Source organism: Phalacrocorax carbo, chromosome 2, assembly GCF_963921805.1.
Source record: "Phalacrocorax carbo chromosome 2, bPhaCar2.1, whole genome shotgun sequence".
Classification (NCBI taxonomy): Eukaryota; Metazoa; Chordata; class Aves; order Suliformes; family Phalacrocoracidae; genus Phalacrocorax; species Phalacrocorax carbo.
Window position 1 is genome coordinate 139,899,396 of NC_087514.1, and position 144,179 is coordinate 140,043,574.

Sequence of the window (144,179 nt, forward strand, 5' to 3'; positions counted from 1 at the left end):
TGCCAAGGACTATAAATTGTTTCATACAGCCATTCCCGAACGCCAATGAAGCGATGGTGTGCACCAGAGGCATTGCAAGGCCTGTGGTCCGCAGCCCAGAAGGAGGAGCTGTCTGTCCCACCTGTTGGCAAGGGGAAGAAAATACACTTAAAACCTTGCTCGGACAAGGTATTCACCATCACACCGCCCCAAGGCTCTGTGACAGCTCTGCATTTTCAGGGCGTGCAATCTGGGCGGAATGGCACTGAGAGTAGAAAAAAACCCTTCATATTTACAGCAGAGACTATGAGTCTAGCAAGGAGCCCCATTCCTGGGGCTCAGGAAACCTTCTCCTCTGTGCCGAAGGAAGCCAGCCAGGGATGGCACAGGGCGTGGGAGCGGTGCGTGCTGCAGGATGCCCAGAAGGCAGCTGTACCAAGTGCCTCTTAACACCCTCCGCAGCCCCTTACATCTGTTTATCTCCACCCCTTACCATGTTCTCCGGGGTGATCTTGGTGCCTGCTCCCCCCCTCGCTGAGCAGATGTGCTTTTTACACAGCAGAAGTTGGTACTTGCTCTAAGTAATAGATCTTTCAGTTGGCACAAGAAGTGAGAATCGTTTCTAAAAAGAAAACAATAATCAGCCTGTTTTGGGGCTTATTGCCAATGCTCATTAAAAAGTTCATTTTTTATTTAAAGATGTGGCATTTTAAGGTCATTTTCTTTTAAAAGTTGTTGTTACAGGCCGTATGCAGTGCCCTGAGGCTGAAAAAAGCAACCTGGAAATTATTTGATGCCCGATCTGTAAATTCCATAGAGGCAGCAACAGCACATTGGGTCCTGAGTTGATGGACAAACAGTTCACAGGAAATGAACACCTGAGCAGCCTGTCCACAGTGAAGAGTTTGAGCAATTTCCAGAAAGGCTCACTTGCAGACAGATGGACAAAGTTTCCTTTCTAATCCCCTCTGTAGCACGTTAAAAAATAAGTCAGAAAAGCCACAGAGATCCCTTGGAGCAACATCAGAGGCCCCTGCTCGTTTGGACAGAGAAGACCTTTCATGCGGAGCCCAGCGCAGTAAGTCCCGAGTTTCCCAAAGCTTCAGACATTGCGGTAAAATACCATCAATTTTAATAATCTTAACCAGGTTTGCAAACCTTAAGCAGGTGTGCTTACCTGCAAAGGTAAGTCAAGAGTAAGAGTTAAAGCCCATCTTTTTTCCCAAGCCAGTCTTTCCATTTTTTCAGCTAAAAGCAAACAGTGCTGGTAAAGAAGTGCCACCTTGGGACTGAAAAATCCATAGTCAGAACAAACACAGTTGGGACTGGATTTGGTTTGATGCAATTTGTAGTTTATTCCAGTTTTTTGCCCCCAAGGAAAAGGTAAAGGTTAGCTGCAGGCACACCACCGCAGTCAGGAGATGTTTTGCTGGTGTGTTACATGGGGAAGAAGTGAACTCTTTGCAGTCCAAACCTCAGCCCCCTGCGGGCAATGGGTAAATCCCTGCAGGATAACATTAGGATTTCCCTCAGTGGCTTTGCGTGCCATGCCAGAAGTGCCCTTCGTTGCCATGGAGAGGGCAGAAGGGTCTGCCCTGAAGCTGGTCACACTGCCGGGGAGGTGCTGGGAGCGGGGACCACAGGGAATGGCCCTGGGGATGGGTCTCCCTTTCCCATATTGGGGACACTCCCTGGCTCCCACCAGCACTCCTTTGCGCCCCAGCGAATGCTGCAAGGGTGCAACATTGTGCTGGGTTTGGCTGGGACAGAGTTCATTTTCTTCATAGTAGCTAGTATGGGGTTACGTTTTGCATTTGTGCTGAAAAGTGCTGACAACACAGGGGTGTTCTAGTTACTGCTGAGCAGTGGTTACACTGGTCAAGGTCTTTTCTGCTCCTCATACTGCCTGACCAGTGAGTAGGCTGGGGGGGCACAACAACCTGGGAGGGGACACAGCCGGGACAGCTGAGCCCAACTGACCCCAGGGATATCCCACACCATATGACACCATGCTCAGCATAGAAAGCTGGGGGAAGAACAAGGAAGGGGGGATGTTTGGAGTGATGGCGTTTGTCTTCCCAAGTAACCGTTACACGTGAAGGAGCCCTGCTTTCCTGGAGGTGGCTGAACAGCTGCCTGCCGATGGGAAGCAGTGAATGAATGAATTCCTTGTTTTGCTTTGCTTGTGTTCGTGGCTTTTGCTTTACTTATTAAACTGTCTTTATCTCAACCCATGAGTTTTCTCACTTTTACCCTTCTGATTCTCTCCCCCATCCCATGCGGGGGAGTGAGCGAGCGGCTGTGTGGGGCTTAGTTGCCAGGTGGGTTAAATCACAAGAGACATCCAGCGATACCTGATTTAGAAAGAACCCAAACAAAAGCCAGAGTGTGATCTAGCTTTCAATCACAGGTACCCATCATGCCTCATGTTCCCAAAACATCCGTGCTACAGCAATACGCTGTTAAGCATCACAGCCATTGGAAAATAGCAATTGAATCCCACAGGTAGCACTGATATTTTATGTTCATAGCTCTCCCTAGCTCCCTTCAGGCAGAGAACAAAGTTTTGCTCTTACAAATGACTACACCATAACTAATTATTTAGTGATCCATTTGTTTTAACAGAAGGGGTTATGTGGCAATGATAAGACCCAGAAGTGATTATAAATGTGATTATAAATCACATTTAGGTTCATGTGATGCATGCAAACAGCTGCACAGGTATCTCTCTACATATATTATGTTCAGGAGTAAGCAATAACATTCATTTTCTACGCCTTCTTCTTTTCTTCTGGAGCATAGCCCACACTTTTTCAGGTTATAGTTCCTTATAAGAACTTTTTTATAGTGGTCTTAAGAACCCTTGTCTTCAGTTTTTCTAATTATTCCTGAACTTAAAAAGAAATAGCTACAATTTTTAATTCATCAAGTAGTTCTTACAGTAATAAAGAGCTGAATTAAGCAGAGTGAAACACAAAAAACAGCAAGGCTGATCATCCGGGATTCCCATTCCAGAGGGTAACTTCAGCTTCACAGAATTAAACAAAACCACCACCACCACCCCAGCTTGGTAGGAATAACCAGGAAAACAAGCTGGGTCACGATGAAGTTACTTAGCTGGAAATTCATGACACAGCTTAATTATCACAGTTCACGGAAAGCTAGCAAAGCAGGTGTCGTACTGCAAAGTTTGGGATTTGCTCCCAGAAGCCCTTGGACTCCTTGGTTACCTGTGAGCTACAAAGACTTGTCGCAGGCAAGAGCAGAAGAGACAGCAGCTCCAGCCCACGTGCGACCTGCTCTGCCTGTATCGCACCACAGAGAAAAAGCACAGTACTTCACAGCAAGAGGCAAGAACTACGGACTTCATGGTAGTATCAATTTCTTAACTGGCACTTGGCATTTGAACACACTCTGGGGTTTGAAGGACCTCCTGCACATCTCCCAGAACCCCGTTCCAGTTCTCTAGATGCTTTCTCAGGAGCTGCTTTAGTCTCCCTTCCTTTGAGATTGATTTTTACATGGACTTCTAGAGTTCATCCAGTTTTTGAGATGGGGGAGTTATATTTTGGCCTATTAAACTTGCTGAATATTGGTTTCAAAATAACTATCCACATTGTAGGATGTCAATAACATCTAAATAGCTTTTACAGGACTCTAACTAGTGCTTCTAACTCCAAGTACCCCCTTGGCATTCCCGGTCGATATTCCTTGCTTGCTTTGTCTCACGGTATAGCTTTTATGAGCTTTGTGATATCTAGTAAAATCCCTACCACAGTTCAGGATTAGGGATCAGACCAGTAAATTCCTATAACATGTCCCCTGGCATCTCACTTCTGTTTGTTTTTTTTTATTATTATTATTATGAAAGCCGTTAGCCAGTCTTTAAATCACTGCCAGTCAGCCCAGAAGTCCATACACCTCAGCCTGGCTGCTCTTAATGTATGGAGGCTATAGAAGATGTTTACAACAAGCCAAGAGGGCACTTCTTGCTTTGGGAGGCAGCTGCGGCTTTGCAGAGCCAGTGTGACCAGAGAAGAGAAAATGGAGACGCAAATTCCCTCTGGTTTACTTGTTCCGGAGCATCTCCACTTGGTGGGCTGCTGTTTCTGGACTAACACACACATCACTGTGGGAAAGCAAAGGGATTCAGGCATGTCCTGAGTCAAGACAACCAGAAGAGGCTGCTGATGGATCTGAACAGTTAGGGACGGGGCTGTGCAGCTGCCGCCTTTGCTCCTTCAGACCAGGACTTCAATGCTGATAAACATTTTTTTCTCCATGATGCTCTGAAACCTGTTTGACCACTGTGTCAGGGATGCCTTGTGCCTCCGCTCCAGGCCTTAAATCCTGTGACATCAAAAGAGCTTTAGTCTGGCAGCCTCACTTTTTGCTCTGGATAAGGGGTTCTTTTGAAAGGGCCATCTATTATGCTTAAGATGTGTCATTTTTTGAAGTTTTAGAGTTGCTTTCAAAACTATGTCTAAGCAAATACTGCAATAAGCTACTTATTGTAGCAACGTGACCACACTTCATGGTTTGATCTGCAATAGAGCTGGGTACAGACTTCATGCAGTGGCATCATACCCATACTGATCTTGTGCCCACAAGGACAGGTACATGTTTGTGCCTCACTACGCTGCCATGCAGTTCCTGCAGCAGATTGTGCTTCAGATAGCTGACTAGCAAGGGAAGACCTCCCCCACAGCCATTTAGGAGAAGGTAAAAGTGGCAGAATTCGTATCCCTCTTGTCCAAAGGCATGGATTATAGAGAAAATCTGGGTAGGTCTTATTGTTAGAAAGTGTCACGGTGTTCTCTGAGCATCTGATCGTGACCAGAACGCATGAGCTGAGGGGCTGGAGCAGTGGCTCTGGTTGAAGAACACTGGATCCTCCAAAGGACCTGCAACAGGTGGTTGCCCTTGTGTCTACTATGCTCCTAGTTCTTTCTCTAGCCTCCTCCTAGTTCCTGTTGTGCAAAGAGAGACTGTCTTACCACAAAGACTTTTTTTCCTCCTTTTCTTGTCATCTTTGTTTTCCTTTGCAATACTGCTGAGGGGTCACTCAAATTGTAATCTCATGTACCAGAGGTTTTGTCAGTGATTTTTTGTGGGATTGGGTTTTTTTTTTTTTTTGGCATAAGATCAAGGAGATAGGAACCAGAACAAGATCAACAACAGAACAGCTACATAAGCTCCAGTCCCCATAGCAACAATGAAAAGTGTTTTCCTTCCTCAGTTTTACAATTCCAAGCCGAGGCCTGGTGAGAGGTTAAAATGTTTCCTAACTTACTTGCTCATTGCAGAGTTTTAAAAGCAGGCTACTGGGGTGAGTAGCACAGGCCAAGCAAGACCTGAGCAGCTTTCCTGAGCTCCAGGACGCAAGACAGTGGTGTGGGAAGGGCAGATGGGAAATAGCGTTTTCATGGCTGTAGGACTTGTATGTAGTAAAGCACACTCCTGTGGCACAAATCACTTTGGGAGAAAGTGATGGAGAAGAGAAAACATAACATTGCACAGTGCCGCTCTCTCAGACTGACCGTCCCACCATGATGGGATCAGGAAAGCAAAACTGTACTAAATCCCCCGAGAATATGGGGCCGCATCGCTGTATTTGCGCCAAAATCAAAGCAATCGCCTTGTCCCAGGTGACTGCTGTGAACCTGCCGCAGCTATGCAGAATGCATGCTGCTCGCAGGCAGTGCTGCACTCCCAAGCTCAGGGAAGCTGAGAGCCATCGCTGACCACCGTCTCCTGCAGCTACGTGGTTTTCAAACTTCGTGTGTATGTTCAGGAAATGTTAAAATTGCTGAATGCTCAGGAGAAAAAATCAAGGAGCCTGTGAATGATAAATTGAATTCCCCAGGACAGACTGGGGAATTTTGAGCCTGACGATGACTGGACCCCACAGTCCCAGTCAACCTCTGGCACCAAGACCTCTGTCACGGCTTTGGTGTTCTGCATGATGGATTAGTGCTTGGCAGAGGCCTCTCTGGAGGAAAACACCTTAAAAGTACCAAGAGGTGCTTGGAAGACTTCTATTTGTAAAGCCAGTTCTTCCTAAATCATCTCTCCTTCCCTGCCTGCCAGCCTCCTTGGGCAGGGGCTGCCAGCGAGCAGCATGCAGGGGCTGCAGGTGTGCAGTTGTATTGCCGTGCTCCTGCCCACACACCTGCCGCAACGCATGTCAGTCACGCATCATTAAGACATCCAGGCAATTTGTATAAAAGGTGTTGATTCCTTCTTTCTCACAATCTGAGCAAAGTCCCACCATACGAGATCAGCAATTAAGAGCGTGACAAGAACAACAAAATCAGGCTGAAATACAGACCCATCTGAACAAACCTTATTGTATCTCAGTGCACATAAAAAACACACTTAAATTTCTTTTCCAAGCTGATCTTCCAATTGACAATGTTAATTGGACAGGAATGGCATACTCACTCAAAAGAAAAGAAAAAAAACACAAAAACCAGAAGAGTTGAGTTTCACTGTTTGTAAAGAAACTCCCCAAATGAGTTGTCCTCTTCACTGTACCTGAGGGACAGATCCAGCAGCATTCTGGGAGCACTGTACAATACCATCTGAAGTTGAGGAAGTTTTCCGGGATTGCAAGATTTTGCCCCAAGAGGGTAAGAAAGTGTCATTTTAAGATATTTAGGTCAGGTCCATTTTCCTGCCACCCAGTAGCATGTGCTCACATTATAAAATTAAATAGAAAGAAAATAGAAATTCTCAAATCAGTTATAACTAGGTCTTTGATTAACAGGATACTTTCTACATCTCTGAAAAGCTTTTAGCTTTTTAGATCATAATCAAAGGTGACTTCACTGATGACAGCATGATATTGTTAACCTGTACTCGAGTAGCAGAGGGGATGTACAAGGAGGGAATCCCTCTGTGAGTAAGAAACGTGGACTGTGATCAGCTGAATTGGTCCACAGCTCCTTACTACCACTACAGTGCCCAGAAACGGGACAATTCAGACTCTCTTGGCAGCCCGCTTCAACGCCAGCTGGGCCACATGCCCAGGACTGGGCGCTGGCAGACAGCGTGCCTTGGGTTTGGCCACACACAGTTTAAGCCCCAATCTGGCTGGCAGAGCCTGTGGGAAGGATCTACCATGGCCCGTCACCCGCTTGGGTTACTCACTGATTCCTGACCACACCATCCTGGTTTTGATGTGGGTCTCCTGCGCAAGGGAAGAGCACAGCCAGTTTCTGCTGCTCTGGTGGACCTTCTATAGATTCTGTATATTATTCCACCAGAGTAAAGCTAAGTGATATCCTGCCTTTGGTATAACCCCACAGAGTACTGCCAGCTTACTTTCTGCTACATATTTTACTGGGTTTGCTGTTACTCTCTCAGGATAAACATATACCACTATTTTAGATTCTGTACTACTTGTTTTTCCAGTCAAAACCAGAAAAAGTAACCTTTTAGGAAAAAATGGTAAATATGTTAGCTCACTTAACAGATTTAGACTTCATCCCTCTAGGAGCGCAATTGGCATAAAACAGAAGGCTCATCTGTGCTGGAAATAGTGTTGCAAATGGTGATATTTCAGCAAACTACTTATTGAGGGCTTTACAGTAGTAACATGCACTTGTCTCGATGTTCCTCAGCATTTGTAACAAGTTGACAGATATTCAGTAACTAAAGGTCATTTTATTAAATAAGGATTCTTGTTTTACAGTCTCAAGTAGATGCTTTGAAATTGTTAGAGAGCAGATTAAACGCTGAACCCCCTCAACACATGTATCCATTGTGTAGGATCATGTATCACGTAAATGAGCTTGCCGGACCACCTGACATTGACTCGTAACACACACTGCTCCAAATGGCAAAACCATTCAGTTCTTAGTCATTTAACTGAATTTATACATTGACTTCTAGATCTCAATTTTGATGAACAAAGAATACTTTGTGTTATATAACGGTTACATCCAAGTAAGATTAAATTCTGTGATCTTCATGTGTCTTAATCGGTAGACACAAGCCATTGGAAAACCTGGAAGGCCTCAGCACTATCAAGTCTGTTCCCAGGGCAGACCTGCAGCCACTGAAACTGCTGAAAATGTTCCTACCAAAGCCAGTGGTTTTGCAGCAGGTATGTAACCTCCAGAAACAAACGCAGTTCATTTACAAATGCAATTATTGTCACTTCTAACACCAGCCATTTGATTTGCGTCAGCCTTTACAGTGAACCTCCCAATGCCATTCAAAGGGGAAGACTTCCCAGTACCACCATTCCTCACTGTGAGGCTCTTGGGTACCAAACGGTGGCAGGCACGCCAAGCCCGGTCCAGCACCAGCACACGGATGGGTAGGAGGTAGGTCAGGAAGTTCTGTTATCAAACAAGTCCTACAAAACCTGTGTTGCTGCATCTATACCCTCCAACAGGAAGGATTTACCCTGAAACCCTTTCCAAGAGGTCTGAAAATCAACAGTTAAGCAGGACGGCATGTAGAGACATCTTTTGCCCTAGAATGGGAGACACCTTTTACAGTGATTCAGCTTTCACCCTTCCTCAAAGGTACATGGACCCTCTATGTTCACGCTTGGAGTAAATCAGTCTGCTGAGGGATTCAGCCCTCCCTCTGCTACTGGTCTGGCAATAGAGAGTAAAAATTAAAACAGATGATAACAGGCAAGAAAGGCATGGTATTGCACCTTCACTAATTATTCAATAAATTAACCTAGAAGCCAATGAAAACTTGGCCACTGACTCATCGGTAAATAACCAGCCTCTCATAAATATACATCCAAGATGAAGAGATTAAGTCCACTAATAATTCAAACAGATGGAAGTGAGTCCAAATAGCTGAGAAATGAAACTCCTTCATAAATCCTACCTTTGACTTGTTAAATTATTAATTCATTTTTGAGCAAGAAACATCCCTTTCTAATAGCTCTTGCTGGCCATCCAGTTTAAAAAGCATAAGCCCACATCACAGAAATAATAAAACACTGAAAGAATGACATTCTTAGATTTTCTTTTTAAGACATATAACTTGTATTTTGCATATCAAAACTGGCAATTTTTAATGAGACAGATTTCTGAAAATTGTTTGTTTGCTGGTAAGACTTCAGCTTGTGCCTTTTCCAGATATCTAAAACTTCAGCTTCCTCCAAGCCCTGCCAGCTGCCAGGCACACACAGAAAGTGTTACCACAGAAAAGGTTTAGCCAAATTAACCAGTGAATTTTTTCACCCCCTTTTAGTTCTAAAGAACCAAATGGATTTAGGATCAACAAAACACAAAGGACCTTTCTTAATGGATAAGCTGAATGGAGAGAGGTCTTCTAAGGGTGATAGGAGCTTTTCAGTGTTTAGTCGTATAACAGCAATGCATGCCAACACACACACAGCACAGCTTAAAACTTTGTGCTCATTTCTAATGCCATCATAGCTATTTTTCATTATACGGTAATTAGTATCTTTTTTCTAAGCAACTCTTTTGCCATTTGAAATAGCACGCTGCTTGTAGTTTTGAAGTAATTTTGATGGATGCTTTCCTCTTTCACTATCCATCAAACCCTGTGTAAAATGCCCCACAAAAAGTATCCTATACCTTAAACAAATAAAATTAAAGAAAAAGCATCTTTTGTCACTCTACCTTTCTGTGGACAGGATGAAAAGCTCATTGTCTTCCTCAACTTAACTGTCGTTAACCACACTTGTAAATCAAAGAATTTCACTAATGCATGGTGGTATCGGCATTGCAAAGCTTCTGTGGGGCCACCCGCGACTGCCGCTTGCGTAAGCGCTGCACAGATCAGAGCATGCCTTACTATCAGCACCGGCTGTCTTAAAGCCAGCAGTCTTTAAAGATGTTTCATTCCTATCGTGGAATTTTGGCTTTTGTAAGAGCTGTTTTAAACAAAAATACAAATATTGTACAAAATACGAGTTACCATTGGGAATCAAAGAAAAAAGTTGTCAGATTTACTAGAAAAGGGACTCCAGCTCACTTCAGGTCTCATTATAAGCTTAAGTTTTACATACCAAATAGCAATTTTTCATTATAAATTCATTTAGGCTCTAGAAATGTGCATTATCTAGGTACTTACATGAGTAGACAGATGCAAAGCAAGTATTCTAACTAGTTTCATTGAACTAAGTTTCATTAAATGTGTTGATAAAAATAACTGCTCTGAATTTCTGTATTTGAAATAAATTTGAAGCAACTTGGATATTGACTGGAAAGTAGGCACACATGTAGCAGCAATCGAGGAGCGGAAACAAACTCTGCTGTCAAACACTGGTTTTGATATTAAAACTGAGTAGATCTACTGACGCAAGTTAGTGGTTACCATACATCTGATAGAAGCGCAACAGAATACATCCTTATGCCCTACACTTAGGAGTTGGATTACATTTTTACAGCTTTTGAAGTTTAAACAGAAGAAAACTTTGTGTATGTGTAAATGGCAGTATCTGACACGTTTTTCACACACATCCCCTCTGCTTCCCACTTTGATGCCAGAGCAAGACCTGGGTGAGTCGCAGGCCAGAAGGGAGCCGCCGTTCTCTCCAACCGTGCCCTTGAAGCACCAAGAACCAGGACTTGTAAACCTCAGCCCTGCAGTCTGGATGTCATCTCCACCCTTCTATCCCTGTTTGGATTAGGCCCTTGAGGGTAAAGGATGTTTCTACTGTGGAAGCAGCAGAGGAAGATGTAGCAAAGCAACTACAAGTTGCACAGGAGTCTTGCAATTGACGTTTTAATAGAAACAAACAACCGGCAGCCTAAAATCCTAGCAAAGAATTGGGAAGAGAGGTAAGTGAGAGAGAAGCAGGCTGCTCCCCAAATTGCCCCCAGTTACAAGCCAGGAGCAGAGGTTTCGCAAACAGCATGTTGTTATAAATTGAGACAGATGGAAATGTGCTTACTTGTCAAAGCTGTTATCCCCTGACAGGAAAGAAATCATGTTGTCTTGAACACGGTGTGGGTAACAGACAGGGAAAGGTCCAGAAATAGAACACAACTAATAATATAAAACTAGGTTCGGAATATGAAATGAAAGCTGTCTTTTACACAGAAAGGGAGTGTTTTTTCTCAGCAGATAAGAGAGTAGGACTTTTTTAGTTACAATAAGCACACATTGTCCTGATGAAGACTTAACCTATCACCTGTAAGTTACAGGTGTTTGTTATACAGTATTATCAACAGGATAATTTCTGTGATTGAGAAGTTTACATATTCTGGTCTATCTAAAATATTTAATAATATGAGATACTAAGCTTTTAAAGAGCCTTTGAATTCTAAATACAGCACATCCAATTCATTAATGTTTTTTTAAAATTGTAGATACTAACAATAATCTGAGTCTGGCTTTGAAAAAAGTGCAGAATTTTCTTCATAAGCCAGTGGTTCCTTCAAGGTCAATTTAATAATGAATTACATCTTTTATTTTAAAGCACATTTCACACCAAAGCTCAAGAAGAAAACCAACTTTCAATTTCAACAGCAGTATATTTCTAATACTGCTCATTTCTTCCCATAGGAAAAAGCCCACTCTAGTTCCATACTTCTTTCTCTACTGAATCCACATCAGAAAACAAATGCTAATTATGTCTTTTCCATTAAGGCATAAGATGATACACAAACAGAAAGATGTTTTGCCCTATGGGTGCTAAGATTAAAAAAAAAACCACACTTTCTATTATAAAAGTGTAAATTTACTTTTACCGAATTCTTTAAGTCTCCACCTTCCATTAGGAGAAAAAAATATTGCAATGAACATAAAATTTTTGTGATTATTCCATTATAACATTTATTCTTGCATAGAAAGCCAAATAGCCAGAGACATCCATTTCAGACAAGTTACGGCAGCAGCAGCGCCCATTATTCCACAGAAACATTTCAGTCCAGCTGGAAAAGGAAGTTTCAAAATACTTCTGTATGCATTAAAACAAATTTTAAACCCTTTTAGTTTTTGTGTTCCGAGTCTTTAGAAATGGTGATTTTTGTATTAGGTTTGGTAGCCTCATCCATCAGTTCCTTCAGCTGCCCAATTTGTTCATCACGGAAGTCATTAAGTTTTTCTTCTGTGAGCTGGATTCCATATAAAGCCTTTTCTCTCAAATTTTGTTTGTCCTCATTTATTTGTTGCTGTATCACTGCTGCATAGTTCTAATGAAGAAGGAATATAAAGGTCACAAAAATGACAAATGCAGGATTCAGGTCAACTTTTTTTAATACCATTTTACCATAAAACACACTGTTTCTTAACCTTCTACAACAGCCTATTAATCAACACCAAATTACAAAAAAATACACTTTTTGTAAGAAAAAAGTTATTAAGACTTTTCTAGCATCTATGGTTAATTTTAAGTAGCTAATTTAAAATGCATACTGTATATGTACAGATTAATTTAATTCTGTCATATCACGTACTACTACTGAAAATAAAACAAAATTTAATTAAAGATCAAATATATTTATGCAGTTATAACTATTAAAATACATGCTTTCTATCTAGCAGGATATCAATAGGATTCAATTTGTCAACTTGTACATCTGGAAAAGTATTATTCTTGAAGATATGTACTAGAAAAAGCGATCTATAATTTGGCAATATCCTAAAGCCTTTCCACCTAACCACTTCCTGCATTTCTGGGAACTAATAAGGTCATTTGCACCCAGCCCTGGACTGCTCCAAATGTGGTAGGAATTCAGTGACTTCTGTCTGCTCCTTCAGCAAACTTCTGTTGCTCTGTTACCTTTGGAAGAAATTAGTTACCAAAATTAAAAGTTAGGGGAGAAGAAGAAGGACCTTCAAGGACAGATACCTCTACACTGGCACTCATTCCCTAAAGGGAAAAAAGGATAACCACTTTTCTGTACTGTTTTGAACATAAGTAAGTTTGTTCAGACTTACTTTCAATCCCATTATAAAAGAAAGCATTTGGACCATATTTACTTAAATAACAGCATTTATGTCAGTGGATAGGCAAAGCACTCTGTATGTATTACATCTGTACCAGGCTGAGGACCATTATAAAAGCAAAACTTCCTCAAGGGCAGAAATGGAAGTGGCCAACAGGTCAACCAGTAATGTGGGCATAGTTGGGAAATCGCTTAATTACCGCTTTGGAGCAATCTTTGACCATTACGACTTTTCTAAGTCAATGAAAATCTGGCTCAATGTCCAGATGGGGACCAGTGACAAGCAGTGTCCCTCAGGGGTTCGTACTGGGACCAGTAATATTTAATATCTTCATCAATGACACAGGCAGCGGGATCGAGTGCACCCTCAGCAGGTTTGCAGATGACACCAAGCTGAGCAGTGCAGTTGACACACCAGAAGGACGCTATGTCATCCAGAGAGACCTGGAAAAGCTGGAGAAGTGGGCCTGTGAGAACCTCATGAGGTTCAACAAGGCCAACAGCAAGGTCCTGCACCTGGGTCAGGGCAACCCCCAGCATTAATACAGGCTGGGGGATGAAGAGATTGAGAGTGACCCTGCGGAGAAGGACTTGGGGGTACTGGTGAACCAAAAGCTGGGCGTGACCCAGCAATTTGTGCTTGCAGCCCAGAGGCCAACCGTATGCTGGGCTGCATCAAAAGAAGTGTAGCCAGCAGGTCGAGGGAGGTGATTCTGCCCCTCTACTCAACTCTGGTGAGACCCCACCTAGAGTGCTACATCCAGCTCTGGAGCCCTCAGCACAGGAGGAAATGGAGCTGTTGGAGCGGGTCCAGAGGAGGGCCACAAAAATGATCCGAGGGCTGCAGCACCTCTCCTATGACGACAGGCTGAGAGAGTTGGGGTTGTTCAGCCTGGAGAAAAGAAGGCCCTGGGGAGACCTTATTGTGGCCTTTCAGTACTTAAAGGGGGACGATAGGAAAGATGGGGGCAATCTCTCCAGCAAGGCCCCTTGGGACAAGACATGGGGTAATGGTTTTAAACTAAAGGAGGGGAGATATAGACTGGCTATAAGGAAAAAAGTTTTTACTATGAGGGTGACGAAACACTGCAACAGGTTGCCCAGAGAGGTGGTAGATGCCTCATCCCTAGAAACATTCAAGGTCAGGTTGGACAGGGCTCTGAATAACCTGATCTAGTTGAAGACATCCCTGCTCACTGCTGAGGGGTTGGAGCAGATGACCACTAAAGGTCCTTTCCAACCCAAACCATTCTGTGATTCTAAATTATAACACTCGAGGTTTTGTAAGGACAGTGGTTCTGCAAATTTAATTCTGCTAGCGGTGCTACCACTGACACCACTGTGTTCAAAGCCCAACAGCAGGGATGCTGTACGCTCCCTGGCTCCCTCTACCCAGCACCAGCCTCACTGCAGCAGTTCTCAAAGAAGCTGTAGAGAGTGAATTAATCAAAAGCCTCATGGCATGTGTACTTACTGAAGTCAGTGAAGTTATTTGGATGTTTAAAAATTAAGCACGCATTTAAACACTGGGTTGGAAGGGAGCCCAAATTTCCATTTTTCTTAAGAGGAACTTAAAAACAAACTCCACAATTAAGAAATTAATTTCAAAAGTTAATTTTTATTGGAAAAAATATAGGCTCTCTCCTCCTTTAGTAAGGTATCCTCTAAAGCACCCTTAGTTTCAAGCACAACTCTGAATATAAGACACTGAAAAAACCTATCTTCTGAATAAATAAGAATGATGACTGCATTTCACTGTAATGCTTCTTTTTTAAAGGTGTAAATATTGGGAGTATTCAAAAGCACAGTATTATTGCAATGAGATATAAGCATTATTTTCATTTCCAATTTTCAGCTAAAAGAAGCCCAAATTTGCACACTGAATTGTTAATCCAATTACTAGCAAAGTTACTAAAGCCACTACTTCAGCTGTATGTCTAATAATTCCAGAGAAGTGGGTGAGAAGGAAAAATGTTATTCGTAAGCATGTGATAAATTTCAAAATGACATTTACTAACATAAATATACTACATTGTTCATGGACCATGTCAAGCCTCACTAAAGTCAGCAGGATCTTACCAGTCCTGCTGCAAAGCTTAATTCATGGCTATTTAAAGAAAAGAGATAGATATAACAAACCGGGGCAGACAAAAGTAAGTATTTATTAATGCAGGCTCTGAACTAAACGGATTCCTCATTTCTAATAGAGAGATCTGTACTGGTAGAATATTGTGTTAAAGTTACCTAATAAGAAACACAACAACAGTTTCATAATAGTGAGATTTTTCCCCACATCACCTCTCCTCTTTTTACATTAAACATGCATCCAGGAACAGTGACACTACAGTTAACCCCTGCAGTAACCCTACCCCTCAGTGGTATTACCTTATGGTAGAGTTGGTCCAGGGCTTAGAAGGAACTACAGTATTTTCCTGATGACTGAACAATCTAACAGTAACAACAAGGTAAAAAAAGATAATGGCTTAAAAAGTCTTCAGCTTTGTGATTTACGGAACTTCTTATCAAGGTAGATGGACAAAGGTGATCTCTGAAGCTGTCACCAGACCAGTAACACACAGATATGTTACACATCAACTATTCCACCTCATCTATCTTCAAATTTCTGCACAGAACAATCCAGTCAGTATTGATTCTGGACTCCAAACACCAACATTCATAGCATGTAATTCAGAAACAATACTGGAAGCAAGCAATGTGAAACTGCCCACATCTTATCAACAGACCTGAATAAATGTACAGACCCGAATAAATGTACAGACCCTGAGAACCTCTCCATGCAGGTCTCCAGTGCGGGTTCCACACTGGGAGAAAGGTCCTCCTCACCGCTAATGATTAACCACCTGGAGCAGCCTAGGGTTACTGCTGCAGGCATGGGCTACAGTACCTAGAAATAACTGAAGCCTATTTAAAGACTGGTTACAATTTTACAAACTTTTTGGACTACAAAATCATCTTTCCAAAAATATCACATTAATTACTGGTAAAGATTCTGAAACAAACCCTTGCTTAGCTTTCCCAAACAAGGAAAATCACTTTGCTTCTGCCTTTCGTTTTATTTTACACGTAACTACATCTTCCAAATATAACAAAACTCCTTTGTCAATCACAACACAAATCCCTGGCAGATTTTTCAAGGGCGTCTTATTCCAATTATGGTTCGCGGTCTCCTCACAGAACCAGAGACAGGAGACACAAAACAGAAGACAAGTAAACCTGCACACTCGCAGAGCCAGGCTCAGTGTACACAAGGATGGCAGAGGCACACAGGTGCTCTCCTCCCTGGCATGGATGGTCAAGGGTAGCAGGTCAGTCAGGGACAACCTCTGCACCTTAGCTTTTTTTGCATTGGTTGGTTGTTTCTTTGTCAGTAGCTTTTACTGGATGATCCTCTGCCTGCACCAGCTGTACACTTTCTGGACACTTACATGAAAAAAAACAAACAAAAACCAAACCACCAGCTGAATGGTAAAAGCCTTTTCCCCTTATATATGACTTCCACCAAAAACAAGAGAATCAACTCTTAAGTCAGGACAAGCTCTCCTGATCATTTACCATCGAAAGACAGCTGATCTATCCAGTATTCAATCCCAGCATGCTGGCCCTCCATATCACAAGCATCCTCAGGGTCCTGTTCCTCCCAGTATCCATCCCAGTCTTAAAGGAGGGTAACAGCCTGAGGTGCAGACTGGCCAGGTCTCTGCATTGCCAACAGTACGCGCAACCACAGAGACACCACGAAACTCTCCGTATTGCCAATGCAGAGAGGCAGATGCCTCACCTGAATGCTCTGATGCACTCCTTAGGGATGCTGGTTCTGCCCATGGATCACACTGGCATCTACGGCATGCAAGCTGAATCCAGCCATTAGGCTCTCACAAAATCCTATGACATGATTAAATACTTGAACCTCCAAGTGATTTCTACAAAAAACACAGAAGGTAAGTATTTGCTGTAATCAATAAGCACGGAGTTTTTAATTTAAATTAACTCACTGAAGCGAATACACAGTTTGCTGCTGCTCTCTGATTCATAAGCATTCACAGAATGCACAAATTCATCAAAAGGGCAAGGGGATGGGTGACTTTGCGCTTTTAAAATACCACATATTACAGAGAGGATGTCAGCCTTGTTTTCAAATTTGAGAAAGGCTTAAATACAAAAATAAAAGCAAAAACCACACAACCAAAAACCCTACTCCCTGACTGCCAGAGGTATAGACTCCTACCTGGTCCAGTGCATGCTGATAGCCATTTATCTCATATGCAAACATGAAATGCTGATAGACATTCGTGATTTAATAAGATTAAATGGGTTAAGAAACCATTTGCCCATTTTCACTGGGAAAAGCAGTAATTATTTTCTTTGGTGTCCTCCTCAACAGGTAAAATGCTACATTTTAGACAACCGCTCCAAAAATCTCTGTACGATTCATTTAGATAGAGTCAGATAGATATGTCTGTTCACAGTAACTACCTGTACGATTCACTTTCTCACCAGATTTTCTCTTTAAAAAGGTCTAAAATGGTGATCTCCCTTAAGCAGTTAAAAGTATAAAGCCGATGTATTCATCCATTCCATAAGACTATCTCCACTTGCAGTCAAATTAATGATAACACTGATAAAAAACATTTTTGGGGCCAGATCAGAAACCTGACTACTCTGAGACATGTTAAACGAACAGGGCACAGTCAGGCACTGAAAAACACTATCAAATTATTTTAAATTTATTTTTCTCAGGGTGACATCAAAAACACAAGCATGGCCTGACAGGCCATCCTCATTGCTCCCTGGAAGTTAACTTAGAATTATAGCATTTCAAATTCTTCTGCTGCTACTAGAAGCAAAATCCAACAGATGATGCTACGACCATAGTATGAAAAGACAAAATCTTTATAGAAGTGATTTTTAAATGGGCGATACACCTCATGAAATTCTATATTTTACCTGAAGCTGGAAGTATCGTCAGAATGTAATAACAAACCTGGGAAAATTCTACCACACTTAGGCTCTGCCTAATACACAATTTCAGTGGATGTTTTCATACACTCACATACACGTTGAGCCATAACAACCTACATTTCACCCTCTAAGACCACTTAATATAGTCCATAAACATTTTAAAATCTGAATAAACAGCTATGTGAAGTCACACATCCTCTAAGAGGAATTACGTATTATCAGACCATTTCAAACCACCTTTGTGTTTGTAAAGGACACACCATGATCACTTAAAAAAAAAGTCAATATGCTCTAAGGAGTGGTGAGTAAGCGTTCCTCCTGCTTTTGAAAATACTCATCAAATCGTATTTGAATGACACCAGGTAATGACATATGGCTGGCACTATCAGAATTTCTTACATGGAAAATTAAAATAGTAATTGCTGGGAAAAGGGCAACAGAATGAAGATGGGAATTTTGCTTTGAGATACCCAGAACAGCAGAGGACCTCTGGAGAATAGAGACATCCAACTCCTACTGCAAGTCTTGACAGAAGGTGAAAAAACAACTTTCTCTTCTGGCATTTAAACCACCTGAGCATCCATCACATGTGTAACAGCAAACCAGAGGCAACTTTAGTAAGAGAAACTCTCACGAACATTCAGCACTGGCTTAACACTGTTCCTGCCAAAAGCCTGAAGGATGTAGGGTGAGTGGTTACTGCTGAGTGGTTTTGCAAAAGAAATTTTTATTGACTGTAGTGCAAGCACAAGCGGGAAATCTCAAAGATTATTCTCTTTCTGAAAATGCTATAGGACTTTACATGTAACCTTGCAAAACACCAACATCCGAAAGGTATGAGGCCAAATGTTTCATGCACAGACGCTCCAGCACAACAGACAACACTCACACTCTGAGGCAACGCTAAGGCCTCTAAAACAGCATTGTGCTCCAGGTAAATAAAGCATTACAAACAAGTTGATAATCATAAAAATACAGTTACACTATAAATTTAACAGGCATATACAAGAAAAAACCAACATTTTTCCTCACGTGTTTTGGTTCTAGCATCTCCTTCATTACCAATGTCACACCACAGAATTTGTCAACAATACATTTAACATCTACTACAAGAGGCAGAGTTGTGCAAAGTAACACTAAGTCTTGTGGTTTCAAAACCAGAAGATTTTCCCAGCACAGATACATTAAAGAAAGCCATAGCACAGCCCATCAACAGGGTGCTCTGGGCTAAGGTAGCCAAAGCTGCAAAGTCAGACCTGAGACAGTGCTGCAGCCAGAAAAGGCTGCAACAACGAGAGTAAGCAAGCAAATGCTCTTCAAGTCTTGTGTTCACCACTGCTTGTCTTGAGGTACAGATTAAATAATATTCTAATCCTCTCTGCATTCACACACAAACCTCTGTCACTCAAACTAAACATACTGTAACCTCAAGCTCTTTGGCTTGAGTGAAGCACCAGGGTTGCTAATGGAGGGGATACCAGCGGCTATGCTATAGGCTATAGATTTAATTAGCTCTTCTGTTGAATGATTTATCTATATTTCATGAGAACAATTTGGTTATAAATGCTGCTGTTCTGAGATCTGTTTGCCACCTTCTGACAGCTCTTAGACATAAAGAATAAGATGCTTTAAGCTAAAAGATCTGCCATTTCTGTTACATTTCAAATTTCAGTCATCCTTGATCTTTTCCATTAATAATCAAAGTATTCAGTTACGCAGAAGTTAGGATGTAACATTATTAAATAGGTACATTTTATTCAGAAGTTTGCTATGTATAGAAACACGAAAAATTAAAAAAGAAAAAGAACTGAGTGGCTTATATGACCAGTCATAAGAACACTAAGTTGAAACTTTAAGCACATAAAGTAAGAATCAAAAAGGGAATCAGAGAGAGTGCTGTGTTTTTATTAAAGCTGAAACGTTATTTAAAAAAAAAGGTCTCTTCTCAGAAATTAAAGGAATGCACATTTTCACACAGATTTTTGAAAACTTCTTACGTGAAAGAACAAAAACTAATTTTAAAAACTTTTAACTTCTAATCCAGCAACAATGCAAACTGCATTCCTCCCAGGACAAGATCTCTGTTCTTCCCCTGTGCATCACCACCTCTTGAGAAGGGCAGTTGCAGAATCCCCAAAGGGAAAAAAATTTCAGAGCAGGGCTGAACCAGAGTTGGTAACTCACAGCCACTGTCCCTGCCCCTCTGCTGAGGCAGCCACTACAGTGGCACTCCAGAAAGAGAAGGAAAACCAGGGGCAGAACTGCAGCTCACAAACAGAGTTCATTTAATCACAAATTCTTCACTCTGAGGGTGGGGAGGCACTGGAACAGGTCACCCACAGAAGCTGTGGATGCCCCATCCCTGGAAATGTTCAAGGCCAGGTTGGATGGGGCTTTGAGTAGCCTGGTCTAGTGGAAGGTGTCCCTGACCATGGCAGGGGGGTTGGAATGAGATGATCTTTAAGGTCCCTTCAAATCCAAATCATTCCATGACTCTATGATTCTATGAAATGCAAAACACAAAAGGTACAGAAGCAACAGGGTCTGCCAAAGGCCAAAGTGTTCCTTAAGTACCCTTCAAGACCACAAGTGTGGAGAATCCATCTCACTACAGGATACATCTCCTACCACCAAAGAAGAGCAATGCAGGTGAAATAATATCCTCCCTTCTCTAACAAATATACCCAATTGTAATTAATGAGGAGCTCTAAAAGAAAGCTGTGTGAAGAGCAGTTTGGATAAGCTATTTTGTATTTCAGTCCATTATTAGATGGAAAGATTTGTAGAGCGCATTTCAAACCAAGGGGATAGCCTAGCACTAGCAATGGGATTGTCTACATCTAAATGTTACGTGTCTAAGTGAAGCTAGAGATGAAGGTTGTCTTTGTGCTGAGCGTTTGAGAGAGAAACCTCTGTCTTAAACATGATGCGATGACCGGATACACTGTCCTCCAGAGGTGTGGATCTCATCACCACAAAAGCAACTACACGTCTCTCCCTCACTGGCTGTAGATGACTGGCTTCAATCAACTTCCTTCCTCTCTTTGGGTAAAAGGAAAGTGTTCATTAGTTGTTTTGTTTTGTGGGATTTTAATTACAAAAGGCATCAAAAATACCATATCTCCTTGAATGAATCTATAATCTCTCCTCTGGAGTTTGTTTTATCTTTGAGTAATGCTGCTGAAGTCAGACTCAGCAACATCCTGAAGTGAAACACATGATTCCTTTTATCCTTAGAAAACTTTCAATTATGTATATTTTAATTTCTGAGGATGAAAGGCCATGACATCATTTCTAGTTACAACGCACAGTGGTAAAACAGATTTCTCCAGGACAAAGTCACTGGATCGTAAAGAATGGGAACAACCAGAAAACTTGGAAGTTTTCTAAAAGTTCATCTGAAAGAAAAAGCCATGAGAACTTTAACAATATCATGTTTTCCCAGGAGATTCAGGAAGGATGCTAGAATATGTAATTATCGATTTCAGGCGTAGTGATCACAGAAACACAATGATGCACATACTGTAACTATACAGAACTGTTACCATATAAGGGTAGGGTTTGTTGGGTTTTTTTTTTTTGGTTGCTTGCTTATTTGTAGTTTGGGAGGGGAGAATGAAAAATTGTTCAGCTAAAATGGAGCCAGGGAATATAATTATGTAATACTCAGTAATCAGCATGGAGAATTATTATTTGATCAGGAAGGTATAAAATGGACTACTTTTTTTGAGCACAGTTTACTAATATTGTTAAACTGGAAGAAATGACATTAATTTAGAGGAATGTGAAAAAAGCTGAAGGACTAACTCAGCTTTGTTTATAGCTTAAATAACATGTCTTTTTTTAATGTCTTTTTTTCATGTAGGACTTATGAGATCATAATTTGAGGTGAAAGTGGGAAGTTTGTGGCCTGACCATCAAGGTAAACATATATAAATGCTATTAAGTCCAAAATAGAGCACAACAACATTACAGCACATCAGAGTGACTTTACTGTCATTTGTGGAAAAACAAGCTCTGATTAATTATTTCTTTCTGGGTGCACAATACTTACATCAGTATTGTACATCAGGGACAAAATCTAGGTCACTAAAAGCTTTTTGAATCATCAGATAACAACCACAATCTTCAAGATCCTCTCAACGTTAATAAGCTTCATCTAAGCCTTAAATAGAGAGCTTGAGATCATTCTAGGGAAGAAGAAAGGAAAAAAATTGGAACATACTTGAAGGGAAAACATTTAACAAAAAATAAAATGACCAATTAAGTTCTGAAAAGAAAGATCAACCTGAAATGTAGATGCAGCACAAGAAATGCAGCAGGAGGAAGAGATGGGAGGTAGAACGAAAGAGATGGTCACACAAATGGGTTCCAATGGCTCAACAAGATCCTGTCATGGTTGTCTTCCCTTGGACAGATTGTATCATTCAAAGTGTGACCTCCACCAAAAAACAGACTTCTTTTAACGAAGAATAATTAAAAAATTTTCCCCTCTGAAGTACATATGAGTATTTGAGGGTCTTTTAAATCAGTACTGGAGACAAAAATACTTGGAAGAGAAATATATTAAAAATCCCATAAGAATTTAATATAGGTAACAATTTATGAACAAAACATGGAAAATTATTCAGTCTGGGCCTTTGTATGTAAAAATTATGATGAAATTACACTGCTACTAATACCAACCTCTAAGACTGCTGTGTCTGGACAAATAAGCTACAGACCAGAAAAGTTAAACTTCTTTCAAGAACACTGTGTCATATTTTCATAGAAATCCTAATAAATCCTCAGCAATTTGAAAGATGGTTATTTCTTGACTCAGTTTCTATTTTGTTTTGACATTTTATGCTGTGTATGGCAGTTCTTTGGCTACTAAAAACGCTGTCCTGTGCACTTTTGTCTACAGCTGACATTTTGTCTGGCAAATATTATGCTAAATTCTTACAGAATATTCAAGGTTTTATCCCATGCTGTTAATTTAAAGCAGGGCAAGGGAAAAGACTGGAAGTTATAGTATCAGTTCAATTTCAGGAACTTCCTCAAGGCATCGGTTATTCTGGAATATTTCAATTTAAATATTAAGCTAAGAAATCTTGGCAAAGTGCTTCACTGCAGATAATTCCTAGACAAATATCAACACTAAGTACAGGCATTTTACCTAAAAAAAACCTAAAGACTGTTTTAGCAACATAATCACACAACTGTAATTAAAGCACGCAATGCAAACATCACTTACAGACTCCCATATCAATTCTTTAAATAGAGGACAAGCGTCTTAAATTTGCAGTTATTTCTTTCAGAAGTATTACTTCCAGATTTTCAAGGAAGACAAAGATTTCACATCTAGATGTTCGCAAAAGGAAAATAAAGCCTGTTTCCAAGACAACCACATTAGTTTCTGGACTGCTAGATACTAACTAAGAACATACAAAAGATTACATATCCCAGATGATGACACACGGAAGACTTTCCGTGCATGTTCTTCTACTCAATTTATACCCAATGAAGCATGTCAACCGTACATATATATCCCAAAGAGATTCGGTATTCTTATTTTTCCATTACTCACATTCCTATATGCTCATTAGAGCCAAAACCTTAAACTAATACAGAAACAAAGAAAACCTCAAGTATAAACAAAAATTTAATCCACTAATAGGCATCTTGCATTGATTTTCCTGACACCACAAATAACCCTTCTGCAGAGGGTGCACTGAATTTTTCACTTTAATGGGCCTGTAGAAGAATAATGTGCCTGAATGAATTAAGTAAAAAGTCATGGGCAATATTTAATAAACAGACCAGAAGGTCATTAGTGTAAAAGTCAGATCCACCCCTTAGGACAAACAGACAGAAAGTCCCCCAGTTTTAAGTTAACATATTCTACATTCCTATGTACAATACATGGAATACAAATTTAGGAAAGCAAATTTGGCAACAGAAAATACTGAGTCAAAGGCTGATTTTCTTGGCCAGTCTTACCACAGTCCCCCTAGTAACAGGGGAGAGAGAGAAGCCCTACCTGGGTGCTTGCAGAGGCATTTAAAACAGATAAGTAAGAAGTCATTAGAATGTATCTACCTGCTTCTTCTACATGCGCAAACATTTTGAGGTGTGCTTTTGACAGAGCACTGCCTAGGAGACTGGCTATCAGTTAAAGAAAGCCTACACATAGGTAGACTCATAGAGAGCCCCTCTGCTCTGCTCTGGTGAGACCCCACCTAGAGTGCTACATCCAGCTCTGGAGCCCTCAGCACAGGAGGAAATGGAGCTGTTGGAGCGGGTCCAGAGGAGGGCCACAAAAATGATCCGAGGGCTGCAGCACCTCTCCTGTGACGACAGGCTGAGAGAGTTGGGGTTGTTCAGCCTGGAGAAAAGAAGGCCCTGGGGAGACCTTATTGGGGCCTTTCAGTACTTAAAGGGGGACGATAGGAAAGATGGGGGCAAACTCTTTAGCAAGGCCCCTTGGGACAAGACAAGGGGTAATGGTTTTAAACCAAAGGAGGGGAGATATAGACTGGCTATAAGGAAAAAAGTTTTTACTATGAGGGTGATGAAACACTGCAACAGGTTGCCCAGAGAGGTGGTAGATGCCTCATCCCTAGAAACATTCAAGGTCAGGTTGGACAGGGCTCTGAATAACCTGATCTAGTTGAAGACATCCCTGCTCACTGCTGGGGGGTTGGAGCAGATGACCACTAAAGGTCCTTTCCAACCCAAACCATTCTATTATTTTATGATTTTCTGATTTCAAAAATAAAAAAATACCACCACTGTGAAACACAGGGGGATTCTTATAAGGGTGTTACTTTGGTAAGTATGATGTTCAGTCTGGTTCTTTTCAAAGTTCTACTCTGTAGAAATAAATCAGTGTATTTGACCACAATCATCCTGTTACAATTCAGTCCTCCTTGTTTTAGAATAGCAGCAGTACAGCATCTCTATGAAAATCAATGCATACTGATGTAACTGACATTTTCCTTAAGACAATACTGGTTTATATTTGTAAACTCACCCTATGGAAAGAAGGCTTATTACTGCAATGAACATGTACTTCATAGTACTTAATAAAAGAGAAAAAAAGATTAACTCATTAGTCTCTGTGCTAGACCCAGTGCAAACTTTTAAAGTTCTTGTTACTGCAGCAAAAGATGCTAAATGATGTTCAAGTTTTAGACCAGATATACACTTTGTCTACACATAAATCTAACTCTGTCAAATGAAGTTGTTAATATAGATTGTTTAAAAAGTCTTCCATATCCTCCAAGCAACAGAACAATTCACAGCATTTCCTACTTCTTCAGTTTTATTGCTCTCAAAATTAAAACAAAGTTCCTTACTCTGTTTTATTTTTCTAAAATATGGTGATATAACATATGTATCAGAGGACTTTCTGGCTGCATAACAGTGCAGACAAAAAAGGTCACAGAAATTAAGAATTCCCATTCTAGACATAATTCTATAATTGTGCTGACTTTTTTTTAGCACTTTCTTAAGGTCAAAAAAACTCTAAATCCTACAAATCTATGTATCTTACCAAGGGTTTTTAACTTACATATTTTTATACAATCTCTGAACTACTTCAGAAGTAGCCACAGAACCGAAGAAAACAAACATGTCATCAGTATGTTCAAGAGCTGCTATAAAGGAGCATGCATCTCTGCTGACTACATCAGAGCCCCTAAATCTGAAAAACCCAAGAACTTCTGTAATCATCTGCAAGACACTATCTATTTATCCCTTTATCCAATGGCTCTGACATTTAAGAGGATTTTTATAGCATCTGTCACAATACAGCAAGTATGGGCTGGGCTTTCACAGAAGACTGGAGGGATTAAGTACAAAAGGAAAAAGGAAAATTCACTGATCTGCTGAACAAGTTTCAAAATTCAATGAAGTACTGCAGACACAGCTAATTTGAAAGCACTTCTGAAAAACTCCATAGAATATTCTGTATTGTTCTTGGGGAGATCAAATACATATCAAACTCAAGTCTGAACACATTCTCCTGTAATCTTTATACAAGAAATACTTCAAAATTAACTCACCTAAATCTTGTTCTATTTCTTCTTTTTTGTTTCTGCTATGGAGGAGGTTTTCCAACAATTAAAGGGGGCTTGATTTGAATTAGCAAATGACAGGGAAACAAGGTAGGGGGGTAATAAAGGTATAGCAATCATGTAAGTCAAGTAGCTTAGATTTGTATGTACTTCATTTTGAAATGAACACTCTTAACAAAAACCTAAGCTTTCACAACAAAAATCCATACTGCCTACTTATTCCTAAAAATTCTCACCCACCTAGAACCTCTCCTTCTTCTCTGTGCAACCACAGGCTCTCCAGTCCCAATCAAAAATGCATGTTGAACTGGAATAGAAGTTAATTTACCTCAATAATTTACAGGAAAGCATCTTTAAAAGAATGCAAAAACACCAGAGCCAGGAAAAATATCAAGGCAACCACATTAAGATTGGTCAAGCTGGCCTAGCTCTGTGCTCTGGCTGCCAGCCTCCCAAGTGCTTTCACAGCAGAGTACCAAGGTCTTCAGCTATGGGTAAAGTATTAACATTTGGAGCAGAAGCAGCCTGCCCGTCAAGAAGATATCAAGAATGGAAAGCATAGCATATTAGTTCTACTTCTATGTCAAAAACCCCCAAGATAAACTACCTGTGCTCTGAGTTAAGCCGTACCATTTAATCATTTTGGTATGGTGCATCCGCATCCACTCAGATGCTCTCTCCACACTAATACAATGATACTTCTATCATTTGCATCAGTGTCAAACTGCTGCACTGCTTGTTTACTGTATTAAGAAACAAGTCCTTTTTCTACTGCATATGATTAGGAAGAGTTTTCAAACTGACTATATAAGAAGTTCTAGAAAAATCTCTCCTTGCTATCCATTGATGACACGAATAAACAGGTTGCCTCAAGGTTTCTACCAGTCAGAGAATACTAAATATATTCAAGAGGTTTCATTTGCGTTTCAAGAGTTTTCAACATTAAGGAATTACCTCTACTTACATTTGCATGGCTTTAAAATTATTCTGGACTTGTTTAAAGCAATTAAATGCTATATGAAAAATAGAAATTTGAATTATTTTTGAGTTATGTGTTTTAACAAATTTTGATTGATAGCCAAGAAAAACATGAAAAAGAAAGTCTTGTGTACATCTGTGCACAAGTAGGCAGTTACAGGAGAATCAGGATGAGTTCTTGTCTCACTTGCCACTCAGCAGGGTGGCTTTCAGAGCCATCAATTTAAGGCAAACTCCCAATTAAGCTACTCTGCTTTTTAATTTAGTCGCAGGATTCACTATAGAGTTAGGCCAAGACAGTAAACAGGAGAAAGCTCTCAAACAAGTTGCCTGAAGCAACTTATCTTGAATAACATTTACACCACCTACCACCCAGTGATGCTTCCCCTTGAACCACACTGATGGTAAATTATGTGGTCTTCATGAGCAGGGGTTCATTACAGTCTTAAGCGGGGGATGAATATTAGCAGGCTTTGCTGTCCTGCAGAATGTTTCATGTGCCTCTGAAAAAAAAATTTAAGCTTGCTACATGAGGAAAAAAAAAGTAACAGTCCTCCAAGTAACATCAAGCCCATAGCATTTGTGAAGCTGCCAGTTCAGGGGAGAGCTTAGGCTAGTCAAACTAAATCCGTTTAGTGATATAGTGGAAACTCCTCCTGCTCACCAGTACCATGAAGATGCAGCAGGTGAGCACAGCACGTGGATGCAGCAGGTCACAGCTCCAAGCACTGGCCCTTGGGCAGGAAGGCATCAGATTACAAGGATTCCTCTATCATCTCATCATGTGTCCCATTTCTATCACAGAAATGATGGGCAGACGAGAATAAAGAGTTGTTTACACTAAAACCAAAACCCACCTGTGGGCTGCTTGCTGAACTGTCCCCATAGACTAGACGTTGAAGGAATCTGCATGGGCTGGTCCCAGGGCTACGGCCAGGCATCACACTGGTGTCCTGACCATACTGCACTTCCTAGCTCACCCCAGCTCCCTGTGGATCTCTGACCCACAGGCACGTGCACTGCAGTAAATTCAACAACAAAGTCTACCTGCTGTTATAGCACAAGACTAGCCTCTACTATTGACTGCTGCCCTAGAAAACCAGAACAAAACATACCTTCTCTATGTCAAAACATAACATTTTAACATGAATTTTTAATTTCTTGAAAGAGGAAGACACTGAAAACAAGACCATACACCAATTGGGGGGTGGGCAATGGGAACATCTGTATTTTACTGTACTTATTTATAAGAAAAATACAACAGATCTCATCTTCACTGAACTGCTTGCTGTATCTACTCCAGCAGTGATTTTACAAATAACAGCTTCACAAAACATTTTCCTTTGCAGAACCCAACTTAGTAATGCTTTACTTCATCAGATGGGTAGACAATTTCCTTGGGAAAGTTCTGCCACAATTGCTGTCAAAATTATTGTACCTATTTGAAATATCTTTAGGATCCTATCTTCCCTCTAAAACACTGCCTACAAGCAAGCTAATCACAAATGAAAACAAACAAAAAGTCCCATTACTTGGGAAAAAAGGAAACCTTTGTCAAATAACTCCGTAACTTGCCAATGATAAATGCATCACTGTACCAAAAGCTTTAATCAACAAATAGGATATGCTAAATAGCACAAGGGGTCATGAGAACTACATCTCACACAACAGAACAGAACATCTGAAGGTGAAAAAAGACAAAGCCAAATAAAACAAATCCGAAGTGCTCATTCACACTGCAATTAAATCCATTACACACTGTTGCATACTTTCTGCTAGACTACTAAATAAATTCAAGTGAAGCACTGTTAGATATTAATCTCACTAATGCATCCTAAAATTGTAATGCCATGAAAGACTGGAACTAAGTCTTTCAGATACCATGGGATTGATTTTCAAAAGAAAAATCTGCACAAACTCATATGCTTAAATTATTCCTACCTATACTTGCTACTGTGCATTAAAAGTGTATATTTGTGCAAGTAAGTGCATAAACAAACTATTAAAAACAATGCAACAAAAAATAATAATGATATAGACAGCATTCACAGCACTATAATACTGGTTCCAAAGCCCTTGCTAATTGCCATAAAAGTCTTTCCATCACAGTTACACTTCATACTGTCTAGCATGTTAACTCTCATTTCAGCCACATATATAATTTATATGGGTAACCTGAGTCTCAATATAAAATCAGATAAACTAAAGCATACTAAACATATTGTTGAAATGTAAACACACAGCCAACATCACACCTACACAGTTTCATTTCTATATTAACTAAGCAAATTATTAGGCAAAACCCAACACAGTATGATTTTCAATTCTTTGGGACATATTACTCTTAGATTGAAAACAAGTGATTAGATGCACCACAAAGGATACCAATGTGTGTCAGTGATCACATACTTTCAGAGTACTCAGTTAGCACTTGTACTTCAGTACCACTTCATTGTGACTGCTGATTTAAATGATGACTTTCTGACTTCTGTCATTGTGATTAGTTTTGCTTGAACACCAGAAACTGGGAATTTTCTCAGCTAACAGTTGAAAATGATACTGTAAGTCAAATATTTTCTCCACATCCTCTACACCAAACAGCAAAAATCAGCAGGATTTGTGACCAGACAAGGCCCCGAGCAACGTGACCTAAGATAGCTCTGCTCTGTGTAGGGACTCCAGCCCAGGTCTTCCAGGCTACCTCTGCTTGATTACTGTACTCAAAAAGCCAAGATTAGTCCAAGTTATATTTTGATGAATACCTCTAAGTAAAAAATATTTAAAATACAACTCTCAGGTTACTGATAAGACCTGACACTATGCTTTGAGGGTTACCAGATTTAAGACTTTTTTAAAATGTTCCACTATTGAATATATCGTACTACAACAAACAGTTCTTCTCTGCCCGCAAGGTGAATGCATAAAAACAACTAAGCCAACTACAAATTTCACTAAGACAGACAAGTTCACATACTTAAGCAATCAGCAGTAGAATATTATCATAATTCAATCAGCTGATTTGTTTAAACTGTATCAGAACACAAGCTTTTACTGAATGCATACATAAGCTAGTTTCCATCCTATTCTTTCATACCAAACACAAAACTTCATTGGCAGCTATTTCTCAGAAAAGAAACAGACTACATTTTTTTTTCCTCACTTAATCAGTCATTGAAGCTTTATTTGTACAATATGCATGTGAAAAGAAGAACAAAACCTCCTTTCCACTTGAAACACAATACACATTATGCAACAGCACCTAAAGAATATCTGATCAAAATTCACAAGCAAATACATTTTAAAGATCACCAGATCAGGCTCAACAACAAAGCATAATATAGAAATGCCCTAATCTACAAACTGGCATTACCCAAAGAGAAACAAAGTGTATTTTGCGTCTGCTTGTCCTTGGGGCATTGTGTGAGAGCTGCTCCAGTTTTTCCAGGGAACTTGGGAGCTCCTCTACATACATCATTACACAAGCAAGTTTAACCAGGCTTCTTCAGGCTACTCTTCACCCACACAACACCCTCTTACAGGCACTGAACACAATGAACTTCACACTGTCATAGCCTCATCTGCTTGCGCCCCATGAGAGGTTAAACTTGGCCCATGACATTTCAGAAGTGGGTCAGTAAAAGGGAATGATGAGAAAGCATGTTTACTTGCCTTATCAATGCAAAGAGCAAGTATGAACAACAGCTGAAGTATGTTCTCAAGAGGTCGCTGAATGGGTTAATACCAGCAAATGCTCTCATTAAATTGAAGCAGAAGTGAAATTTTAAAGACACAGTAGTATTCAAATAACATTTTTCAGATCTAGGATGCAGAGTAACAAGACATGTCTGGCAATCCTTCCTGGCTAGAAAGACAGCAAGGGGGTTTTTTGCTTTCTCTTCCTTCCAGGACCTATTCAGAGCAGAATGTTCACAACTGCTGCTGTACAGACATAGCACCCAGCTTTGACATGCAATTTCATAGAAGCCTAGAGAGTCTTCCCTTACTTTACCAGACCAGCAGCAGAACAGTACTAGAGAGTTCAGAACTTGTTTCTTAGAACAGCTCAGATCTACGTACAGGTTCCAGAGATGACAACTCTGGATTTGGAGAAAGTTAGATAAATCTAAACATTTATGAGAACCTTATAATGCAAGAGAGATAGAACCCAGAAAAAAAAAAAGCAGCTCTGACAGCAGAACAGTCAGAGCTCTGTTTGCAGTTAACGACTTAAAACAGTGCCAAGGAATGCTCTGAGAAGGTACCAGACCCCAACCACCCACCCTTGGAGCTTGGTGCCACGGTCCCTGGCACAGGTTTTGATTAAGGATAACCAGCTTTCTCCCAGACAACTCCTAGGCCCAGCCAGTGAGCTGGCACAGATCAGGGACTGCTCCCAGCAGGCAGTTTGGATGTGGCCACCCTGCTTTGGAGGGTGAGAGTTTAACAGCACAGACATGGGCTGCTCCACTGCCAGCTGCAGAGCAGCCCCAGGCATATCCGACTCAGCAGTACAGACACAGCTTAAGCCCGGCAGTGCTGGGGCCAGTCAAACTAATAGATCCCACCAGGCTCTGCAAGAGGTGCATTCCCAAGTCAAATGCTTATTTCACACACTGCTTGATTCTGGCTTAGAACCTCCTCTGTGATGTGCAGGTTTTGTATTGGGATAGTTCTTCCAAAAACTTATCACTCAGTCTGTGTAGACTCCATGTGGCAGAGTACACCGTCTGAAAGGGACGGGATTTCGCAATATGTTACCAAGCAGAAGTAATACAAAGGTTTGCTTCAATGCAAAAGGTAAATGCTTAAGTTCTTCAGTAGCAAAATTCAGAATCCTGTTCCTTAACCCAATACTCTGATACATGAATGACGACCTTCATACTTCAGTAAAAGAGCTGAAAGGAACTTCACCTTCACCTACGGCAAGTTCCCCACGCTTCCTAGTGAAGTATGCAATAGCAAGGCACTGGTGGGCTCATTAGTCCGTACTATTTTCCTCTTTACTATTGTACAACAATGCCTCAACTTACTTCCAGTTTAAAAAATCCACTATTTTATTTTTTCTATTTTTCCTGCCTTTCCTTGTGTATCTAGTTTTCTGTCTCGTCCATAAGCAATACTTATGAGCAGCTTAGATACAAGTTACTGTCTAAAACTGTGCTGTATTGAATACAATAAAAAAAGTATTTTACTTCCTTAACCAAGATACAAATGTCTTCTATTTGCAAATTTTCAATTCTACTTGGTAAAAAAAAAAGCACGACACCAAGTATTCCTCATATTATTTTATTAACAGAAGAAATAACTTTCAAGTATCAATGACAATACAGCAACAAAATTCCTCAAGTTTGTTCTCCATAGAGTATGTTGCATAAAGTACCCAGTCTTCTTCAGTAAGGCTAGTCACTGCAAAGTCACGCATACTTTCAATAACAGAGTTTGAAAGTTTGATGTATGTCAATTTAGCAAAGTCAAAATGAAACAGCAAGAAAACTATAAAGCATTTAACAGACCCCCTCCAGACTTCTGCTGTTTCAGCCAAGAGCGTTACAAGCCACAGCATGTTGGAATGCTGATTGTTTTGTCCAACATACCTTGTACTAAAAGTACAGCAATTTCAATATTGTTTTCCTTTTTACTAACCTAAAAGCTCTTCAGACAGATCTCAATTTCCTTAGTAAACTATTCCATAATCTGGGCAGCCAGCATCTTGTTACACTTCATTTTGCTCCTTCAAATTTCACTCACTGCCCGTCTACTGGCAGCACCACTGAACTGGCCACCTTCCAACCTAAAGGACTCATCAACGTTATCAATGATAGACAATTCTGCCACCGTGAATTCAGCGGGGAAAAAACCGGAAACTTTTCAAATTTTTGTGACTGATCCTACCAATTAGGTGGCCATGACTCAACCACATGCCTACAGGCAGCAGCACAGCATTGCTGTCCGGCACATCTGCAATGTAAGAACCCACTGAAATCATCTTATGATTTCAACATGCTCTGCTGCAGGTCAAGACCATTAAATACTCCATGAAGTAGATGGCCCCAAACCCTATATGTAGAGCTCAAATACTTCCAACCCTTTAGGGTTCACATCTAGAAAATTCCATTTGTGAAACACCTGTTAACACTGGCTAGTTGATACTAGTCAATGCTGCAGTAAATGTCCTTAAGAGAAGCAAGTTTGTTGTAATTTCAAATGAAGTCAGAAAAAGTTTTTCCTGATAATGATGCAAATAAAACAAAATGCAGAATTTAACATTTCCTAGGAAGAGCTGATGTATAAAAAAGCAAGGTCCAGAACCCTGAACAATTCCATATTATCCTTTACAAAAGCAGGTTATTGGTAATTATTAAACAAATGCTGATAAAAAATTCTCAAATATATTTCCAAGCTAGACACATACAATGCATCACTCTGACCATGAGTTTGTTCAACTTCAAAAAGTTAACAGTGACATTACTCTTTTCACCAATTCATTAGTTAAATCCTATTTTAGGATGAGAGTTTCAATACACAGCAAACCTCCACTGCATGATGAACACAAGAGTTCAGAAATCCTATTTGCAAGTTTCCCCATTTCTTACAAAACAGCTTAATATCTATTTATCTGGAATCAGACAATATACACTAAGGAGAAAAACCTGTAGTTGTCAGTGCTGACCTTCCACCTTAATCTTTCTATTTTAATTGTTTTGCTATTCTCCACTGAACTAAAACATTTTTAAGCATCCCTTTATATTCTTCTAATTCACAATAAGTTGAATATAAATGGCCACAGAAAAATTAATCTTTACACTGGAAACACATACACTTACAGTAATGAAAACATCCTAGTTAAAAAACAAAACATTTTCTCTTACAATTACAGCCTTGCCAGAAAATTAGGAGCTATCGATGTTGTAAAACTAGCAGCAAGGACCAGACAGCAGCAAACGGGCATGGGCTGTATCTAAACTGACACATGGTCGGCTTCAATCCTGCCAGTTCTTGGGCTGCCTTTCTAGCAAAACTCAAACTATAGCACCCAAATTACAATTTAAAGGAGACCTTTCCCAGGACACATGAAGGAATGCAATGATACTGGCACAGATGGATTTTTTCACAGTTAATTCTCCAGGGTTCATATGGCAGATCATCACAGATTTCCTACCAGCAACAAGAAAGTGGTCCATGTTATTTTTAAATTGGGGAAAATCAATATTATTAACAGATCTTCTCTCATGAGGAACACAGAACTAAACCCTTTAGAACAACACACACAGGTGGATGGATGTGAAAAATCAACAACTCAGTCATACTGGGAGGCTTTCCATTACTGGTAAACTGGATCCACCCAGATGGAAGGTGTCAGGACTGGAAAGGCGGCATCCATCACCTCAGTTCAGGGTCTGCTGGTCCAACTGTATTTACCAATTATCAACAGTCTCCTACTGCAGATATCTACAGTGGCCAAAACAGGCCTCAGTCACATCCAGAACATCAGCTGTTAAAAAGACTGTTGCTTAAAGTCTGGAGATAGCAATATGCCATTATTCAAGTCCCAGGACATCTAATCACAGGATGATGTCTTTCCAAAATTTATAAAACACAAACAACAGAATATTCCTGCCCAGGATTCCCTTGTCTATTTTCACAGCATGGCTTCTTAGTTCATTCTTGGCAGACGCACTTACAACTTGGCTAGCTGTTTTTCAATATGCTTAAAGGTTTTATAAGGACATGTCCTACTGCAAGTCATCAAGACCTGGGCGTCTAAGACATCCGCCTCATTACACCTTTTCAGCAATCCTGACAGACACCTTTCCACCACCCAAAATCCTTCCATAATGAAGCTTCCTGAGTCCTAAAAGATTTCTGGGTCATCCCCTATCCAGCTAAAATACTGCTCTACACAAAACTTTGAGGAACAAAGGCATCTTACTCTATGTACTGCCATTTTTCCAGCCTTGGGGTTTAATGCATCAGCTGGAAGAAACACTTTAAACAACTCCCTTGTAAAATATAAATATTTGTTTATAGCATAGGTTGCTCTTATCAAGGAAAACAAAGACAATCCCAAGCAAACTGCCATCAATGTTTCTAAAAACAAATGTCTACCACAACTATTTTCCTCTATCTGGCCAAGTTTGGGAAACTAGTCTGCTGTTGAGGAGTGGCATCTGCTGGTAGACAGGCACTCTGCAAAAAACGGATTCACCAATAAAATAGAAAAAAAGAAAGGACAAAAAAAGGGAAAAATCAGAGTTCACAGTATTCACAAAGCAACTTTCACTTGCTTCTTGACCAATAGGATGGTGGTAACTCTTTTCCACTACAGTGATGGTACAGAACTGGCAATGAACCAGAATGACATTGGTAGCACTGCCTATGAAATTGCTTTTCACTAGTCAGTCAGCAGCACAATTAGTGAAAAAAACCCACAGCTATACAAGATCTCATTTTCGTAAACCACTAAGGACATTATATATGTTTGTTATTTAATTAAAACTCTTCACATCATGGATCTCATAAACAAATTCTTACAATGACTCACTATAATGGATGTTAAAAAGCTCGCTAACGTGTTTCACTGCCAACAATCAACTGAATTTAAAAATTCAAGAGGCCGAGAAAACAACTGAATATCACGATGTGCTGTACACCTTAAAATTAATTCTAAGCATGAAATCAAATTTAACTACTGTAAATGAAGTACATACACAGAACAAGTAATTTCAACATGAACCAGAATATCCTTAATTTTAGAGCAACCTGCCTGTGCCACAGCCTAAAACTGACCATGATGTGCTATTCTTATAAGCCACAGTTCCTGCAACTGTGCCAGACTATAGCTTTTTGGCATAAAGTATCATGGTGGATGACTGACATATGCCATGTTCATTTTGGAAGGGACAGAAAAAAGAGAAAGAGATTAAGCTTAAATGTTTCACCCATGTCCAGGAATTAAAGAAGGAATAAATATGTTTTATACTGTATTTTCATTTAAAAAAAAAAACAAACCTCCTACTCTTAAGAGCACCATGCAATGCCAACAGACTTTGCAATAGCATTTAAAATGTGGCATTATTAACAGTAAAAATTTTCTTTTGGTGAAAAAAACATGCATATCAGACTACTACTACACGCTTCCAAAAATACAAACACTTTAAAACTCAATAGATCCCTTATGGAAAAAACAAAATAACTAAAATAAAATACAATTTTTAAAAAGTTTTGTGTCTACACACCGAGGCTCCATCTCCTCTGGGCATACTCTACTGGGGGCTACTGTGGCTGATCAGAATTTTGTAATGACTCTTCGCAGCTGCCAGGTTAGTTGGATGAAACCAGAGCAGAAAGCTACTGTGACAATTATCTCCCTTCCTGACACCGTAGTAGCAAAGGTGTGCTTTTTATGTCACGTATGTCATAATTTATGACATCTGACATCAGACATGCAGCTAAAGAACCAGCTGGTTATCCAACCACCATTATCTAGCATTGATTTGAAACATCAACAATCACCCAATTGTTAGACTTTTAGAAATTAAGGGAAGCTGCTGTTTGTAAACATAAGCCATGCTCAGAAAAAGACTCGGCCCTGGCATCCTCATCTCTCCACTGGAGACCTGGTCACAGCACTTCCCAACTCCCTTCCAGCCCCACATTAGACGTCTAGCAGTGGGAAGCAGGGAGCTGCTGTGCATGTCTCAGTGCAGAGTCCAAGACGTAGCCTAGGCACAATCACTGATAGAGGTACGACGGGTATTCCATTGGGCCAAGAACACTTGTTGGAAAATTTACAGTACTGATCTAGATTACAAGGTGAGAATTTGGAAAGAAAGACTGCGAAGGGGAAAAGCAAAGAACAAAATACTATACAGTACGTCAAAAACATATATCTATTAAGGAGTACAGGAAGAAGAAAGTATTTAAGCTGATAAATGTGCCAGAAAAAGCCTGAAGGGGAAGGACTGAAGCAAACCTATAATGTTGGACAGTTTAATCACAAGACTATGAGAAAAAGACTCTGAAGAACTCCAAGAACTTTCCAACTGCAGGAAAAATGGGACTTGTACCATGACAATATCTGCTGAAAAATGTAAAGTCATATGCTGGCAGTCTATAAAGCTCCCAGAATGTGATTAGGATATTTTTTAAAATTTTTCAAATATCATGGGGCCTAGTGCAGGGTGTTTATCTTAGGCTGGTTCTCCATCTACAAATGTAATTGTGAAAAGCAATTTGAGTAAAAAACATCACAAAATGAGAGATCAGCACTCTTAAAAAGGAAGTGTGAAAGAGCAATGTACGAGATCTCTTTGCAGACAGATCAGATATATTTCTCCAACAGAGAAAAACAAAAATGGGCTTCAGAAAAGCAAAATTCAGCACCGTTGGGGAACCAGAAGTGCCAGGGTACACTTTGAGGGACAAAAGAGTGCTGTAGGTGCCCTTTTCCCTGCTACAGTATCAAAGGGTAGCCATGTGAAACAATGCAAACTACTCGGGTAGCAAACTACCCCAATGCAAATCAAAACCAGAAAGCACATTATGAGAACATTATGGCTAAACCAGGTGGAAACTACAGTAAAGTTTTTTAATTAAAAAGCCTTCTCAAAATCTGAAGCAGTACATTAACAAATCTAAATATGGATTTTAATAAATAATTGAACAAGAACTGAACCTGTGAAAATTCTAGTTTATATTAGAAAATTCAATATGCTACTTGTTTCTAGTACAGGAACAAGCCTTCTCAATTTAAGTGTTTGCTGCCATCATGTGTACACTTCAAAAACTGCAATCTTATAAAGGACACTACCAAGTCAAAAACCAGCTATCAGACTACACGAGGCATTACAGAATTCAGTCAGAAGGTGATGAAGCTTCAAAGATTGCCAATATAATATGAATTATTCCCTCAATAAAGACTGCATATACATGAAACAGCATACACACTCAATGCAATTACAAAGACCACATGCTTCTGGTGTGCAATCACAAAAAGCAAAAAACTGATTATGAGCTAAATGGTATTTGGTGGTCCACAGAAAATGAACCAATTGCTCCAGTTCATTCCATGCATATATCAGTACTACCTACACAATTCAATACCTTCAGTCGTGACAGCTCCCAAGAAGCAATGGTGATGGGGACTTGAGAGTTCAAACCCTTCTACCAGGCTTCCTCTGGTTCACATTCAGAAAAAGAAAAAAACAAGAGAAGAAAAACAAAGAAGAATGTTGCAGTGACCTGATGATCTGTTAATTTCCTCTAAATTATGGAACAGAATAGTTCAGGAAGAAGAAAAATATAGTATAAAATAGCATAAAACTAGTGTATCAATTCTATGTCACTCAGGAATTCCCACAGAGCAAGGGAATATCCATCTACATTTTAAGGATCAGTTGCTAGCCAGTCTTGAAAGATGGGTGCAGGATCAATTTAGAAGGAATTGTACAGATTTAGCTAGTTACTGCAAGGTGGGGAAAGTGCAACGTGCTCTCTTTCGCCTCAGTCTGCTCTGTCTCTCACTAATATCCCTGAAACAACAAAAAAGGAACATATTAACAGGAGTCAAACTCCCCACATATCACTAAGCCTAAAAACCTAGACTCAGTAACTCTACTTCCAGTATCACTTCTAACTTACTTTTAGTATAATGAACATTGCATTAGAAATATGTCATTAACATTACTTTTAGAAATTACCTTTAAAAACCTACGCATTCAAACATTTCATCAGACTCTATGATTAAATGTTTTCCAAATCATATCCTACAAAAAATGCAGTTTGAAATTAGCAGCTTTGAGACAGAAATATTTCAGCAGAAATTTTCTGCTCAGTGTATTCCCAGGAGTGAGCTGCATAAACAGCAGGATATCAATTAGAAGATGTAAGGTTGTAGATACAGTCAGCTTCAGCATTAAAACAGCCAAAGCCCTTAGCATTATGAAAGATGGCTAAAACAACATGAAGATTGATAAAGATGCTATAAAATACAAGATTATGAAGTCAAAACCTGAGGTTCAGCTTCTTGCAAAAAAACATATTTCATTAACTGACTTTAATATTAGTGAACTGTATAAAAAAAGCCTTCAGCCTTAATGGGTCCGAACAGATCAGTGTGTCCCAAAGTACAGCTCTATATTCAGACATTATACACACATCTGGGGCTTTAAAAATCCTTGAATTTGTACAACGCTACTTGTGCAGATACCTCACGTTATGCTGAAAGAAGAAAAAAAAAAAACAATTCCAAAACAATTATTCTGATGTGCTCCAGATTCCATTTTAACTCACAGAAAGTATCAATTTTGTGTCTACACAGGACAGAAAAGCACATCTATACAGTATGTGCAATTACAGCACTCATAATATTATTGCAGTGATTACAAAATACGGTACTTGACAGCACTTGTGGGAAGTTGGCAGTGTTTATAGCCTTGATAGTAGAAATGCACTGAAAACACAGTAAAACCTACCATGCTTACAAAACACTACAAGCTGGCAATACTCACACAAGTACCAAACAAATGCTAGAAGGAAGGTGTCAATAAAATACAAAAAAGCGGAAATCCTTATAAATTTCCAATTCCAATTCATACTCCGTTTGTCTGTTTAATTCACTAGTTTGTCTTAAAATACAACCAAGGTCAAAAGATTTTATGGATTAGTTACCTCGATATTATCTTCATCTGAAAACCTCACCTGCTAAGGTTCTCTAAATTCTACTGTAAAATACTTTAATTAATAAAAATAGACAGTGCTGAAATATCAAGACGGGGCAAAACAATCAGAATACCCATCTCTTCCTCCTCCTCCTCTTTTTTCCAAGTCTAAAAGGAAACAAGAAATCTAACAGGGCTCATACGTGCACACATACAACTTAATGACAACTTTCTAAGACGTTAATTTTCTTTCTGTAACCTGTACTGAGTTAAACTTTTTTGAAACGGCTGTCAAGGAACACTAAAAAAGAAGAATCAGGTTAATTTGCAACAAGTAAGATAAACTGTTACATTCAAAAAGTACTCAGGGATCTAAATGCACACTGCCAAAATAACGGATTTCTGATCATTTCAGCTCTAACTTAAAAAATTCTGGAGGCCCTGAGAATTGTGTGCTATCATGTAGATAATTTAAACATAATAAAGGCTTTTGATTTCCTAAGTTTCAAACACATACACAAGTACTATGGTATGTTAGCATGGTATGGTAGCTAGCATGATTATGGATATGCTGTCTCTCATACAGCTTCGACAGAATTTTATACCACCACTAGATGGAAACCTGAATTACCTTTCAAACTGACAATTCTGTAAATGCTCCATTGCTGATTTTGCTTCTACTGTGCCTGACAATTGCTATTTTCTCATTTAGAGATCTAGTCACACGCTGGCTGTCACAAACACGTACTCATTAGGAAAGTATCCATGAGCAGGCATACACAAAAATTCTACAGTGTCTTCGAATCTGAGAGCATTAACATAAATATGCCCTCCTTATTTCCTACTCAATGCAAGGAATAAACTGTTATGCGTATTACAGATTCACCCCACTTCTACAGCAATTTAAACTTCTCAATCTAAGTTATAACCAATAAAAACTGCTGTACCCTGCCAAGAAATTTCAGTTGGGATTTAATTAATGCCACACTTTAAACATCAAAGGCATGTTACATCCTTCACAAATACATGCAATGATCAAATAACCTGAAATTTATGAACCTATTTGCACACCACATATTTATACAAAGTTCCATCACTTCAGTGGAATTTATCCTGCAATGTCTTATAACTGGAGGTGACTGGCACACACAAGTGACTGACAATGCTGTCTGATGTGACCCCAATGACTCAGACATTATTTTCTGATGTCTCAAAACAGTTGTAAATAAAAACTGCAACTAACAGACAGGCACAGTTATCAGGACAGCCATCTGACTAGCTACCTGCAATCATAGACAGGATAAGAGAGAGTTAATCGGCACAGTAAAATGAAGCATTGAGACTACTGATGCCACAGCTTATGAAATTTTGAATTTGGAAAATACAGTAAAGGTCTAAAACAAAATCTCACATTTGCCTTTAAGTCTTATTTTCCATCAACCCCAGACCACAACATTTTTGAAACAGGAAAAAAAAATGCAGTGCATTTTTACACGTAACAAAGTTAAACAAAAGAAGTGAACCAAATGCTATCCCACACCAGTGTGTACACAGGAAAAAAAAAAAATCACTGGCCTTAGCAGTGTTCAGATGAATCTGAAAGAGGATGATGCTGCTCTCCAGATGAGAAGTAACGAATACCCCTTCCCAGGACAGGCATGCATCACACACAAGCCAGCAGGTTTCCACCAGGCTACCCCTAATCTCTCCACATGAGAAAGCTCCTAGACCCTCTGGATTCTCCATAGAAGACAAGCAGACATCAGCTTCTGCTTCTAAACCCAAATTTGAAGGAGCACTGAAAAGATGGAAGTGATGCCGTAGTATGCAAACGATGTTATTACCATGAAACTTTGCTATAGGGATCCACACAGTCAACCTTTGCCTTTATTTTTTTGGTCTAAAGGGACAATTGCACACGAACACTTGTTCAGGAAACTCACCAAATCATGGATGCACCAAGGCAGAATTGCCATCTTACACAGGTAGACTTCAAATCTTACAGCAAAGAGCAAAAAGGAACAGAGCAGCAGGCTCATTTCCTGCGGCTGGTCACACCCGAATTCCACACACTCTTCAATTTATCAGCCACAACTCTGCAGCTCTCAGAAAAGTGAAAAATTCTTTCCTGCCTTTTGAGAAATATCAGAGAAAATAGAGGAAATTGTCTCCAATTTAGTTCTTACAAATTAATACCCAGCGAGCACTTTAAGTGGGGGCTAAATACATTACTCTCAGTAGGAATCTACTGTTAATAAGGTTTTCATCCAGATAGCCATAAAAATCACTAAAAGCAAATTCCAATGTATCCGGTAATGTTACAATGAAATACTACTCTTAAATCCTATTTCACAACTTTTATTAAAGTCATGAAATGGCAAAAACCTTAGTCATATTTCAGTTCAAAAAAAATTTATTTCTTTGTCAGGCAAAGAAAAGATCTCTTATATAATGTACTTCACTGAAACTGAGAACAGAATACAGAATGTCCGCAGCGGTTTTAGACTTATGCAACCTATATATTTGCTGGAGGACAGTACAAAGAGCAATCCATACATCCCATTCCCATCCCAATCTGACTCCAGTACTGGACACAGCTTCCTCTTCCACCCGTCCAACTTTCTTTGGCTATTTGCTCTTCAAATTCTCCTTTCAATATCTCAACATATTTTTGAGTGCCAGAAGCTTAAAGATAAATTGAGAGAGGGAGGGAAGATCATACTAGCCCAAAGAACTAAGAAGCAAAAGACTCTCTAAGAATATCAACTCAAGCGGAAAAAGATGGATCAGACAACTGTGACCTGGGAAGTACCATGAGACCATCCCACAATCATCCCAGCAAACTAAACACTGCAAAGGCAATTGGCATGGGTATCTGAAAACAAATTTGATGAATTACAATTATTTATATCATATCAAATATCATACTGATTCAAAAGATTAGCCTACATGACCAGGTTCCCCAGACAGAGAGATACAGTTCCACCGTAATTTTACCAATATAATGCCTAGATTTGTTACCAGGAGTGAAGACAATGTCACCTTTCTTCCAAGTATACAACAGCAGATGCCAGCTCCCAAATCATTCTCAGTTCATTCGGAAGTTTATAAAATGGCTTTCAGAGTCAAAAGTGGCCAAAGCATTTCAAAGGCAATTTATTCAATCTATTAGATGTGAGAAAATATCACATAATTCTGCAGAATTATTCCTCTCATCTCAAGATAGTCCAGACCTTCCCATCTACATGGTCAGGCTTTTTAAATAAGCTAAGTACAAAAGGGTTCAAAATTAAAAGAAGAATTAACTTAAATGATGTAAAACAAATGATTACTGAAATTACTTAGCTGAATATTCTCCATTATATCATTTGTAACCTGGAATAAAGTAATCAATATCATCTTAACATAACCTATTCTTAAGCAAGCATTCTCATCAGCTACCATATGATTTAGAAGACTGTTGAACTAATTCTGTCAACATTAATTCAATAGCATTCCAAGGTAATAATCACTATCAATCTAATTATATCAGCCGTCTCCTGCAAATGAGTACCAATTATTTTAATTAAAATATTAAATATTTAGAAAATAGAAAGGAACATATATTAATAATTTACATACTTAATTTGAATCCACCTGAACAACCATAATTCCTGAACAACAAAGCTTGCTTTCTTTGTATCCCCCTTTAATGCTTTCTAGCAGGTTTCAAGATGCAAACCATGGATCCAATACCAACTATAGGAAAAATGCAAAATTTACATTGTTCTACTTTTTTATAAATGTATATGTACTTGCAGACTATTTCTATCAGTCTTATTCACTCCAAGCATTCTTCCAAGAATATTCAAAGCAGTTTCCCTATTTTGTAAATGCAAACAGGCCACTTTAGGTTTCCCATAAAATGACATTAGTTACCTACGCTATTGGGTTGTAACACTAAACCCCTCAACTCCTGTGCATGCAAACAGGAGGATCCCTCATCTCCCTCATGTGAAAACAATATAAATCATTTGCATAACAAGACAATATCATTTGGGAGCCTCTTTACCTCTTTTTTCCCCCCATTTCTTTTTAAAGTTAGTCTTAGAACCATTTCCTTTTGTAGTTAATCCACCTGTGCTTTTGTGGACTGTAAGGATATTCAAAATGCCTGTAGCCCTGTTTGAGAATCAGGCTGAGTATTCAGGCCCTGCACTGAGATTTGGGTTCTTCCCAAAAGCCATGGAACAGAACCTAATATTAAAGAACTATGGCAATATTAGAAGCTGCGGTTTCTTGAATGCCCTGTAAAATTAAAATTCCTTTACTGGTTCTTTTTAAAGCTTTTAACAGTAAAATCCTACAGGTTTTTCACTATGTTTCACATGAAATAATTTGCTCAGCTTGTTTTCTCTGATAAACAATTGGTGTGCCCAATTCCCTCAAATCAGGATGATTTAAATACCAAGGGGAAAAAAAAATGGTTTGGTGCAGCCATAATGCAATTAAAATGCCAGGCCTGTCAACTAAACAATTAGTAAATACAAATCAAATTGGAGGGCAAGAAAGCATACCACAAACACAGGCTATGAACTAGCATATTTAAGCACACAGAGAAGGTCTGCCTATCCAAGAAACATCTGAAGAGCTTCAACAAAAGCCAAGTAGTTTCACGTTAAAATAAGTCATCCTTGGAAATTTTCATTCAAAAAGCATATGGGGTGGCTTACTTCATATTGAAGTCCTTATTCAAAGTCAAGAAACATCAATGCAGTCATCATATCCATAACCTTTACCCAGCGGTGAATACACATTAAGGTATACTATTTTAATATAGAATTATGGATACTATTTTGCTGTAATATGAGACATCATGCCACTCTGTACCAGACACCTTGCGTGCAACAGAAGACACAAGGAAACAACTCTTCTCGATGGAAGGTGAATTTTGACAACACTAAAGTGCATACAGTAAGGTACGCACATACCTTAATGAACAAGCAAATGGGGATGAAAAGGGCTTGACACAATGCCAAAATACTGTTAAGAGAGCTATAACTTTGCATTTTCCCCCAAAAAATGGCTAAAACTTAACAGGGAATATAAACATCATTTTGTATCAATGTTGTAGTGACTCGTTCGGGGCGGGGTTGTTTGGTTTTGTTTTAATAAAAATAGATACAAAGGCAAGAAGTACAGCTATGGTTCACATACGTGAAGTAGCATACCACAGCTTCGCACGTTGCTAACTGCAATTCTTATGCCCTTCAAGAACTGGGTGCTTCGCTGGTACGCTGCTGTGTTCTGCAAGAACCATTCTAGAGCCTCCAGCCTATTCCTGCTTAGACAAGTGTCATGCTGCCAGAATGGGTGCAAAGAGGACTCCAACATGAATTAGAGCATCTTTCTCTGTTACCTAATTCAAGTCGTCTACGGTCCACCTTCCTCAGCTATCTAGTTCAAGTCTTCATGGGGCTAGGAACTGCAGCATAGCATAAGATGCAGACAGAGGCCAAAATTGTGAGAGTCTGATTTAAATTCCACCCTTGAAACAGATTATTATTTGGGGGAGAAAAAAAATCCCAGAATAAAACAAAAATTAAAAATGAGAAGAGCCACATTAACTTGTGCTAAGATCCCCCAGCATCTTGTTAGAAGACAGACATATTTGTAAAGTTCTTTATATGCACACTCTCAAACCAGTTATTAAATTAGTTTCCTTTCCATGAACATATCATAGCTAATAGCACTAAATGTCAGGTTTCAAAATTAAAATTCAACTTCTGTTCCTTGTAGTCTAATTTTTTCCTAGTTTTCCCTATAATCTACTTTTAAAACATCTTAAAACTGAGAAACAGTTTCACTATTTGTTTACTTCATAGAAATGGCTAAAGATATTTCAATGTAAACATTTTCTTCCTTTTCTAAAACTATTTTAAGGACGATTTTAGTACTGAAAATAGTCACCTGTAACATGTTTTTCTAGCTCATGTTAAAATTGGAAGCAGCGATGCGGAAACATTTTGGCCGTACCAAGTAAATGACAGCTGAGAATTAGAATAGCATCAGGCATTTGAGAGGTAGATACAAATTTTCCTGATTCCAGGATCTATCAGTTGGTAAGAGGCAATTAAAATTTCTCTCCTCTGAAGAGAATACCAGGCAGTATTCTCCCTGCTAGTTCCCAATGCCCTGGCACAAGGGTAATGGAGCTGCTTTACCCCAAGAGTTCAGCTAGAGTGGATGGAAGGGATGGGTCAGGTCTTCCCCCACTACCCTGCTCGTGGTAAACCAGGAGGCACTGGACGCTATCTGTGCTAACCAGCTTCCAGGGCAGAGCAGAATATAATTTTCTTCCACAGAAAGGAGAATAGTTTTGAGATTCAAAAATACTACCAGACCAGTGGCTCAATGAGCATGAAAATTAACAGGAAGCTTGTCTATAGATTTGCCTCTTGTAGCTGTTTGCATGCTTTGTTTGTCCTCTCTGAAGTGTCTAGAACATTTGCCTGTCATGTGGGGATTTTCTGGAGCCTATTAATACACTGGCATCTGCTGGAGTTCAGGTACACGGGGAAAGCACCACACGAGTCTCCCTCCTCTGCTGCTCATGAAACTTGTTACAGCCTGATCACTTGCAAGCGATCTGCTTTTCTGTCGTCAGTGAAACCAGCCGCTAAGTTGCCAAGCAGAGTAGCAATGTTCACAGACTTGTTTCCTTAGGAAACACTCTGAAAAAAAGGTCACTCAGAAATAAAACAGAAGTTCACAGGGAAGCTATTTACACCTATGCATTTAGTTAATTATAATTATACAATTAGCTATAAATGCAGTTATAAATATATATACACATTTATATAATGTATTATAAATTCAGATAATTTGTGCGTATATTTTTATATATGTATATATAGCTAATTATAGCATTGTTGTCATTCTGTCACCTATACTTGTCTGTGTGTAGTTACAATCACACATACATGAGGCAAGGAAATTAGCACTATAAAAGATAACCTGCCCAGAGATGTAGGATTACAAGGAATGATTCTATGATTCTATGAATTTTGTAACTCTGTCACGAGTTCACCCTTCGGTGGAGCAAACCCGAGGAAGCCACTGGCAGCACAGGAACAGCAGTCGACACCCCGGTGGTAAGTGGCAGGGAAGGAGCTAACAGGCGTTTTCGGTCTCCCTTTTCATGACAGACATTCGTAAACAACACGATGTCCAGCGAGCTGCTGCTGCCGCGACAGGGAACAGCAGGGCTGGCAGGGACGGCGAGCGCGGGTGCGGCTGAGGGGCGGCCTGCAGAGGCCGGCCCCCCCTCACTGGGGCAGCCGCCTGGGCCTCGCCCGGGCCTCCCACGGGCGCCGGCGCGCCCCGCCGCTCCGCTCCGGGCCGGGCCGGGCCGGGCCGGACTGGGGGAGGCCAGCGGCGGCTGCGCGGCGCCCGCCGGCAACGACAGCCGGGCTCGGAGGCGCCCGAGGGCCCTGCGGCTCGGGAGGCGGGCGGCGCCCCCCGTCAGACCCCCGCGGGGCGGCGGGCACTTGCCTCCCATTCCCGCAGGAAGCGCTTGGCCTCGGCGGGCCCGGCGGCCTTGTGCTTCCTGAACTCCTCCTTCACGTAGCGGTCGCCCAGCGCCCGCAGGGCGGCCGGCAGCGCCCGGTGCAGCAGCAGGATCCGCCGGTACAGAGCCCGCGCGCCGCCCGGCATGGCGACGGCGGCGGCGGAGCAGGGCCCCGCCGGGCCCTGAGGCGGCCGCACCGGGGGCGGGGCGAGGGGACCGAGCGAGGGGCCGGGCCGGGCCGGGCCGGGCCTCCTCTGGCAGCGGGAGGAGCCCAGCGCGGGCCCACCGCAGGGAATGGCCGCGCCTGGGCACGGAGGTTGTGGTTTACCTGTCAGAAAATAATGCCGAGTAAGCTCAGAGCTTGCTTTTTGCAGAAAACTCATCTGCACGCTGTTCGTCTGCACAGTGTTTAAAACGTTACCAGAAAAGTCAGTTGCAAATATTACTTTTAAAATTGATGGAGGGTGAATAAGCAATTCACGATGGAAAAAGACAAAAGCAGTTTGTCTCGAAGAGATGTGTGCAGATGGCAGGGATCACAATAAAAATAAAAAATCAGTGGATTCTCTGTTCTGTTTTCACCACCAGAAGAAAGCTGTGCACTTGAAACCTGGGTGGGATTTGGTACAAATGAGCTAGTCCATTAAACCCAAGCTTCATAAGCATGAACTTGATTTATCTGCATTTATAAGCATGGGTGAGAGACGAGAGGAGCCATAGTAAGAAATCTTACTGCCTCCTGCTCACTCAGGCCTTTGTGCTGCCACGCTGTGATCATGGAGCTCCTGCTTCCTGTTACCTTCCACGTACAACCTGAGCTGCAACTCTTCAGCCCTCCATAAAGTTTTTTCTCAGCTGTTTAACATCGCATCCAATTCACCCACACTGAAAAATCTTCAAATATCAACAGTCATGGATGTTTTGAAAAAAGCAGAGTCTGAAAATCAGGCGGTGGCAGCAGTGGTGAGAAAGTCCTGCCTCATCACGTGCCTGTTAAGCTGCTTCCAGCCAGTTAAATCACTGACTCTTCAAAACAAAAAGGAAATGTTTCCATAGGCCCAGGGAGTGTTGAGCTTTCCCAGGATACTCAGAAATGTCATAAAAATGTACTGCCTTGTCAAAAGCCCAAGTCATTATACGTCAGCAACAGAGGAAAGAGCAAACAATAGGCTATTTCTCTCACTACCATTTCTTTATGTTTATATATTCTCCCAAGCACTAACACAGAAGTTACCAAAATAAAAGAAAACGGTCATACTTTCACTTTTTCTCACTGGCAGCTTCCAGTTCTCTTTGTGCTTGTGATGCTCTCGGGGTGGGTGGACAGGCCCCGGCAGGGGAGGCCTGATCCTCAAATGGATTGGTCTTGCTATATTTTCAAACTCTATTTTCTGCAGACGTTTCTTTGAGGAAGGATTTCTGGACTTAATGCGTTCTGACTGCCCCTGGGTCTTTAATATGTTCAACTTTTTGAAAGATTGAGGTTAAAAACCTGATTTGCTTTGTCAGTTTTATTTGCAGTGGTGCAATTCCACTGAATCATCTCAGGGTGCATTCATTTAAAGAATTTACTTAAATCTTTTTATATAAAACAACCACCATACTTATGTTGCACATTGACAGCTTTCTTGCTACATCCACCCCTCGTGGTTTTTAGGACTCCTGCCCTTTTAGTGGCCTGCTTAAGCCTTCTACTGGGCGCTTGCTTCGTGGCTCAAATACTAGCTATGATGCATCAGCCAGATCCGTGACCTTTATTTTTTACACTTTGTCTTTCTGTCCACAGAGACCAAAAGCCATTTTGCCCATCCTCTGGGGCAGGTGGTCCCTGCCCAGCAGAAGAGGATTCCCACAGATTCTGTGCACCTCCAGGCTGCTTCCATTGTGGCTCTTGAGCCTCCTCCATGTGCCTTCCCTAGGTGCTGCCTAAGGAGCGAGGAATTTGCCAGTAAATTCCCCATGGAGCAGAAGATAGACCTGTAAGCTCAGCAAGCTGTTTGATAACAGGCTAAGCTGTCAGCCTTTGCCCATTAACAATTTTTATACTCTAAAGTCCTCTAAGGGCTCTGCACTGTCAGGGTTTGTGGAGAGGCTGCTGCAGAGGCACTTGAATGCCATATCCCTTGTGTATGGGCACAAAAGGACTAGTCATCAGAACTCGTTAAGATATAATAGATACTAGAGGTATTACTTCTGTATAATGACCCCTCAATCATCAATACTCAAAATATCTATGCCATAGCATGAGTGCAACTCCTCCGCTTGCCTCTTACAGACACCTACCCATGCTTACAGCCAGCACTGCCTCTGCGTGGGGCACCAGGGCTTCTGTGCTGCAGCCCCCAGTGCTCCACATCCTGGGAGAGCTTTTTAGCTTGCACAAAAAAAAGAGGCACCTCAGGAAAGAGATTCATCCCACCCCTTTTGGGCAAGTGGAGGCAATTTATCCGTACTTCTTTTCAGCTGCTAGAGGGATGTCCTGAGATATATGTGGTTTAGATACCCCATAAAGGGGTATCCAACCTGTGTTCAGCCAGGGTTATGAGCACTGGCTCAGTGCTAGTTATGCTGAAACTGGAGTAGATACTACAAAGATATCAGAGTATCTCTGTGCCATACCCCATAGTTCCTTTGGGTTTTGGGAGACAGTATCAGCTTTGTCACAGGGCAGCACAAACACAGGCAGAGTGGCTTAGCCAATACACTAAGTTTTTATTTAAGTGGCTAGGACTCTCCGAGCAGCACCTCAGTCTTTTCCCAAGTATACACAAGAAAGTTGTTGTAAAGCATAGACGCAAAGTGCTCTAGTTGCTTAGCCAGCCTTCTGAGCTGAGCTTCAATACAAAGTAGAAGACAGGTTTTGACCCTGTGAATCTGCCAGAGCAGCAGTGTTCTTTGCTCAGTCCTAACTCCAACTGTAGGAAGACCAGAGGAGCATTTCCATGTTTATTTTTTTTCTTTTATTGGTAATGTGTTGACTAAGGAAGATGAAGCTGAAGCATTTATTGAGCTGTTGTAATTGCTGTAATTTCTAAAATTATCAAGAGCATCCTGAGAGGAGTTCTTTTTGAGAATCAAAATAAACAATGAAATGTAGAATGCAGTGACGTGATATTCCTTTCCAGAACCCTTCATAGCCCTGACAAAGCTAAATTGTATTGTCATCCGTTAAAAAAACAGGATAATCTGCAATCTTCTTCTCTAAATTGTAGGTAAACATTAAAGTACAGTCTAATTTTCTGCTATAAAAAAAAAGAAGATCATATAGGCCTGGCCCATGTTTTCTACTTCTGCATTGTGCAGATCACAACAAAACTGCATGTCTTAATTCAGAACAATGAAGTTTTTAATAAACTCTCTAAATATTCAAATATATTCAAGGCAGTTTTGCATACTATTCCAGACCAAGGCAGACTTTTCTGATTCAGAAGCCAAGCCAAAGATCTGTTATGACGGCACAAATTGCCTGCTAAATATTCTGCGGCATCTTCCAATGTGCCTCATAAAGTAAAAAGACGCGGAATTATCCCTTCTTTGTGGGAAACAACTGCAAAATGAATAGTTTCATAAATGACTTAGAAAAAGCTATGGGTAATTGGAGATTCACAGGATGCTTCTGCCTCTGTTGAAGTGGAATACAGCTTTGACCATGATGCAACAGGAGCAATATCAGTCCTAGCATGGGACGATCTGCTTCAAAACCCACTGAAAAGTTGGACATGCAAACTATTACACATGGATGCTGTCAAAAAATGGACCAGCTCTTTCCCCAGGGCTTGGAGAAATACAGGCTGATGAAGATACTGGCCATGTTTGCTGTTGGCTGCAGAGACAAATGCTTGCCCATGTCTGGCCCAGGTGAAACCAGCGTTCTTCACGCAGGCTGTGCTTGGTGTGCCCCAGGCTGGTCAGCAGGGCAGACCACCCCAGGCAGGTCAGGCAGTGAGAGTAGGACAGATGGTTTTCATTCAAAAGCTCCATTTCAGTGAGGAAAAAAGATGCCATAATAAATGCTTTGTGGTATAACACATCAGGATGGCTTCAAGTACTCATGTATGCATCTCTTATAGGGTGAAATGAAATAATAGAAAGTGTTTCTTATGAAATAAATAAAGTACATGACAATTTTGGAAGGGAGAGACAGCCAGCTGTTTCTGGACTTCAGTTGCATGCTTGGTGTGTTGATAGCTTTTGGATGTTAAAAGGAAGTTCTGCTTTGGTTCAGCTTATGCTTGAGCTGCTCATCCATTGCAGGATTTCGTGTTCTTTCATCTGAAGCATATGATCTGTATCATCCAAAACACATTTTTTTGACAGTCAAAAGAAGCAATTCCTGAGGAAGCTCTGCTTGCCTCCTGCAGACTTTAAAGATGCCAAGAGTACTGGAAATCTTCAGAGAATTTAGCTGCCAATCTCTATCAAGTTTCTACTTGAACATGTGTGAGCAGAGCTTTGCAGCAAGCCAAATGTAGGCAGCTTCATGCCGGAGGATTGCCAGGCTCGTGCATGGACCCTCCTGCTCACCACCTCCCCACCTTCCTCTCTGCAACTCTCCCTAGTGCAGCGCCAGATTTTGAAGCACAGAGGCACCAGCACTTCTCAGGTAAGTGGCTGTGAAAGAAAGAAAGAACTGCAAAGAGCCTGTGAGCGTTTTCTCTAATCTCATTTTCAGAAACATCTACTATTCAGATGAAATTTTCTAAAATAATTCAATTCAGTGAACTGATCCAAAATTAAAATTTTGGGTAGAATAATTAAAGGGCATCAAAGCTCAGTGTAATGACAGGCAAGGTATTTTTAGGGAAAAAATCCTACACCTTCATTTATAGGCTGTGGTGCCAAATCAGACTGAGCTGGAAATCTTTTTTGTCCTTAAGCTATTTATTGTTTTCAACATTCAAAGCACACACTCAAAAGGTTGCCTAGATTACAAAACAATTTTTCTACTTTTGAAAACTCAAACAGAAATTTAAAATATTCATATTTAGAATCACCGTGTGTCTTCTCCTTTCATGAACAATCTTTTTGGTAAATATACTACTGATCCACTTGGTTACTCTGCCACATGTGCCGTTCTGTTCAACCACATTAAAATTCTATAAAGGATGCAGTATTCTCCTGTTAATTCACGTAAGTACAGTTTGAAAGAGCTTGTTTTGTTAGTTCAAATATAATATAAAAGTGTGCACTGCTCATGGGTAAAGCTTTGTTTTCCTGGCCTACTTAGTAAGTCATTGTAAAACTCAAAGCTGTGCAAAGATGCTTCCACAAATCCACTAAAATTCCTTCTCGAAGAACACAAAAAGAGTCCAGGAACTGTTATGTTGACAGTTGTAACAGAGGGGGGAAACAGAACAAGGGAGAAGATGGCCAAACTAAATAAATTAATCTTTTGAAAAGCTGCAGAAAAGACCATATGTATGTGTGAACGCAAAACACTGGCTCAGCCTCAGAGTGTCAGGCAGGAAGCATAAGAGAGCCCCTTCTGAACAACGGCATCCATGGATCCCGGGAGCTCCAGATGACATGCCATCGGGCCCCAAAGTCTAAACTCTGGAAATAAAACCACCTAGACTCCATCACTTTTAAGCTTTTAGCCCAGCTTCACATTAACCCGAGGGGAATTTAAAACACAACATAAACATGTGTTTAAACAAAGTTAGAAGAAAGCTTGTTGTCCTGTCTCCTGTTTTAATTAAATACATTTTATATGAAAAGCATAGCTTACAAATGCAAGCTATGTGGTTTCTCTGGCAGCATTGCAGCTCTGAGTAAACACACTATAGTATTATTTTGTTTGCTTTCTTCCCTAATTAAGTTTTAAAAGTTTCCTCAGCTCTCTGTGTGGCTGCTTCAGTTTTGGCAGCAGTACTGTGGCAAAGGGGACTGGGAAGAAGAATACGCTTTCTCTTTCTCCCTCCCTCCACCAAGTAAACAATCTCAGATCGATTGGAAACCCCTTCTCTTTTTTTTTTATGTGATATAGATGACAGACCACATGCCATGAGTGAAACGTGAGCCCTATGGGCCATAGCAGTGTGCGAGCCCACACCCTCCCACTGGGAGAGGAACAAAGCAGTTGACTGCACTGATGACCGGAGGTGCAGCTGCGAGCACCCAGACTGTTCTGCACACTTCAGAGCAGAATTTGGAGCTGAGACACAAAATTTGAAACCAAATATGAATTTTGTCATCCTTTGAGGGTGTATGGGTTTATCCTTCCTCAGAGGCTACGGGTTTTCAGGTTCAATGCTTTGCTATAAAACTGCTAGTGTTTAATGAATCCAGATCATTGTCTGCTATTTAAAATGAAGCACGTGTAATCCAACGTCATTCATCATTCTGGCATAAACAATATGCTATCAGCAAGCACATTTGCCATCTCAGGCTCTTCCTAGCCTTTTGATAGCCCTTTGAAAGCATCCAGTCTGTCCAGGACATTTTAATATACTGGCCAAGTACTGGAACACTTAACTGGCCTTGCATTAAAACACTCGGCATCACCTTTGATGCGAAGGCATGTCTTGTCTCTATCCAGTTTCTGATGTTGTAGTCAAGCAGGAAAACAAATCCGACATGAAACTCTGTAACTGTTCGTGTGTGTTTGTTGTGTTCCCTACCCTGAAATTCAGCACCACACTCCAGGCTTGGGGGGTATCTGGGCGGTTACTCATCCTGGTTTTATTATTCACTAGATCTGGTAATATTTGGGGTTACATTTCTTGGTAGGCAGGATTTTCCTTTGTGGTTTCTTGATATAATATCATGTCTTAATGGTTGAGATTCAGGATGGAACTGTAGCATACCACATGAAAAACAGGTAGCTTTAACATAAATACCCAAGGTTCCTTGAACCCATTTCATCCAACAGCGCTATCACTGTTCATCAATTCCTCCCTCCGCCCCCTTCCCAAACCACCTGAAGGCAGGATCAGTAGTGATCAAAAGACATCCTGCATTTCTTGGTATTGAGATGATCACATCTGTGAAACATGGGGCTTAATAATGATATTTGCTTTGTGAATTATGGCTTTGCACTTCTAAACCAAAACAAAAGTTATTTACAAGGTGCCACAGGAATAATTTTTAGACTGAAAAACAAGTAAGTTAGCAAACACAAACTCCTCGCTGATGAAAGTGACATTTGGTTTCTTACTTATTTGGGATTTGACTTTACACTGAAATGTTCGATGATAATTTGTTCTTGTATGCTATGGGGCAGTAGCAGCTCCAGGTGCTATAGAAAGCACAAAGCCCTTCAATTGCAAAAGCAAGCTGCAGGGAGAAAAATAGCAACTCTTTCAGTCTAACATGTTAGATGGTAGGATGGTCACAATCTCTTCAAAAGAAAAAAGTTGGAGACTCTCTATTGATGGGAGGTAGCAACCACAAAGTGCCATAGCATCGTTTATTTTCCTATTTTGGTCTTTCCACAGTATATAAATCTTAACATTTTTATATTAATTAATAAAGTAGAAAATATGTACATTTTAAAATCCTTGACAATAAGTCTTGAAAGCAAAGTGGTGCAATGATGTACTTCTGGAGGTTATAGTGAAAGCAGCATTCTGTAGGGCAGCTGATTTTTCTGTGAGTATTAAAACTGAAACACGTGCTGTGTCATGTCGAGAAATCCTGTCCACGTCTAGGGAACAGTCTGTATTTCAAATGTCAGGTTGTTTAAGAAATGGATACCTAAAATTAATCCCACCTTTAAAAAATATCCCAGCATCAATATCTGGCAAGTCTTACTGCATTTGAGGGATTTTATTTTTTTTTTAAATGTATGGAGGAGCACAAGCATACCATGAGCTGTACTGGAGGGGGTCAATACTTCAGAAATTCTTCAAAAGGACAAGAATTGTATCCCTTGTGTTGTTCAGCTTCATATATCAAAATCATGCTCTTCACAGCTTCCAGAGGGCTCTGCTGTGACTCATTTACTGTCTTCCTGCACTGTGTTTTGAAAGTTATGCCCTGGGAGCAAAACTTCTCATTTAGACCTGGATTTCAAAGTGATCTAAAACCCACAGGCATCTCCAACATGTTCTGAGAGTTGTTATACCTCATCAGAGCCAGGGGCAACATTATCCGTGCAGGTCTGAAGTCGGTTGGTCTAGCAGGTCTTCAGATAATATCCCTTCTTTTCAGCCTTCCCAGGAGGGCTGCATTTAATGTGCTCTGAAATCCACTGGGATATGATGATTGTCTTGAAAACTCAGTCATGACAATAATTGCAGGACAGCTCACAGTGCAGATCTGGGGTCATTCCTCCCTATGGAACTGCTTATAGCCATTTTTGATCCTTGTTTTTTCATGAATAGCTCAGAGAAATCTGAATGTATGAATCCAATGAAGTATGTATATATTACAGTTTGATCCTGAGCTCAAGTCTTCAGCCTACCAAACTGACATTACTGAAATTTGATAAACATCCAGTTTAGAAATATTTAAGACTACTGATTGATTAGAAAAGGAGTAAAACAAAGTAAAAAATTTTACTTTCTAGTTCTAGAACACAAATATTTTTTCTTGCTGTCAGTAAATGCTTTCAATACCTGCTCAGCTATTGTCTGTATCATACATGTGCTGTTGTACAAGCAAAAGAATACATATGCCACAGACATATGTATGTGTATATATGTGTATTCCTATTTTTATATAAATGTATGTACATAAACACACACCCACACGTGCCTCCAAGCACACATATGTATGCCCATACACACACACACACAGAGGCAGGAGTGCACACAAAACTGTTCAGTTAGTGTAGAGGTCTGAAGTAAAGTACTAAAACCATATTTCTCTGGTTTACTTTGTACTCAGATTTTTTAAGGTTTGTAATACAGTGACTTTTTTTCTGATAACTCAGCCTAATACCTCCCACGATACAAACTGTACTCTGTGCGTGTGTACTTGACTCTCACTATTGCTTTGCATGCTCGCATTTCAAAATGTGCCTTCAGCTACGTCAGGATTGCCTGCGAGTACTACGTCCCCATTCAACAGGTGGGAAGCTTGAGAAACTGAGACATTCTGCAAAGCCAGCGCTCCGTAAGACAGTGGCAGAGATGGTACTATAACTTAAGACTTTTCTTGGTCTCAAGTCAGTGCTTTAGCTCCTATTGTCTTTGAAGTTTGCAAAACTTTGTATTAATCCACACTGTGTCAATGTGATGGTTTTTATTAAAAACTTTTTGGACAATACCTCATCATCGTGTGATAAGTTACCCGTACAAAACCAATGTGAAGCCTATGGGAAGTTTAGTAAAATCTTTCTATATACACTGTAGAGGCTCTCTCGACAAACGGAACATGCCGTTATTGAGATTTGAAGTCTTAACCCTAAAATGAACTGAAAGATGTTCCCACAGCAGAGTTGCAAATGCCCCTAGCAGCAAAAGAGTTGAAAGATACCGATTGTCTCTGATTGAAGTTGAGTAACAGAAATACGTCTTAAGGCAAGATTAAAACATTCATTAAAGAGGGAAAATAAAACAGCATTACAAAAAAATGAGGTTTTCCCCTTACACTTTAGTAGTAACAAAATATTCTTCTGGCGCTTTAATTGCAGCTTGCAAAGGCTCTATACTGAGTCATTTAGTTTCTGTAAGTAACAACCCCGTCCTAGCCTTCTTATTGGCATTTAGTCCTATGCCACCCACATTGAACTCCAAATCTGGATCCAAGTATTGCTGAGCTGTGAAGACTGTATTTGTACAATTCTGCCGGTAACCACCCATATAACCTCAGAAGAATCAAAGAGAACTAAAGATATGCTGAAACATTCAAAAGTCATTTGAACACCCGGGAGATGCTCACAGGTTTAGGGATATTTTATATGCATCCTATTCCATTCTCTGGTTGGTCTTTTCAGGGTGAAGAGGGATGAGAAAGGGCCAGAGACAGCTGTTTGTGTTTGCCCATTTAGCATAATACAAGTTTTGTATTCCATCCATCTCACCTCCGGATGGTGGTAAGTCTAATCTCAGCACTGCGCCACACTGCAGGACCAGAGAAAGACAGCTGACTGTTTCCACAGGGCGAAAAAGCATGTTTAAAAGGAGATGAGGACTAAAAGCTGCTAAGGATAATTAGCATGGCTATGCTGTTTACCCATTCCACAGTTTGCTCATTCACTACCTAGTAATCATCCCTTCCTCAGTGGGTAAGTGTCTCCTTTTTGCCTGCTTGCTAAAGAAAATTAAGAGATTTACCCAGGGCCAACAAGAGGTCAAAGTAAGAGCAGAGAAGCCTCAGCATCCTCACCTCCCTCTCTTGGCTTCACCCCTCAGCCAGGTAGTTCCCGTGTCCAGTTTTACATGTCCCGGAGGAGTTCTGTCTTTGGGCTTGACAGAAGCTGCATTAAGGCTGGAAACAAAGTGTTCATCCCTTCTGGTGTCTGAATTAAGTGACCTAAAGACGGCACAGGCTGTGTGCTCTGGAAAAGCAGATTCTTCCAGGATGTCTCAAAGTGAGCACCCAAAGGTGAATAACAGCAGCTTGCTCCTGAAACGTGCCTGGATGGAGACTGCATCTCTCTGTGTGCAAAGCTCTCTGGTTCATCTCTACGTACGTATGTGAAGAAGACACATCTTCATGCATCCACATATGCAAGCAGGCCAGTGTATTGAAAACAAGGAAACAAAAATTGATGTAAAAGGGCCTTCCCCACTCTGTTTAACTGGCAGGAGCACAGATTTGGCACCAGCTGAGGACAAATGTTCTTCCACCTGTGTTTTTAACTGGGGTGCTTAACCCTCCCACCTATATTTTCTAAGACTTTATAAATATTTATAAATATTTTTCAAGCATTTAACTGCTTCTCTGTGTTTCCTCTTTCTCCCAACTTGGACAAACAAATGGGTTAATTTGTTTCATGTTTAAGTAATGAATTTCTCATCATTTTCTCTCCCTGAGTCCCATCCCAAGGCTGCATTGTCTGGGATGCATAGGCTGAGTGGAAAATGTTTATTTGTAATAGAGATTTACCAAAATCCCCTGTATCCACTGGAAATTATAAACACAGAAGTATCTCCACAAGATGTCTGTTGGTTTAAAAAAAACTGTGTTTACAACTACTATCTTTAGGTCGCAGTTTGACTTCACAGTGTCCCTTTAAATAAATAACCCAGGCAAATGCAATGCTTTTCGGAGGGGGAGTGAAGGTTACCACTGACTGTCTTCTTGATGGTCAAGAGATTCAGCAGATTTCTGGGGGTTGGATAAAAAAAAAGAAAACCCACCCTTTATTATCGGAACAAATATTTTTTCTTAACAGTTCCTATGTAACCAAGTTCATGGGAAGTGTAAGTAAAAGTCAAACGAGGGAAGACAATAACTGGGTGGACTCCAGAGAGTGATTAATACCCAGAATTACTGTGGAACGCATCTATGGACACATACATGTGCACCCACCTGCCAGCATAAAAGGCAGAAGGTTTATATTCGCACTAAACGGGGACATGAGTGTCACGCTTGTAGTTTTCAGGCCACATCTCGGTTGGTTACTGCAGTAAGAAAGCCACTGATGTACAGGACTGCTTACAGAAGTCATGGATGGCGTGGTAATGTAGGAGAGCAGCCCAGAAATCTGCATCTGATTTATTTTTTATTCATTATTAGGTGTCACTGTGTTTAACACGAAGGTTCACGTCCCATAATAGCTCTGTTTAAAGAAGTTACACATACCAGAAGATATGAAAGGCATTCTCTTGCTCTTGATTCTTTTTTTCTCACTACAATATAGCCATTCAGAACCAAAACCCAGGATGTCATATCCAAACAAGCAGCTTCGCAGATACACACATTCCTTTTTTGTCCCGCATCCTGAATGCTGCCAGTCAGGAATCAAATGCCAATTCTGACGCTCTGGAATTATTTGAGGAGGGAAATCCAGCCCACAGTTGTCTCATTGCTAGCATCCCTGCATCCCCTGCAGGGGACGTCTAAATCAAATGTACAAAAGGATATATCTGCTGTATGTGGCCTGGTAAGATCTTTCTGTAGTATTTTGACTGTCAGAACATTTTTAGCACAGATTTCTGTTTTATTGCTATGAGGAAGACCATTTTTAGATGTTTATAATCACAGACTGAACTAGTAACACCTTATCATTTTTTTCTTTTCTGTGTTTTGCCTTTTCTCCTGTCTCCTCCCTCTCCCCCTCGCCCCTCTCTTCCTTGCAAACAGCACTGTGAAAAGCCCATTGTTGAGCAGTGGGCTTGTGACATTAGGGTCAATTCCCTGCCCCTTTGCTCACATGCCCTCTTCTGCTCTCAAAGGGATGAAATCTAAGTGAAAGAGTAACACATGAAATTGTACAGAGCTTTGGACCGCTCACTTATCTTATGAACAGAGCCTACAAATGGTGCTTCACTTTGAGCACATTCTTGACTCCCGCTAAAATTAACATGCAGCAGTACTCAAGCCTCCATGGATTAGGGTGACTGCCTTTAATGCAGAGCTTTTTATCAATGTATTGCTCATATTTGCTGCTTTTGCTTCCGTGCACAATATTGGCCCTCTCTGGACAGCCTAGATTTTCTTCTCGACACCTAGAAGCCTGTACAACCCTAGACTGGATCTAGTCCACGCTGTATCCCTCAGCTCTGGATTGATTTGCTTCCATGAACTGGAGCCAAAGCTAAAGCCACAGAATATTCCTCTTCTGGATGCTACGCTGATACCGTAGCTGTGTAACATTTCCAACCCAGTGCTGCTCACTGAGTAAATTGGCACAGCCTACCTGTTTTAGAAAGCAAGCATGACGATTTTTGGAGGTGCTGGTTCTGCTGAACTGCATCATCTTGTTGAGGCAACAGAACTAAAAATTATAGGAGCAGAGCTGATGGGAGACAAGGGATTTCAAAATTATACACTGTGAACATAAGAAGTGTGAGCTGGTAGGAAATTTATTCTCTTTGCTATCATTAGCATTCACATTTTCAGAAACAGACATGTTTTGATTGCCTCTTTTATTTATTTTTAATAACACTATTTGCAAGAAAAATACCTTACTGCTGGAGCACCATTTGTTTGGGGTTGATTAGGTATAATTTTCTGCACAAGACTTATAGAGATTGCATCACGTTAAGAGAAAAATGTACTAAAAGCAGCGCAGTGCAGAAATCAGGACTGTCTCATTTTAGGATATCAGAAGCCCCTGCTTACGTGTATCTCTTAAGAGCAGAGGGGGCACATTTGTGCATTTTGGATCTTGTTTATGGATTTCAGCTGGTTACACCCACTGTAAGCTGCTTTAACTCCTTTTTTCATCTGACAGCCTCTACTGAGGACAACAGGGAAGCTTTGCACCATCAGAGGATTTGGCCAGTGTTTTGCTTGTTTATTTGTTTTTCAACTAACAATAAACAACTGGTACTTTTCTGTATTTTCTTATATTTTCTTATATTTTCTGTTTTGAAGTTTCCATTGTATTACTTGAGATATCTGTGGATGTTCTTCTGATTTGTCATCCTGCCTCTCAGAGGGATGACATCCCCTTTCCTCACAGAGTCAAACCTGCGCTCTTCTCTGCATATAATCCTCCTGCAAACACTCCTACAGCCATCTGCATTGGCCAGTAGATGTCATTGTGTTTCCACCACAAAAGCACATCAAACATATTCATCTGGCTGCAAATGCATGTCCAGTCCTGCAAACAATGCTGTTGACTATTTAGGACTTTTTCTACCCTGCAGCAAAATATTTGTTAAAGATGCTTAGCCAGAAAAGAGTGAAAACTAAGTTCCAAGTATTTGATAGCTGTGACTAACTAGCCAGAATGCCCTTGGTCTCAGCTAATATAGTGCCAATGGTGTTATACAAACACAGCTTACTCAACAGGACACAAATCATTGTTAATAAACTATTACAAAAGATGCCAACAGAAGAAGACAGAAATAAAGTCTCATGGATTACCCAGCTTCTTTAAGTAACCAGCTTGCTTTGCTGTGAGGTAATCTGTTCTTCAATACTCAGAGAGACAGGACTGAGGATTTATACTTCAGAACTATTTAGACCTTCCGAGTGTAATGAAAAGTGGCTGTAGCCTGTTATTTTTCAGCTATTTTATCCTGGACTACGTTAACAGCTTCCTAATCTGCATTATATAATAATATTTGTGATGTAATTAGAAAGTTCCATTTGAGGTCAAAACATGGTAGCAATAGAGAAGCAAACACTTGGCAGTAATCCCAGAGGTAGAGCTTTCCAGAAAGTCTGACATATTTTTTATCAGCACAAACTCAAGAGACATCATTTTAGGTTTTATTTTTAACCCTCGTTTCATAAACTTAATGAATGTAAATGGCTTTGATATCTGAAATGCTACATTCTCAATTACAGCTAAGTTCCCAGGCTAAAGGAGAAGCACAAGATGAACGGAGGGTGAAGTCAGCTTGCGACATCCGTGCTGGAAATGGCACGTAGGGCCAAATTCCCCGCTGGCAGCAACCAGCGAGGCTCTGTTGGCTCTAACAACATAGGAGACCCTTGACAGACTCAGCAAAGAACTGGCCTTTTGCAATGTGTTTTGAGTCCCAGGGCCAGCCACAGAACTGAGTGAAGTCAATGGAAATCTTTTGCTTGCTGGCAAGGGGCTGTGGATGGAGCCATGAATCAGGTTTTCTAGAGGCTGGGCGCAGCACATCTGTCTTGGGGTGAGGCAGCTGAAAGGCACGGGCTTGGATTTGAAAGCACGAGCTCCATCTCGAGTGTCTCCCTGCTCAAGCTTTACTAGCTCAGGAATAACCTGAGATGATGCTGTGATAAATGATGTTCTTCCCTTGCAATGCCTACGGGAGCTATGAGGAGAGTGGCTTGTCCTCTTTCTTGCTCACAGAAACATCGAAACTCCTTTCTGACCTGGGAGACTTTTGCACAGGGAGGAATCACGGACTGGTTTGGGTTGGAAGGGACTTTTAAAAATCATCACATCCAAGCCCTTGCCATGGGCAAGGACATCTTTCACTAGATCTGGTTGCACAAAGCCCCATGCACCTGACCCTGAACACTTCCAACGATGGGGCATCCACAGCTATGGATGGGAACTGTGGCTGTTTCCAAGTTTGGATGAGGCATGTGCTGTACGTACAGAGACTCTGTAAATGAGGACCCCTTTGACTGTCTAGACCACCAAACCCTTCCACTTGGACGAGCAGAAGGATGCCCAGTGGTGGCCCATAGGTACTACAGCAGTCTCCTCTGGGCTGTAAGATACCCAGGACATGGTTCAGGATCACAGCAGCATCACCTGCTGTTTTACAGATAAACTAACTTGCAAATACAGGAGCCATCCACAGTGCAGAACTTGTCTTTAATGATATTCCAATGTAATCCCATATAAATAAATAATTGCATGACCAAACATAAGCCTAACACTATTCATGGGTCTGGCTGCAAGTGACATACCCATTTCCCACACACCACACTCATGTCATAAATCCTGTGGCTGCTCACTCTCCAAACTCTGCACTACTCAGCTGAGACTGGGCTCAGGCTGCTGAGGTCTCCCGTGCGATGCCTCCAGACTTTCACATTTACCTGGGATTTCTCATTGGAATAAGATAATTTAGAATTGACCCCAGGTAACTTACTTGATCCACATCAGCTGAGCCATAAATCTAAAATAAGAAACATGCAGCACTGTCTTGAAAAACTGTATTCCCAGCTCGCTGCTTCCCCTCACTCCTGCTCCCTGTCCCACGCAGCCAGGACTTGCTGGCACATTCAACTGAGGATTTAGCTGGCTAAAAGCATATCAGGAACTTTTCTACTTTCAGGTGCACATTATGTCCAGGCAACCTACTACGTCATTACAGTGTGACGCTGATCAAACATGCACAAAAATGTAAAGGAGAAGAAAACAGAGCCCTGTTTTTCTGTCTGCCTGAGGACATCCACACAAAGGTGGAGACAGTGGCGCGTACGCTGGTGGGATGGATGTGGGAGCCCAAAGAGCTGACTTTAATCTGGACTCCAGCAAGTCTCTTCTGTCTCATTTTTCCGTCTCATTTTTCTGTCTCAAACAGGGGAGGCAATGCTATTCGCATTTCACCTGAGGAAAAACGTTATCAAGGTTAGTCTGGAAGATTCCCAGTCCTGCAAAAGATCATGAAGAAATGACCGACTCTACCTGTTGTACCAAATGCAGTAGCTAAGGGAGAGGATCACTAATTTAGAAATTACAGGAGAAATACTGACCTATCTCACTTCGTAAGCATGACTTGGATATCCTGCCAACATAAATGTTCCAATTAAAAAAAAAAAAAGTGGTTGATGATATAATTAGAGCCTGTGTTAAAACACACTTCCAGAAGCGAGATGAAGGAACACTTTGTGAATATTGTATGTTTTGATAAATCCAAGGTTTGCTGTATTTGGAGCTGCCACTACATTAATATTCTTTAATTTTTAATGTAATTTTGCATGACCTTGCATATCTTTTCTTGCTTAGAGCAAATCCAAGCATGGGAACAGTCAGATTCAGGTGGAGGTTTTGCAGCAGGGTTCAGGGAACCAGAGCCACCCTCTGCCATAGCCAGGGAGATGGGTTTGATCCTGGGGTGGCTGCACTGCTGGCCTGCATGGGTGTCACTGTAAGAGCATCTCCAGTGGGACCAATTCCCCCTCATCACGGAGGCCTCAGAGAGGCACCTGGCTTAGACTTGTCACCTGGGATTCCTCTGCACACCGTGGCTTGTGCAGCCATGAATCTGTAAGATATAGTACTCAGAGGCATAAAAAGAGATGTGTTGGGGGGTTGGTTTTGGTTTTTTCTTTTTTTTTTTTCTTCATTTTTCTACCATGGTATTTTTCTCCAGTTGCCTTTTTTTAACCCGTTGGGTGGAACTAGACTTTCCTAACTGTAACTGTTTAAAAGTTAGGCAGTGAGGCTAATTCACTTCTCCAGGCTCCCTCTGCAGTTGAGCCTGCCATGTCCCAGCCAAATCTCATCACTCTCAAGAGGCGGGTCTAACACTGATGGGTCAAACACCCTTTGGTTCCTTCTGCTACCTGTGATGGGAGTTGAGGCACCTGGACACCTCGCTGCCCAGCTCAGCCACTTGACTTCTGAGGAGCCAAAGATTATGGACTGACTCCTGGTGAGTGCTGTGCCCACCTTTGCTAGCCATAACGGCAGGCTGTGCACCCACCAGGCTCTGCATCCTCCAGCCTTGGGACAGATTTACCTGTACCTTGAATCTCTTGGCCTTTTTCTAAAAAAAAGAAAATATCAAACGTTGCAACAGCTGAAAATTTAAGCAAGAAAACCTGATCATGTTCATGCATAATAATTACTCTTCAGCAGGGTTATTTTGCATTCTAACCATTCTTAGTATAGAGTCATCGCAAAATTCTCTTGGTGTGCTCAGTGTGGAAAGTCAGTTGAGATGCTATAATGATGTCGAAATGAAATGCTGTCAGCGCAAATCCGTAAAATGACATAACGGTGTCAGAAATGAAAGGGAATCATATCAGAGTGTGTTCCCGCACCACTCAAAAATTTGTGAGAGGAAAGGGTGCCACAATTTGGGGACAATGTTTGTTATGACAGAAATGCTTAAAAGGGAAACCGCGTTTGCCAGCTGCATCACTTTTTAATGCAACAGATTTATCAAGAAGTTGTGCTAATTTCCTCTATAAATATCTATGTGAGCAGAACGCTGCTTTGCATTGCAGAAAGTGGTTTTTAAGTAGTGGCAACTCCAGGTTTCTTCTGAAACGGAATGGGAAGGTTCATTGCATTGTTAGCTTAAATAAACAGTCATTTCTTTTTTGAGAGAAGGAAAAAGGAAACACCTCTCATCCAGTTATCCTCCTTGAAGAAACCCACATCCCCATGTCTGTCACACCATGCTAAAGGAAGGCCTCTCTAAGCATCACAGGTAGGACAAATCTACCCATGCATCTATTTTTTATACTTTGTTATAAGTGGTTATAAGTGCCCAGAAATTCCCACCCTCTTTGAGGAAGGATTTGTATTTTGCAGATGTTCACCTCCCTGCCATGTAATGGCAACAATGTAATAGCAACAAAAACTGAGGCAGAAGAAGGAGGGAGGGTGGGGAGCTGGCTTCCAAGGTGTTCAGTGACTCGCCGGGCATGATCTGCCTGTGGGAAGTGGTGAGTGGCTGCCTTTGCTTTGCTTTGCTGGCTGGTTTTTTTTCTCTTTCCTTCATCTATTAAACTGCCTTTATCTTGACACATGAGTTTTCTTGCTTTTGCTCTTCCTATTTCTCCCACTGTCCCACGGGGTGGGGGGAGTGCGAGAGTGGCAGTGTGGGTGTTTAGCTGCTGGCCAGGGCCAACCCACCAGAGAGATGAACTGGCTAGCACTGCTGAGTAAAACAGAGACCTCCCAAGCTTGGGTAATACTTTGCATTTACCTCAATAAGTCTGCATCATAGGCTTTGCTAAGCTATCTCATAACCAAAACTATCCCTCTTAAAGCCAAGTGCTGTGGAAGACATAGCAATGGGTGAAATAGCATGCAAGAGCAAGGAGCCAGTCTCATCTGCAGCAACACAGACACAAAACTTCAGCTGGTGGCTCCTACCTGGGCCCTGTCCAACAACTAAGCTAGAGCACATCACGACAAGCTGAGAATTTGCAAAGGCTCAGCACTAACCTGACTTTGCTCCTGGGGAAGCCTGTGGTAAACCTCCTCTGGCACCAATGGGGGCAGCCTGACTCCAAAATATTTTTTACCTCGTTTGCTGATGGCAATTAATTTGTCATGACTTTTACTATGGCATCTGAGGCTTAATTACCTTCATTATTAGAAAGGAGCAGTATCATTTCTGTTTGGAGCACTCTGACCTCAGCTTCTCCTGGCTAAAATCTGGGACCACGCTATGAACACCCAGCCATAGTGCTTGGAGTGGCAGGCGTGCCAGGGGATGCTCTGGTTACCTAGCAGTTTGAAGAGTCAAACATAACACTCATGGCGTATGCGCACACAGAGCATAACCACCTTTATCTGCTGGTTCTCAGTGGACCTCCTGGATTATATGCAGTTACAGTGCTAAATACTCAGAATGTGTTATAGTTAGTCTGGAAAGTACTCCTGACAGGTCAAATTAATACAGCTTGCAGTGCTTATATTAGCATCCACAAGTATCCGAAATACTTGAGTTTGACAGTATGCTTAGTAGAAGCAATAGATCAGGTATGTAGCGACACAGCTATCTCGTGATGTCTCTCCTGGGAGAGCATGACCCCTCCTTGAGATACATCCATCGTTCTCCACCTCAGCAATGGAAGCTGAGGGCGCTGGCCTAGATCTGAGACCTGGATTTTAGATGGCTAAAACAAGGCATACTGCAAAGACTGTGTTAACAAAGCCTACCTACCAGATTGTGTCCGATGTTCATGGGTAGAACCTTCAAACAAAACAAAAGAGGTTGCCTAAAATTCCAGCTGATGAGAAGAGTTTTTCTAAGTGCCTATCTGTTGTAGGGGTTTACGCTGCATTTGCCAGTGTTTGATTTCAACAGCAAAGCAGGTTCTGATTACTTTGTTCAAGCCAAAATTGTCTTTTAACAAAACCTGTAAATTTGATAACCCAAAAACATTCCATTACTTGATTTGAGAGGTTTGTATCTTCAACTGTCCATACTGGAAAAAAAAAAAAGACAAAATAGTATGGAAACCTAAAAAGTCCACGCTGATGTTTTACAACATATTTTCATTCTGTGATTACACAGTTTCTTTTATTTCCTTTATATAGAACCAAAGATTTTAAAGGAACACCTGAAGCTGAGATAAAATATTTAATTTCAGGTCAAGAAAAATGTATGTTTTACATGATCTGAAAAATTTGTCAGAATATCTGATTTCTACAACATTCAGAATAATTATTGCATTGTCATTTTAAATAATTTTTTAAAAGATCCTTCAGACTTTCCAGTGAAATAAAATTCTACCTAAAATGCCTGGACTTTTTGAAAAGTGGTTAACTCATATCAGCAATGGCTTAAAATTGGAAAGCAATATTACTCATTTCAATGGAAAGAAATTTTTCTGCAATGATTTTGCAACTTTTTTCTGCTATAGAAATGGTGGTAAGAAAAATGTCAATTTAATTTCTAAATAGATATTCAAGCAGATTAAAACTCCTCAGGAAATCTCTGGAGGTGCTGCTGATTTCGACTAAATAACATTCTTTGGATATTTGCAATTTTGACAAAATATTTCCCTTTGACTAGGAATAGCTCATTAGGCTTTCATTTGTGCAAAATATGCTCCCAAAGTACTAAAGAAGGTGGAAGATTATGTTTCACATTGTAGTAAAATGGGGATATGTTTTAGAAGCTTTTGATTAAAATTTTGATTTCTTCATGGAAGGTTGAATATTCTTTTTTTCCCTGTATATACAGGATTTTCACTCAAAGGAACTCTCCAAGTTCTTCATACATTCATATATGTAAAAAGTAAGTCTATTACTATGTCAAATGTGTCTCACTGGAAAAAGCTATTGACTTTTCCATTCTATTGCATTAATTTTCCACTACTCTTGTACATTGGAATACTCCAGGTGGGTGCTGCGTGTGCTTCTGATTATGCTGTGTTACACAGCAGGGAAACCTCTTATCTCAGACTGGTTGCCTAGCTGAGAAAAAAAACACATTTAAGGTAGTAAACACAGCTGCGGAAGAAGTATTTTCTATTTCCTTGCTGTTTGTTTTAATGTACTAAAATGACATAATTATGGAAGTTTGCAAAAATACCAAAATGTAAAACACAATAATGATTTGGTCTATGTGTTTCTATTACAGTCTCTATGTCTTCAGATACAGCTTTAAACCATCCAAGAAAATCTTTAGAAATGTCTTTTCTGCTTTATGCTCTGTTTTGGCTTGATAAATAAAATATAGAAATTCAGAGAAAATGAATTTTTAAGTAATCTCATGGTTACACTGGTGTTAAGAAGTGCTCAAAACTTGTTCTCGCCATTTTTCATGCCAGCTTGGAACTTTTGGCTTGAAGATTTGTGTTTCTATTGTTTTCTTTTTGACTCTGTGCAAACACTTTAAAGATAGGAAGTTTGCAGATCTGTGAAGAAAAAAAAAAAAAAGAATAGAGGTTTTGTAAACCTAACCACCACAACTTCATTTGAAGAAAATGAAATCTGAACTCTGAAAGAGGACAATGATTTTTTTTTTTAGCTTGCAAAGAAATAGAGTAATGCAATCCTTTTTATTTCCTATTTAAATGAGGCTGAAGTGTTTTCATCTGTGACATGTAGAGTCTGCTTTGCAAAGAATAATTTCGGAGCACACACATTGTAAATATTTGCCGAGAGCACCGGGCTTATATTGGTTGAGTAAACAGCACTATAATATTACAATTTTAAGAACAAAATATGCAGAAATATGTGATTGTCACTTTTATATTAACAGTCTATTACCTTCTGAAGTCCTAGTGGGAAAAGATTAAATGTGTAGCCCTCAATAAGGAGCTCTGCTCCATTCGAGCTGCAGCCGTTCTCCATCACCTATTATATTACTAAAAGAAGAACCAGGTTTTGATAGGGATTCTCGGTCCAAACTCTGCCCACAAACACCCAAAGTCATCTTTCCTGAAATCCTACGTAAGATAACACTAACGACATCCTGACCACTTTGGTCTAGGGAAGATTTCGTCTTTTAAATCATGATGTGCAAGCACACAAAGGGCTGCATAAAGTTCTTTTGACTGTGGCTGGAAAGACTTGCACTGGCACCAGCGTGCCTTTGGATCACACTGTACCATCCTTTCACTCCATCCACAACTATTATTTCGCTGCCCAGAATTGTTGTAATATGACTGCCTCCCTTCATAATCTCTGCATTTTATCTAGCTTCGTTTCCAAAGCCAGAGAGGGTAATTGTCATCTCTTGTACAACACAGCAAAAAGGCTGAGGACAGGCTTTGGGGCGATGGCTTTCTCCACTTTCCAGTTCACTCGTACCTTCTCCAGACTGTAAGTACATTGAGGTGAAGAGCAAGGGCAAGCATGCCTGATCTGCCTAAAATCCACAACAAGTGCCAGAGGAAGAAAAGATTTCATGTCCAACTCATCACAGCAGAATCCTACAGCAAAGCAGGATGGAGAAGAAAGAGGGCAGGTGAGAACCTCTAAAGCACGGGTACAGAAATGGGCAGGCTAAGGCAGAAGCTACAGCTCCGTGGTTCCAGGTATTGAGCCAGGAGAGGGAGTGTGGGCACACAAAACATCCATCTACCCCCACTGAAGCCAACGGGGACCCTTTCTATTGATTTTAGCAGGACCTGGATCATGTTGGTGGTATGCATCAGGTGGGGCTCCTATGGAGATCAGGGAAAAGGAAGAGGCAGCCATGCATACCTTGTTGCAAAGAGCTGTAGGGTTAACTGCTGGTCCTTTGAGTGATGAAAAATGGCAAGGCGAAATCCAGGCATCATCATGCTCCCACCATTTCTAACATAGAGGGATTCTGAAATCAGGGTGTTGGCACATTAACCATGAGGACTTTATATGACAGTGTGTGAGAAAAAAAAAAGTGGAATTTTTTATGAAACTGACAAAAAGACTACCAAAAATATACAGATCTGAAGGCCAGAAGGGACCACAGCAATCATTCGCTCTGGTTTCCTGCACAGCACGAGCCATACAACATGATTTGGTCATGTCTGCATCGTTCGTTCATCCTCTGCTTGATCCAGAGATCTCACTTGGAAAGGGAGGCATCATCATGAAAAAGTACAAGTCATGCAGAAGCCACCAATATGCTTTGGGTTTTTTTTCCAATGGTTAATTTACCCTTTTTGAAAGAGGAAAGAAAAAAAAATTACTTATTTCTAATCCAAATGTATTTTCACTAAGTATCTTTAATGAAAATTCTTTACCTTCTGTAGGTATTCACTCAGGTGGTACTTTACCGCAAAATACATGCCTGCCTTAAAGTCTCTTAAGAAAAACACCTTCTTTCTCATTCCCAATCCAAGGCATTTTCCCAATAATAAAAGAACTAGCAGGCTCGCAGAAGCACAAATGATACAGCCCCAAGAGCTATTTTTCATTCACTGACTAGAGAACATAGTGATGAAGAAATCTGAGCCGAAGAAGAAAATAACTTCCATTTTTCCAATAAATAAAGATCTTCACAGGAATGCAAAATGAATCTTAAAGCAGAGTATCTTGATGCTTCTTGCAGCAGGACCTCTTTAAAGGACAAAGATGTAATTCAAACATGGAGACCAGAAAAAGAAGAAAAGTCTTTTCCTCTATGAGTATGACGGTGACCTTACAGAGCCCCTTGAAGAGACAGCACTGAAAACGCAGCCAGTGACATCCAGCTTCCCTGCAGGGCTGCTCGCAGCTGCAGGCTGGATTGCAAAATATGAAGGAGAAGGTTCCCCTGTGCTGCATAGGAAAGTTTTAGGAGACCAAGTTTGGATTATGGAAGCATGAAGGATGTAAAAGCTAAGGCAGAAGGTTAAACTAAATAATATAGCCCTGGAACTGCAGACCCAGGGAAAGTCTAGCATATATTTATTTTAAAAATAATAAGACTAAGCTATAACTGAGGAACTGAGCATGAAGTGGGTTTTATGACAGATGCAAGTTATTAAGTCATTTTATAGATGTTATCTACTGCCAGCTAGCATATATACTGTCAGTGAGTACACATTGATAAATTTAATAGGCTAGGCCAGACAGACCACATAACACAAGTAAAAAGGACAGAACCGTATGACAAGAGACATGTTTTTGCTATCTTGATTTTTAACCTGCAAGGTGTCCTGGCCCCTTCTTGAATATCGCTTCTCCTATTCACTGCTCAAGCAGCCTAATTGCTGTGTTGCGTTTTTCCATCGATTTGTATGGTTTAACGTTGTCTGATTCGAGCTGTTTGCACAGGCATGCTAACTTCACGCTAAACTTAGCTAAACAGGAGTTTTGGAGAGATTGTTCTATCACTGCCATCATCCACAAAACCTTCAAGGTCTAAATTATCAAAGTTTGCCTGACCCCTGTGGGATAACAACATATTAGATCATTAATAAAAAAGCAAAAGAAAAATTGCAAGCTTAATCCCCAATGTTTGTAAAGGAAAATCCGCACTGTACAAGGGCTTCAGTGAGCAGGCCCTCCACAAGCAGCCCGGCCCTGCCCTGCCCTGCCCTGCCCTGCTCTGCTGAAAGCACACCAAAGGGCCTGAAGAGCTACACCTCAAATTCTTTGACCGGTCATCTTTTAACAGGGATGTCAGAGATCTGGGAAAGCATTCCTGCGGCATTGGGATGCAGAGGGATTTATCTCACATCTGAAGTCCCGAAGAGAGGCAATGACCCTGCTCCTATCTGAGAGGCCAAGAAGTGAGTTACGGCTGAAGGAGATGTGACAGGCGGGAGAGAACAAGCACTGAACGGCTGTACTGGAGATGAATCAGCCCTCTTCCTTGAGGAGCAACTGCCTTTGGCTACTCAGACCTAAAAGCTACAGTAATAAATTTTAAGGCCTGAAAAGATCATTACAGTCATCCAGCCCAGCTGCCCACTCGTCCAGGACGCTGGATTTCCTGAAGTCGTTCCTTCCTGCCCCTCCTGCCACCACAGCCAAGGTCCTTTCCTCCTCTGCTCTTGATCGGCAGCCCTTCCCCGCCTGCCAGCACCACCACCGGCACTGCTGCGCCAGACCCCTGCAGCACACCTCCCCGCCTCCCCAGCACCGCAGCCGGGCAGCAAGGGCAGCTAGTGCAAATATTTTCTCTGAGTGTTTCTGGAACAGAGAGCTTTTACACCCGGCTCTCCAGAGGTGCTGGCCCACAATCTGCGTCAAAGCAGCACCTCCAGCAGCAGTTTCGCCCATGGAGCTCCAAGTCAGTGCTCAAACCTCTGTTGTGGAAACCTCAGGCAACTGTGTGGGGAGCCATGATCCTGCAGCTCTCGCTGCTGACCCAAACTGCCGATCTGAGGATGGCTCCATCTGGTTTGTGTCTTGTCTTTCTTGGAAACCACCAGGCCTCACATCAGTCGAAGTACCAACAGCTCCTGGAATAACAACATGCAGCTACCCAGGGAGCAGGAAGGTAGAAGAACAACTCAGTTAGGAGAAGTTGAGTTTTCTGATGACGTTTCTCTGCTGGCCTCAGTGACCTCAGAAAGAGGGTGGTGTTACACCGTGATGGAAGCACGTAGGCCGGAAACAGGAAAAACCTCTGGGACGCGCTTTTCCTTGAACTGGCCCAGAGCAGGTCTCAAGATGAGTCACATCTATGCCGAGCCCTTGAATCGAAGAACAACAGGAGCTCCCCATCTGCCTCATGTAGACAGAACTCCAAAAGGGAAGGAAATGGGTGAGTTTGTTAAGTATTTCTCATTCTGGAGGGGCAGGCCATGGCTGGACTGTGACTGCCAGGCGATGCCCTGCCTTGGAAAGCTTGTGATGCGTCAGCAAACACCTAAGCAACCCCTCAGTGACCCTGGCAGGCATGGCCCAAGAGAGGAGGGAAGGGGCTCCAGGCAGGAGTCTTGCATCCCCAGGCATCTCTTAACATCATCTCATCCCACACATTTGGCTCAGTCTGTTACAGCAAAGACTAACAGGGAGCCCTGGCTCCTCCCTTCAGCCATGTTGGTGCAATTTGGGGGAAATAGGCGCAAGTGTAAGATCCTCATGTCAGCTCTTTGGCAAGTAAAAGAGACAGCCACAATTTGCCCTAAAAGACAAATTCTAATTCTTAACATCATACGTCATGGTTTTTATGCACAGTGCAATTTACAGGCCAGACGAGCGAGGCCAGCGGAGCCCAGGCTGCGGCCAACCCGGCAGTGAGTCCATCAGCCGTGGAAATGCCGAAGTGACAGGTTCGCTTCATTAACTAGAGGCCCGGCGTTTCCTGGGCACACGCAAGCAACTGGAAGAGGAAAGGCTGTTCCAGGAGTGGGAGACGACTGCAGCCGAGTGAACGCTTTGGGATGGAGGGCAAAAACAACGCCTACCCCAGGGCTTGAGAGACCAGGCGGGCTTCGATCCCAAGGTCACATGCGCGTCCTTTCCATCAACACAAATGGTGACCTTCACAAGAACACAAAACCTCCTTTTCTTTTGGAGGGACGTAAGTTCTCCAAAGCAGAGCATGTCATGCCTAGGTGGAGAAATGCCCGTTTTCCTCTCCCTGAACCAGCTGTACCCAGAGCCAGAGGCTCTGCAGAAGGCTACTGAAATGTGAGCAAAGAGCCCTAGACTTTCTGTCAGGTTTATTACTCCTCCCCTGCTCCCAGTTGTTTTTTCCCAAAATCCTTTCCTGCATTTTTCCCTTTTATCACTGCCCTGTGAACATCCTTCTGGGTAGTTCATGAGCCCTCTCCACTGGATTCCCGCTAGCTTTTGCCCATAGTGAACATGACAAGATTTTTGCTTTGTAGCAGATATAATTTATTTTTTTGCCCAGCCTTAGGTGGGAACACAAGGACTTTCAGACCCTTTGCCTCTTCATTCTGAAAATACTCCCTGAGGTAAACAAGCCCTAAGACTAAGACCATGCACTGGAGCTCCAGGAAAGCCCTTGGTTGTGAAAGTTGTTTGGAAATAACCATTTTCTGATGCTGTAAAACAAGAGTTAATCCATGTTTCCACTGTGCAGGGCTGTTTGGATTAATTTTTTTTTTAAGAAGGGGGAAAAAATTCGTTTCATTCTTTGCCAGCAATTTCCATGGAAATAAAGAGTTTCCAGCAAAAAATCGGTTCTGGGTATTTCATCCAGAAAGTGAAAGATTTTCTCTGAACAATTGCAAGATTTCATCCAAAAGTCTGAGAGGCTTCATCCGAAATATTTCGCTTGTTGGCTGCAAACAAAGCACTGCCGAGCGAGAGAGGACGGAGAGCCCTGCGCAGCCCCCGCGCCCCCCGCCCCGGTCCGCGGGCAGGCTCGGGCCCGCGGGGATCCTACGGAGCCAGGAGCGGGGCGGGCACCGGCCGGCACGCAGCGCCCCGTCCCGCCGCGGGGCTCGGTCGGGGGCCTCCCCGGCACCTCCCGGGGCCTGCGAGCGGGAACAATCGCCGCGTTGTCCGGTCGCGGCCGCCGGCCCGGCGGCTCCCCCGCGCCCCGGTCCCCGTGCCCCGCGGGGGGACGCAGCGCTGGCGGGGCCAGCCGGGCTCCACCGCCGCCGCCGCCGCTCAGTCTGGCCCCGGCGGGGGCGGGGGCGGCGGCGGCGGCGGGGCGGGGGGGGCACACGGGCGGGCGGCGCGCAGGTAGCCCGGCGGCGCTGCGCCACGCGCGGCCACGACGTGGCGCTCTTGTCACGGGCACGGGCGCCGCGCGCCTGCGACGCGGCCGCGGCGCCCCCCGCGCCGCCACCGGCTGCTCCCGCGGGGGGGGGGGGAGGGGGGGGCCGTGTCCCCCCGTGTCCGTGTCCTCCCTCCCCCACGGCGGGTTAGCGGGGTTTGGGCCCGAAAGGGCGGCGGCGGGGCGCGGGGGCCCTGGGCAGCCGCTGAGGCGGCGCGGCGGGCATGTGCCGGTAAACAATGACCATATTGTGAAATAGAAAACAGACTCCGGCTCCCTCTGAAACGCTCGCTCCCCACCGGATGTGTTAAATAAAAACCGCTGGGGGAAAAAGAAGGGGAAAAAAAAAAAAAAAAAAAAACAAAAAACCAGCAGAAAGTCAAGAAAATCGGGTTCGGGCTGGGAAGGACGGGGGGCAGGAAACCCGCAAACAGGCGGATTTGTATGGCCTCAGCTCGGTAAGCCTCGCACGGACTGCCACGGCTGCGGGTGCCTTCAAAAAAAACCAGTCTGGGGGTTTTGCGGTTGTATCTGGTGGACTTCTGTCTTTTTTTTTTTCTTTTAATATCGAAACTTTTTTCTTTTTTTTTTTTTCCTTTTCTCCTTTTCCTGCCTTGCCTCCGAATAAAACAAGAGCAAACTTTTCCTGCTGCAGGAAACCGATCCAGATTTCCCCGGTGAGCTGCAAAAACAGCTTGGCCGGACGGCTTGGCCGGACCCGCGGCGGCTGCGGCCGCGGCCGGGGCTGGGCGCGATACCGGCGCCCGCGTCCTCTCCTGTTTTCTCCCTTCAAACGGCACCTTCCTGCCCGGACGTGTCCAAGTGCAGTGCCCTGGAATTTATGACACAAACGGGCTTCCCCCCGACTCTCTCCCCCTCTTCATCTGTTTAAAATCTCTACCGTCCCTTCCAACTGGAGGCAAATTGGGTGGGAGCTTTAATAAATTTACTTCCCCCCTCCCCAGTCGTAAACAGATATCCCTCTCCGGTTCTTCTCTTTAGAAAAAAAAAAAAGGGGGGCGAGAGATACTTCCAATGGATTTAAGTAAGTGATTCATATAATGAAATGTTTAGGGATTTGTTTAATGTGATTTTATATGAGCTGTGGACATTTCCAAAGCAAACAATAAGTTCAAGTACAACATGCACGGTTGTGTTACAAGTGTTACCCAGCTGGCTGGGAGATCTTCGGTGAGCAAACAGGCTAAATCTGGAGAGTAAACAACTGCAGAAAAATCTACAACTCCAGGTCACTGAAAACAACCTTTTATTTGTTTTCTTTAGTGTCTAGTAAAATCTGATTTTTTATTTTTTTTCTTCTGTAAAATTACCAGGGACGGGCATCTCCCGCCCGCGGCTTGCCCGGCCCGGCCGCGGAGCCCATCGCCCGGTACCCGGCTGCGCAGGCGGCCGCGGAAAACCGGGTGCTGGCGAAGGAGGGTGCTGCTGGTCGGGGTGCTGCAGGGGGTGGGGGAACACCGCTGCACAGCGCCAGCCGCTTCTGGGGGGCTGTCACCCGGGAAGCGGGCTTTTGAGGCAGCCTCCAAGTGGAGAAGCCCCGCGGCGGCCTCCCAGTGGTCCTGCCCACGCGTGAGGGTGATTTGAGCTCCCCTCGTGCTGGGCATCTGACCCTGGGCGGGAGCCGGACCAGAGGGTGAGCATCGCCACAGGGCGGTACGGAGCGGCCACGCGTGGGGCCGAGAGGCCACGGGCGCACCTGGAGGGGCGCCGGGGGGAGGGGGGGGCGGGGGGTCTCCGCCCACGGGCACCGTGCCACAGCCAGGTCGCCTCTGGCGAAACCCGCGGGGTGGGTGCCCCTAGGCCGTGCGGTGACACCGGTGCCCCCCGGCAGCTTCCCCGCAGCCCCACGTCCCGCCGGGAGACTCCCGCCTGGCTCTGGGCCGCGCGAGGGTCTTCGACTCAGGAAATGATGTAACTAAAACTCATTATTTCTTTTAAATTTTTATTTATTTGGGGGTGTGTGTGTGTAATGGGATTTACTTTATTTAACACGGAGGTCGCGGGTGGCGTCCCCCCCCCCGGAGATGGAGGACAACCGGGGTGAAACAACCCCACCTCGACGCTGAGGGTTATCGCCACCAGATCGGGAATCGCGTTGGGAAGCCAGAGCGCCCGGTGCCTCCTTCCCAAACCATCGACGTAGTCGGGAGGGAGCGGACAGCAGCTCCGAGCGGCGCGGCGGCGGCCCTTCCCGCGGGGCGGTGCGGGCTGGCGGTGCGGGGCGTCGGGCTGCGGGGTGGGGGGAGCCGGAAACCTCCCCATCGCGACGCCCCGGCTCAGAGATTGCTGTTGGTATTCACTTCAAAAGGGCTTGAATGGGACTTTTTTTTTCTTTTTTTTTTCCTTTTTTTTCCCCTTTTTTTTTTTTTTTTTGAAGCCAAAGCTTTGTTGTGCTAAACTAGTTGGACGAGTTAGGGTGTCGCTGCTCCCGATTGCTCTGGCCAATGGAACCCGATCCACCCTGCTGTGCGTAAGAGCGCAATTAAGGATTTAACCAAGCCTATGCTGCGCCCCAGCCAGCAGTCTGCCGGAGACAGACAGAGCGCCGCAGCCTCCTCCCCCAGCCATGTCTGCCTAGACCCGAGCAGCCCCAGCAGCCAGCCCCAGCCCGCCGCCGGCTCCGAGCTATGACAGGAGTATTTGACAGAAGGGTCCCCAACATCAGATCCGGCGACTTCCAGGCTCCTTTCCAGACGGCCGCAGCCATGCACCACCCGTCCCAGGAATCTCCCACTTTACCCGAGTCCTCGGCTACGGATTCCGACTACTACAGCCCGGCGGGGGGAGCCCCGCACGGCTACTGCTCGCCTACCTCGGCTTCCTACGGCAAAGCGCTCAACCCCTACCAGTATCAGTACCACGGCATGAACGGATCTGCTGGGAACTATCCTGCCAAAGCCTATGCAGACTACAGCTACGCCAGTCCCTACCACCAGTACAGCGGGGCTTACAACCGCGTACAGAGCTCCGCCAGCCAGCCAGGTGAGAGCCGGGGGCGTGCGGGGAGCGCCCGCGCCCGTGGGGAGCCCGGGGGAGCGCGCCCCGAAGGAGCCCTGCCCCGTGGACCGCGGGGTTGCAGCTTTCCCCGAGCCACGGGGAGAAATCAGTTCAAAAATTAAAAAAGAAGAGGAAAGGGAAAATTAAAGAAAGTTTTGTTTGGGTTTTTTTTTTAAAAAAAAAAAAAGAAGAAAAAAAAAAAAAAGAAGGAGGAAAGCTGGGTCTAGTTTTCCTGAGCAGCCCGCACGATCTAAACCACAAATCCCAGGGCTAGTGCTTTAGAGAAGCAAACGTCGCTCAGCTGCACCCGGGCCCCCACGGCTGCCTCCCTCCTCCTTCCCCCCGCAGGAAGAGGGGGGAAAAATAGCCGAGTCTTGTTGCGTGTCTCAAACTCAGGTTCGCGGTGGCAAAGAAAGTTTCCTTCCCCCCGTGCTGGAGGGGCGGGGGAGGAGACTGGGAGGGGGAGCCCAGCCGTGGTGGGGCTGCGGAGCCGGGAGCGTTTTTTACCAGAAAGCGCCGCGTTTTTAGCGCTTACCATTTACTTCTTTGTAAGTGGGGGGGGGGGGGGGGGGGGGAGGAGGGGGAGGGGGGGAAGAAGGGGACAGGGAAAAATCCCAAATGGAGCCGGTAGCCAAGCCGAGCGCTGGGGCTGGGCCGGGACGAGCGCGGCCGCGGCGGCGCTTGGGGACCCGCCGGTGGCAGCGGGGGAAAGGCGCGGGCGTGCGGGGGAAGCGGTCGGTGCCCTGGGCAGGTCTGCGCTCCGGGCCAGCCTCTTCCCAGCAGGGCACCAAGCAATCCTCCCAATTCCCGCGGCGGGCAAGCGCGCGGGGCGTGCGCGCCCGCCCGCGCAGCGCTGCGCTGCCCTCCGCGGAGGATGCCCGGGGCGGCGGCGGGGAGCGGAGGAGGGCCGGGGTGGCCAAGGCCCGGTCCGGAGGGAGCGGGACACACACACCCCCCCGCCTCACCGCCGGGAACCGGCGGAGGGTGCCCGGGGCCGCCGGCGGGAGCCCCGGGGAGAGCCGCGGGGGCCCGTCGGGCCGGCGCCGCTGCCCTGCCCGGCCCGGCCCGCGGGCGGGAAGGCGCCGGGGGTAGGTGCGGAGCGGAGCCATGTCCCGCGCCTTAACGTCTGCGTCTGTGTCTCTCTCCTGCCCTTGCGCCCGTGCAGAGAAGGAGGTGGCGGAGCCCGAGGTCAGGATGGTGAACGGCAAACCAAAGAAAGTGCGCAAACCCCGGACTATTTATTCCAGCTTTCAGCTGGCGGCGTTGCAGAGGAGGTTTCAGAAGACCCAGTACCTCGCCCTGCCCGAGCGGGCCGAGCTGGCCGCTTCCCTGGGGCTCACGCAGACACAGGTACCGCGATCGGCTCGGCTCGGCTCGGCTCGGCCCTGCTAGGCCTGTCCCGGCGGGGTGCAGAGCTCCGGGTCCCCCCCGCCCCGGGCGCGGCGGAAGGGCGGGACCGGGCGGCGCGGAGCGGCGCGGAGGGTGGCGGGGAGCGGGTCTCCCGCAGCCGCAGAGCGCTGGCTTGCCAGGCAGGCATTAATGGTGTCGGTTTCCCTCCCCCCTCCCTCTTTCCTCCGCTCTCCTCTCCTCCCAGGTGAAAATTTGGTTTCAGAATAAAAGATCCAAGATCAAGAAGATCATGAAGAACGGGGAGATGCCGCCGGAGCACAGCCCCAGCTCCAGCGACCCCATGGCCTGCAACTCTCCACAGTCGCCTGCGGTTTGGGAACCTCAGGGCTCATCCCGCTCCCTCAGCCACCATGCCCACGCACACGCTCACCCTCCAAACTCCAACCCATCCCCTGCATCCAGCTACCTGGAGAGCTCCGCTTCCTGGTACCCCGCTGCCAACTCCATCAACTCCCACCTCCAACCCCATGGCTCTCTACAGCACCCGTTAGCGCTGGCCTCTGGGACAATTTATTAGAGTCTGACCCCTTTTTTTTTTTTTTTTTTTTTTTTTTTGTTCCTTGGACTCCTGTGTTTTACTGTTAAGGAATAATAACGAAAGGAATGCATACGGGGAATTTTTAAAAGGGAAAAGAAACAAACAAAAAGATTAAAATGTGTAAAGCTTGTGCATGTAAGTTATTGCATTTCAAAGGAAACCCTTTTTTATACAATACGGACATTTTTTGGCTCAGCTGTGGACACTATCAATGGTGCCTTGAAATCTATGACCTCAACTTTTCCAGAGACTTTTTTTTCAATGTTATTTTAACCCTGTAAATAATTGTAGATAGAGGAATTAAACTGTATATTCTGAATAAAATAAAATTATTTCGACCACGAGAAACGTTTCCAAATTACCCCTTCTTCTATTAATAAGAGGGAGAAAACAAAAAATAATAATGCCAATTTGCTTGCAGAGAACGGAGCGAGGAAAGAGGCATTTTTGCGGGGCCCGATCCTGGGAGTTCCCATTGGGTGGCACAGCCCAGGCGCGGTGGCAGGATCTGACCCTCGTAGGTCCCCATGGGCGAGCCAAGGGGCGGCGATGCTCCATCCCCGCTGGAAAAGGGGCTCTTGCAAGACCGCACACACCTCACCGCACAGTGATGTAAAGCTGAAGAGAGCTGCCCATCCTAACGCCAGAAAGCAAATCTCTCGCCTTAAGCCGCCCTGAATCCTTTCCTGAGAGCAATTAGCGTCGAGAGCTGCACACTCCACAGCCCATCAGTCGCCCGTGTGCGCTCGGCTAATTATACAAATTACGTTTCCGTCAAAGGGAGCCACTAAATATGAGAAAAGGATAAAATGAGGGCCCCGCTCCCCTCGCTCCTGGTCACAGCCTGCGGCGGCTCCGGCTGAAGGAGGGACTTTGCGGAGGTACTTTTGGGTTTTGGGTTTTTTTTTTTAACCTCTATGGACATGGTTTAGGGCAAAAGGCGGGCGGCGGAGCCGTCACTTGCGCGTCCCGGCGCGCTGGGGAGGGGACGGGGCCACAAGCGAGGTGGCCACAGCGCTGCCCACGGGCGCGCAGCACCGGCGTGGCGGCACGCCCGAGCGTGGCACCCTCTCCCGGCAGAACCCCCGGGTTTTCCCCGGCACTGACCGGCCCGCGGGGGTCCCCACGGCGGCACACGCTCCCGCGGGCCCCCCCTCTCCCCGGCCGGGGTTCAGCGGGGAGCCGCGCTGGGAATTCACGGCCGCGCGGGGGAAGGCGGCAGCGATGAATGTGACAAAGGCGTCGCTTGAAGGATCCCCGAGATAAAATATGACCCCCTGTCACCCGAGGATGGCGGGCAGAGCGCTGGCAGGGCCGGGAGAGGAGGCCTGAAAAGGCACGCTCCTGCCCTGGGGCGCACTTACCTGCCTCTAGTCTTCCTCCCTGCTGCCCTCCCCCTCCTTTCTTCTCCCTCCGCTTCTGCCTGCCATGTTTTGCGCGTGTGCGTGAGTATGAGTGTGTGTGCGTGTTTTCTCCCCGAAGAAAGAAGCCCGGGGTTGCTGTTTTGTAACAGGTTTGGGGGTTGGTAAATGGCTTGCTGTACAATAGACCAGTTTGTTCGGTGAAGCTGCTCTCTGCACGCCGGGGAAGGGTGCGTGGGTGCCGGAGACAGGGCGGCGGGGGCCGCCGCCGCCTCCCACCCCTGCCCGCTGCCGGCTCCCGAGCCGCCGAAGCCCCGCCGCCCCCTGCCTCCTCTCCTCGGCTCCAGTCACAGGCTCCCGCTCATTTCGCTTGCAAGGTTTCAGGGACTTTCCCCGAACCTGGGGCTGCTGAAAAGCTCGGCTTTGTCTCTTCTGCTAACTTGCACCCTGTGGGGAAAAAAAAAAAAAAAAAAAACCAACCACCGGCCTTTTAATTTCCTTCCGTTCTTTTCCTCGTTTCCCTCCAGACAAGCATTATTTTTTCCCCCCCCAACCTGCAGTAAGAGATTTTCCCCTCCCCGAGGTCCCTTCCCTTTGCAGAAAGGCTTGGACACAAGAGGTGGAGGTCTATTTCCCAGGTGGGTCCACCCATCCTTTTCTCGGAGGAGCTGCTGCGGGGCTGTTTGGTTTCAGTACCGCGCAGGGGCCGGGAGCGGGCGGACAGCGCAGGCCCAGCCCCGGGGATCCCGGCGGGATGCCGGCAGGCAGGATGCCGGGCAGGGATCACTCTGCCGGCGCTGGCTGGGCAGCCCGGGCTCTGGCACCGCTCCCCTCTCCCAGCCAGCAGAGTCAGCTCGGCTCCGTTTCCATGCCGGTCCCTTTCCCTGCTTAATTTCTCCTCCTGCCGGCTCGGGGTGGTGTTGGGCAGGCCGGGGAGAGCCCGGCACCCTTTCCCGGGAGAGGGTAGCTAGGCCCGGTTAGGAAATACCCCTCGCCGGGGCTCCCCGTCGCCGTGGCCCCGGCCCCAATGCACACCCAGGGTCTCCAGCCGCTACGCGAGAGCCCCCGGTCGAGGGGGGTGCTCCGGTCCCTCCTGCACCCCTCTCTCTCCCAGCAGGCACAGCCCTCCCCGCCCGGGCGCACCCCCGGGGCTCCGGCGGCGGCCGGAGGGAGCCTGGCTTGCCCGGGCCTCCCCCCTTGCTTCCCCGGGAAGGGATGAACTGTCCTTTGTCTGACGCTGGGTTTGGGCTCGGCGGATTGCTGGCCCGGGGCTTTTTTTTTTTTTTTTTTTTTACCCCCTCTCTCTTCCCCTCCCTTCTCTTTTCCTGGCGGCCACTTCCATGTGGAGCCGGGACAGCTCGGGGAGCCGAGAGGAGCCACATTCCTGTGGGTGCCGAGCGGCTCCAGGGCTGAGCCACAGGGCCTGACACACAGACACACAGACACACAGAGCAGCCTGCACCCCAGCTGCCCCATATCGAGAGCTCCTGATACTGCCTGCACCCCTGGGGCTCTCCCACCCACAGCAGATCCACACACACCCCGCACTGCGCTCGCCCCCGCGTGGGGTGCACACCCACGACACGCACAACACCCACACCCAGATACACACAGCTGACTCCCCACCTACTGACAGCGGGGGAACACCTTTCCCCGTCCCGCCCCGAGCCCCCCGCCGATCCCTGCCCGGGCATCTCCGCATCGCCCAGCGGGGAAGAGCCTCCGGGGGCGGGGGGAAGCGGTGCCTCCTCGCCAAGCAACCCGGTTTCCCTCCCCCTCTTCCATGGGGGAAAAAAACCCACCACCTCCAACCTGTCGCCGCGTCAAGGCAGCCCGCTCCTCAGGCCTTTCTATCGCCCTCTCGCTCCCCTCGGTCTCCCCCACCGACCGGTGCCCCCGCGGGGCGCGCTGCCTGCGTGGGCCCGCGGGCGCTGCCCGCTCCGCCGCCGGCCGCGCTCCGTCCCGAGCGTGCAGTGCACATGTGGCATCGATTAAAGATTTCTACCACGCAATTTTGCGACTGACAGGCTTTAGGTGGTTCGGTTGTGGATTACAGAAAGGAGATCTATTGCTTCAGGAAAGTCAGGGCGGACTGTGGGGGAGAAACCCCTCTTCTTGCTTTCAGTCATTGGAGCGGTTGCCTGCAGAAATGCAATAACCTGTTTTATAGGTCAGACAAGAGCCGTGAAAATAGCGACCGCGGAGTTTACATTAAGCCTCCCTTTCCCTCTCTCTTTTCTTTCTTTTTTTTTTTTTTTTTTTTTTAGGGAGAATCTGTGTTACATCAATTTAATGTTTCTGCTCTTTGTTCGGCGGTGCGTCTATTTACATACGATTTGGGAGGATAAGCAATGGTCTATCTGCCAGGAGCACAGACCCGATAAATCCCGAAACGCACCCACGCCCCGGGTGTCTGTGTGAACACGTTCCACGGCCACCACCTTCAAGGCCGCGGGAAAAACTCCCAGGCCCCCTGGCCTCCTTATTTCCCTTAGGTGAGGGCCCAGGGAGCCGGGCCCGGCCAGAAGCTGCAACTGATTGAGCACTTGGCAAGGAAGAGCCTGGGGATGGCTCCTCGCTCTCCTCCCGCTGCTGCCTGCCCCTCCGCGCTCCCGGAAAGGTTGCCTAAACCTCAGCCTGGGCTTTGCAGCCGGATCAGCGAGCCTCGCCGGGCCGGATCCTGACTTGGCTCCGAGCTCTGCAGCGGCATCGCCTGCCTGACTGCGGAGCTGGCCCTCCATCCCAGGAAATCTTTAGAGTCTCCTCGATATCCACCACATAACGCGTTTATAGGGCTTTTTTTTGCTTGCGGTATCCACTGAGCTTTCGTTTCCCTTTCTTTGCATTATTTTTATTAGTAGCGGGGGAGGAAAGCGCGCAGGGGAAGGCTGCGGGCTGCCGGGCGCGGCTGCAGCCGGGGGAGGCCGGCAAGGGCCGGGGCCGGCACCCCTCTGTCCGCGGGGCCGGCCCCCGGCGATCCCCCCCCCGGCAGCCGGGCCCTGCCTGTACCTGCCGGAGGGGCAGCAATCGCTCTTTGATGATTTGGCCCATTAAAAATGAAGCGGGTTTGTGTATTTCGTGTCCGGGGTTCATAAAAGCTAATCAGGAGCGGAAAGCGAACTAGCCCAATGAGTTAACCTCGCTAGCTGCAGGTAGTCCTGTTAGCCAGGCTCTTTCGGTTAATTAATTACAATTGCGTCGGTTCTGGGATAATTTCCTTAAAGGACCCCTGACGACTGGTCCAGCGGGTGGGCGGGAGCGCAAAAGGGCCGCGGGCTCCGCAGCCTCCCGCGGAGGGTGCCCCGCACCCCGCGCCCTCCCCCGCCCGGTTACGAGGCTCCCGAGGCTCCGTGCCCGAAAGTGACGTTCAGTCACCTGAGAGGCACACGACAAGGGCGAGCCCGCTTTTGGGGATGGGTGGGGAGCCCGGGGATCCTTCGGGCACCGGGGAGAGGCTGCCGGGAAGAGCCGAGCCGAGAGGCGGACGGATGCGGGCGGGAGGCGCGGAGCATCAGCCCCTGCCCGCACACCAGGCTCGCACGCGTTGAGATTTGGACACGTAACGCTGCAGACCACTGATTTGCTATTTTCTTAATTCCCGCTCTTCTCATTCCCTATGAATCAGTCTTTTGTCCTTCAGAGTTTGATTTGATCGCTACTGTTCACATTTCACTTTTGTATTTTTCTCTCCCTATACCATTACTCATTGAGTGCCCCGTGAAATTACAATCGTACATTTTCAACTCAGCAACCCATTTGCAGTGCAAAAATAGGGTCTAAATAATGGCTGAATTAGCCCTACTGGACAGTTTCAGATGTAACACTCTGTAATAATTATATTGCAGGCTGGATTAGGATGCTATTATCATAATCTGGACGTTTACAATTATCTGTAATTTGCAAAGATGCGCCAGGTCTTGATTACAGCAGTTTTTTTTTATCAAGCTAACCATCACTAAACAGTGACAGTAATAACAGCTAATTTTGCTGGCAATATAAGAGGTGCTGGGGTGTGCAAACAATTTCACACCTGGATGTGCTCACTCAACCAAGAATATAGAGAAAGAGCTTCTGCCCTGAGACTCAGAAAAATATTCTCCACTGCTTCAGTTCAGTATAGATTTCTAGACCCCGATCCTTGCTTAGCAGATTTTCAGAGGGGGTAAGTTTTGGGGCTCGCTTGGGTTCGGGGTCGGTTTGTGGCTGCTTCGCGCCTTCCCCTTCGAGGCACGCTCTGCCCTTGCTCGTTCCCCCACTTTCGCGGTCACTCTTGCGCCGGTGGTTTCCCCCCACCGGGCCGAACCCCGGCGGCTCCGTGCCCCCTTTTTCCTCCCGGTGCTGCCGGTGGCGGCGGGCGGCGCGGGGCTGGGGGGGGGCGCGGGGAGGGCGCGGCGGGGGCGCCGCCGAGCTACTGGAGGGGCGGCGGGGGGTGGGAGGGGGCTCCGGCGGCCGGCAGAGGAAACGGTACGAGCCCCGTGGCCAACCCCGGCCGCCCGTCCCCGCAGCGGGGCGGCGAGAGCGCGCCTTTCCGCGGCTCCCCGCGGCCCCGGGGCGGCGGAGCCCGGCGGCGGGCGGGCGGGCGGTAGCGGAGCCGGCGCTGGCAGCCCGGCGGCGGCAGGTTTGGCGGCTGGCGTGGGGAGCTGCCGCCGCTCCATCCATAGATGACGCTGTTTCACGAGAGTCTCCCGGGGCGGCAGCCGCGCGAGTGGGAGCCGCCGCTGCCGCTGCTGCCATTCGCTCCCCCCCTGCTCCCGGGAAGGCCTGCCTTTCTCCCCTTCTCCCGCTCCGTTAAGCTACCGGGTTTTGTTGTGTTTTTTTTCTTTATTATTACCATTATTTGCTTAGTTGCTTGCTGCCTGGGCTTTATTTAAACCTATCTGAGAAATCACTCGTGGGGGAGGAGGGCACGACGCACCGCGAGGCTTTCCGCACCGGCACCCACGCTGGCACCAGCGAGGCGTGCAGGCGAGGACGAGCCCCCCGAAAGCCCACGGGAAGCAGCGAGCCCCCATCTCCCGCCCGCGCCCGCCCCCGGGCCCGCCAGCACGGGGAGGGACGGGACACGCCGCCCGCCGCCCTCCCCACTCGGGGGCTGCAGCGAAAGGGTTAAGGCGGCTGCGGGGGCCGTGGGGGCCGGGAGCCGCCAGGCTGGGCTCGGATCGGCTGGGCCGGGCTCCCCGGGCTGCGGGACCCGCTCACCTGGGCATCCGCCGCCCTTGTGCGGGGGCGAGGGTGAGCCCGCACAGGGGCCAGCCGCGGCGCGGGGGGGCGGGGTGTGAAGCAGGGTTTTCTGAGATACACACACACACACACACAAATGCTGTTGGTTTAAATGTATGGTAGCTTTCTCTCCAGTGTCATTTGAATAATTCAGTGAGCCCCACTACCAGCTGTACTTCTGAAGCCTCTTCCATTCTTTTCATCATTATAATTTTGGTTAATTTTCAATTTTAGGCCCTACGTCTCTGCAATTTGTGTATGAATAACAGAATAATTTTCCTCTTTTGTTTCGCCTTTCCTGTTCCTGAATCTAAATAAAGATGGCTTTTTAGTATTAAAAGTGGAAGAAAATTACAGGTAATTATCTTTGACGGTAAAAACGCTGTAATCAGCGGGCTACATGAAAAATTACTCTAATTATGGCTGCATTTAAGAGAATGGAAAAAAACCTTCTTGTGGATAAAAACCTTAAATTGTCCCCAATGTCTGCTTCAAATTGGATGGCACTGCAGCTGGAGGCTTTGTTCAGAATTGATCCTGGGGAGCTCTGAACCCAAAGTTTCACAGTGGGAAGGGGAAAAAAAGAAAAGAAAACATTTTTCCTAATGTAACAATACGAATGGTAGAAAATGACAAGACTGATCGGTTTTAAACCACTCTGAAGACTGACTGAGCGTGGAAGTTGCTCAAAAAAAAAAAACAAAAAACACCCCCCAAAAAACTGGTATATTGGTAAGTAGTCTTTGCTTTGTGTCTAATTATAGTGACTGTCCTTTTGCACGACTGTATGTAGCTGTCATTATATGGAGCACTCTGAGGATCTCTATTGACTTCTGATAAATGGCTCAGTGGTTTCAAGGTTCATAATTTGAAGGATGCCCAGGTCTCTAGCCATTAATTCTCGCAGTATGGGGCACCCAGCTTGGATGAGGAAAGGGCTTTTCATTGTCAGTAGTTGCTGTGCTTTCCACAAGCTGGTGAGGCTGGAGCTGGCTGGACAGCGTGTTGTGTGCCTGGGCACCTCTCAGGGCTTTGCAAAACATTCCTCAGCTTGCATTGTCTGCTCTTTAAAAACAAAGGAGGGCGCCTCCTTTCTTAATAATTTGGAGTCTCCAACCTTTGGGAAGAAAGGCAGAGGGCTCTGAGCTTTGCCTCGGCGAGAAAGCTTAGCTGAGCAGTGAAATCGCAGCAGAAATGGCCGGGTGATTAGAAACTTCTTCCAGGCTTATCTTTGCGGTCTCGTTCTCTCTTGTCTTCGTCGTAGCCTTAAAACTAACCCAAACACCAGCTTCTCCCCCCCTCCCCCCCATCTTTTCTGTCTTTGCTGGCAGATATATGTTCAGTGGCGGTGTCTGTGCGTGCAGGCAGGCGGGGGGACCGCGTCCAGCCACCTGGGCTGGACTCGGGGGGCAGCTCGGGGGAGGCGGGCATCCGCTAAGGCGGAGAGAAATAGGAGCCAGGCGGGCGTTTTGTGGCTTTTACTCTATATATGAAAGAAGACAAAAACATACAAAGTATATATACAACTAAAATTCAACAATATATACAGAAAGGTTGCTCGGGGAAAAGGTCCCCCTCGCTCAGTGGGTGAGACCGCCGTCAGGCAGCGCTGAACCTTCCTTCCCCAGAGCGCGGCGGCGGGTCCCGCCGCGGATCCCTCGCTCTGTCGCTCCTGCTCGTCTCCTGGAGTCTGTCCGGCTGTGTGTGCGGGTGTGTGCGGGTGTGTGCGGGTGAGGGGTCTCTTCGCGGGAGAGACGGTGGTTTCTTCTGAGCCGCAGCCCATTGCATTTTGAGAAAGCATGCAGGTTTTGCTTCGTGGTAATGTTCTAATCTTACAGTATATTTTAATTTTTCAACCAGTTCTCCTCCCCCCCCCCCTTCTTCTTCTTTTTTTTTTTTTTAATCCCTTCTGTCTTCATTTTTTCCCCCCCAGTCCGGATTTAGTGAATAAAAATGAAGGAGCTTTGACTAGTCTCTCTTTCATCACATAATGTCTTTAGCTCATTAAACAAGTAAAAACGGCTGCCATGGTAGATTCAGGTTCTTCTTGTGGGCAAAGTCTGTAAAAAGTTTGTTTTGACGTATACTCCACAGAGAAAGAGGCTGGTGCCTTGGAGTCCAAAGGAAAATATCCTAAAGAGAAGTGTCTTCTGTGCGCCAGAATGAAAATTGTGTCTTTCTGTTCAAGATCAATCGCTGAGGTTACTTGAGAAAAAAAAAAAAAAAAAAAGCCACTCTGTCTCTTTGCCGCATCTACAAGTTCACACAGAGCCTGTTAGCTGGCACGGCTTGGCAAAGCAGGGGAACTTCTTGCCATGTCGAGACGAGGCGTTCTTGGGAGATTATTTCTCTTGGACAATTCACATCATTTGTGGTCTCTGCATTGTGTCTTGATGTGGAGAAGAATACCAGTGAGAATAGCCAGGCATGTAGCTGTTGGGAGGCATATTGACTCCCTTGGCAGAAGCTGAAACGTCCCAGACTGGAGGCAGAGCCGGAGAGCGCGGGGAGAGGGCGGCGGAGCCGGGCAGAGGGTCGCTCTCGTGGGGGTTGCTGCCCTGCTTCAGCAGCTTCTTGAATTTGGAGCGCTTGTTCTGAAACCAGATCTTCACCTGTAAACCAAAACGAAGCAGATATCAGGCCGCCGTCAGCACCCAGGGCGCTGCAGGGGAGACCCCGGGGGCTGCGGGTTTGCTCTAGGGAAGGTCTTGAGAGCCCACGCCAGTCGTGCGTGGGGATGGAGAGGGGGGAAGGAGGGGTGGCTACTGCTGCTCTCGGGCTCTGGATGCAGCTGGAGAGAACAGGAGGGGCAGAGCAGAGCTGGAAAATGAGAGGGATGCGGGTTTTAACCTGGAACGTTATTTGTCCCGGGCCAGACAGATTGATCGAGCTGAAACAGAGTACATGCTCTGAGCTTTCCTGCCTTAACGCCTCATTCAGAATTTTGGAGGTCATTTGATCATTTTGGCAAACTGTTGTCAAACGCGGGCAATCATATGATTTTGTGCCAGGAGACAGGAGCCAATAGACAAAGGGCATCTTACAAAGAAATCTCGCATCCGAAACCATGCGCGATCGAGCGGTCCTCGCTGATGCCACGGGGGAGGAGGCACAACGGCACTGGGATTGTGGCTTTATTTTAAAAGTTGTTTTTAATGTAAAGAGAAAAAAAAATCTCTTTTCTCAGTGATTAATTGGCTGTCATGATTGCTCTGGGTCTCATCCTGCTACTAATCCAGCAGAACTCCCGAGGAGGGAGCCTGTACTCCATGAGGTGTACAGGGATCGGGCCCGCTCTGGCAGATCGGAATTATTATAGAAATTATATATATGTAACATATATACAAACATATTCCTTCAAATCAAGCAAACAAAGAAAACAAGTCCCACGCGTGTTTTTGACCTTGCAAACTTTGGAGGCGTAATGTTAGGGCTTAAGCAGGGGTGCTTGTCTAGCTGCATGCTCAGGATCGGGCCCCCGACCCTATGCGTGCGAGAGAGAAGGCGAGACAGCAAAGGAGAGGCAGAGCGTGCATGCTCTGGGTACTGAAATCCCATTTGTAAAACCATCAGGTCTATTCCCATGATTAATATTTGCTGAGTATTTAAAAATCGCTGGCTGGAAGCGACTGGTATCGATGACAATGATAGAACCTGAAGTTATTTGTTAAGCTCATAAATTCACATGGTTACATTTTACCGGATTGATCCCATCTATCCCTGCACTCCGCAAAGCCCAGCCTGGGAAGCCTGTAATGCCTCATGTGTCTTTCAAGCTTAAATTAGCAGAATGGCACAGCTACTCCAACCACACTTAACTACGGCTTAACCTGCTATAATTTTGTACACGGCTGTCTTTGATCTTCAGATCTATTATCACCTTTCGTACATTTTGCCCAGGGGCAACCACTGCATTTGCGTTAGTCATCCAGGGTGAATTAACTATTGATTTTACAGGTATTTCCTAACGTGTTCCTGCTTCCTCCCTACCTATAGGTTGCTACGAGGCAGCTTTTCTTTGCTTTTAGCTCTACCTCAGGCCCAGCGATTCCTTGCCTTTGTTTTGTTCTCCTTTTCACAGCTGGGCAACCGCATCTCGGGGCCGGAATTATCCCGAAATACAGGCAGCTTTAAAATGTCATGTGTGGCATCAAAAGGGAGCCTTTGCTCGCCAGGCAGCTGAGGGAAGGGCGCGTTCAGGTCCTTCTGCGGCCGGCGGGTCTCTCTGTGATGCGTTAGACAAGTGCTATGGCATGGAGATGGGGGACCGTGTGCGTTACCTTTCCTACCGTGCCCATACGGAGGCCAAAACGTCTAGGGAGCATCGTATCTGCTTGGCCTTTATTGCTCGCGCAGGATTTCAGTGGTTTGGGATTCCCAGTAATTACCTGAGTCTGGGTAAGTCCTAATGAAGCTGCCAGTTCAGCTCTCTCTGGAAGTGCCAGGTACTGAGTCTGCTGAAAGCGATGATTTAAAGCCTGGAGCTGTAGACTAGAGTAAATGGTTCGAGGCTTCCGAATCTTTTTCCCTTTTCCATTGAATCTGATTTCACCGTTTTCAATCACTGTGGTTTTTTGCTGATCTGCAAGCAAAACACCACAGCTGAAACATCACCCTCCTTCGCTATTTAACGCAGGCATTTGGGCTGCCGCGGCTCCTAAAATCCCAGCAGCCTGCCCCGGGTGCCGGTTCACCACCATCGCGTACACCCAGGCGCCGGTTCCTTACAGGCACCCCGCCACGGACGCTGCTGCTGGGGACAGACCCCAGGTGCTGTCTGCCGGGAGCCAAAACCACCACCCGGGCATAGCGGGCCCGCTGCCTTCCCCCCGGGGCTGGGTGGTGGGGAATAATAATAATAATATTAAAGTGCCACACTGGCTTCGTGGAGGGATGTCTGGTTCACGGGCCATCCAGGTTTTACCCAGCTAAGTGACTTCGCGTCGCCGGTTTGGTGGTCAGTGAATCACCGGTCCGAGACTTTTAACAATGCTTTTCTCCCCCCCGCCCCCCCACCCCCCCCCCGCCGTGCCCCTCCGGATGAATACGGACAAACGAGAGGTTCCCTGCAAAAAAAATACATAAATCAGACGGCCCCCGAGCGGAATGCGACCCGCTCGCCTGGAAACTTTCACTCCTCAGGTGTTAGCAGGAATTTTGCCTAAAGCCGGTCCCGCAGTAACAAAGGAGCGCCGAGCGCTGCCCGCCGGCCGCGAGGCGAGCGCGAGGCGCCGGTGCCCAGCGCCGCGGTACCGCCGGCGGGGGGGTGGGGGGGGTGGGGGGGAGCGGCGGCCCCGCCGCCGATGTACCGGATCGGTAGGCCCGCGGAGGGGGCGCAGGAACAAGCAAAAAAACCCCCCCCCCTTCTCTCCCCGCGCACCCCCGGGGCCGGCATCTCCCCGGGCTCGGCGGGAGCGGGGGGCACGCTGGAGGTCGTTATGGCCGGGGAGAGGCCCGGGGACGGAGGGAGGTGGGGGTGTGTGGTGGCGGTGGGGGAGCTGGCGGCTGTTTGGGGAAGCGGTGCCGGCTCACCTGCATCGTCCGCCCGCGTCTGGCTGGCTGCGCTGCTGTTGTGGTAGGACTGGAGGTAAGGGCTGTGCTGCGAGTGGCTCACGTAGGGGTAGGCGGCCAGCGAGCGGTGGTTGTAGGAGCTGGCGCTGCCGGAGTAGGGCGAGCTGTGGTGGTGATGCTGGTGGTGCGGGTGCGAGCCGGCGGCGGAGTGCAGGCAGTGCAGCGGGTAGTGGGCGCCGGCCATGGCCGGCGAGCTCTGCTGGGAGTGGGGCGGCGGCGGCGGCTGCGGCGGCGGCGGCTGCTGCTGCCCGAACTCCATGAAGGCGGATTTGGAGGAGTCTTGCGCGTCCAGCCCGTCAGCCATCGTAGTCATGGTCATCATCAAAGTTTGGGAGGGAGAGCGCGGCGCTCCCCGGCTCGCCCCCCGCGCTCTGCCTCCTCTCTGCCCAGCCACCGCCGCTCCCCTTACCCGCCGCGGCACCGCTGGAGAGAGGCGGCGGTGATTTAATTTAATTTCTTTTCTCTTTTTTTTTTTTTCTTTTCCGCCTTTTTTTTTTCTCCCCCCCCCCTCCTCTCCAAGGAGCCGTTGTGCGAGGGGCCTCGTTCACTGAGGGAGGGGAGGAAGGGGAGGGCGGTGTGCGGGGTGTGTGGAGGGGGAGGGCGGGCTACTCCCGGCGCTTTTTTGCGCCGCTCTTTTCCTTCATCCCCCCGGCGCGTGGGGTGGGTGGTTGTTTTTTTTTTTTTTGGGGGGGGGGGGGAAAGAAGAGGCCGGGCGTGGGGGGGGAGGGGGGTTTAAGGTGGGAGCCGGGAAAGTTGGGGCTCCGGCGCTTCGACTTGAAGGGCAGGGACGCGCACAAGTCGAATGGTTCGTCTCCGGAGGGCAGCGCCTCCCTCATTGGTCACTCAACCCCCTGACGTCACCGCCCCGCCGCGCCGGCAGCGCGCGCGCTGCCCGCCCCCATTCCCCCCCTCCCCGTTTTCCCCACCCGCGCGCGGGGCGCGGAGCGCGCGAGGCGCGCCCCGCGCCCCGCGCGCGGGTGGGGAAAACGGGGAGCGCCTGCCCCCATCCCCCCCTCACCCTCCCGTCCCAAAATCACGCATCCCCCACCATACGACCCCCTCCATCCCCCGCCAAAACCCCTTGCGCGGTATTTTCGCTGCGGCGAAGAGACGCGCAACGCATTTTTCCCCGCTGAAAGCGGCGGCAGCGGCAGCTCCCGTAATCGCTTTCAAATATATGCAAATGGCTAGGTGCGGTTGGCGGTTTTGGCAAAAGCTTGATTAGGATATAAACGACCCAAGGAAAAAAAAAGTGCCTGCGCCCTAAATTTGTCTTTAGATTACAATTCCAGTTGATTTTATTTTATTGTCAACATTGTTAATGATAAAAATAGAGTCGTTTTACAGTTATTTTTACTTTCTGGAAGGAGGCAATTAGACTTCTAATCAGGAATACACAAAAATCTCCCATGATTAACTGCAGTACTTTGTTCAAATTGCTGCTATAAAATTCAGAACAATTTGCCTGTAATGATTATGGACTGGGTTTATTTTGGGAGGTGGAATAAAAGTGGATATAGCATAAATTATCCTCTAATTATACACCAGTGTCGCCTCAATTATCCTCTTATCAAAATGGTTGTCTAACTGCCGCATTTAGTTTCAATTCTCTCCTTTTTTCTATAAAAAGAACTTCATACCTTGTTATTATTAATCCATTTATTATTTGCAAGGGGATTTATATCCGAACATCCAGGTGGAATTACCACTTCTCTTTCAAAGATGGACTGGGGAAAGACATTAAGTTTGATCCAGCACGGCGGAGGATCTCTCTCTCCTCTCTCTCTCTCCCCTCTCTCTCTCTCTCGCTCCCTCTCTCCTTTTTCCCCCCTTTCCCTCGCTTAAACCTCCTCGCGTCCAGCTAAGCATGAACTCCAGAGACAGACCCCACCGGAGAGGACTGAGGTAGGAAGGACCCGGCGGAACTCGCTAAGCCTAGAGAAATCCGAAAGTTGCTCTAGATGGGGAAACGGGCTGGAGGCTTCGGGCTTTGAAAACCAACACCGGCACCGGCAGCCGCCGCTTGCAAAACCCCGCACAGCCCAGAGACATCCCCAGACCCAGCACAGGTCCTGACACTGCCTCTCACAGCGACATTGCCTGAGGATTGGTTTCTAGATTTTGCAGATATTTTTTTTTCCCTCTTAACGCGTCGCTTTTGGAAATATTTAGAGCGGGTTTCACTCTGGGATTTCCCCCCCCCTCCCCCCCCCCCCCCCCCGCCTCTCCTTTTCTTCATTTATGTTTGGGTTTCGCTTCTCCACAGCCCGGTCATTAGCTATGGGGAGCCGGGGGTGCGAGCCCCCTCTTTGCATACCGCACCGTCCGGGGGGTGGGGGGAAGGGGGCTGCGACGCGGTGCTCGATCGGCGGCAGGGCATAGCCCACAGGCTCTCGGCGCTTATAGCGCAGCTGGCTCCTTCCAGGGGCGGCCGGGGGGTCTTTTTTCCTGGGCGGCTGTGATGTTTTATGCCCCCTTACCCACCCTCTCATCGCTGTTTCACTTCTTGAGCCCTTGGAGCCGGTTCAGTAACTCTGAATGCAGTTGTAAGTGTCTTGCCTTGTTCTCCTGCTTTAACAAGAGTTCCACTTTAACACGCGAAAGGGTAACCCGATCCAGGCGTTTACAAATCTACAATGAATAAAAATATAGAGAAAGGGGAAGAGAAGGGAAAGAATTCCTACTGGGAGCCTTTATTCATAAGTGTAGGTAATGTACTCAATAGGAACAGGTACATTTGGCAGTTTTATTGCTTTATACCCTCCAGCTTGCTGCTAACATCGTGAAGGCGTTTTTTCGCAGGTGCACATACTAGCAATTTCTCCAGCAGCAAGAGCATGCATAACAAAAGGTGTCAGAAAATGGGCTGGGGGGTGTTTGCAACACGCTGCTTTCTTACTTCGAAATAATTCCTGCCGCAGAATGGATGCTAACCCGGGAACGGGGGAAAGTTGGGCAGGAGAGGAGACCGGCTTGAAACAATTCCTAGATGCCCCCTTAGGGAAGGGAATAAGGCTCCCGAGTCAGGCAACGTGAAACAAAAAGGAGAGGAAGAAAAGGCAGGGAGAGCCTGCAGGAGCTGCTCCTTTCGACAGGCAGCAAAGGGAGCTGCATGTGCACCACTGGCTCAGCCTAGCTGAGAGACGAGGCGCCGTGGGGCGAGCCGATGTCGCACCCCCGCGACAGGCGGCGGCTCCGGGTGCGGGCCGGGGGTTGCGGGAGACCCCGCCGGCCACCGGCGCTGCTCTCCCCGCGGTGCTCAGACATCCTCCTCTGTCGTCAGGACAGTTGACTCCATCCAGCCTCACACCGATAATTTTCCCCAATTTAATTAGGCAAATCTCTCGGTATGGAGCTGTCGGTGATTGGTCGATGTTAATGACTCGGCTGCAGAGAGTCACGCTGCTTGTCAATATTTATTGTTTTCTTTTCTTTTTCGTCCCCTCCATCCCCCTTTTCCCCGTGGCTTCTGGCACGAAGGATCCGTGCCTGCGGGGAGGGGGAGCGCGGCGGGGAAGGACACGGTTCGGTTCGGCCAGGCACGGCTAGGTATGGCCCGGCCCGGCTCTGCTGCCCGCCCGGCGGAGCTGCCCCGTGGCCCCGCCGCCCTGCCTCCCCCCACTCCCTTTACCCGCACCTGGGGGCGGAGGGGAAAGAGGTGCGCGGGGGGCAATAGGGGCCCGAGCCGTGCCCTGGCAGAGGCAGCAGCTGTAGGGGTATTTCTTCTTCGAGGGGCAGGCAGGCCCCGGGCCCGCGCCGGGGCGGCCGGGGATCCCTGCCCGCCCGGAGCCCGCATTGCCGGGCACCAGCCCTCCTCGGCTCCGGCTTCCCTGCAACAGAGCTCCATTACCAGCCTCCTTCTGAGAAAATTAGACCCGAATCAATAGCTCTGGACGTACCGGAGCAGCGGGGTGCTCATTTCCAGGGGGGGTGACTCATGAAAGGGGGGAAGGGGGACACCCCCCACCTCGTAGTCCCCTCGCACTGAATTGCCTCTGAAAACGAGCAGGCAGCAGTCACGAGTGGGGCGCGGAGCTGCGGAGGCGGGAGCCCACAGGGGGAGCTGCCTGGCCTGGACCGAGGACCCCGGGAGGTGTGCGGGGCCGTGCGGACCAGCAGCCGGGCCGGCGAGGGCAAGGTGCGAGCCGGGGAGTGGCTGGGGACTGCCCTGGGGCGAGAGCCCCCGCACCGCCACCTCCACGGAGGCACTGTCCCTCGCCGGGGAAAGGAAGCAGGAGGTCATCGCCTGCGACCCCCCTGCCTCGTTTCTCCCCTCCTTCCGCCGCCAAACCCGAGCTCCCGGAGACGGAGGGTGCAGCCCTGGCCGAGGGTGACAGGGATGAGTCCTGCCCGCGCATCCCCGGCCGGGCTTCTCCTTCCCCCCTCCGCGCCCCGTTTAATCCCCCCTAGGGATGCGCTCCGCAAGTCACCCTCGCTCGCCTGGAGGGCAGGGAGGGAGGCCTTTGCACCCCGAGCAGGGCCAGGGCCGGTGCCTCTCCTCCCCCGGGCTGACGGAGAGCCGCGGGGGCAGCGCGGCCTTCTCCCCCCGCCGCCCGGTGCTCCCCCGCTCCGCTGCCGCGGTGACGGGCGGAGCGCAGAGCGTGGCTCCTCGTGTCCCAGGGCTGGGTGACTTCGTGCTGCCGGTCCCCCGTGTCACCTTAAACCGCGCCGCTTAAATTATGTTTGCGGGTAGTACTTTCAACAGACCAAAGCGTGCGTGCGCGGTTTAGAGTCACATTTGTGAGTCGAAAGATGTCACACAACAGACACAACAGTTAGAAGGAGCTGACGAACAACAGGAAACGGGGTTCTATTTTTAGGGTATAATAGGAAGTTAATATAAGCGGCCAGAGGCTTCCTATATGCCTCCGAGCACCTTCTGTTCCATTCATTCATTCATTCATTCGTTCATTCATTCATGCGTTCAACAATAACAACGGGGGAAAACAAACATTCCCGTTCCGTTTCTCATCCTCTCCTTCCCGGGAAGTCCTGCTCTGGTGTTTGCACGGGTGGGCTCTGCGAGCCGGGTCCCACTGTCGGGTTGCTCAGTTTGTTGGTTTGTTGGGGGGTGGGGGTGTGTGCGACAGCTGACGGCGTTCATCTGGCGAGGGTCGCCCAAGGTGCCCTCCTTGGGGGGTTCCTACCCCCAGAAGGAGTTCGCAAGGGCTGAGGGATGCTCTCTGGGGGTATATAGCCCCCCTCCCCAACTCACACCGGTGGCCGGGAGAAGTGTTTTCTGTCCCACCCCGACCAGGTTGGCTGGGAAAGTCCGAGAGAAGCTTATTTCCGAAATGATGTTAGCGCGCGTGGATTTCGGCGGGAAGCCTATGTACACGCATGAAGGGGATCTTGCAACATGATTTTTTAAAGGGGCAGAGAAATATGGGGGGGGAGGGGACAGGGAGAGGAAAAGGTTAGTGCCTGAGCCCGTTTTTTTAGCGACAGAACGGAGCGCACAAAGCAATCGAAAGGCGCTCGGGAGGGGGGTGGGGGGTGTCTCCTGCAGAGTGGCGGGGGGAAAATCTCGAGAGAAGTGGAAAGCCGGTGAATATTCCCGCTGGCGGCGGTCCGCTCCAGACGCATTTTTGCGGAGAGGCTCCCCCCGCAGAGCCGCGGGACTCTCCCCGGCCGGACCTTGAGCCCCCCCGCCCCTCGTGGCCGTAGCGCTCCCCGGGTGTCCGCGGCCGCACGGGGCGGCTGTGCACGGCGGCTGCGCGGCACGGCACGGGTGGGCAGCCGCCGTCCTGCCCCGGCAGCGCGGCTCTGCCCGCGTTATTTGCAGCTCCCAGAGAGGCTACAACAAAATATCTTGCCTTGCATCTGCCGACGGCAATTTTGCCCCCGGTCTCTCAAGCCTGTTTACCCCGAAACACATGGCCTCCTTTCTTTCTGCCAGCATGTCATATTGCCATCGTCTTAATAGCAGCTGAGTGGTGAGCAAAGGCTCCCGCAAAAGGAGGTCACCTCCTCAAGCTGGAAGCCAGCTATTTTAAGGAGAGACTGGGGAATTTGAGCGTTGCCAGTGCGAGAGCAAGAGCGGAGCGGAGGCTCCTCTGGATTTCAACCCACTAACATTATAACAGACAGGCAGGCGTCAATGGCTTTCCATACCGCGAGTGTGAAGGAAGTGGCAGGGAGGCGGAGGGGGGGTAAACCCCAGCCCAGCCTCGCAGATGGATCACACACGCCGCTCTCTATGTTGTAGCGTGGGTCAAAATAATAGGAGTCAGAAGGGGAAAGATCCAGAGGGAACCAGCCACTGTCTCTTGTACAGATTTGTAGCGAAGCCTTCGATGTAATTAAAACCTTACAGCCATATTCATTCAATGTGTGGCTCTGCAGAGGGTCGGGGGTTGGGGCTTTTTGTTTGGTTAATGTGTCGTCGTGTTGTTGTTGTTTTTTTCCCTGGTGGGAAGGGGGGTGTATGTGTGTGTGTGTGCCGGGAGAGGCTGTATATCTGCTTTAAAATGGAATTAGGCTCCAGGCGAGCGGCTGCCCGGCGGGGGACGGGACCCCCGCGGAGGGCCTGGCCGCCCGCCTCTCTCCGCACCTGGCCAGGTGTGCTCCCACACCGCCTCCGCCGAAACCCCGGGACGGGTCACGGGGCGAGCCTGGCCCCGCCGTGCGTGATCCCCGTACGGAGTCCGGGCGGGTGGGTTCGCCTCCTTCGCCCCTCCGCTGGGAGCCTTCCGCGGGAGCGGCGTGGGGGGAACCTTCCCTTCTGTGGGTCAGGGGAAGCCCCCCCAGTGCAACCGCCCGTGGGTTTGCAGACCTCCGCCTGTGAGGCTTTGACTTGGCAGGCGTCCCCGCCTGCTCGGGTGCTGCTGAAATAGAGATGTTGGTTTTAGCGGGGACTTTTGTTGTTTTGTTTTCTTTGCAAATGAAAGAAAAAACAACAACAATTTTAAAACCCCTTCTTCTGGCAGAAGAAGAAGACGCCATCCAATTAAAAAAAGAAAAATCAGAAAAAACACCGCTTCTAAGTGCCCGTCTTGGAAGGGCTCAGAGGCGAGTGGAAACTCGAGGCTCTTTTAAGTCAGCAGAGAAGCTGCAATTTCTCCTGCGGTAGCGGCCGGTTTCTCCTCCGAGCCAAGCGCAGCGCCGAGTCCTCCCGAGCCCAGCCGCCACGGGTGGAGCCGCGGCTCCCCGCCTTCCCACGGCCACTCGGGTCCTGTCCCGGAGACACCCGCGGGGGACGCGTCACCCCGGCTGCGCTCGGGAAGCCTCGGATGCCGGCGAGCGAAAGCAAGAGGTTTTAATTGCGGCGAAGGGGCTCGATGTCCTCTCTCTTCAGTCTCTTTCGCCGCCGTTTATTTTTAGTACACTTCAAATGCCTACACATTTCCCATGTTGAGATCAGTGCAATTATTTACTCTACCTTTAGGGATGCATTTACCCAAGCACTGAATGGAAATGTAGTAAACACTGCGCAAAGCCAATACAGTTATTGAGGTTTATTTAATGGGAAAAGAAGTAAATATCTCGGCTTTACTTGTTTCTTCGGGCAGCCTCGTTATCTAGAGGAGAGTCCTCCGCTCATTCCCGTGTAATGAGATTGCTTTATGTGTTTATCTCGTATCTGTATCTAGCTACAGCCTCTTTTGTCTGGGTCTCAACGGACTATAACAACAAAATCTAAAAGTTAATTTAGAAGGGTAATCCGGAGGGATCCATTATCTGATCTCTCCATAGAAACTCAGCTAGGCGAGGTCCCGTATCTGAGGGCGTAAAAAGAAACAGGCAAACAGAGCATCGCCTCCAGCAACGCAAATTCCGCCTGCATCCACCCGCCGGAGCGGGAAGGCTCTTGACACCAGGCGCGATTTCACTGGCGGAGTGAAACTGTTTTGCCCGATTAACTGGTCCCAGCCTCACCACGACGCCATCCTCCACCTCCACTCTGCCAAGAACTGTTTTTATTTTTTCGCGAGTGGAGATCGTCACCTTTCCCCACCTGTTTGCTCTGACCCCTCTCCCCCCCCCCCCCCCCCGCCCCCTCCCCGAGCATCCTTCCCACGGAATAAATGCAGGAGGAAGGGACGGGGAGGGGGAGGCGGTGAGAGCACATGAGATATCTGCAGCGTGAGACGCGGGAGGTATCCCGAGGTTCTGACAGCTGGATCTGGAACAAATCTGATCTGGATTAACTTGCCTGTTTTGTGAATTGTCTGAATTTGAGCAAGCAGCCCTCACCCACTCCGCTTCTGGCAGGTTTTGTTACACGTGCCTCTATAAATATATTATCCCAACCCTCCTTCCCCGTTGGAGCATTCTGTTCAACAAAACAGAAACCAGAACGAGGAGAAGCGATTTTCTTTTTTAAATGAAGACATTTATAAGTAACCTAATTTCGTATCGTGGAAGTAAATTTCATGCTAGGATATATTTTGCACAACATGTAATCTTTTAGAGCCGGAAGACATTTAATTAAAGCCATATTCGGAGAAGTAGAGCTTAAAAGCAGTCATACGACCACATACCTCATTCATATTCAGGATCCGTCCGCGAATTCATATTGTTTTAATGTGGGACATCGCCTTTACGGCACAACTCTGCGAGGCCTGGGCAGCGTGAGATAACACAAAGGGGAGCAGAGAAGGAGCAGCGCGGGGTGCTTTGCCCGGTGGGGAGGTGTCCCTTTAACCCAAGGACCAGGGCTTTCTGCTTCCCAGCTCCGGACTTTCGGTCGGAGGAACTCCCGGCGATGCACACGCCGGAGCTGCGGGCTGGGGGAGAAGCCCACCGAGGGTGGGCCGGGGTGGAGATCCCCGAGCTGGGTGATCCCGCTCCGCTTCCGCACGCTGCTGCCCACTTCACGTTGCCTTGGGGAACACGTGGGGGGGGGGGCAAGGCTTGATCACGTCCTTCGCACACACCCCCGCCCCCACCCGGCGAAGGTCTGGGTCCGCTGGCAGCCCCATTTGCTGGCGCTTCGGGCTGGTCTGGAAGCGGGCATGGAGACCCGCACAGCCTGCGGCCGAAAGGGGATCTCTGGAGAAAGAGGGGATGGCGCCCCGCCGGCCCCCTTCACGGGTGTCTGTGGACTTTTGATGGCACCCGTGCCGCCGGAACGGAAAACACACTTTCTGTTCAAGTTTTTACCCCATCTCCCGCTCGACCGTTCGTTCGCTTATTCAAAGGAGGATCAGGGACCCCCGAGGTAACGGGAGTGCGGGAAGGGAACGGCCCGGCCCCGAGGTGAGAGCGGAGCTCCCGCCCAGCGCTCGGACCCCGTCCCGCCGCCCCAGGGGCTCGGTGCCGCCGCCGCCGCCCCCGCTCCGGCCCGTCTCCCCTGGCCGGGCACTCGCTCTGCCCTTGAAATAACTCGTAAAAACTGCCCCGAATTCAGTGCGGGTCCCCCCGCCCCGCACTGGTTCACCCTATGGTAACTTTTGCCTTAGGGGCTGCTCGCTCACTCCCTACGGCCTTTCCCCCACCGTCCCCGGTGCGGGAGGCCGGCTGTCGGGGAGCCGGGGAACTCGAGTGCTCCGGGGTCCGGAGCCAGGGCTGTTCTTTTCTTCTTCTCGAAAGGGACGGCAAAATGTTTCCAAAGGCGGGGGGAAAAGCGAAGCGAAATAAACTGAGAACAAAGGCCTCCCCCCCCCCCCCAGTAATACCCCCGTCCCGCCCGAGGGAAAGTAAACCCGCAGCACGACCGCCCCCCCCCCGGCCCCGCGTTTGGGGCTAAAATTCAGCTGCCAAATCAAATCAGAAAGGTTCTGGTTAGTTTCCTTGTAGTGGTAATTAAAAGTATTAATTGGTTGTGTCGACAGCTTAAAAAGACAGGTGTTGCTAAAAAAGCCTCATTAATCTTCCAGTCATTCCTAAACGGCGGTGGGAACCGGGCTGGGAGAAGGAGCCGATTGTTTACAAGGGTCTTTCAAGGTTTAAGAATGGAGATTATAATAATACCACCACTAATCGGACGACTTTCTCCATTCCTTTGAAAAATGGAAATAAATCAAATGGTCTGCCTGCAGCCCGCAGCTAGAATAAGGCAAGAAGTCTTTCACGGACTTCGCTGCCGCATTTAAAACAAACTTGAAAGGGTCCGCTAAATTTTATACGCGCATATATGGATGAAAAAAATGAGGAAAATTATTCACGTTTTGTCTCTTCGGATTTTTTTTTAATTATTATTTTTTCGTCAGGTGGCCTGTGGCCCGTGGGTAAAATAAGTTTTACACAAGTTTTCAGGAGGCTGGTTTAAACGTCACAGGTTCTTGCTGGACGGGGCTGGGAGCCTCCCGCACCATGCGAGGCAGGAGATAGTGCTGTGGCAGGCCAGGTGCGTGAGGACAAGGGAAGGAGGAAAACCCGGCCCCCGGCGGGAGGCCCGACCCCGGCTTTCTTAAACCGGTGTGTTGGGGCCTTTTGTTTGTTGGCTTGTTCCTGGGGGGCTGATAGGCCGTGCACTGCGGGCGGACCTGCGGCCTCTCCTCACGGCCCTCACCGCCGTCCGCACGTGACCGCGGCGCGGGGCATGCGCGCGGCGGCGGGCCTCAACGGCCCTAACGGCCGTAACAGCCGGGCGCGAGGGGCGGCGCGGGCGAAGCCCCTCGGCGATCCCCACGTTACGCTCCTGCCCGCCCCGGGTGCCGGGGTGTGGGCGGCCGCCCTCGCTCCTTCCCTCCTGCCCCAGCCCTCAGGTGCGCGGAAGGGGCCCCGCCGCCCCCCGGCACCCCGCGGCGTGTCCCGCTCGGGCTGCTTCGCCGTCCTGCTCCTCGCCCAGGGCGGTGGGGCGCTCCCGCCACCGCGCCCTACGGTGTTAATCCCCCCCACACCCCTCACCAAAATAATGTCTGAACGCCGCAGAGCCGCTCGGACGGACGTTCCTGCAGCTTTATTTACTGTGGAGGGTCCTTTCACAGCCAGGGAGCACCAGCCCCCCGGCGCCAGCCGCCAGCCCGGAGGCACCGGCGCCGCGGAGCGCCTTTGCGGGGGTGTCGCGGAGGTCAGCGGCGGTTCCGGCACAGGGTGCAGCGGGAGAGCCCAGCCAAGCAGCCCCCCCGACAGGAGGCGTGAGAGTCCCGGGGCTTAACCCCCTGCGGAACCGCAAAGAGGCACACGCACAGCCTCTTCCTCCTGCCTATCAGTAATGACTCCCCCCCCCTCACCCCCCCGCTCTAAAACAACAAAACACAGACTTACCTGAAGTGGTTTTTATTTTCACAACAAGGGATATTCCCTGCGTTACACAGAACGCATGCACGGGCACACGCACACAAACACACATATTAACCAATAGAAAAGCAAGATACGAGGGTTTGATGCTGTGCTGTGACATGAATAATTGTTGCATCGTGTAACTTCCTACATCTTCGTTTTAATTTGCAGTGAACCAAACAAAGATATTTGCAATTTTTAAATAAGCACTCTATGTAATAAATGGGAACATTGTGCATGAATGCTGTTTCTTCCCCTTTTCTTTAGAAGACATTATTAGCTCTGACAGCATGCAGCTCAGGTTTGGAGGAGAGGATTTTGTAAAGGGATGACAGACAGGAAGGGCAGCAATCATGGGCTTCTTGGGCTAAAGCTTTTTTTTTCTTTTTTATCAGAATGTTCTGTTCGATGCCATTTATCCTTGATGATAGAAAATTGCTCTGTTGCCAGGACGCTGCTGCTGAAATAGAGGGCAGGAGCCACATTTCCATTTTGCAGCTTGAAAGCTATTCAAATGAATTTGCAGAAAGGGGGGAAAAAAATCTAGAGATAAACAAATGAGAATAAATCGAGTTCCCCTCTCCTCTCCCTTCTTTCTCTCCATCTTCGTCTTCCTTTTCTCTTTTTTGGGGGTGTGTGTATGCGAGGGAACTATTCATTTTCTACATAAGGATTTTGGTTCATCAGTGTTTGGAGCGCCTGGGAAGTGCTCTAAATCAGGGAACACTTATTTTGCTGCTGTTCCAGCCACCAAACATATAAACATATTAGAGAATTTTACGTGTGTGTGTGTGCAGATATGCAGCCACCTACGATTTCCTTACGTCTGCGTGTGTGTGTATACAGAGAGACCCAGGCAGGCAGCGCTGCCTGCCAGGCGGGAGGAGGAGACCACAGACGGGCACCATCACCTTCCGGCAAGCGGGATTCCTCCCAACATTTACGTGTTGATTCTGGTGAAATGCCTCCTCCTTTCGGAACAATTAAAACCCGAAATGCTTAAGCCATAGCGCTGTCCTTCCATCATACCTAATTGAGTGGGAAATCTTCATTTTCCCTCCCAGTCCATTTAGAAATTTCCGGAGTCCCAAGGAGAAGTAATAACGCATCTGGCTATAATCCAGCACGTAGCCTAAGGGCTAATTTTTAATCATTATTTTTAAATTAAGCATTGAATAAAATAAAGCCAGAAACATTATTTATAAATCGGAATGAATATAATGACAAGTAATTATGCTCTTCCTTCGCTGGTGATTCAAGGCTCGGCTCAGCTCCTCAGTTCAAATCCAAATAAATGAAACGTGTGAAGCCTGTTAAACACTTCCATTTCACTTACTTGTTCCCTCCGTAGGCTGCTGCTGTGTCAGGCTGGAAATATTGGGCATACCTCAACTGGGGCTGTAAAAACTCTCAGAGGTCTGAGAGCCCGGTTACCGCAAAATAACTTTAAATGAATTCTAACTTGACTTCTCTGAGCGAAGGCTGGTGCCAGTGAGTCATGGGGTTTAGAAGATTACGCAGCGTCCTCTCAAACATAGGATTTTAAGCGACCATAATATATTTGATGACATTCTAAATTTGATCAGCTTGGATTTGTTCACTATGTCATTTCGACCGCGTTTTGCCTCTTATTAGGCTATAATTAGCACGTCGGCTTCAAGGGCAACGTATTTCAAAGCGGCTCCTTGTTAGATGTGGTTCCCTTCTGCAGGGAAGAAGATTCTGGAGATGGGAAAGGAACAAACAGGACAGAGAAAGAAAAAGGAGGATCGATTTATTGGCCTTGGCCAACAGCTTTTCCATAAGCGCCCAAGCAGTCAGGCATGCGGCTTGACTATTGATTTTTAAATCTCCCTTCAGCCGAAAAGATCAGCGCGCAAATAACAACGAAGCCTAATCACAGCTGCTGTTAGATTAGGTGCGAGGCCGGCCGTGCCCGGCTCTTCCACCCACCCGGGGGAGCGGTCCCGGGCCGCGGGCACCCACCCGCGGCGGGAGCCCCGGGGGGCCGCATCCCCTGCTCGGGGCGGGCCCCGGGCGGCGGAGCGGAGCCGGCCCGCTCGGCCCGCCGCCGGGCTGCCGGGGAGCGGCGGCGGGGCCCCGGGAGCGGCGCACCTGGGGGCGCTTCCCGGGCCCCGCGGGCCTGGCGCCTGGCGGGCGGCGCACACCCGCCGCGCCGGGGAAAGTGCCGCCTCCCCCGCCCGCGGCGGCGGCCGGGCTCCGCCGCCCCGCCTCAGCGCGGCCCCAGCGGCCGCCATGGGCCTCCTGCCGCCGGCCCCGGCCCTGACCCGGGGCGCCGTGCGGGGCCCGGCCCGCAGGGGCGGGCCGCCTTTGACTACACCCTCCTCAGGTCTCTGCGGGCCGCCCATTCGCCGTCGGGTCCCCGAGCGTTGTCGTGGCTGGTGCAAGCGGTGGGGAGTGACACGGGTCCCGCTCTGATGCCTGGTGGGCAATGCCTGCAGCGCAATGCCTGCAGCAATTGGGGTGTCCCGGCCGGGTAGGCCCCGCCGGGGAAGAGAGCGCTGTGCAGGGGAGCTTCCTCGGGGAAGTCCGGGCTTCCCTCGCCAGGTGCCTCACTGGCAATAGAAAGGGATAAATTATGACTCAAGAGGTGAGATTAAAGCCGCTCCAGCCCAGTACCCAGATATTATCTGGGAGATGAGAGCCTCTGTCTGGGCTTCCCGCCCCCCGCCATCTGTAATGTGGTGACTTGACTTGGGTTCAAGGAAGCCAACACCCACACATTGAAGTGATTGTAGAAGTCAAACCAAATATCTGTAATCCCCACTGCAGTTGAGAGGGTGCTAGCCTATTTTCAGGCAGCAGATGATGAGAGTCGTAGCAATTATTTGGGGGTCTTTTGTTTAAGAAAACTTCAGGCCTAGATGAGTCCATGCTTGCTTACCAGATAGTGACTACTTTGTTCGAAGGGCTAGAAAAGCAAAGATAACTAGACCTGGGTATTAAGTTTCAAAGGCACAAGGCTGAACAAAGGAAAATTTAGAGAAGAGGTGACAAAAGTTGTGGAACTGCCAGCAAATGGCAGAAACCCCAAGAAAACCAACTTTGTCAGTACTGTACTGGTAATGTGAACCAGATTGCCACGGAAAACAAAATGGGTCACAGGGTAGGGAGAAACCCTGGCAGCAGTCTGCCCTTTTTTGTTAGCGATTCCCTTGATGGTGTGTAGCATGCCATGCTGCTGCAGTCCTAGCCTGCAACCTCCCTTTCTTTTCACATGTCTGTGCAGGAGGTTCCTGGCACGGCGGAGAAAAGGAACCTGTTGACATGGCAGCAGGGCATTTCACAGCCTCCCACCTTCACCATCCAGGGCAGAGCTGGGTCGTTCGACCCATTTCTTGCCATGCAGACCTGGTAATTCTGTCTTCCGTCAGGACTGTCCAGCAGAGGACATGATGTTACTCTTTGCTTCTCTAATAAGGCAAGCTCACACTGTCTGTCCTGTGGACAAAGGGTATGTGGCCATGTAATTAAAACATGTCTAATCATGAGCTCACATACAGAACTGAATTTGAGTTGCATATGTAACCTCACGTCTGGCACTTTCTACCTTTTGAGTGACTAACTTCACAATCTTATTGTTCTTTTAGCTTCGAGGTATATATGTGTGAGAAAGATCTTTATGTAAATAAAAGCAAAATAAGCAAGCATGACATCTTTATAAAGCTTTTTTGAAACTAAGGTTGTCCATAGTTTGGATGTGTGCCAGGAGAGCAAAAGTATGTCTAATGTTTGAATTCTGGCAGACGCAGTGCCTAAAAAATCTCTCCTCTCCAATTTGGGTTCAAGCACAGCCAAAGTCTCATGAGAATGGCTTGAGACACAGCCTGGTTATCACTTGATCTCTGGCGCCTTCTCTTCCCCACAAGAGAATTAGAATGCCTCTTTTCTGATTGCGCTCATTTAAGAGATTAGGCGTTGGAAAATTAAAGAGATAAACATTTGAATATGCACCTGTCTCCTTATTAACACTTTCAAATGGCTAGGTTTTAATGGTACATTCCATCAGGAAACCATGGACTCCAGTTTAAAACCCCAAGGTTTTTGCTCTATAACAATCTTTTTAACAGACTTACATTGTTCCTGCAAGGGGTAAGAAACCCATGGAATCTTCACTTTACAGGTCCCACAGACTATGTGAGGCTTCTGTCTCTGGGAAAACTACAGACCTGTTTTGTTCACCAAAGTAATGCTGGCTTAAACAAGCTAGATTTTAATATCTCAACAGGTTCTTTTGCCTTTTCAAGTCCCAAGCAATTCTGGTTTCAGGCTGGTCAGATCTAATACTAGTACCCTACTTTATTGCAGGTCCTTCTGAGCATGTTTGCAGCTCCCTTTGGGCATCTTCTTTCCCAAGTGGCAGGAATGCTTGGGGCAGCAACTCTCAGCCTGGTACGGCATCAGGGTATGGGCAGGGCATGTGCATTCAGCCTTATGAGCTTGAATGACATTGCAGATCCATCAAATGTACAGTTTTTACTTCTCTCTGAACCAGATTCATAAGGTCACCTTTGCAAGAGGCCTGTTGTATGAATTTGCTATTGTTGCACAAATGGTGAAGCTTCTGGTCTGTAAATGTATCTGCTTTATACTGAGTGATTCCAGAGAACTTTCTAAGGTATTTTTATAGCCATGGATCACCTAACCTTCCAAACACAGCTCTATGGTAATCAGCTGCATGTGAAGACTAATTTTTTACAATCAAGTAACGTGTGGCTCAGATGGATCTTATGCAAGGTCAGACAACAGAGAAAGTTGCATAATAGTCTTATTTGAAAGCATTCCTGGCAGAAAGTAGTCAGATTGGCTGTCTCCAGACAATCCAAGATCGTGCCCATGTTTCCTAAGTATTTAAAAACCGTAAAGTTAAAGAAAATTAACCTAGAGGTTGTAATTAAAACTTCTTTTCTCTGTGAGCTACTCAGTAACTCAGTAAATTAAATAATTTTTCCTAGCCTGTTAATGAAGAACTCCCTGCAACCACCACATGAAAATGACTTGACCAATTTTAATCATATTTTATAGAAAGAAGCATATGGGTACATATTGCAAAGGTCAATTGCAGCATGGAACAGGGTTACTGTACCAGCTACACAAAAGTGAGAGCTCCTCATACCTGAGGTTAAAAACTTGAAGATTTTTATCACTTGACTTAAAGGCAAGATTCCTCTGCTGAAGACAGTCGGAAAACCTTACAGGTATCTTTGTGAAAATGCTTCCAGCTGACTGAGCGTTTCCTACCCTGCAGCCGGATGTTCCCACCCCTTGGCAAAGGCACATTTGCTCACCATCCACAGTGTCGTTTTCTGGTGTAAATGTGAAGGAAAGTGTAAGGTGGCTTTGCTTAAGCCAAACGCTGTTGACTACTAGAAGATAAATTGCATCTGTTCATTCTACAGATATCATAAATTAGATACAAATTGTAATAATTATGCTTAATTGCTACTTAATTACTGATTAAAAGAAACCTTTTTATTTTTCTTTATTACAATCCCATGCATGTTTTTTTTTTCAAGGATGTTTAATCAGGCAGACGTTCTGAAGAACAGCCACAAATCATATTTTAGTGGAAGGATTAGAAAGATAATATTCCATACACCATTTTGAATAAAAGCATTTGCATATGACCTAAACTTCAATACAGTTGGATCATTTTCATCCAAGTATTGCCAAAAAAGTATGCAGCTTTTCAGAACAAAGATGTTCTAGATGTCCAGAGCATGCTAGTACACTAAATTAGTGGCAGATATTTTTCTTCTGTGTCATAGCACTTTGTTAAGCATACAGACTTGCAGGCAGCGATGAGGGAAAAGAAAATAACTTTTTAAATATACCTGGGATTTTTACTCTTCACAGTAGAGTCCTTACATCAGTGAATCAAGAGGAAGAGGTGCAGGAATGTTTTTGTACTCTGTTATAGAGTAGGGAAGATAGATGGAGTTGTTGTAGAGACACAGAATGATAGTCTGCTTGAATTCAAAGAAGAGCCAGGTGAGTCATTAATCAAGATCATGCCTAGATAATTGGCTGAAGGGCAACAGCAGGGTTGACCCTACATTTATGGCTTTGAGAGAACTGCTTATGGATATCAAAATAATTTTGACTGTGCAGCAAGTGCTGGTTTGGGCCAGTTCTTCTGTATGTGTGAATTGGCTATCCTTTTTGAAGTCAGTGCAGATATGCTGGTAACAACTGCCAAGATTTGACCCTAGGTATTTACAATCTAAAAAAATCCAATTTTGTAGATATGAAGTCTATTTAAAATAATTTTCCAAGCATTAGAGAGACCAACTGCTGCTAGCTGTTTAGACATTTGGAGTAATTATGCCCATGCGCTGCACATTATAAAGCACTTACGACTACTGTATGGATTGTTTTACTTGGGGGGGCTCGTCATTTGGAAAGGAAAAATAATCACCTATTCTCTCTTTGCTTGTTACAAAGCCCATTGAAGTCAATGGGAGTGTTGCCATTGATTTGTGTGGGCTTTCGTCAAGCCCTGTATATGCTACTGCAAATTGGAGGGGGAAAAGGAGTATGGTTAAAAGGAAGAGAAGCAAGAGGGGGGAGTTAAACACAGGCGAAGAATAGAACCCTTTGTCTATTAATTAGGGTTTACATGGCTTGTGGAAAGCAGCGTTCCTCCAACACTGGATCCCCCTGCCCCGCTATTTCATTTTTACATCTCCCATGTTAGTTGCTTTTCAGATCAATATAATGCTAATAAACTATGCTCTGGGTAGCACTAACCATAGCACTCTGCCACTCTGATGCACAGGAAAGGAAGGCATTGAATTGAACGAGCTTCTCCAGGGTCAAAAATGCTTTTTATTTCTGCAGCTGATGTCCACTCTCCCTGAAACATGTTGTCTGGTGGCAACACCTACATCTATCACAGGACCTTTTCTCTGAGTTACTCAACAATATTTTATCATTCGTTGTCTTTGGAGAGACAGGACCTGGCAGAACCATGGAGTTTTCCTGATGAAGCCTTGCCAACATGCCTCAACTGAAAATGGAAGGGCTCACTGGACAGTCCCAGTTCATTCCCATGTCCATTTTCTCCTGGTTACGCCCACCAGAAGACAGTGACAATTGGTCACAATTAGAGAGGAAAAGTGCCATTGTATTTGACACTAGGCTGGACTCCGGAGATGTTGTTCAGTCACTGGGTGTGTCCCAAACTGCTGGGTGACCTCGGGTAAGCCTTTTGGGACTCAGACTTATGATCAGTTTATGACAATTTAACAAGCTATTGTGTCTCAGCTGAACAGCAGTGTCTGTCCTTGTGTGCACTCTTACCCCAGGGCAAACACAGGCTGATGGGACCCAAAGTGTAGTTATATGATCAAATGAAGCCAGTGCAACCAACTTTGCTGCCATGAGATTGTACCCCTGAGAAGGCAACTTATCTGGTTTAAAATATGGGAGGGGGTTTTGTTTTTCTTTTTTTCTGGATTGTTTTTAATATTCACCAGTGCCCCAATGCAGGTCACTCTGCAGGAATAGGTTTCTGGTAGCAATTCTGGGCATACAATCACAGTGCCGATTTAACCTGTAGTGAAACAGGTCTAGGTACTTCGCCCTTACTGTCCAGGAAGAGGATGTGCATGGAAACAGCAGATTAACTGATGCTCGAAGGTATTTTAATGTGGTTGTGAGTCTGACCTATTAGATCAAAATCAGCAAAGCACCTAAATATCTCTGCGGATCAGAGCATTTGTTTCCCATGTAAAAAAGGAGGAACCTTTACCTCCCTCTTCTCCCTTCTTTGTCCACACTGTAAGCTGTATAGTGGAGATGCTCTCACTCCATGTTGGTACAGAGTCCAATATAATGATGGACTGATCTTATCTGAGCTCTGCGTACAAGTAAAAATTAATCACAAGAGTAATAGAGGGAGAGGTGTGCTTGTTTGTCAGAGGAGAAAAGCAGAAGGCAGCAATCAACTTCTGGGTTTGTAAGCTTTGTTGTCTGCCAATTAGCTCTGAGCTCAGAGTAGTGATAAAGCTATATCCTGAGCCTCCTTTCACTAGGTAATTTCCCTCAGTAGGAATTTTTGTTATTATCTGAAGTGCTATTTTTATAAAGACTTTGGAAGAGAGACGGTGTCTTAATAGTACAGTAACATGTGACTTATTATTTCACACTACACACACACACACACACACACTTCCTACTGTTAGGGCAATGTTTTACTCCAGTTTTTTATCTTTTTTGGTGGACAGACAAAATAACACATGTATTTGTCTGTGTGGGTTAAGGGTGACGTAGGACCTTCTTGACAGCACTGGAGAAGGATGAACTCAAAAAAGGAACAGAAGACAGGCATTTGCTACCACAAAGAGGAGCCTGCCCCTCAGGGCTACAAGGTTACGTCTCAGAGAATGAGGAAGATACACCCCAGGTTGTGAGAATAAACTGCTTCTTGCAGAAGAGGCTGTACATCAATCTTCCTACATAGATTTAGTTTCATGTCTGAAGTCTGCTGTAATGATATACATTAGCTCTAGAGAAACTCTTCTTTGCTCAGCTGGTTTGCACTCAAAAGCAGAATATTTACAGTTTGTTCTTAGGTGCTGAATAATGACAACTATGTGTTGGTTCTTATGATCACATTTTACAGTGACAGTAGATACTGGAGTTAAAAAGACTGTGAAGAGAGGGATCTGGATAGGTCACAGTCAGGCTGCCACCCAACTCCTCTAACAAGGGCTTCACACCAGCATGTTCCAGGTCTCTGAAATGACTTATTTTCTGATGTAGTAGCTACTAGGTAACAATTACATTTCTGTCTATAGAAAATGAATCCAGCTGGCTCTGCTTCCTCTCCCTTGAGAAACTCTTCAAGGTTCTAGGTTCCCACAGCCAGGCTTCCATGGCTTCAAAGGCATAATTTGGCACATGCCCACTGGGCATGCGTTTGTCAAAGTACGCATACAAAATTTCACAGTTGAAGATTTGTGCCCCAGGGAAACTTCCACTCTGAGGTGAAATTACTTCTTTCCAAATGCCATACTTGTACTATGCAAGCATACACCATTTAACATAATAATAGTGACTTCCAAATGCAAAGACATAGCCTCCGATTTACAGCAGGCATACCCACTGCAGATTACCTCTTAAGATATCTGAAGGCAAAGTATTACAGCAAGAGATATTTAGCCTAGATTCTGCCTCATTACAAATCATCCTTGTACATTATGCTGGAGGAACAATGAAACAACCTCCTGTTACCCCTTACAGAGTGGCAGGCAGATCAAAATGCTCTCATTTCTCATTGCTCCTTATTCAGACAACCATGGTGATCAAGCCTAACCTCCTAAACAAGCCACACCTTTTGAGACAACACAAGTACTCATTTCTTCTTTCCCACCACACACAACTTTTTATGAGGGAGGAATACTGAATGACAAGTAGTGCTCCTTCATGGAGAGAAGCCACATGAGGTTTGATCACCGGGTGAGACACCCAAGCAGTCTGCCCAATGGCTCTCTTTTCTGAGAGCTCTTCTCAGATCTGTTCTCAGAAGTTGGCTCCATTTGACAGTGTCATTTTTGATGCACACAAGAAATGTTACATGAGTAACCTCAGATGCCCTTGAGAAAGATTTGACAATGCACCATGACCCAATACACAAAACCCAGTGTTTGTTCTGCAATCCCGAAGTAGTGTGTTTAGACTGACTACTTGTCTAGACTCCCACTTCAGTCAATAGAGAAAGACAGACTGTACTGTTTTCAGAGATAGCTAATTCAGATTTCTTCGTTATGGTATGGTGACATGTTTCTGGAAGTGAATATCTACTCCATAACTGTGAAGGAGGCATAGACAACTGAGTTATCCTAGATGTCCAACTCTTAGACAGCTAAATATAAGGAGATGGATCTCATCTAAGCGGATGAAACAAGATGCCCAGAGAACATCTACACAGAAAAAGTAAAGATGTGTAAAAAAATCCAACTGTGACTGGATGTTTGGCATCCTACAGATTTTCTTCCGTGCCTAGTTTATGGAAGGATCAGAATAGCTTCTAATCAGACCAGTTGTGCTTTCCAGTTACAGCTGTGGAAGCGCAGTATTGTTTTAGCACTAGAGATCCAAATTAACTGCTAATCAGGAGGGTGGCATGTACTCCTTGATGCTACAGGAAGCACGGAACATATACACTTCAGGTTACTGCAGAGGTCACTCCTGTGCTCATCTCTCCAACAAGATTTCATATAATCTGATGGATTCAGCAGAAGGGCTTGTGCAGGCAGGCTTGAAACCAACAAAATAGGTAGACTAGTCTGCCGTTTTATTTACTATTGGGTACATAAAATCCAGTTTCATTGATTGTTTCAGAGGGAGGAGGGGACGGGACCTTAGGCACCTAAGTAGGGCTTAGCTGTCTAAGCCAGCTTTGAGGATGAGGCCTAAACACCTACATGTTGAGCCTGGAAGGACTTTGTTCTCACAGAAGGACACAGCTGTAGAACTCACCTCCTGGTTTGGTCTTACTGAACCTGAACCTCTTGTCCTGCAGAGCACTAGTATCTTCTCAGGCTCATTACTGAGGGCTGCTTTAAGCTTCAGGAGAGTTTCTTTCAGTGAAAAATGGCTAGGATCAGTGTTGCTATCTGTTAAACCATTTTGCATTTGCAATAATTTTTGTACGTATGTGTGGCTTTTGATTTGTTACAACTTAATTAATTTAATTCATTACAACAGGATGTAATTAATTAAAACATCCTTAGCTTTCTCAGGACAGTGTAGGTTTGTCTGTAGTCTTACCTTTAGTCTGTTTCATTACCAATAATATTCCTTCCATTGACACAGATGGCCACAAATCAGAGCTTGTTCTGGTTAGGAAGCTAAACCATTGATGGAGTCAGGCCTTTCTGGGATGCAGTGCTACCTATTTACAAAGAACTTTCAAACTCCTCTTTCTCTCACTGCAGATGCCATCAAACCATCAGTACCTTTGCTAACAGCACCATATATTTTTTGTTCAGTACCCCTGATAAGCTCTCCCTTTAGGCATTTATGCCTAGATAGCTTCCTTTTAGCTGCTGTGTTTAGAGCTTATTTCTCTCTATGTTTCAGCTAGCTTGTTTTCTTGTACATGCATACACACAAATACACCCTTACCCAAAGCAATAATGAGCAGTACCATCTGCCCACATTATTCAAGATTTAGGGTGTACTTTTGCCTTGTCTCAGAAACCTGTATTACCTCATCAAAGGACTTACTTGGGTCTGTTATCTCAAATGAAGATCAGCTTCAATGACTCTTCTCCCAATGTTCAACAATAATACATTGTGTTCACCCTGCTTTTGCCCTTACAGGATTTTCTACTTCCCTATCTTTCATTTATCTCTGTGTTGCTTTATTTGGCATTAAAAAACAAAATGGAGGTGCTGGGGCTAGATTCCCCTCTCACTGACACAGTTCCACTATCTTCTATCTCTGCAGATACTAGATACTGGAGATACTTTTGATGCACATCTATAAATGAAAGAAGAGAGAGTGCCTTGGGTTTTCATTACTTTTGTCAAGTCCTGCTAGTGTTCTTTGTTTTGTTTTGTTTTATTTTATATTTCTCTGATACCTCACCTTTTATTAGTTGACTTTTAAAGAGAGCTGGTAACTTTAAGCAGCACTAAAGGAGAACACGGAGCTATCTGAGGACCACAAAGAAATTACATCTAAATTAAGAGAATAGAAGTTAAAGCCAGGTTTTTGTCTGTCAAAGAATCATCTCTGGAATTAGGCAAATAATGCTCTCACAGTTAGGAAGGTATTAACTGCAAAAGCTTTTAGCTGTTGCCCCTGTCAAACAACATCTGATGTCCAACAGCCATGCTGACAGGGATTCACTTATGTCATAGACTTTCTTTGGGGAGAAATACAAAGAAACATATGGGTCAGTATGACCCACCCTTTCATTACAACTGTGGAAATGCATTTTTTTTTACAACAGAATAACATCTCTGTGATACCTTGGTTGTCAAAAACCACAATTATAGTCATTGTTTATGCATTAGGGAAACCTCATCCTAAATCTGGCACCATATGGGGGTGAAAAGAGCAGCTGCTGACATTTCAGGATAATCATTATGATCTAGCTGCAGATATGACTCAGCATGATGAGCCTGACAACAAGAAAGGGAAAAAAAGCGAAGCAGCATGGGCAGGTTTCAAATGTCACTTCAGGGCACCAGCCCAAATGCATTTCCAAGGGGAGGACTTTCAACACATACAGAGTGGGACAGCTCCTTACAAGCTCCACACGGAAAGCCTGGACAGGACTCCAGACCAACATAACCAAAGTGGTTGTTGATATTTGTGTGTTGCAATCCAAGGGAGAAAAATAATTAATAACTGCACAGGAAGAGTTTTGGAATATTGTTTTTTCTCTTAATTTTTGTGAAAAATGAAACCATGCCAAGCAAAACTATGCAAGCAGCCCCACCTCCCTGTTTTCAACCCCTCTCTGAAGAACTAGCTCATCATTTTTCAGTGAGTTTGGAGTTCAATAGATTCCCTTTGATCAGAAAATAACAGAGATATTTGGCTTCTTCCTTGCAGACCCACTGGCATTATTCAGTATCTCTAAATTCTTTCACCAGGCCACTGCCTTCTCTAATTTCAGTGTGCCTATTCCCTTCCTATGATGCCTGCAGAAAATCTCACTCTGGACCTTTTTCTGCCTCTCTGTTCTTGAAGTGTTGATTTCTCCAAGGAGGGATGCTCTTTTTCTGCATACATCTGAAACATAGATATGCTTTCACTGTCATGTATGAATCATTGTGACAGAAAGACTTCAGAAAAATGCTGGACTTTTGCTACGCATGTCCAAAGCCAAGTTATGGTGTGTTAGCTCGGGCAACAAACAATAGTTGTGTTTACTACATAAATATGTACTCCACATACCTTGTGTTAATATCAGCCTTTTGGTCTGGAAGATTGTGTCATTTTAAAGGAAGAATTCATATGCTCTAAGCTGTTACTTGATGAGAGGCATATCCATTAGAAAACCAAAATACAAGTGCTTCCTTCAGAAAATACTAATTTTGGCAATAGATGAGGAGGTTCAAGTAGCACCTGTCTCAAGGCTGAGATTCACTCATGCTGTTATCACAGCACTGTTCACATCACCCATTCATCATGTGTGGGGCATGCCCGAATTGGGATAGATGCGATCTGTGGTTCATAGTGTTGTAGAGGCCACAGGGCCTTGGGCAAAAGTGGTGCTAAGGCCAAGCTTTTGGTCACCTTTTTGCTGATTTAGCAGCTTGCAATTCATTGCCTTACTGTGACTGAGGGCCTCAGTGAAGGATGTGACAGCAAAGTGTGGCTATTGGTTGGATAAGTTATTCTGGCCTTTGGACACTGGTCCAGAGGCCATAGGTTAGAATCATAGAATCATTAAGGTTGGAAAAGACCTCTAGGATCATCAAGTACAATTGTCAACCCAACACTACTATGCCTCCTAAACCATGTCCTGAAGTGCTGTGTCTACAAGGTTTTGAACACCACCAGAAATGGTGTTTCCACCACCACTCTGGGCAGCCTGTTCCAATGCCTGACCACTCTTTCAGTGAAGAATTTTTTTCTAATATCCAATCTAAACGTCCCCTGATGCAACTTGAGTCCCTTTCCTCTCATCCTATCACTGGTGACTTGGGAGAAGAGACTAACACCACCTCACTACAACCTCCTTTCAGGTAGATGAAGAGAGTGATAAGGTCTCCCCTCAGCCTCCTCTTCTCCAGGCTAAACAATCCCGGTTCCCTCAGCTGCTCCTTATAAGACTTGTTTTCCAGACCCTTCACCAGCTTCCTTGCCCTTCTCTGGATACACTCCAGCAACTCAGTGTCCTTCTTGTACTGAGGGGCACAAAACTGAATGCAATATTCAAGGTGTGGTCTTTGGCTTTACCACTGCTAAGCACAGGGGCATGAACACTCCCTGACTCCTGCTGGCCACACTATTCCTGGCACAAACCAGCATGCTGTTGGCCTTCTTGGCCACCTGGGCACACTGCTGGCTCATGTTCAGCCGGCTGTCAACCAGCACCCACAGGTCCTTCTCCACCGGGCAGCTCTCCAGCCACTCTTCCTGTAGCATTGCATGGGGTTGTTGTGACCCAAGCGCAGGACCCAGCACTTGGCCTTGTTAAACCTCATACAACTGGCCTCGGTCCATCGATCCAGCCTGTCTAGATTCCTCTGCAGAGCCTTCCTACCCTCAAGCAGATGACACTCCCACCCAATTTGGTGTCCTCTGCAAACTTACTGAGGGTGCACTCGATCCCCTCATCCAGACCATTGATAAAGATATTAAACAGAACTGAGCCCTGGGTGACACCGCTTGTGACCGGCTGCCAACTGGATTTAGCTCCATTCACTACAAACCTCTGGGCTCGGCCATCCAGCCAGTTTTTTACCCAGGGAAGAGTACACGTGTCCAAGCCATGAGCCGCCAGTTTCTCTAGGAGAGTGCTGTGGGGACAGCATCAAAGGCTTTGCTAAAGTCCAGGTAGATAACGTCTACAGCCTTTCCCTCACCCACCAGGTGGGTCACCTGGTCATAGAAAGAGATCAGGTTGGCCAGGCAGGACCTGCCTTTCATGAAGCCTTGCTGGCTGGGCCTGATCCCCTGGTTGTCCTGCACTTGCCTGGTGAGCTCACTCAAGATGAAGTGCTCCATAACCTTCCCCGGTACTGAGGTCAGGCTGGCTGGCCTGTAATTCCCCAGATCCTCCTTCCGGCCCTTTTGGTAGATGGGTGTCACATTGGCAAGCCTCCAGTCATCTGGGACCTCTCCTGTTTAAACAGGACTGCTGATAAATGATGGAGAGTGGCTTGGCGAGCTCCTCTGCCAGCTCCCTCTGTACTCTTGGGTGGATCCCATATGGCCCCATAGACTTGTGAGTGTTCAGGTGGCTCAGCGGGTTGTAAAACGCTTCCTCCTGGATTATGGGGGGTTTATTCCACATCCTGTCCCTGCCTTCCAGCTCCAGGGGCTGAATACCCTGAGGATAACTGGTCTGACTGTTAAACACTGAGGCAAAGAAGGCATTAGTACCTCAGCCTTTTCCTCACACTCAGTAGCAATGTTCCCTTCCATGTCCAATAGAGGATGGGGATTCTCTTTGGCTCTCTTTTTGTTAATGTATTTGTAAACACATTTTTTGTTATCCCTTACAACAGTGGCCAAACTGAGATCTAGCTGGGCTTTTGCCTTTCTAATTTTCTCTCTGCAAGACCTAGGTTGGGCATTTCTCCTTTATTCTTAAAAAAATTGCAAAAGTCATATGTAGAATCAATTGAATAATAAATTGAGACCCCCAGTTGATTTGCAGGTACATGCTAAGTTTTTCAAAGCACTGCAGGGAATTTAGATGTGTGTCACAACCTCTCCTGTCTCATTTTGAAAGAAAGTCTCTGCTGTTGTGGCAATTTTTTGTAGATTCTTCCGCAGCTCAAATATTCTGTTTGCTTCTAATATTATGTGAATTCTCATATACACATTAGGAGCTCAACTCCACAAATTCGTGTCATGCCAATTCAGAAAGATACTGTTTACCAGCTAATAAATATATTTCAATAATTTTCCTGCCTACTTTTGGCTGTGTAGGAGGGAAATGAAGCTAAAGAGTCTATGACCTGTGCTCTTATAGTAGACAACTGAATATTTATGTGTTTATAATGGATACATGTTCAAGGTTCAGCATTGCTATTGGTACCTATTATTACTGTTGTGTTATCATCATTATTATTTTGCACTGTGGTAGAGATCCCCCTAAAGATCAAAGTCCCTTTGTATTAGAGTCTGCATGGGGAAAATGAGAGGCCCTTTTCCCATGCTAATCACTTCTACTCATCCTTCAGCCTCACAAGCATTTTACTTATGAAGTAGCCTCTGAACGTACAGTGTTGGACATCAGGGATGGAAAACACATATCAGCTGAACTAGCTCTGTCATGCTGTTCACCCAGTTCTTCGAAGAATATGTCTTCAGCTGCATCTTTGCAGATGCATGGCTACATCTGTTTTTGCATAATTTGACTTGTTTACATACTCTATTGATTGCTCTACTGATGACTAGTGACGTGGACATTTTGTCTAATGTATTCTTGCACAAGATTGAGATCTCATCTCTGTAAAGTCTAAGTATTATGTAAGTTGATTGACATCGGTGATTTTTTGGAGAGAGTTCTCTGCAGTTCAGGACAAGGAATGTGATTGTTTGGTGCTGAAAGTTTAGAGCTATATGGATATGGACAGTTTTCATCCTCTATTGCAATGAGCTGGTGCTTCACTGTTCTTCTGGAGAACCTGCTATCCTGTGATGCTAGCCAGTTTTGGTGCATAAATACAACAAATGTAATGTTTCTTGCAGAGAAGCAGTATGTGATTCTAATTTAACATGGGCCCTCTAGATAATTCCTCTCTTATTGTTATTCGAAAGCTGATGTATTTCCTTCACAGTAAGATGACATTCATTGTGCAAAGACCATTGCTTACTGGAAAGGACATTTAGATAAAACTGTGGCATACACTGTAACACTGTTAACTCAGGACAGAAACACATTTATGACTGAGGTGTCAAGAATAACATTGCATCGTCTATTCATGAGTTTTATTGCCTCATATTCGTCTTGATCTTTAGTGTGATCTGTTATAAAGAATGAGAAAAAAATACAATGCATTTGTTATAAAACCCCATATATTTATAACACAGGCAAGATCTTGCATTGTGGCTGGGTAACATACTCTGTCAGACCAGTGAAACTGATGCGAATAACACATAAGAATTTTGCTTACCTTCAACAACACTGACAAAACTGTTGCAGTATCTTAACTGAACTTTCATTCTCAATATGCTCTTGACTCCACAGCCTACAGTGAGAGAACCATGTTCACAGCAGCCATGGTTAGAAAAGACAGCTGGTTTTCCAGCTGTGGTGTTGCAGTCATCATTTAGATGCCAAAAGAGAAAAAGTTGTTTTTTTTAAAACAACAATGGTAGCAAAAACTGTCCTTCTAACAAATGTATGGTTTTATTCCTCAATTCATTTTTAAGAAATGTTTCTCTTCCTACTTAACAGTATACAGAAGGAAACAATAAAGCTTGCATCACAGATCTGAAGAGTAGTTTTTGGGCTGCGCCTTCATGCTGGTCTAGAGGAAAATAAGGAGCAGGAGGCTAAGCTGAGAACATGTGTGGAGACTGGCACCATGAAAATATTCCAAATTCCTGGTCTGATCCCCGCTGCTTTTTGTATGCCCGTTCTAGGCAATGTGACAATGTGTTTGCTTACTGGTTATATCACCACTGGAGACAGAATGTCCTCTGGGGCTCCTCCAATAGGAGGATGATTTGTTGGTTTAGCAATCATTAACTCATCCCTATTTTTTTTAACACAAATTGAAGTCGGCAGTAGAGTAGGTTCATGCTGCTCAGTGGCAGCTCCTTGGCAGCTCCTTTATGCTCTCTGGTTGGGTCCCCTATGCCAACCAACACATGGACTTCAGCAATTGTTTGGAGTGCTTCAGCTGGCTTGTAATCAGACGTATCTTCCCAGAGCTGTACTGGCAGGTAACTGAAAGACCTCTCAGAAAGCAGCTAGGGCTTTCACTCAAACCACTAATGCATGTATTAGCTAAGTTATTTACAACTGGAAGTAAGCAGCTGGACACCATGTATGCATTTACCTAACCATCTAGTAAAACAAGAATTTGAGGTTACCGAGCAGTTAGAGCCAGAGTATTTAGGAGCATGCAAATAGTTTCAGTTTAGGATGAGATCAGTAGTCTCCACTGATTTTCTGAGGCATTGATGGGAAGGTATCTGTAACATTCAAAAGGCTGCTGACAACATCAATCAAAACCTATTACGTGACACGTTATTTGCTTGGAGATCTGCTGTATTAAGATGCCATGTGGTTGGAATCAGATAATTTTAATTGTTATCATATGTAATCGTCAGCCACATAATCGTGTCTGACCAGTCTTTAACAGTGTTTGTTTTTCAGACTTCTTTCCTGAGGCCTGAACTCTTTGTGGATTACTTCAGTGGTCTTTTTAATACCAAAAGAAAAACTGAAGTTTTCAGAGACCGGACATCACAGTGATCCTACATCTAAACAATAGAGTGTCTGATGTTAAACCAACATTGTAATCTGACTTTCCCAAAAATTTCAGAGTTCATTATAAAATGCTATTTAGCTGTAAAAGCAGCAATGGAGCCTTTTGTTCTGACCATGAAAAAGCAAATAGACAGATTCTGCTTTTAGTCACATTATTTTGAATGGATTTACTCTCTGGTTTTGCTAATGTGACTGCCTCAGCAAGTTTCCGGGAGATATAATATGCTACCAAATGGAAGATGGGGGGAGAAGGCTAACATTTATTAATTATTGCTATTTGGTAGAAAAAGAAAGTATCTGAAGATCTATTGTGATTCTAATTATTCTAAAAATAATGCAGAGGCACACTTTAATGACACCACAGAAGCATATGTGGTGGAAGTATTTTCATGATTAGTCTATTCATATTTGCTAAACTGACACGAGTTCCATTTCTTTACTGTACTTTACCTCAGGTTTGTACCTCACAAATAAGGGCTGTTCTCTCCAGTAATTTGTAGTGTTGCAAGACAAGTTGTATTGTAGACTTTGTTACACTTTCTAGATGTTTGATAAACTTTTTATTTCATAATATCCCTTAAGGTAAGATTAAACAATGATAATCCACCTTCTTAATAAGCAGTTGCCTTAACGAGACATACCACAGGCAGATGAGGGAATGTTGACTCTGTTAAATTTGCATACATTCATACTCATAGACTATGATCAATTTGTCTGCTTATATGCCTTTACACTATCTCCAATTATTCTTATGTTAAACAAAATCTCTGGTTTTGGCTAAAACATGTCTTCCTCTTGGCCTTAAGAGATCATAAAATGTATCTGGTATATCCCTGGAAATTTTTCTTCCAACAGATAAGCATCTTTATTGTTAAAAAGGCACCTTACTTACAGTCTATCTGTCTTAAGTTTCCAGCCCATGGTTCTCCTGCTAGATGGAAAAGTAATTTCTTGGTATTTCTCTCTCTGTGAATTACTTATGCGTACAACTCACCTCTTCCCACCTTCTTTCTGATAAACTAAACAGGTGGAACTCCTTAGTTTTCTTTCTTTCTTTCTTTATTTATTTACTGCAAGGAATTTTCCTTTGAATATTCTGTGATTCTTTCCTGTACCATTTTCGATTTCTGTTTTACTGCCCAGTCTTCATCATTGTGTACCATCCTGCCAAGCTCATGTCATTCACAGATTGTATTTAGGGATATGTTTACATGACCATTGGTGAAATTGCTAAAGAATATTAGGCCTTGTACAAAACCCAAGGGAACATTGGGAACATTCATGCAATCTGAAATCCCAGCTGATGCCTTGTTTTTGAGATCTGTCAGCCAGTTTTTAATCCATCTGATATGTGCTTTAATTCTATTGCACAATGCTGAAATCATAATAGTATGTCACTTTCTGTGGATATTAATTTAACCCTTCCTTTCTCCGTGTTCCTTCTCTACTACTGTAGTAGCTGAGTGCCTTCCACATAGAATGAATACCATTAAAGAAGTCGCATTGAAGAGACATCACAGTAGAGCTGGCACTTTCCCCATATCAGGATTTAACAGCAAATATCTTATTTTACAATTGTGCACATTTTGTTACTGGTTGAATACATACTTGGCTAAGCTGATATCAGTAGAAGATCTGATGGTGTAAATGCTTAACTGCATATATTAATTTTGAGTTACCTTCCAGTCTTCTCTTTGATTTGAACAAAATATTATAGTATACATCCAGAAGGTATAGAATGAAAAGCCATTAATGGCAAGCACAAACAAAGACAATATTATATTTGAAATTGTGGCTCCGAATTTCAAAGCACGGTGAGTTTAGCGTCTCATGCTAAAAGCTGATCCATTGTAAGTGCTAAAACCAGCATATGTACTATTGAAATCAGGAACCTATGTTGTTGGTATTCTTGAAGTTACAGAATTGAATGAGATGTGCGTAACCAATTTAACTATAAAGGAATGACAGGGAGATTAGCTTTTACAAGCTTTGACTATTCAGTATGTTTAATGTACCTAGACCCCCAAAATACAGGTATTTATTAAAAAACCCTGTGGATAAACAAGTAAATCGGCCCCAAGAAAACCTGCTGATAACAGTATTCTGTAGTTGGCATTCAAATAAGTTGTTTTCAGTGCAACTACTGCAGAGTATTGTACCTAGAGTCTGAAAGACATTAAATAACAGACTAAGTTAGCAACACTGAAAAACTCAGTCCTATAGCTAATATACATTAATACTAACAGCATGTATAACATAAATATACCTAAATGCAGCGTAACTAATATGTAATTAGTATAACAGTGTTAGTTAAGTCCAAAAGGAGTTGAGAGGAGTTAAAGGTTCTCAAGGCAAATGTCTGTGTATCTTCCTGACCTTGCTGAAGCTATTAGAGGTTTTCTGACCTCCAGATTCTGCAGAGAAAGTGAGGAATCATCATATCTCTGAGTGCAAAACTTATTAATTTGCATCAGTTTGCTGGGCAAGGAGAGGAGGATTCTTCTGGTTTGTGGTTTTTTACATGTGTATCTCTGGCAGCTCCCCTCTAGTTACTTACCTGAAGAAGACACTTAGATATGTGATTTCATAAAAAAATAACAAGGTAAATTAGGACAAAGTCTAGGAAAAATGGTGGTTTAGCCTAGAAGGAATTTCAGTTCACAGAATCACAGAATCACAGGTTGGAAGGGACCTCAGGGATCATCTAGTCCAACCTTTCTAGGAAGAGCAGAGATCTTCATTCTGTCCAATAACAAATCCTTTTTTGACTGCAGCCACCTCAAAAGTGGACATCAGGCAGATCAAATGACTCAGCTCTGGAGAGCTCTTCAGCTTTGAGAATAAGTAGGGATATTATTGCAATAACTTGGGATATTGACTACAAATCAGATGAGAGCTTTTGATCATTTTCTTCCAGATCACTGGTGTGAAAGGGGATTTGTGAAAAAGAAACATTTCCACCTCCCTCAAATAGTAATAAAAGAAATCCAGCAAAACAAACAAGCAGTTGGCTAAATTCAGCATTCACATACATGTGCTGTTTCCCGTTTGTAATCAAGGAGAAACTTCTATATACACCCCAGGGCAAAACCTGGCTCATCATATGTAACACTAACAATAATTTACAATGATTAATGATCAAGTCAGTAGCTGTGTAATATTTGTGAATTCTATTCTACCACTGCTTAACTTTATATTATTTTTAAATTTACAGCTGCCATGGAAAATGACCAGAAATCTACAATCTGAGAAAACCCATCCATCATCTTCAGGCAATCTTCCAATCTGTTAACTTTAGCTGCTACTAATAAGTGTCTCAGTCCAGGAAAAGCAATTATTATGATGTTTCACAGAATAGCTTCCAGATAGCATATGATGTAAATTGCACTTGGGCAACATTTCTTCTAAGAAAGCAGCCTTTTTTTCTTTGGTAAGTAACTTTACCAATGCAAGTGTGATAAAAACAGAGGTAGAGAGGCAGAGCTGTTGGAAATAAGGACTGACCATAGCTACTGTGCCCATTTACACCTTCCAAAGACTTCGATCACCATGCTTTGTGGAGCCCTTGTTATGGACTTTATCAGTGTGTAAACTCTTTGAGTAAAGATGAGAGTTATTATATGTGATGGAGGTGTAATCACTAACATGCGACATCACATAGGGCCAAATCAGGCGTCCTGTTTTGACTGCAGGTTCACTTCCAGAAAGCGATATTTCATCTACTATCTAACACACATAATCCACAATACAAACCAAGCCCAAACTCAGTGCGTTAGCATCTCTATTTTGTTTCTTGCTATTTTGAGGCCCCTAATAAAAGCGCAGAATCATTGCAGGCTGCTGCCTGCAGTCAGTACCCTGATCAGTATGCTTGCACGTGGCAGTCACTTGCATTTTTTTCAGTGCTGTGTCTCTGTGGCATGTGGACATGCTGCAGTGGCAGAGGGAGCTGCCACTGGTGAGTGTCGCTGTGAAGGTGTTAACTGGCCTGGAGAGATGGAGGCCTCTCTGAGGCAATAATGAAGCATTGGTGGTGACTTAGGTTGATATCCTGCAGATGTAGACAGACCAGTGGAGGAACTCAACTGAGCTCCAAATATAGAGAGCTTCCTCTTAGAGAAGGGGAAAACAAAGGAGGAGGGGGTCAAAGGAGCAGTGTATGGTTTATCAGCCTTCCCTGTAGCCTGGACTCTATTACAAGGGACCTCTGGCGAGGGATTTAGGAGGAATACTTAACTCCTTTATGACAACAAATATACATTGGCAAAGCTCTGCTTTAGGACCTTTGAGCCAACACATTTAGGATCGGTGAGATAATCATATGGTGGCATGTCACCAAGCCTCTCTAGTTCTGGGGGCTGGTTAGTACCACACCTCTTTATTTAACGTTCCCCAATACTAGGTCTTGGCTGTTCTTCACATGTCCTTGCAAGCAGATGTTATCTCATGAGTAACTTTGGAATCAGTTCAGTCTGCCCCTGCTAGACTCCTTGATCTTGATGGCTGTTGTTAGCAGATGACATTCAGCATGCTTCCAGACACCCATCTACCTCGTCAGACTGAATGACTTGTCTTTTCAATTCCACTTTTGTAGCATATTATAGATCATCTTAGCGTGTTTGGATTTCTGATTGCTTTCTGAACCTTGAAAAATTTGACACTAAGAGTAAAGCATGGTCTGGGTTCCTTCTGAAAATTTCAGATTAATGTGCTAGATCTTTCTGCATAATATGTAATCCAAACCTAGATACCTATTTACTTCACAAGCAAAATTTTGGTCTTGAATACCATTGTTAAGTTGTTTGCTGGGAGAAATGAGATTAATGGGACCATGGTACACTTACAATCTGTTTGGCAATTGGTTGTTTTTGTGATCAAATTAAGGAGATATATACTGGAAGGTGAGACACCATAATTTGCCTGGTTTAAGATAAGCTGTTCAGTATATCAAGACATTTGCTGTAAATCATCAAAGCTGTTTTGGCCAGCAGATGTGCATACAAACACACTAATATATATTCTTAAAATATGTGTAGGCATTCACCCTAATATAGGTGCATTCCTTATAAATATTACTTGGATACAATTTGTACATCATTCTTCCTTATAAATATGTAAAATATCTTCTTATATATACATCCACATACATACACACGTTCCTCCTCAACATGTCCTCTTGCTTTTAATTGTTGAAGACTGGTGGATGCCGGCAAACAATCTCATTTTGATGTCTAATAAGAAGGTAAGACACATCGCTGAAAGGTCAACAGTTGGGAGTTCTTGGGCCCCCTGGACACCCTGAAAATAAGTGCCTTGAAACGCTGATCTTGCCATAAGGCTTGTGAGCTGATCAGAGTTTGGCTATAGGAAGATCTATACTCTTCATGCAAGTCATAGGCAGTTTAAAATATTCAACTTAGTTATGTGTCCTTTGTTTTCCTGGGCAGCAGTTGTACTGTAGTGAGATGGAAGGTGTTAAAATTATTTTCCCTGGGATAGAGGGAATAAGAGCTTCTGCCTTACCAATTTTTTTTTTACTTCATGTGAACAGTTTTTGAGCATTAGTGATGCAATATATTAAAATGTGATGATGAAATTGTGAGCAGGAAACATTTAATGGTACCTGCTTGATTCCTGACAGCATTATGCTATTTGTAATGATGAGAAAGGTGAAAATAAAAATGAGATTTCCTGTTTGGCAGATGCTCTGTAGCACTAAAAGAAAGTCTAACAGTCAGACGATTTCAGGGCTAGAAATTATTATAGGCCTAGTGAACTGAAAAAGTGCTACTTCTTAATGTCTATTACAGCAGAACATTCTTTTAATTAAATAAGTAAATTAAGATGTGTATGAGCAACAAATACCAAGTTTAAAGTCATGCTTTGCCATTAGTTTGAAGCCAGAAATAATCACTGCTTTCCTAGAGACATCCATTTGCAGTGAGGGTGATTGTGGTCTTTCTGGTACTACTCTGTTATGCTATCTTACAGCAATGTGCTCAGCCTGTAAAGTACATATCATTAATGAATATTTTTTTTAATCCAGATATTAATTTTCTTGTATAAGACAATCTTGTTTCCTAAATTTTTTCAGACCTATCACTCAGTTTATGTGCACAACAGGTGTTTCACAGTTCTGCGTCTTTTCCTAAATTTCCTAAAGCAAAAAGTCAGAGGAAGAGAAAAGGGAGTTCTTATGTCTAAGTATTTGGAAATTGCTCTGGTCTAGATGCCACTATAGGACAAGTCTAGCAGTACATAGTTGACAAAAAAATAATCACTAGATGTAGAACACAACATTCCAGACACACCAGATTGTATTCAAATTCATATGAGCCTTTTGTCTGAGTCATTTACCTTCCTGAGAGGTATAGGAAAATGGGTGGCATTTTTTCAGTTTTGTACTTTGCAACCAATTGAGGTCCCCAGATTCATGTTTCCTTACATTGTTCCTTTGTATTCACTGGTTTTGTCAGAAGACATGTGTGAATGAAAATAGACCTGAATTCTGCATTGCTTTTGGGGCTTGGTTCAAAGAGGATTGGCCGCCATAGAAGGATCTCACGAAAGGCTTCCATGGCTTCTAGTCGCATCATTAATGAAGACCCTTTGAACATTTTGGTCTCCTATCTTCCATATGAAGCAAAATAATGATCCTGCCTTTGAAAAACGTTTTGAAATTCCCAGGGATGTAGATATTAATCACTGTTATACCTCCTTACAAGCAGTAAGAAATGAAATAGCATTTAGCAGAAAGACTGTGTTTTATTATATTTACAACAATGGAACTGGAATATAACCTTCTTATTTAAAAATCAAGCTGCAGATTAAGTTTTGATTGCAGTATTTTGTACTGAAAATAAGAATAATGGAAGCAATTAAGTATTCATAGTCCTACTCTCACACAAACACCTTCCATGGTGAGCCTGTTTATGCAACTGAGTGTGCCATACAATTGTTTTTATTACCTTCTTATAAAACAGCCTGTATAAAACACTTTTTTTTGATTGTTTCTTTGTGTATTGTTGAGCGTGTTTGCATTCTAAAGGGCTTTGCCTCATTAAAGCAATTACCGTAAACTTGCTGTAGTTTGTTGCTTTTTTCCCCCTTCTCCCTCTGAGCACTAGAAATATCCATAAAGAGCTCTTGCCCAGCCAGGATGTTCTGTGTCTCACAAGGCTAGCAGTGGGAAGCTTCATTCTGAGGACAAAAAAAATCTGTGGAGATTTTCTTTAGCTGGAGCATCAAAACAGCAGTGAGCCTGAAGGGCGGGGAGGGGGAGGAATGTGGTTGAACTCTGCCTGCTCTAGCATCCCCTGCCCTCCCTCTTGGCACAAGCACGAGTAAAGTGGAGACTTCCAAGTGCAAGTTTTGCCATGTGAGGGGAGGGAAAAAAGGAAAGGCAGATGGGTCTGTTATGGGGCAAGATTTTGATTGATTCTTGTATGGGTTTTGTGGTTTTTCAGGGGGCAGGGTGGTTCCTCACCCCTGCCCATGATAGTCCTCATCCTCTGCCCGTATCTAGGAGTCACTTAACCAGATGGAAGAGACCTCCAGTTTCTCCCCATAATACCTCAGGTACCCCTGCTCAGCTGGTGACATGTAATATATGTATAATACCTACTAAGGATTTCAGCAATTTGTTTCCTACCTGTGGTGGGGAATGAAGAGAGAGACCTTCTCTCTAGGGTTGCATGACGAAAAAAAAGGCACAGCCTGTGGTGTGGAAAGGCTGATGAAATAGTCTCCAATATTTTTCCTTGCACTGACTTGATGAAAACTTCTTAGAAAAACAAAGACTCACAGCTAGAGGAACCTACTGAAGATCTACAGGTAAAGGTGACAGGGAACACAGATGGCTGGGATATTTCTGAAATAATGTCCTAAAATCAGAAAATTATGATTTGTCAAACCCAGAACTTTCAATGGGCAGATGTTCACTGGTTCAGTGAGTTTCTGTTCAAAATAAGAGACCTTTGTTTGTTGCCTCAGGTCAGCCAGAAGTTCCTGGGTAGGATATTCAGATCCAAAACAGGAGACAGCATGTAGGGCTATAGTCTCTTTAAGTTGACCCAGGGACATGAAATTCAGCACCCCACAGCCCGGGTGCGTTCGGGACTGCTGACTGACTGCTTCAAAATGGGAATTTCTCCTGTTGGAGATGCTCCAGTTTGCATAGATAATGAGACAATTGTTAGGCAAGAGAGTGAAAGAACCTGAGCTGGTAATCCAGGAATTAGATCACTGTGCTAGGAGGAGCAGACGGAAGTCCAGGTCTCTTCCCAGACTGACGTGTCATTACTTGTACAAAGTGAAACAGCTTCAGTCAGGGAAATGAGAAAAACACCCCACCCTCCTCCAGCACACTGAGCTGATCTTGGACTACAGCAGATTTAATTCTTATTTCTATACAGAAATGCTTTTTACCCAGTTCTCCAACAGCTCCAGCGTGAGTCTTAATCCCTGGCTCTTGACTGTTCTGAGCAGACCCTATTTGAAAAGCCTTGGTAGCATCCTGATGGAGAACAGCAGCAGGGACCTTCCTGAAACTGTGAGATCTTTCACCCTGCAAGGAAACCATTTTTTCTACCCAGCTCTAATAAGGAACAAGTCATTGAAAAACAAAAAAAAGCCAGGAAAGCACTGTAGCACTCAATAAAGAGGCCCTTTATTTTCAGGATTACACTGAAGTAACTAATATGAGTCTCTTGATATCTATAGAAATGCTAAACAGAGCTGCAGGGAAAAGAATTAGTCAGGGAGAAAGTTCTGCAGTGTGCTCGGGGGCAACCCCGGGTGAGGAAAGCCATGATTATTACTGCTGTCAAACAACACGCAGTGCTGTACCCGCAGAGGTTTCTCCTTTCAGATTGCAAACTCAGAGAGCTGGAGATGCTAGGGTTTATTCCTCACCATCCTATAGCCTTTCAGTCCTTCAATTCTGCACAGAGGAGTTTTAAAGCTCAGTGGTGCAAGCAGTTGCCTGACCCCCACTAGCACTGCTGCCCTCCAAGGTGCTGTGACAAAACACATAAGGAACAGGGCCATATAGGAACTTGATGGGCTTCATTAGGAAGCCGGTAGAGAATCTTCTGTGCATGAATGTAGAAAATTGAAATTAATCCTGCTTTCCTCATTCATGCAAACTCCCATTTAACTGGAATTTTACCATATTACATTCTCTAGTGTCAGCACAAACAGTAGGCTACTCTTCTTGCAAACCAGACAGATATTCAAGTGGTGACTGCAAAGGATTACTCCAGAAATCTATAATCTCTCTCCTTTCCTGGTGCGTTGTTGCTCATGCTGTTGGCTCTAATCCCTGGGAGGTGGCGAACTCCTACCTTTCAGCACCTGACTCCAAATCTCTATTCTTTAAATAAACCCAAACCGTAAAACCATGAATAATTCTTTTTTTTTTTTTAATGATCATATAACTTCTTAGAGAAAAGAATTCCCTTCAAATGCCCACATCAGTTCTGGGTTTGCCTTAACATTGTTTTTATCGCAGTTATATTACTTCAATGCAAGATTGTTCAAATCATCTGCATTGTTATCAGAGCTGCTATGATTTACATGTCAGTTACTGCAAGTCTGTGCTACAGCTTTAAAAGTACTCACATCAGTGTCACCTCTCCTTATCTTGACACCATCACACTGCTCCACTATATCTAACTCTAAAGAAGTGGTTTGTATTTATTTGTTGGTTGTCTCAATGATTTTGGAAGCTGCCAGTGACTTTCCTAATTCAATAATGCTGCTACTACAGCATTAATCATTCATCATATCCTGAAAGCAAAAGTGGAGTGATTTAAGAACAAAAGGATTTAAAGAAAAATAAACACATGACCCACTGCGGCTGCTTTGGGGAAAGTAGCAATATATGCATGGCAAAGGCAGTAATGAATAGCATCTGCTTTATCTGTGGAAGAGCAAACAGTTGTAGACATTGATCATTTCTCAAAAAGAGTGGTGTTGACCAAAAACATGGAGGAAAGCCATCCAGAAGCTATTTTGTGCAAATGAAGTGCAGATTTGTGTATATGAGTCGATACCCCATTTGCTGTTTCCTTTCATTAAAACCACAACCTTAGCACTGGAAAATGATTATAATGGTTGCAGTCAAAGCCACTGTAATGCTCAATTCACAGAGAACTCAGTGAGGGCAGGGGAGAAAAAAAATATCCTTCAGATCTCAAAAAAGTGTGCTTTCATGTAATGAAGCTCTAGTGGAATAGGCTCAGATATCTTATCTTTTCATACTCTCACTAGCCTATTGTGTAAGTCATTCATTGCATCCTCAGGGCCGTGCAATGGCACAGCATGATTTCTCAAAGCACCCTATTACCACCTCGGTTTCCTTGCTGTATTGAGGCCAAATCCCAGTCCTTGCAAGAGGAGCTCCAGTGGGCCAAAGCAATTCATGGTGTCTCTTGGTTGGCTTTATCTTGAGGGTTATTTTAGCCCCCTGGCTCCTAGAGGCAGAGCTCTGCAATCCCCCAGCAGCCACACTTGCCTGGAGTCTGCCCAGTGCTTCATGCTGACCTTGTCCCATGCCCCTATCCATGCACAAGCAGATGAGTGTCACTGAGTTGTGCAAACTCATACTGGGAGGAATGACTTTGCTTTACATCCTGACATGTGTCCATATGTGAAGAAGGGTTTCTGTTCAGGCATAAGTATCTGAAATTGCTGTTCATTATTCACTGCTTGTGAGGGGATTGCTCCAGTGAGATGCTCACAGGAGGAGGAATGCAGGGTTATGCCCTACGACAGCGCCATTCAGCCTTGGAGGAGCTGACTAAAGAGCTCTTCTTTTTTCTTTATTTAATGTTGTCTTGCTGCTCACTTTCCTTGCTCTGAGGCGACTCCTCCCAAGATTATGCAACATCTCTCAGTTGGGCCTGAGCTTTTCTCTCAACAAAGCCAGGAGCAAAACCTCCACTAGCCTCAGTGGCAAGGGATGGGAGCCCAGGCTTTGCTATGCCTCCAGTGAAATCCTCCTCAAATTGCCCTTCCAAGTCATCCCTTTCCCTGGAGATACTCAGGACCAGATCCCGCTTGCCTCTTAAAATGAATCAAGCCTCCTATCCAAGCCAACAAAGCCCTTGTCCTGAGCATCAACTGTAGTACAGTACTGCCTTGTTAACGAGGGACCTTTCAGACAGAGACCTTGATGATACTTTCAAAGCAGCGATGTAAAAAGCCTATTACCCAATTTGTTACTCAGGTTGACTACCTCTTCCCTCATAAGGTGGCTATAAAGAGAAAAGGGCAAGTGAGATTTCTTGGCACCACTTTTAGACCTGAGTTAAGTTTGGTGAATGGCTGGTCCCACGAGCTGACTCCCCTCTTGCCTCCTGTAAAGCTGCAGCCCCATGCTTGAGCATAGCTGGGGTTTGGCACACTAATGCTCTACCTCTGCATTGCTGGGAGAGGCCACTGAAAATATACAATCCCCAGACGGGAGCGATTTAGTGAAATTAAAAACAGACAGGGGGCACTGAAACAAGGAGGTGTCAAATGTTCCCCCTGCCCCACCAAGATTTTGATGTGGCTGCTATGTATACCTGTCTGTCTCCTCTTCACTGCTGTCTAAGTTTGAAAGTTAAAATGCACAGAAGGAGTGGAATTAGAGCAAAGACACACACACCCTCACAGACACACACATGCGCTTTTAATCGTGTGTTATTACCAGTTAATTTCAGCTTGTCCAAAGGCAGGAAGAAAACAGCCTACAGTGGGGCTTGGGCCTCCAGAGGTATTGTAAAACATAACATCCAAAGGCCTTCCTTGACTCCATTGCTTCCTCTAGCCCACAAAGAATGTATTAATTCACATTGTTTGATTTTTCCAGATGCCGTTGCTTTCCCACTGTAGTCCTTCTATTTTTTTCTTGGTTAGAAAATATACTCTAATGCACGAGTGAATGATAACGGTGGTGCCTTTTAGCAGAGAACAAGCAAGAGGAAAATTAGGAAGTCAAGATAGCTTTTTGCAGGCCCAAGTAGCTGAATGTCTCAAACAGAATAAGAATGCTTTATTTGAATATATCACAAGCTTGAAGGCTTCAAGAGAATTGCAACATTGCTTGGACTCACAGGAATTAAAGGGGAACTAAGGAAGATTGTTATTACATAAGGGTTTGAAAAGTTGTCTGTTCTCCGCCTCCTCTTTTCTAGTAGTAGCAATGGTACAGAATGTGAAACAAAGGTGTCACTGAAGCAAACAGGTAAATTAAAAGCAAATCAGTTACCATACAGTATAAGTCTATCACTGCCAAGTGCTAGGATAACATTTGCTTTTCCTTATTAATGATGGGAATAGGAAAAATTCTAGGAGATAGAAGACATAATGTTTAAAGCATTTAGGAAAGTGCTTAGACTACCACTATTTAAAAATATAGGGATAATTCGGGATTCGTGGACCAGCAGGAATCTTACCTGCATCCATTAAATTCTTCAAATGGCAAGTAAAAATAAAATAGTAACAGGAATACATGAGCAGATAAGGTTTGGTGCAGATTTTGCCAAATCATAGCTCCCTCGTCTCTCTGAGTCTTTGCCCATGCCCACAGACGGGTGGACAGAGGCAAACCAGACATCCATCCTTCTAGACTTCCAGTAAGCCTCTAACAAAATACACACATAAAGCTAAGGAAAAAACGCAAATTGTCATGCAAGTTAAGCTGAATATTTCCATCAATCAAAGCCTGCTAGAACATGGGAAGCAAAGTACTCTTTATACGTAGTGAATAAACAATTAGTCACATAGGAATTAAATGCCTAGCTTTTGCCAATGTAAAAGGTTTACTATTGAGATGCTCCATTTATTAGGATCAGTGTCATTACTTACTATACTGCTATTACTATATTACTATTACTACTGTGCTTACTATACAGGTGGGCAGTGTGATGAAAAATAAACAGAGGACATAGCATTATTTTTTTCACTGTGTGAAAAGAGCATTTTGAGGAGGTTCATGTGGCTACAAGCGGGCTAATGAGTAATAAAATGACAGCTGAAATTCAGTGTTGATAAATTGTTTATGTATACACATTGAAAGGAAAAACCTCCCTTTTTTCAAAGAGCACGTTTTTCAATTTAAGCACTGATTTAGACAGGGATCCTAGCTGATGGTTCATTGAGGTTGCTGTATTAATGTGAAGGTGTGGATTAAAACCCTGGAGGGGGTTTAATGGGATGGATAAAGAACCGGGCAGCAGAATGGTGTTACATAAATCACTACCACCACTTCCCCCAGCACTGCATTGGTGGGACTGGTTGTTCTGCCTGCAGAAAGAGAGGGTGTTTGGAAATGAGCTCAGAAATTACTCTGACTCATTGGTGGAGAAATTGGAAGGCTGGGATTTGTTTCTCTTTGAAACGGAGAGAAAAAGAAAGGGCCATGATAAAAGTAGAGAAAATAATCAGTGTACCCTCTCATACAAAGCAAAAAGTGGACACTTGATGAAAATGAAAGGCAACTAATTCTACAGCACTAGCAGACAAGTTTCCTTCTCCCTGAGGGCTCATGCTGACTCTGTACCACCTTCCACAGGATACCACACAGGCCAGGAATTCAGCAATGTCTGAAGAAGCACTGAGCTTTCTTTAGGACAATAAGGCTATCTGCAATTACAATAATTAATGGCAAGAAAAATAACATTAGAGAAAAATATAGGAACTCGTACTTCAAGCCAGTCACTCACCATCTTAGGGCTTATTCTGCAATCTTCATTAGACCATGGTCAGGGCAGGTGGTACTTCAGGTTATTTACTGTGAGCTCTGTCAGGTACCGGACATTGAGCAGGTGGATCAGGGGGCTCGTCCAGGAAAGAAATTCCCATATTATTGTCCTGCCTAAGCTATGAACATAATTTTTTCTAAGGCCATCTGATAGCAATTGAGTGTCAGTTTTAACAGCCATAGCTTTCCTCCTGTATTTTATAATTAATTGTTATTAAGAAGTAAATAACTAGGATTTTCCAGACTGAAGTTTGAGTGTTATTTCTCTCTGGAGAGTTGCTGATAAATACACATATTTTTAAATTACTATTATTTTAAAATCAGATTGGTTCATTAAATGATGGAAAATGGCTCAGGAAAGACAGGCACCACTCTGCTTCTGTTCCCTAACTTTTTACAACACACAGGGTCCAGACAGATAGGACGCTTGGTATCTTTTATTTTCGTCAAATACTCTGTATTTAAAATACTACTCCAGCGGTTTCTGACAACTGCTTAGGGCAATTTTGCTTAGCCTAGCGGAATGTCCTGGAAACTACTGGCAATGATTTAGCTCCCAAAATTGGAACACATTTAGCAGAGACAGAAAGCCTATGAACAAATAATGGACAAATGCCAGAGTAAATAAATGCGGTTCATGAGCTGTGGTCAGAAATGTCTCTCTTTCAGTATGCAGTGCAAATCTTTTGCCAACATTTACCATAAAGTTATTACACAAAGCAGTTTTTCCTCTCAGTAAGACAAACTCAATGAAAGACTGCTTCTAGTCTAGCAGCCTACCATTAAGGCTGCGATAGCCTGTCATGCCAGGAGAAAACCTGTGTGCAGTGCGCTCGTTTCAAACTGCGCTTTTAATTTTGTTAGTCGGGCTTCTGTGAAAAAAAAAGAGAGTGAGGGGGACTCCTCATGGTTCGACACTGCTTTGGGAGACCATGACAAACCACAGGGCAAATTCTGGTCCTCTGTCTCCCAAACCCAACCCTTGGCCCAGCGGCACAAGTCCTTCTAAAGCACTTTACAAGGCTGTTATTATGGAGAGAGGCACCACAGGTATCATCACCTGGGACCCAGCAGCACCACCTTCCTCTTTGAGCACCTTGTCAGTGTCTCCAGGAGAAAAAAGGGCAGACGTAAATCAGTGGCATGCTATTGTTGCTGTTTCTTTTTTTGAAACCAGCTCCTTCACCATGTTTTGCAGGATGATTTCAAGTATTTGCATTGTGAAGTCCCCATATAGTTTTTTGGTGCTTCATTCTGCTTGCTGGTCATGGGTCTGAGTGGATGGGACTTCTGCTCTACTTTCCCGTGTTATTTGCCGTCTTTGGAGGAGGTGACTGATGTCATCTTCACAATTCTGCAGAAGAAACCAAAGAATTTGCAGAGCCTCTCTGTACCGTTAGGAATCCTGACTCCAAAGCTAAACAGCCAGAGGTGGCTGGTTTTGGCTGTTCTCCCACCAAAAATGCCTTTCCAGCCAGCAACCTCCCATGCAAGAACAGAAGGAAAAGAAGTTTGGAGGAAGGGTTTGGTCATTCTCAGGCAGTTTGGGGTTGAACTAACACGAGGGTAAAATAGATGAGGGAATGAAAATTACATTGTTCTGCTTTGCGTAGTTTTCCTCGCACTAATAGCTGGAAATGCAGAAACAGAGACTAAATTAACCTCTGCGTGCTGCCTATCAGTGTTAAGCCTCAGAGTGTATCCGCCCAGGCATGGTGCCACATGGAGTGATTATCGGCCCCATCCCTTGGCACGTGAATGAGAGAGCAGCTGGTTAAAGAAGTGAAAACTGAATTTTTGTTTCAAACCTTGCCCCACCTCTCCTCCCACATGTGCAGATATTTAACCACACACTGGCCCCCAACAGTTAGAGAAGCATATGAGTTAAAGGAGAAGAGGAATCCTAACAGAAATAGTTAATGGGAATCTTGTAATTTACAACTTTATTAAATCCTTAATAAATGTTGTTCTAGCAGTTTCCTGGATTTTCACCACTGACAGGATCCAGGCAAACAAAGCTAAATGATTTTGGTAATGCCAGCCAGAAGCTGAACTGAAGTTACACGGTTAGAAACCATCCTACTTCAGAAATTTGGAATGTTTCCGTATATGAAAACCTCTAAGCCCACTCAAGCATGCTCTAACAGGGACTGAACGAATTTGCTTTACTCTAACCCCATTCCTTTAATGAACATGCATCATCCTGTGCTGTGCCCGGCAGATGTAGTAATAGCAATGTCTGGTGAGCTTCTGCAAGGAGCCCTGCAATAAAAGCACCTTCCCCTCCCGCCAAGTTAAAAGAGAACAGGCTGACATGTATTGGAAATGCACGGGCAATATAATGATAGCAAATTGCTTTGAAAAGAAAAAGGTTCCGTGGCGCACATGTCATTTCAATCCCCAGCTATGAGGCAGTGCTTCAGCTCCCTCCTTTGTGTCTCCCTCCAGATCTACCCCCTCCCTCACCCCTGCCTTTGGGGAGAGCTCTGCCCATGCTGTAGATCAAAAGCAGCGTCTTCACTACAAAGGAGAAGAGAGCCCACACATCCACCCGCCCCCCACCCCCCGAAAGGGGCAGCCTTGTTCCCCCCTTCATCACTCTTTTAAGAGCTCATTGGAAAAAATAATTCCTTTTGGTCCCTCCCGATGAATTCCTCTGACTGGGATGTTCCTGCTAGTGCCTGTTTCCCTGCTCAGCCCCATCCAGGCTGTGCCATGAGGCTTTTGTCACAACAATGGTTCTTCTGAGATGGTGACAGAACATCTTCTAACACCCAGGAAAATGGGGCTTAGCCATTATTTCTAGAATATATTTAAGCCCTTTGGGAGGTTGCTATTGAAAAGGCCAGGGATGCAGATTATATTTTTTTACTCTGATGTCTAACAAATATAAAGATTGCTGCGCTGAGGAAGAGCTTAGTTTTCAAGATGCCAAGTGGGCTGCCACTGTGGGTCCAGAGCTATCAGGCACAGAGGGGGAGATCACGTTATCCCCTCATTTATCCCTCTGGACTCTTTCCTCATCCACCCTCTACTTCCTTGACCCCTGGGCTGTGTTTGTGCAATTCTGAATGCATTTTACAAAGCACTGTTTTTATTTTTGCTCAAAACTCTTTGGCTTTTTCAGCTGCATGAAAAAAACCCAGTTGCGAAATGGTGTAAATCACACTCATCCACCTTTCTGATGTGTAATGTGAGTATCTGGACATTGTCAGGGCATTGTAGTGCATATCCCAGAGTGACTTTGTTAAAAGAACGGAGTTTAATTTTTTCCTCTTTTGTAACCTTGTGAAATTTCCACATTAAAAAGCAATCACATCTTTCAAACCAGCAATGATTGTGTTTGGCATAATGGCTGCAAACCCCCAGTGTGCAGGGCTGAGCTTGTTTTCACTAAAACGAAATCAGCTTTCAAAATAAATGATCTGCAACAACATTATATTCCCCAAATCTTATAATCCTATTAACAGGGTTGATTTTTTCTTTTTTTTTCTTTTTTTTTCATTGCCACCAGACTGACAAGATTGGCCCTGTTTCAAGGGGAAGAAACAGAAAGTCGGTTGAGGATGTAGCCAAGACATGCACTGCAAGCTGAGGACCAGCCCTGCCAGGGCCTGTGGTTAGAAGCTCTTAACAACTATTGTAAGCCCTTAAATATAATCATCTGTATTTCACCTCCACCTAATGTACTTCATGTGTAGCATGTTTATCTGTTCGCACGGTCTTTCAAGAGACTCAACAAACAGCCCTGTTTGCAGGAGCGAGAGGCGAGTGGGTTGCCCTGACTCTCCCGATGAATGAGACTTCTATCAAAAATGACACAGCGGTGCCAATGTGGTGAAGGGAAATGTCTCCAAATTAGCCTGGGCAAAAATCTCTTTGCCAGAAGTGGAAATTACGTGGTAATATCAAAAAGCAACTTTACTTATGTATAATTCCAGGTTTCTCTGCAAGTATTTTTTTTGGAAGAAAGTCAGGAGGGCTCAATCTTGCGCTGCTTTTGCAGGTCCTGCCCCCCGTGCCCTTCCCGCAGAGGGAACTGGGGCCCCCTCCTCTCTCAGGCGCTGCGCACCTTGGAGTCACTTTGCTGTCTTAAACCCTGATTAAAAAGGTGCAATAATTGGCCCAGGAGTAAGAAACACTCGTGATCGTGGCAGAAGTTTTCTTTTCCTTGTGGCGGCTGGAGAGAACACCCAGAAAGCGCTGAGCCTTGGCAGAAGGAGCGCGGGAGGGTTGCAATCCCCCTGCAACGCATCTGCACAGATGTCTTTTTGGGGATTGCACCAGCTGGGAAATTATCCTCCCCTCTGTGAACCCCATGTTTCTGATGGGGTGAAAGGTCCCATGGGCATGGTGGGTCAGCAGCTGCCGGAGGCTGCCGAGCGCTGGGGTGCAGCATTTGCAATGAAAAGGTGTCAGGCTCCTCCAGCTGCACTCGGGGTGCCCAGCAAAGCCTGGGGAGAAATGTGGGGTGCACATGCAAGCGTGCACGGGACTGCCAAGGCTCAGACCCCCCTCGGCCTTCCCAGACACCTTTTACCGCAATGAAATGCTGACTGGGGAATGTAAACACGGCCTTTATTTTTTAACATTTTCCTTTTATTAGTTCAGCAGGGCAATAGTGGTTTCCTTACGCTGCAGATCAGAAGTTGACAGGTCCCTGTAGCCGCAGGAAAGCAGGGTTCTGCACAGTAGCCTCTAGTCAGAAGCTACCATTGCGATAGCAGCTGCCGCCTGCCCGAGCACCGCCTCTCCCTCCGTTATTTACTAAGTGGCTTTGCCACAGCTTTATGTGAAATTTAAAACTATAAAGTAAGAACATTCGATTACAAAGTAAATAGGCACAGTCCTCTCTGTTAAAACATAACACCTGCTTCTCCTCCCCTTGCCTCTTGCTAACGCTGGCAGCTGAAACGTATTTTTGACGAACTCTGTGATGAATAAATCACTGACATCAGGCCAGACCTGCTGCTACTAGAAGCGGTGTGCTGCTGGGAACCCCTCAATTGGTATTGTGGTCTCAGTTATTTAAAAACCAGCGCTGAGATCCCTGGAATAATGAGCTTGGCATAAAAATCAGGAGGTTTTTAGATCTAGGAAACAGGGACTTGATTTTATCTGATTTCTGATTTTGAAGCCTCTAGAAGATTATATGGCTGAGCTTTGATCTATAACAAGGAAGGTTTAAGGCTTCAGGAAACAAACAAAGGAAAGCTGATATTCTGCTGGACTCTTTGTGCCAGGAGCTGGGTTTGTGATGGGGTAAACTGTCCCAAGACTTGTGACAAAATCTTCAGGGCTGCAGCAGAAGCAGGCCCACAGTCAAAATGTTTGCATCCAGCTGCAATTTTCCAAATGTATAAGCTTCTTGGGAATTGTGTGCAAATTCCTGGCCCTGTGGATGTAAATGGGATCTGGTATGGAAAATTGCTGTTTGGGCAGGTAATTTCAGGATCAGACTCAGAGATTATTACAGCCTCTGCTACTATTATGATTTTAACAACTGCATCTAGAAGTAGGAATTTTCCATGTGCATTGCTGTTAGGATGTTATTAGCCTTCTGATAACAAATAAATATACCTGTTGAGAATAGATCCAAACTGCACCTGTTTGCTGTGTTCATTAAGTGCCCATATTATTCCTCAGGTGTAAGTCTGGATACTAAAATTAATAATATGAATAAGGTATAGATTTGCCTGTGGTTTCTCCAGTCCACTCTGCTTAGGCATGGGTTCTCTTCTGACTGAATATTGTATCATAATCTAAAGGCAGATTTGACAGACATCCATAGTTATCTATGCCTATCTTAACAAATCTGTTCTGGACTTGCCTGCCTTCCACTTACAGACCTCCTGGTAAAATCACAGTGCAGATTTGTTTGGAAGTTACATCTAGATAGTGCCTGTTGTGTAGTTTATTTTCTTCTTAGAAAAGAAATTAATCAAAAGGCTATCTAGTTTTAAGTATTTAAGGGTTATTAATTCCAGTAATATCATTACAAACACCTACTGCTGTGTATAAAATATAGCAGATCCCTCTTTTGGCTTCTGCCTCCCTTTGTAGGAGGTTCAGACCACTTGATATCCAGATCTGTTAAACATTGCCTTGTTTCTCCAACTGCCAGAGCAAACGCCTCGGTGGATCTTAATGCTGGAGGGGGCAGAGCGAGTGCAGACTGCTGCGTGCAGAATTAAGCATTTGGATAAATATCTTGCTGAACTGGAATCTTTCTGGGAAGGGCTGGATGTGAGGACTGATGTGCGATGCTGACAGTGGGGTTGTATAATCTTCTTTTCAGAGCTCTTCGCCATTCAAAAGAAATGTAATAACAAACGAATGTAGGCAGGTGATAATTTGGGAAGAAATCTAGGTGAGATTTGGAGAGGAGCAAGGGAGATTGAGATGCACAAGTCTCAGTTTTTATTTGGGATTGGGCAAACTCAGATTCATAAGCAGGTATGATAATGTCAGTTTATATGCTAGTTCCTAACTATCGAGATTTTACCACAAACAATGGCAGAAAAAAGTACTGGAATAATTATGAAAAATATACTGACATTTTCCTTTTAAGAAATTTAATATTTTTTTTCCTGAAGAAACAGTTTTCTAAGGCAATTTACTCAGACAATAATAGAAGTATATTTATGTAGCTGAAAAGATTAGTAACTCTCTTGAGAGAAAACAACGGATTCCATCTACCCATCGGGGAACTACCGCAACTCGCAGCTGCAGAGCAAAAGAATAAGATCTGCGAAAGCTCGTGCCAAGAAGAGCCGCCTTGCACCCCAGCTCACCAGACTGTCTTTTGCTGGCAGCCCTTCTGCAAGCCTTGACTGCCGTGCCTATAAGCTAGAAGTCTAACGGCTAGTGTTTGCACTGCAGAAGTGTTCAGTCAGCATAGCATAAACTTATAAAGTGCTCTCCAAACAGGCGGAGGGCTCGATGAAGTTTCCTCTCCAGTTGTTCCAAAGCCCTGGCCAAAAATCTCAGTGGGATTTCCCGGAGGAATTACAGATCAAGCGCAGCAGAGCTGCAGCCAAACGCCAAGACTGGAGGTTTGTGTATTTGCCGCTGTCTTCCCTGGGCTCCTGGGACAGACCCCGCTTGCCGTGGGTTTGCTGAGACGGTCACCAGCCTTGCTCAGCCACTCTCACCTTGGCCTTCACATGGATCTCCTTGCCACATTTTTCTCTGTCGGCTCTCTCACTACAGCATTGCTGTCTTTCATTGTTTGAAAGAAATCCTCTAAAGGGTATTTTTTGTTTAAGGCTCAGTGCCTAGAGCCACTTAATTACATGATAATCTTAGCTTTTGTTTAAAAAAGAAATGTGCCAGGCCCTTGTGATGGCAGGGGGAAGATTGTACATTTGAACCTTTGGGGCTTGTAGAAGGCAAATAAAAATACCTAGTGCTTATATATTTAATTTCATGGTTTCGGGGTGGAAGGCTAGCATTTTACAGTATTGCAAGATTGGCAATAGCATACATGGTTTCAAACCAAGCTAAGGAGGCTCTTTTAACATAGTTCCAACAGGACTGACTTTCCTGCTTTTGGCCCTTGTTTATTTCTGGAGCACTGTGTGTGTGTGGCTTGGCAAATAAGTCTCTCTGGACCATTGTAATATTATTGGTGCACATACAACTATTGGGACAACAGCTGTAAACCAGAAGTGAATTCTTATTTTCTTTTTGTTTCATACTCTGGCATGGTAGACGTTATAACCTTGGTATTTTCTGAAAAGGCAACAAAAAGTCTTACATTTCCTGGTATGAAAAATATGGGTAGAGAAAACACCTCCAATGAGCAGCCTTTTTAGCTTAATGGCCCTTTCTAGGGTGGATGACTTAATATCTTTCTGTGCTTGCAAGGCCACATATTTCCTTCTGAATCTTACCCTAAATGTAGGGGTCATATTAGGCGAAATATGATTGTCCTCAGCTAGATTTTATCTGCTTTCTGTGGTAGGAGAACAGGCTTCCAACGTCTCCACTGGGAGGGCTCACTACCTTACTGCAGCTTTTTCAGTTTATGGGGTCATGTTTTTCTTTTCTCCCTCTGTTTCCAACACATGATAGTGCTTTTAGATGATGACAAAAGTCAGTTTTTCATTACCAACACAGGCAAAATACCAAAGATCAAGTGAAAGTGCTGAGAAGGGACAGGGAGAGACTAAGGTTGCATGCATGGCATAGGCTCCACATTCAAGAATGACATTGGGAATGCTTCAGAGTTTTACATGACACGTGTCCACGCCACATCCTTAGTGAGAGGGTTACCTGTAACTCTTTCCTCATTTTTTGTTTTTGTTTTTGTAGACGTCAAGGTATTAGTACAGAGCAACTTGATGCCTGCAGTAAGTCCTCCACAGTAAAGCTGTACCTGTGTGAGGTGAATCAGGCCTTAGGGCAGAAATTCAAGGTCTTTCTTCTGCTTTTGTCCTACCACATAAGTTGTTGCACTTCAGAGAAACCTTTAGGGATCCAGGCACGCTAAGATGGAATCACAAAGGGTTCAAATGATCTAAAGGCTGTTGCCCTGCATTAGCCAAGACAGGTGCCTATTGTAATTTGCCATAGATATTTGAGGTCCAGCCAGCAGTGACCAAACTTCATCAGCTACAGGCACACAGATGTGAAAAAAACCCCAAAGTAATAATCTTTAAGCGTCAACATTGCAGAAAACAGTGGGTATTTTCCGATGAATAGGGCTACACTAACATTACAGATCCATCTGGAGAGAGGACAGCTTAGCTATGGATGATGGGAACTCCTTAATATGCTCGTGTTATCCACCACCCACCAACTGTGGTCCCTTTCATGATGGGGAAAACGGTTTTATGGTTTCACTCCTTTAGTAGATGGCAGTGTCTTGCCCTGCCATGTTTCTTTTGCTGTTGATCCTTTCCTGAGAGTGTGGAGTACTGCAAAGACACAGTTCTGGTAGTGAAGCAGCAGACACAGAGGGAGCAGAGGATATCCGTGTGGGTGACACCAGCCTTTAAAGGAGATGTGATTTATGGAGGCACCCCCCTTTTCCACTGGAGTGGTGGGAGGAAGGCAGACCCCAGCGTTGCTGGAAAATGTTCTGAAAAATCTCAGTAAGTGATTTCTTGGCCTCAGTGTGGGCTTTTTCCACTTAAAGGTACAATTTAACACTTAGACTATGAATTGCTTGCTTCAGGAATTTCTGCCTTATGCCTTAAACATTGATGGCACTTAATAAATAAAGTGCTGCCTCTCTTCTCCTCCATTCCGCATTTTTTTTTCCCTTGTTGATCACTTACTCTCTCAATACAGCTGCAGAACTCATATACCTTCACTCCAGGTAACCTCTAATCACCTCTCAGTCTTTCCCCATGATAACTTCTCTCTTTGAGTTTTCATTTTTCATTTTCAGTGTGCAAAAATCTGTGCAGTGACAGGATGAAAGCAGGATGACTGGGAGGAAGATAAAACTGAAAAGGCAGGAGATCAGCTGTGTTGGCTTTTGTTCAATGCTTATTTATTAAAAGCGTCCGCATTTAAATGTAGGAGAAGCTGCTGCAGAATGTGCCATCTCCTGCACCAGGTAACCTGAGACTGCTGAAACTGTAGTCGATAAACCTGGTTTAAAC

General features: G+C 44.8%; 3 protein-coding genes and 1 long non-coding RNA gene across 4 annotated transcripts; 2 read left to right on the top strand and 2 right to left on the bottom strand.

Moving 5' to 3' along the window:
* Positions 1-11,643: 11,643 nt before the first annotated feature.
* On the bottom strand, positions 11,644-47,320 carry SDHAF3 (succinate dehydrogenase complex assembly factor 3). The gene is made up of 2 exons (XM_064444569.1): positions 47,086-47,320; positions 11,644-12,119 (listed from the first exon to the last, which is right to left on the bottom strand). The coding sequence occupies exons 1-2, from the start codon at positions 47,245-47,247 to the stop codon at positions 11,916-11,918; spliced, it is 366 nt and encodes a 121-aa protein (XP_064300639.1). The 5' UTR covers positions 47,248-47,320; the 3' UTR covers positions 11,644-11,915.
* On the top strand, positions 46,554-56,265 carry LOC135312089 (uncharacterized). The gene is made up of 3 exons (XR_010371741.1): positions 46,554-46,685; positions 51,463-51,704; positions 56,071-56,265. It is a non-coding gene; the product is annotated as an uncharacterized LOC135312089 (long non-coding RNA).
* A 19,998-nt stretch (positions 56,266-76,263) lies between these two features.
* Positions 76,264-79,662, top strand: DLX5 (distal-less homeobox 5). The gene is made up of 3 exons (XM_064441759.1): positions 76,264-77,367; positions 78,548-78,732; positions 78,977-79,662. The coding sequence occupies exons 1-3, from the start codon at positions 77,013-77,015 to the stop codon at positions 79,307-79,309; spliced, it is 873 nt and encodes a 290-aa protein (XP_064297829.1). The 5' UTR covers positions 76,264-77,012; the 3' UTR covers positions 79,310-79,662.
* An 8,464-nt stretch (positions 79,663-88,126) lies between these two features.
* Positions 88,127-92,310, bottom strand: DLX6 (distal-less homeobox 6). The gene is made up of 3 exons (XM_064441760.1): positions 91,444-92,310; positions 90,300-90,493; positions 88,127-88,523 (listed from the first exon to the last, which is right to left on the bottom strand). The coding sequence occupies exons 1-3, from the start codon at positions 91,802-91,804 to the stop codon at positions 88,272-88,274; spliced, it is 807 nt and encodes a 268-aa protein (XP_064297830.1). The 5' UTR covers positions 91,805-92,310; the 3' UTR covers positions 88,127-88,271.
* Positions 92,311-144,179: the final 51,869 nt, after the last annotated feature.

Coding starts and splice junctions, on each gene's coding strand:
- DLX5 (XM_064441759.1), top strand. CDS start 77,013: ATGACAGGAGTATTTGACAGAAGGGTCCCCAACATCAGATCCGGCGAC. Junction 77,368..78,547: donor GAGCTCCGCCAGCCAGCCAG/GTGAGAGCCGGG, acceptor GCGCCCGTGCAG/AGAAGGAGGTGGCGGAGCCC. Junction 78,733..78,976: donor TGGGGCTCACGCAGACACAG/GTACCGCGATCG, acceptor CTCTCCTCCCAG/GTGAAAATTTGGTTTCAGAA.
- SDHAF3 (XM_064444569.1), bottom strand. CDS start 47,247: ATGCCGGGCGGCGCGCGGGCTCTGTACCGGCGGATCCTGCTGCTGCAC. Junction 12,120..47,085: donor GCTTCCTGCGGGAATGGGAG/GCAAGTGCCCGC, acceptor CTTCTTCATTAG/AACTATGCAGCAGTGATACA.
- DLX6 (XM_064441760.1), bottom strand. CDS start 91,804: ATGATGACCATGACTACGATGGCTGACGGGCTGGACGCGCAAGACTCC. Junction 90,494..91,443: donor GACGCGGGCGGACGATGCAG/GTGAGCCGGCAC, acceptor TTTTGCTTGCAG/ATCAGCAAAAAACCACAGTG. Junction 88,524..90,299: donor TAGGACTTACCCAGACTCAG/GTAATTACTGGG, acceptor TTTGGTTTACAG/GTGAAGATCTGGTTTCAGAA.